We start from the raw sequence: 144179 nt of genomic DNA on the forward strand, positions 1-144179 counted from the left end.
GAGTCTCACTCTGTCATCCAGTCTGGAGTGCAGTGGCACGATCTCGGTTCACTGCAACCTCCATCTCCCAGGTTCAAGTGATTCTCCTGTCTCAGCTTTCCAAGTAGCTGGGATTACAGGCCCCTATCAGCACACCTGGCTAATTTTTGTATTTTTAGTAGAGACAGGGTTTCACCATGTTGTCCAGGCTGGTCTTGAACTCCTGACCTCAAATGATCTGCCTGCCTTGGCCTCCCAATTTAGTAACTGGGTTTATTGATTATTTGGGGTTTATGAAACTTAAGTATTAAGTTTGCTTTTTCATATAAAACATATTAAGCAGAGTGCTAGAAATGTACCAAAGAGTTGAAACACATTGATTAGTAAAATTCCACAGTGTCTGTAAATTAAGCATTTCAGAATGTACATTGTTCCCTGTGGTTTCTACTTTCTACATTGATGTGAACTAGAAAAATAGTCTTAAGCTAGAATGCAGGACCAAACCAAATAGAAAACATTTAATAAAAATTAACAAATTTTGCCACAGGAATGCTGCTAGTCAATAAGATATTTGAAAAGTAAGTTGCATATATTTTTCTAAATCAGAATTGCCAAATCTCCAGAGATAAATAGAAATAGAAAGGTCAACAGCAGGTGGAACAGGTGACTGTCCAGAAGGCAGCAGCTGTCTGGCCTCCCTGTGCTGTTGTGTGGGAGCTATGTTGGGTGGGGTAAGAGGTAACGCTCACTGACTATGGTGGCCAGGAGGTTCAGAGGGCCCTATAAATCAGGGATGGGGGATGAGGGTAAGCCAAGATTTTTTAGCTTAAGGAGTGTTCCCCTGAGAAGAGGGCCAACTGAAAAACTCCCAGGCACCAAGGACGTGACAGAAACTCATAGGGAATGAGAGGCTCAGAAAGCCAGAGGTGAAAGGAGCAGAGGGTGTCAATATACACAATATGTGATGCAAAATTACCAGTAAAATCAGGTAAAAGAGATTTATCCAAAAGAAGTAAGAGAATGATATAAAGATTGTACAAAGTAAGAGAATAGTATAAAGATTCTACTCACATGCAAGGATGTTGGTCTCAGTGGCATTAAATATGTGAATAATAGAAAATAAACTAAAAGTTCTATGACAGGGAAGTAATTAAATGATGTACAACACATTACTACCATACAGTGTACCGTAATTGAGGACAATGGAAACAGTGATCACACACAGACTTTGTAGTCAGAAAGATGTGGGTCCAAATCTCAGGCTTTGTTCTTGCTGTGTAACCTTGGGAAATCACAGAAGCCTCAAATTTCTAGCATACAAAATAAAGGCAAATTGGGAATAAACTATATAATTCACATAAAGATCTTAGCTTACTGCTTGGTTCATCAGTATAGCAATAACCAGCAGCTGTCACTATTGTGATATGATGATGGAATATCATGCAATAGTTTTATTCTGAATACTAACTAAAGGCATAGGGTAGTATTTTAAAACTAGGATAGGTTTCCAAATTATTATAATCTCGCATTCAAGTAAATATGAGACTCTCTGTAATACACTAAGATATCGAGTGATACATCCTCAGTGAAGGAAATAGTTTTTCATTGTGTATTTCCATGTTTTCATTTTACCATGAACATTTATTATTTATAAAATTGAAGGAAAATTCATATAAATGAAATATAGAGCAAGAAAGGCTTTAGGATTTGGGGAGCTTACAAACCTGTGAAGAAAGGCATTTTCCTCTTAGCTTTAGTAAGTAAAGTTTACACTCAACATATTATTGTCACAGTAAATGATTAAATTGAAAAAAAAAGGAAATACTGTATCATCTCACATTATCATAATTGAGTTTAGTCATGTGTTTCTGGTCTTAAAATTTTACTTTAACACACTTAGGATTTGTCATCAGTAATCTGTTATGCACTCTCTAGACTAAGAATAAGAATCAGTACTAGTTTACTAGAAATGCCAAATGAAATATTTCAAGCAAAGTTTGCATAATGAATGCAACTTTAAACCAATTAAATGTGTTCACTTTTTTTTTTTTTTTTTTTTTTTTTTTTTTTTTTTTTTTTTTTTTTTTGAGGTGGAATCTTGCTGTCCCCCAGGCTGGAGTGCAGTGGTGCAATCTCGGCTCACTGTAGCCTCTGTCTCCCGGGGTTCCAATGATTCTCCTGCCTCAGCCTCCTAGGTAGCTGGGATTACAGTTGCACACTACCACATCAGGCTAATTTTTGTATTTTTAGTAGAGGCAGTGTTTCACCATGTTGGCCAGGCTGGTCTTGAACTCCTGACCTCAGGTGATCCGCCTGCCTCAGCCTCCCAAAGTGCTGGAAGTGCTGGGATTACAGGCATGAGCCACCATGCCCAGCCAAGTGTATTCACTTTTTGACAAGCTAAGCTGCTCCCTATTTCTCCTGTTGTAGACACAATCAAAGTTCATTTTTGCACAATGAATCACATTCTCTTTGCAACGTAACACAGCGGTCTGCAATAGAGCCTGAACTTTGGATCCGTTGAGGCCAACAGGCAAGGTTCATCTCTGGGCTCTACCATAAACCATCTATGTAACCTGAACCTCCCTAGTCTTCAGTTTTTTTATCTGCTTAAAAAAGTGATAGAACATAGTTCTATGTAAATGTTAGGTGTTAAAATTTATTTGGTGTCTTGTATATGTAAGTTATAGCCTCTGCTCTCAAAAATACGTAGTCCCAGAAATGATATAAAATTTTCACAGACTATGCTACAAGAAATCTGTAGTGAACTGTCTTACAAATATGAAGTGTGCACACATGTGTGTGTTTGTGAGTATGTGTGTGTGATCTTTTTTAGCAAGAGAAGTCCCTTCACACTTAGATCACTACAGAATTTTTTTGGAATTCACAGCAAGTGTCCTCCTGCGGGGAGACAGGTGTACTCTGAGTTTCTGTTAACATTCAGAAAAGAAAGCTGTCAAAAGCTTGCTCATTTTAAAATTTTAAACAGGTTGGTGCTGGATATTGGGAATTTTACCTTATTATAATAAACAAAATCCATCTCATTTCTTGTTGAATATTGTTCTGACAGGCAGTTTAAGTTATTGATTAAATAAATAAATTGAGTTCTTTTGAGGCTTCTTAAGTTTTCTTAGGGTAGGTTTGGTGGAGACTTCAGGGCTAACCAAAGTCCTTTGCTGAGGTGTGACACCACCAAATTTCCCAAGTTTTCAGAGGAAAATCTTTCCTTTCCATCTCCTCAAACTTCAATGAGTTTGCTACTCACTGAGATGCCTTATGTGCGTGGCATATCTGTGGAAAACAAGAAATGGAGGCTCTGCTTCACAGCTGGGGTGACGCAGTGTGGGACACGATGGAGGTTTCTAGGAATATGTAACATAAAATCGAGCTAATCAAGAGGAAGGAAGAGATCAGCGGGGGATGTAGGCAGAAAACTGGAATACCTAAACAATCCAGGATCACTCTTATCCCTTTACCCAGGGGATGGGACTCAGGCCATTTCATTTGAATCTGAATTATAGGACTAATACAAGTGGGCACTTGGGAACGGAACCTGAGGCCATACTTCTAGTCATTAATAACCATCTTTACCATAGTATTAATACTGCAACATAGGAAATTAGCATTTTAAAGACAACACAGTGTTTTTTTCCCACTATAATTCTCCCTTTCTGTAGAAATTTCTTATCAGAAAAGCTGATTCAGGTTTGGTGGGGCTCAAAGTCCTACTTCTTCCAGTTTGAAGGTCAATCTCAGTGTGGTGTGATATCTGAAAGAAATATAATCTAAACCCAAAAGTTTTAAAAATACAATGCAGTTACCAGATGTCTTCCAGTAAGAAAACTAGCAGATAAACAGAGTGAATAATGTGTTTCTAGCAGTAAAACACAGAGGTAATATACCTATGTCATAGCAAAGCTTCTGAAAGGAAACAGAAGGCAAATTTGGCTACCTTGGGGGTGTGAGAGAATGTATTGGAAGGATATCAGAAGTTTACAGATTTTATAGGTGTGCAGTGAAATAGGGAGCAGAAACAATAGTTACTGTCTTACAAGGAGGGCAATACAGATATGCTCCTGTTTTAGTTGTCCTCATTATGCTGATTAAAGTTTCTTTGCAAAAATAAAAGAAACCAAAATTCTGAATACCATTTTCAGTCATGTTAATGCAATTCTTATCTTACACAAAAATTTTATACAATCATCAGTTAATTTAAACACCTCTTTTTTGCCTAACACATAGAAATCTTATGAGGATAAATATCATTATAAAAATACTTCTACATAATAAAAATAATTCCAAAACCCTCTATATGGTGGATTGATTCATAGTCTCACAAGGCTATAAACAATAAGCTGTAGGAAAATGAAATAATTTGGATGCTTTCCTGGAGACCAGAGCAGGATTTAACTTGCAGATACAGTTTCATTTTCTACAATTATAATTAGATATGCTATTTCTTCCAAGAATAACAGTAATAATTTGAACCCTGCCAATACATTTTCGGTTTAAGCAGAAAAGAAAAAAAAGGCAATACTTTCAGTTTTAATCATTTTGTTTTGATTAAAACATTAACATTTCTAAATATTTTCTTTAAGAGAAAAGGATTAAGGATTCTGCATTTGTGCCCTCTGCATTAAAATATGTGTCATCTTGGAACAGCACATTTAATTAATGTCCTAAAGCTTTTGAAAAAGCAGACTGGAAAACTAGATTTATTATGTTTCACCTAGTTGTCCCCTTAACATGCTAATACAATGCTAAGATAAAGTTTAACACTACAGATGGACTTTTATATTTTCTTTTATTGAACAACGGAGGTGACATTACTCTAAAACTAACAGTATGTTACTTTGCCTGAATAGCCAAGAAATGATAAGTAAAATTCAAGACTCAATGGTGGCAATTAATTAATGTATCTCAGTTGCCTTACTGATATCTCATTATTTTTATCTACTTTATATTTTTAAATTTTCTTTCTTTCTTTCTTTTTTTTTTTTTTTTTGAGATGGAGTTTCACTCTTGTTACCCAGGCTGGTGTGCAATGGCACGATCTCGGCTCACCACAACCTCCTCCTCCTCGGTTCAACCAATTCTCTTGCCTCAGCCTCCTGAGTAGCTGGGATCACAGGCACGCGCCACCATGTCCAGCTAATTTTTTGTATTTTTAGTAGAGACGGGGTTTCACCATGTTGACCAGGATGGTCTCGATCTCTTGACCTCGTGATCCACCCACCTCAGCCTCTCAAAGTGCTGGGATTACAGGCGTGAACCACCACGCCCGGCTTATTTTTAAATTTTCTAAAACTCTTTTTCAAAAGTAGGCAGGGCATAAACATTGATTCAATACACAAAATGCTTATCTACTTTCTTTTATTATGTTAATGTCAATGAGCAAAGACCAGGAGCAGGGAGCACATATCTCCCATCATCACTTCACAGCTGCCTAAAAGACCAACCCTAGGAAAAGGGCTGGGATTAGAACACATTACCCTCGCACTTCCTAAGAGCTTTTCAGGATGACTCATGTCATGACATGTACCACCAAAAATCTAAACTCAGGTTATCCATTGTCTCTGAAATTCTTATTCTTTCAGGTAGGGTGATTATAGAATTTATCTTCCAAGGTAGAACACTTTTTAGAATGAAACAAGGTGCTGCTAAGAAACAGATACCTTGGGCTGGGCACGGTGGCTCATGTAAGTAGTCCCAGCACTTTGGGAGTTGGAGGTGGGTGGATTACCAGATAAGGAGTTCTAGAGCAAGCAGGCCAATATGGTGAAACCCCATCTATACTAAAAATTCAAAAAACCAACCAGGCGTGGTGATGTGTGGCTGTAGTCCCAGATAGGAGGCTGAGGCAGGAGAATTGCTAGAACTCAAGAGGCAGAGGTTGCAGTGAGCCAAGATTGTGTCACTGCACTCCAGCCTGGCTAATAGAGGGAGATTCCATCTCAGAAAAAAAAAAAAAAAAAAAGAAAAGAAAAGAAAAAAAAAAGAAAATAAAAAGAAACAGATACCTTGGAAGGATATTAGTAAGCCACGACTATGCTGAGATTTATGATGTATTCTTTCATCCATTTCTCTGCCCCCATACGCTTCTTTCTGCCTTCTGAAATTCATAGTCTGAACCCAAAAAAATCACCCTAGACCCTTAATCTCTTTTCTGACCATTTTCTTCAACTTGTTACTCTTACTCTTGAGTGAAAAATCCCTCAGGCCACCCTCTGAATATTCCTTTCCCTAGAGACCTATCAAGTTGTGGCCAAATTTTTTCTCCCACACTCCTGGGACGGCTAGATGTCTTTCTCCCTCATCACTGTCACTGGCAAGAGGACCATTTCTCCTCCCTTCTCTCCAAAAAAAAGTCTCATTTTCTTTGGTGTGAGTGCCGCTAGACCACACCACCATCATCCTTCTTGCAGGAACCTACTGGTGTCTAGAAATTAATAGACATTTAGACACTCCTCCTCATTCATTAACTATTTCAGTATGTAGTACACTATCTTTTATTTAACTCACCAATCCACTGTTTTTCTTCAAAATGTAACCATCCAAATCCTCTGATAGTTCAACTCCAAAGACTTTTTTTGCACCACCTTCCTTCATTTATCTATTCTCATGGCTGTATTTTTGATTTTCCAATAACCTCTAACTGTACCACATGCCAAATTTAAATTTCAAGCATCATAATTTCTAAAAACTTCCTGTTACCTTTCTAGTTCCCTTACTCTAGCACTCCTATTCCATGTATTTAGCAAAACCAGAAAGCTCTACCCACTCATAGACTCATTGATCTCATTTTCTTCCTTTCTCAGCTTAAATTTACCTATTCGTTGCTTTCATCCATTGTCCCATAACTCTCAATTCCCTTCCCCCTTTCACTTCCTTTGTAATCACTTGGCAAGACCTCTTATTCAATAAACACCATTTCTACCCACTTTCTGATTTTCACTTGAGCCCTGGAACATGGGCCCTGGAACTCTCAGTCCTGACTCACCATTGTGCCCTGTTAACCTAAGTTCAGGAATTTTGCAGACAGTGAGACACAGCCCAGTGGAGGGGCATAAGACTAATTTCAGAGGTGACAGCATGCATTATCAATGAATTAGAAGACAAGAACAGAAATTGTCAGATTATATTAGACATATGAATAGTAAATATTGTACACAAAATATTTGTTCCAGATTGTATATTTGAATTGCAGAACAGTTCACAACATTGGAAATATTTCCTGTAGTGGATTAGAGTCAATAATTCAAAACACTGCCCTAGTCAGTTTTCTATTTTACACCTACCCTTTTTTCAAATCTCTAACCTGCCTTCCTCACTTCACTCCTGATTTCACATACCAAATAGGAGCAGAAGAAAACTCCCTTAACTTTCCACCATCAATACCAGACTGCTAACATCTGTACCATATACACTGACTTATATCCTTATTGGATGAACTTTCTTTGTCCCTATTTTAGGCATTCACTCTCTTACCAAATGGGTTCCTACAAACTTTTACTTCCTCAAGACCTCTGTTCATGAAATGAAACCTCAGTCTCCTACATTGTTAGTTATTCACTTTTGCCAGGATGATTCTTGTTGATAACAGAAATGCCTAATAAAAATAATAGCTATCATGTACATAGTAATTATTATGTGCCATATCCTATTGTAAAATTTCACAATACTTTATTCTTACTCGAATTAGGAATTCTTTTTCTTACTGTTTTATGGACTGAGGCACAGAGGGTTAGATAACTAGCTCAGAGTGATAACACTCTGATGTGACAGAATCAATATTTGAACTAGGAAGTTTGGCTCCTGAGTCTGAATTTTCAACCACTATGCAATTGCTTTCTTCCTGTGAGTCAAACTTCTTGACTAAGTTGTCCTTCAGCTCTATTTTCATGTTCTCCAGTCCCCTTAATGACACTGTAGCAAATGCCTTTTGTGTTGCACACCACAACCCCTCTTCACCGGGTTATGGCATACCTGAGGCTGATGGTTCCTTTTATGCTGCCAATGCCTACCCGCAGCACCTGTGAAGTGTCTCTCAGTCTGTGTGTGGGTATGGCCCAGGAGACCAGAAGAGTTATGGTTTCTCAGGCCTACTCTCAAACAAAAGGGAACAGGAGTCAATGACTCTATGTCCTAAGTGCCCATTTGTTGAGCAGACCCCTCAGAGGTTTCCTGTTTTCTAGTATCCATGCTTTTGTGTAATTTTCTTTCTCTGGAATATGAGTAGAACTTATGAGTTGCTTCTAATCAATAGAATATGGCAAAGATAATGGGATGTCATTCCTGTGACTATGTTTTATAAGACTCTATTTTAGAAGACTGGACAAAGAAGTTTTCCTTGCCAGCTTGGAAGTAACAGCCATGTTAAGGAAGTTCATGCAGCAAAATCCTCTAGAAACTCCAGGTGGCCTGTAGGGCTTAACAGTAGCCTCCAGCCAACAGCCAGCAAAAAGTAGGCCCTCGGTTTTACAGCATGAGGAAATCTACCAAGAATATGACTGAACTTGAAAGTGAGTCCCCCCAAGTTGAGCCTCTTGATGAAAACACACCCTAGCCAATGACTGGTGATAGATATTCTTAAGCAGGAGACCTAGCTGTGCCATGCCTACACTTCTGATACGCAAAAATTGTGAACAATAAATATGTGCTGTTTTAAGCCTGTAAATTTGTGGCAGCTTACTGTTACTTAGTAATACATTTTTATTTCAGAATACAATGCTCAGGTGCATTCTACATCGTATCTTAGAGGGTATAACCAACAGGATTGTACCCATTGTATAAATCACTTCAATAACACTTTTATTGATTTTTATATTTTCCCATTCTTTGCCTCTGCCTTTGGGTTTATCTCCCAATAGACTAGCATCACTCACATCTATGTTTCAGGTTCTGCTTTCAGGAGAACCAAGATGTGACAGGTGTGAGGGAAGAGGAATCTGAGAAACATCTACCTCGCGGTCTCATTTCCTCATTCTTTTACCCAGTCTATCTTTGGCTGTCCGCAATCATGTTTTCCTCATCACCACTCCAGTAAAACTTCATTACTTATTACCACCAATGACTTTATTCATGTCAAATTGAATGGTCTGTGTTTAGCCCTAATCTCACTTGGCTTCTCAAAACACTGTGCCGGAGTTAATTACTTACTTCTTGTTGACCAACCATCCTCTGGCTTACGGGACAACACGTTCACAGGATGCTCCTCCTCAATCATCGGCTGCTCCTTCTTAGTCTGGGGAAGCTGTTTTCTCTTTTCCTCCCGACTCTAGGAGTTGGAGCACCCAAGGCCTCTATCTGCATTCATTCCCTAACTTTTCTCTTCTGCTCCCAAAGTTTTAAATAATACATCCCAACTGGAATCTATAATAAGCAGCTTAAATTTCACATGTTCAAATAAAACTCCTTGATTCTTAGCCCACACCTTTGAGTCATTTGCAGAGCTGGCCCTTTGTCTTTTAGGACAATAAATCTTACCTTGGCATCCACAACAAAACTTTAAGGCTTCCTTTGGTTTAAAAGTTTAGATATTAATTCTCTAGAAAAGATAATTTTACTGCCTTCTTTTTCCCTATAAATTCAGTCTGTGAAACAAAGACTTTCACAGCTCTTTTGAAAAGGAGGAATAGAATGAAGAATTCAAGTTTTGTTTTTAACAAATAAAAGATAATTCCATTCAAAATGCACAAAATTTAAATCTTTATTATATTTTATTTGATTGCATTTTATTTTATTTTTTGTTGAGACAGAGTTTTGCTCTTGTTGCCCAGGCTGGAGTGCAATGGGCTCCCTGTAACCTCCACTGCCTGTCCCCACAATATGTTCAAGTGATTCTCCCCGCTCAGCCTTCCAAGTAGCTGGGATTATAGGCACCCATCACCACGCCCTGCTAATTTTTTGTATTTTTAGTAGAGATGGGGTTTCACCATGTTGGCCAGACTGAAATTTCTTTTAATGAACATTTAAATAATGTGTATATTATACATAATAAATAAACTTTCATTAACATTTAATAAATATTATAGTTACAAAACAATAAAGAAAAAATAAACAACCCAATTGTACTTACGAATGGCAAATAAGCATAGAAAAAAATCACTCAACGTCAAGAGTCAACTGGGAAAATTCAAAACACAATGAAAAATAACATCATCAGGGAAATGCAAATTTAAACCACAATGGGATAACCACAATGGCTAAAACTATGAGACTGACAAAAATGTGTTGGCAAGTATGTAGAACAACTGAAATTCACATAGATTACTAAGGAAGAAGTAAGCAATTGGTCTGGTAGTTTCTAATAAAGTTGAGTGTACATCTACCCTATGACCAGGTAACTTTGCAAGTAGATATAAATACAAAACAAATGAAAACTGATATCTTACTGATACATTCAAACATATAGTATGAATTTAAAATATGTTGAATGAAAGAAACCAGCCACAAATGCATCGATACTATGTGGCAGTCAGCCTTGAAGATTATGTCCAGTGATCTCTGCCTCCTGGCTGTCACACCCTGTGTAATGCCCTTTCCTTGACTATGGACTGTTCCCGATGACGTAACTTCTACCAACAGAATTCAGCAGAGGTGATAGGTGTCACTACTGATTCTTAGTTACAAAAAGACTGTGACTTCCATTTTCAGAACTCTATTTTTCTCACATGTTCTGAGGGAAGCCAGGTATCCATGTTGTTTGATCCTGTCGAGAGGCTCTTGTGACAAGCTGATGTTTCTGGTCAATGATCATCAAGACCTGGAGGTCTTCTAACTGCCACAATAGTGAGTGAGCTTAGAAACAGATCCAACCTTGAGTTGAGTGCAGCCACAGCTAGCCACATGAATTGCAGCCTGTATGACAGCCTTTGAGCCAGATATGGTTAGCTAAGCCAAGCCTGGATTCCACAGAAACTGTTAGATAAGTCATTTCTCTAAGCCACTAAATTTCGGAATAATGCACAAGTGTTGTCTAGCAGATTAAAATGGAAACAGCAATAGATAATGAATGCAACGTGTGCTTCCATTTATGTGAAATTTTAGAGAAACAAAAACTATTCTTTAATGATAGGAAGCAGAACACCGGTTGCCCCACAGTAGGGATGAGCATGAACTGGGGTGAAAGAAATGTACTATATTTTAATTTGAATCATGGTAACATAGGAATATATGTTTGTCAAAACTCATTGAACTACACATTTGTGGCCTATGAATTTTACTATATATAAATTATAACTCAAGAAAGGAAGAAAGGTCTGGAATACTATTCTTTGGCCAACTGGCTGAGAATAGGTATATGGACCACCATAATTTGATCAAAAGGAAAAGGCAAAATAATTTTAAAAATTACCTAGTTTTACAAGATTAAGAGGCCAGAGATTTGAAAAATACATGGACTTACCCCAAGGCAACTACATCAAACAAGTCAACAAACAATCCAAAGCTTCAGTTAGTCTCTAAGCAGGAGGCTTTAGAGTTCCTAGATTGGGCCAACTGGGGTCCTTGCGATTTTTGGAACAAATCTCACCATTTTAATAGTATTATGTTGCTACTGAAATAATTTCATTTTTTGACTTGATCATAGCCAATACAAATATTTATTGTGAATTAAAGATCATTATCCTCATTTGTTAAAAATTTAAACAAGGAGCCCAAGGGAGGAATAGGCTAGAGGCCCTTAGACAATCTTAGGGGAAAAAATCTGGCCTATTTCTGGCCGATGGCCATAATACAGTGCTCACTTCTGTGAATTGATGAGTCTGGAAAACTGTCACTGGGAGATCCTGGCAGAGCAAGGCTCAGAACACCTTATTGTAAGAATAATTTATATGTTGTAATAAGCAATGTGGTAGAAAATAAGATATTCTTTATCTTACGTCTTGAGAACATGTGAGTGCTAATCACTTTCCAGTCTCTCTCTCTCTCTAAAGAGTAAAAGCCCAACTCTCAGAGTAGAGAAAGGAGGTGTTAAAACTGGGCAAAATTGGTGTCAATTACCTTGGGAATATGACAGGAAGGCAGTTCGTCATAACAAGGAAAAATGTCATGATCACATTCACAGTGCCTGTCTGTCTGTAACTTCCTTTCTTCCACCCATCCTAGGATACAAGCAGTGGGGGGAGCCGAAGGTCTCTAATTTCTGCTTAGATCTTTGGGACAGTACATCAATTGAGAAGACAAATCATTATTAGAGGGTCTAGATAGTAATCTGATCACTACTTAATATTGTCTTGAACAGGAAATAAAGAAGTTCTTCTGGCAGATGTCTTTTCTCCAATATATGTATTCTGAGACTTACAAAAAATTATTACTTCAGGGACTTTGCAGAACAATTTTTGTCAGAAAGCCTCACTTGAAAAGTGAACGATTATAGTAAGTTCAGGGCTTTCCTTGGCCATTGTCTAAACTCGGTAGCAGAGAGAAATAACCAATTTTACGAACTTGTCAAGAGCACTGCAATCTTGCTAGGAGGGGGTACAAAATAGCCTTTTTGATACATGCCTGTTCCCCTACTAGGAATATCACTAGTTTCTCACTTTTTAAATGTTCAAGCAGGACCTCTGTATTTGAGTTATTTAGAGAAACAGAGATCTTGTATAACCCGTCATAAATGTGCGCAAGTCAAGACTAGTGCTTATCAGTAAGGGAGGGGTGCAGCTTAAATACTGAAGGGCAGATGCTGGTATGAACCTTGAAAACAATTTAGGAAAAGAACTGGTTATTTGTTGTGGGATTGAGCCTGCTCAATGAACACTAAATAGCTAATTGGTAGAAAGCTACTCCTCATCTAGTGACAAAAAAAAAAAAAAGGCTTGGGAAACTGGGCAGGATGAAAAGACTAATCAAGATGAAAAAATCTGGGGGTAAATAGCATTAATTCATATGTAATTATGAACTAATAAAATAATAAATAACTGTTGAATTAAATAATTTGCTAGCCCATGGGGAGCTGGTGGCAAAAGCTGCCTCTCTGCTCCTGAGCTGGTTAATAGACATCTAAGCTGGGGAATACACCATTTTTCCAGGCTGATGTTGAGGAATGGTCATCCTGAACTTCTGGGAAAAAAGAAGACTGATGGGGCAGTGAATCAGGGAATGACGCTGGGATCAATGACACATGAAGCTTGAAAGTCAGCCCACTCACACCTGTAATATTCAGTCTTGAGCAATCCTTTTGAACAGACAGATGCATACAATGAGCTCCTGGAGACATGTGAACAGGCAGGAGAGACTGCAGTCTCTCCCTGTTGGGAGATTTTTCACTCTAGAGGAAATCAAAGTGAAGAATCATGTGATGATTCTCAGATGAGGTGGACAAAAATTCACCCTGTATCAGGGTTTTATAATATGGCTTTAGTAGTTTAGTTGCTATTGGAAGTTATCACTCACACAATAGGGTTTTGTCTTTCATGTGGAAACTACTATTCCTTCCAGCCAGTGCAAAGTTACTGGAAGATTGCTCCTCCCTCCTTAAAAGGACTGGTTGAAGAAGAGGATATTTGTAAAGGAGTCTGAAGATTTTAGTGGAGGAAGAGTAAGTCCATTGTAACAGATCTTGACTCATTAATTAACAAGGAGAGACTGGAAGGGAATCTTTCTGAGCTTGGCACGCCCTATCCAGATTGCACTGTTGTAATAGTGTTATTTAGACTGGATAATGGTGAATTTGAGAAATGTACAAATGTTCGACTTTTGAATGATACTTGCCAAGGTTATAGTGAAAGGTCACACTTCTGTGGATGGGAGTGAGCTTTCTCCTGAGAGACAGGGATAGCCCTCCTGTCAATCATTCTGGGGAGATACGAATTCTAGGATGAGAAGTGAGGACATGAGGGCATCCACCGGATAATAGGGGGGAGGGCAAATGTCTCCTTCCTTGGAGGCCAAGGGTCATTTTGGTCTAGGGTTAAGGTTCTCATTGTGTGGAGGAGCATTCCCATGGGAGAGAAATTAGCACTGAGTGCTAATTAGGTGCTTGCCACGGGTGGACAGGAGAGAAGGAAGCACATGGAGATTTGAGGAAGGTTTTTGTAGCAGACAGCAATGCAATATTTATAATTGACCCCTGACTTATATTTTCTCTTATCCTCAAAGCCCCAGCAGTCTTTTGAAATGACCAATAAGTCATGGCTTTCTCACTAGTGCTGCAGAGCTTCTAGTCACACTGTGGCTATTTATCCTAAACGATGTTTTAAACATGCTTCTGAGTTCATATCTCATGGCAGAATTCATTTTTGTGCCACAAGGTCCATTTAAACAAATCTTTTACTTGTTTTTACTCCAAACCTTTTTTCATAAATCAACTCTACTTTTTCTCATAAATGTGTCTCAAACATCATACAGTTCTCCTGGCCGTGTTTTGTGGGGTTGTTTGAGGAAATCTACACTTGCCATGTCACCATCCAGGTAAGCCACCGAGATGAGTAGGTTTGTTAGACTAACACCTGTTGGTGTTGCATTGCGCAAGGCAGCCTGGCTTGTGAGCCAGAGGTCAGGTCCCACCTCCTAAGATTAGTTAGCTGTTCCAGGTCCGAGACTTCTCATAGGTACAGAATAAAAGTACTCTTCTTAATTATCTTATTTGCTTTCTCCTGAAAATGTTGCAATTCATCTCAATTCCTAAAGTTTTGTTCTTTAGTCTAAAATCACTTCCCATTTTTGATCCTTTGTTATCGCTGCTCTTATCCTTGAAACTAAGAATATAACAAGGGAAAATTCCATTTTGGGTCATTACCCTTTTAGCAGTGACTTCCAACTGACTTTGAAGTTTGAGGGATAGGGTATTAAGATAAAGACAGTTCAGAAAACTCCTCATGCTTTATGATATCTCATAATGATTTAAAATTAATTTTGTAATAGAAAAGTATCCACTTCTAACTATATCTGAACTGAAGCTCATATTTTAAAAAGTCTCAACAAACTATTTTATATCATAATTTATATGGAAAAATATAAGCAATTTAATTTATCCTCAAGTCATATTTATGTTGTGATTGGTAAAGATTCTTCATTAAATTATAAAAATGCATTGGTTTTTATTAGGACTTAGATTAATATACTCATGATGGGCAAGTACCATTTATAACAAAACAGGAAATTCCAAAATAATTACTAATCCTACATTCAGTTACTAATGTTCATATTGCACCTAGAATTTGCAATACAAGTTAAAAATATCCATTATATGTTTTCTTACAGTATTTCTAAAGTAGATTCTTACAACTTTTATTTTGTAGAAGCTAAAAATGGAAGCTCACAGCAATTGTCATATAGTCAGTAAGCTTAACAATATCCTCTATTACGCAGCACAGTCAAAACAACCAGAGGATAGCAATTTTAGAGTTTTAGTCTTTCAGAGTACAGTCATAATCAGGCCAGACCCTCGAAAATCTGAAGGTAAAGTTGAAATCATAGAAAAACTAAGAATAGTTAGAATAAAGAAAAACACTTGAAAGTCTTTTATTCCCTAGGTATTAAAGAAAGCTGTATTATAGCACAAACAGGTTCATATGAACTCACCAAAAGTGTAGTTCACATATTGTTAACCCTTTTCACACGTTGAAGGGCTGGTTCTCCATGTCTGTCAGGATGAAATTCAATTCCTCAGCATGATTTGTCATGAGCCATCTTTCTAACCTAATTCCCAGCCAGGAGTTCTTCCATCCACCATTCTGAACCACCCCCTTTCTGCTTTCTTAGCCTGAGACACTCTCACAAGTCTCCCCAGAGCTTCTCCTGTCTCAGAGCATTCTTTTACCCTTGCTTCTTCAAAGCTTCTTCATCTGAGTTAGAAGCTCTCCTTTAAAATGCCTTAATACCTCAACCCTTCACCCTAACAGTGAATGCAAAGTGAGGAGGGAGAGAGATTGGTGCTAGCATCTCCTTTACTCATGTAAGTTTCAAGACAGCCATTCTACTCGGGTTTCTGAAGGCTGGCTGGGGCTGGAAGAGACTTTGAGAAACTTTCTCTGAGGTCATGGTGGAGACAATGGTTTGGAGGATGGGAGATGAAAACGCTGGAGTGGAGAAAAGTTTGGAGAACTTCCTCTGAGACTAGAAGGGCTCTTCCACACAGAGACTACCCCGATGGGTGCGTGGGAGATTTGCACTAGGAAGCTCAACTTAGAATGTCTGAGCCCTTGAAGCTGGGCCTCGTGAATTTCAGGGAAGCCCCAGACTTCAGGGAACACATGGCTTAGATGACAAGGAGTTTATTAGACTTGAGCCAGAGTGAGACAAATGAAAGTCATTACACTCTTTCATGATTAATTGACTGAAAGTCCTGACCTTGGAACTTTTGAATGGACTTCAAGGAGTAGCAACACATGTCTGAGAGGAATTTCCTCCTGAATCCAGTAGATGGGGGCTTAGGGAACATAAAATTCAGTTTCGAGAGAAATAAGAGAATGTGCCCTGGTGTTACAAACTACATCTCTATTTAAAAGTTTAGCCTAGTGGGCTAGGAATGATTGTCTTTCGTCCCCTCCTGGCTTTGAATTGTTCCTGAGAACAACTGGATTCTATCATTTCCTTTCTTACATCCCCTCACATAAAGCTTGGTAGACTTTGGGCCTTGATAAATAGCAGTTGTATAATTTAGAATCTGTAAGTCTCGTTTTAGAAGATTTTGTGTGGTAAATATCCCTGTGATCACCTGAAAAAATTCATTTTGGTACCAGTAAATAGTAAACCAATAATTTACATCTAAGAACAAAATCGTTTTTAGAAGGCTCATATAAGTCCCCCAAACTGTCAATAAATAGAGCTTTGAGGCCGGGGGCGGTGACTCACGGCTGTAATGCCAGCACTTTGGGAGGCCGAGGCAGGTGAATCACCTGAGGCAGGGAACTCGAGACCAGTCTGACTAGCAGGGAGAAACCCCGTTTCTACTAAGCACACAAAAAATTAGCCGAGCGGGATGGCGCATGCCTGTAATCCCAGCTACTTGGGAGGCTGAGGCAGGAGAATGGCTTGAACCTGGAAGGCGAAGGTTGCGGTGAGCCGAGATCGCGGCCATTGCAGCCTGGGCTGCAGAGTGAGATTCCGCCTCAAAAAAAAAAAAAAAAAAAAAAAAAAAAAAAAGAGCCGTGAGTGTAATCATTCTTATTTTGGGTGTGCAAAATGGTCAGAACAGAATTTCTTTTATTTAATTTTAATTTCTGACATGCCAGATACCCATTTATTCATGCCATTTGGGATAAATTCCTTCTGTCGTGTACTTTGTCTTGTTAGTCAACTCCGGAGAAAATACAGTACATATATCTTGTTTGCATCTGAAAACATTGGCAGAATTTGTTAAGACGTCGAAAGGCAGATCCGCTGATCGAATGACAAGGGTGTTCCTGGCATCCAGAAGGGCCCGTGTTGAGGCAGGGATCCCTGCGGGCGGCTTTGGGTTCCGCATTGAGATGCACCGCGCAGCGCCGGGGTTGGGGCGGCCCTGGGACGTTCTGGGCTGCCAGGGCCTCTCTGCCGGGCGGGGCGGCAGCGCCCCGGGGCAGACGAGGGGCGTGGGAGAGCTGGCAAAGGGTGCGCCAGGGACCGCTTTCCTGAGCGCGAACGCCCCGGAGGTTGATGGGGAGCAGAGGGGCAGGCTCAGGCAGCTCCTCAGAGGCGCCGGCGATGATAAAACTTGAGAAACAACAAGGAGTGGCCTCTCCGCGTCCTCTGGGTCCAATCCGGTTTCAGGAGTGAAGATGTTCCCGGGCAGGCAAGCCTGAGAGAGGCCAAAGCCACTTAAAGACAAGCAGCGGCGAGAAAAGCACCTCCCGCGCCCCGCACCGTCGCAGGTCTGGCTCTCGGCACCCTCCGGGCCACCGCGATCTCCTGGTCGTGCCCAGCGTCCCGATGGCCGCCGCTGGGCCCCGGCGCTCCCTGCGCGGAGCGGTCTGCAGGCAGCTGCTGTTGACCCTCGTGGTGAGCTGGACCCCACCGGATAGGGCCAGGGTGGGAACGGGGGTGGATCCGCCCTGGACGCTGCGCGAGGCGGGGTACAAAGCAAGCCGAAATGTGATAACCGCGGCTCAGATCAATGAGCAAGGCTGGTACCGGCCCCAAGTTCGGGCCTGCAGGGGTGAGGTGAGAAAACGACGTGTGCTTGCGGGTCGACTCTGGACTCAGCTTTCTGTTTTGAGACAGCGCGTTCGACCGTTGGAATTCTGAGTCGCGCTCAGGCTTCGCTGCGCTCTGGCGGGTTGGGCAGGGGCCTGGGATTCGCGCCCCTCCCCAAGAGGTAGAGCTGGTGGTGATGGTGGCTGGAGGGCGCCTTTGGGTGGAGAGGGAGGAAAAGTGCTTGTTGGTCAGTTTTTTCGGATCCCTGAGAGCGCAAAATACAAACTTGAAATGGGATTTAGGGGCTGCCCGCTCCCCCGCTCCAGGTCCCAGTTGACGTGGATGGGTTCGTTAGTGAGTGGAGCGGGGCCGTGTCCCTGGGTCCCTTGGTGGGGGCTGCCTCTGAGAAGCGGGTCTCTCGGTATCTCCTCCAAGGCATAGTCAGGAACTCACCCAAGCGGTCCACCCCCGCCAGCCACCCAGCTGGAGGCGGGACCTGCCCGGGGCGCGAAGGTGTGGGAAGGTCGGGCCAGAATGGTGGTTGGGGTCGTTGTGTGCTTGGGGGATGCGGCCAAGGTGGGGAGGCGGGTAGAGGGTGACGGTGACGGGAGGTGGGGGATGGGGAGGAGATGAGGGATGCAGTGGAGTTGGGTCCTACTTATTCTGTCTTCGGTGAGGACTGCATGGCCAAGACAGTCTGGGGTTTCGAGTCTCCGAAAACCTGCCACCCAGGACAAAATGCTCCTGGAGAGGAAGTTAGGGACAATGCTCCGAAAACACGGGAGACTTGAGGTTTTCGGAACTCTGGCGGCGGGGCTACGCGCGAAGCTTCAGACTTCCAGCAGAGTTTCATTCCACACGCCCAGAAAGGAGCCGCGGACCTGCGACTTCCCGGCATCCGTGGATGCGCATGGGGTCCGATGGGAGCGAGGTCTACACCCGCGTGGGCAGTGAGTCGAATCTGGCCTCGCGGATTCTTACTGCTTCCTGGCCCTCCACCCTGGCGAGTGGGTCCAAGGGTTGTCCTCCCTTTAAATCAGAGACATATGAATATGAGATTGGTAGTTATGATCTACGTTATGTTTTTGGAGAAGGAATTGGGCAAATAAGCGCATTCATTTTCCCAGGAACTGTTCCAACAAAGTATCTGAGCTTACGAAATGACTACAAATGGGAAGTGCTTGCAAAACATGTTCTTTTGTAATATATTTAAAAGCGTTTTCAGCTTTTGAGTTCACTAGCATGCATTTGGGGCTTTGTGTTTCCTTTACCAAGGGACTGGGGAGGGGGGAAAGAAACTGCGGTTGCTGCTCTGAGCATTTCTCACATGCGTTCGCTGGAGGCTCCTGGAGGCCATGGAGACCAGGAGCCGTCCCAGCGTGGCCCGGGTTGGGCGTCGGGCTGTGGCAAGGAAGAAGTTGAGCGCAAATCTAAATGGAGGAAGCTTCAGCTCTGATCTAGGACATACTTGTTTCAGATTATTTTAAAAAATGATTCCATTGAGTTCAGATTAAATGCTCTATCTGGAGACTTAAATAACAGGAAAGTGTACATCGAATGATAATGTGGAGTTGTTCATCTGGAGTTGTTAGTTTACAAACACTTGCTATTTCGGACCAGATGGATAAATTAACATTCTCTTGACCATCTCATGCCTGTATTTCCTTCCTTGTGACTCATATCACTCTCAACTTTTCAGTATAATATTAATAACATAGCAGTTTAGAAACACTTTTCATTTTATAAAGACTTTAATGAATATCTTTAAAACATTACTTGTTCTAAGAAGAGAGCTTTTCAAAGTAAGTCTTTAACAAGAATCTGAGACTTGTTAAATTTTAGTCTTCCCAGTAAACAGCCCACCAGGTGGAGGGATCTTGCCATTCTGCACTTTTCCCGTATCTCCTTCCCACCCTGTTCCCCACCACACTCTGAAGTGTAAATACAGCTTCTAATAATCACACATGCAGAGAAAAACATAAGAGAGGGATACTAAAAAAGAAATATATCAGGGAATCTCACTATCATAAGTTTTTGAATGCCTCAGAAAGCGTTTTTTTCTTCTTAATGTAACCAGAATTGTTAGGGATGGTGAGCACTAATTTACATGAGATCAGTTGTATTCTGCCTATTACAAATAAAATTCTTTTAAAAATACATGTTAATACTGTTCTTTTTATGAAATCCACTTTAAGAATTATATTACCTATTATACATTATAAATGGCACGTACTCGGACACAGCTAATCCGTCATTTTGTTTAAAGGGCTCCTCTTCTAAAGGAACTAAAATAGTTGAAACATTTGAAATAACTCCCCTCTAATCTATACTTTCCTCCTTGGACTATATGAACTCTGCCTGCAACCTATGTTGATAAATAAGCATCCTATATTTTCATATTTTATAGGGGTAATGTGAATAAGATGAGTCCTTACCAGAAAGACTTGTGGTTTTTTTTTTCCTCTTGATAAGATTTGATATATTCATCATTTTAAAATAAAAGGAAGTATAGTAATTTCTAAAGACTTTTACATTCTTGAAAAGAAGATTAAGACAAATAAAGGAAGTAGATAAAAATTAGTTTATTTTAAAACTGCAAGCTTAAAGAATTCGAAGTTTTAGTATACATATATTTAGGTTAATGCATTATCATCCACCTTATTAAAAGGAGATTATTGATGTTCCTGTTAAGGTACAGCTAGACACTGAAGCATATCCTGAATAAATAAATGTAAGCTCATATACATTTTTTGGTCCTGTTGTAATTCCCGTGGCAGTACGGTTCCATATATGGTATCTGTGGTGACCTGTAGTTAATCATACTTTGCATTGAAATTATGAGAGCTAGAATTTTCATATTATGATGAGTTTGGGTAGAAACAAATTTATCAGACTCATCTACATCTAAGTACTGAGAACACATAGCAGTAAATCTTGCGATTTACCTTTGAAGTGGTGAGAATTTTAAAGATAATATTTCCATTTTGCACAAGACTTGTGGCTACAGGAGAGATGAAGATTTTAAAATTCTGTAATTATTGTGCTCAATCTAGAAGATCCCCTTCACATTTAAGACATTCCATAAATTTTCATTCTTTTTCTTCTTTTTATATTGAAGTAGGGTGCCATTTTAGAAAGCTTACTTTGTGTGTTCACTATAAAATTAAACAATAGCATAAAAGTGAAATAACTGCAGATAAAACCTTTCATCTTAGCTCTCTCTTTGGCATCAGATTTTTCAATCAGGATTGAATCATTTGTCCAATAAGCTTTCTATCATGCAATTAATACAATTTGCTTAGTACTATAAAATGCCACGAAGCAATTTAGTTTGCTTAGGCTGCAGTAGGTAATACTTTATAGTATCATTTTTAAACTTAATTATATTTTAATTTAAAATATGGGCAGTCTTGTATACAGAAGTTATTTTCATTACAAAATATCTTTAAAGGTCATTATTTCATCATCGTAATTAATACACTAGTATCTTTACTTTTTTTACTTTATTTTATTTTTAATACTGCATCCAAACCTCACAAAAATATAGTATCAAATGATTTTATAGTTTCAAGAGACATAATATAATTGAAATCTATATTGAATATTATCCCTTTAAAATTGTATTAATGAATTAACTGCACATTCTTTCTGATAATATCCTATGCAGCAATGAAAATGAATGAACTGTAGTTAGGAACATTGAAAATATTAGTAATGCTTCATTTCTTAACGTTGAATGTGAGTACCCTAGTGTTCATTTTATTATTTATTAAAACATATACATAGGCTATATGTAATCTTTGGTATTTGTAATATATTCTATGAAGAACATTTTTTTAAAAAGGAAAGAAATAAAGAATAGAGGGTATCAACTAAACCAAATCTCTTGTGTATGGACAAACTCTGCTGTAATTGAGCAAGTATAAAATAGAAAAGGCATAGATAAAACAATATTAGGGATGAAAAGGAAGTACAGTTTTGGAGAGAACAGATGTTGAAAAGTAAGATAATAATATTAATAGATAATTCTAATTAATTTGAAAATACAATCAAAACAGACAACTTCTTACAAAATATATAAAACCAACATTGACTTGAGGAGGTATACAAAAAATAGGCCTCTAACCATTAAAGAAATCGAATTAGAAACTGGATAGCTCCACACACAATTCTTTAGATCCACTAGACCCAGGTTTATGTTAAGTTAATTCTTTCAAAATTATGTGGAACAAGTAGTCTCTGCTTTATATAAATTGTTTTTTTTTTTTTTTTTTTTTTTTTTTTTTTGAGACGGAGTTTCACTCTTGTTACCCAGGCTGGAGTGCAATGGCGCTATCTCGGCTCACCGCAACCTCCGCCTCCTGGGTTCGGGCAATTCTCCTGCCTCAGCCTCCCGAGTAGCTGGGATTACAGGCACGCACAACCATACCCAGCTAATTTTTTGTATTTTTAGTAGAGACGGGGTTTCACCTTGTTGACCAGGATGGTCTCGATCTCTTGACCTCGTGATCCACCCGCCTCGGCCTCCTAAAGTGCTGGGATTACAGGCGTGAGCCACCGCGCCCGGCCACTATATAAATTGTTTCTAAGGACAGAAAAATATAGAACTCTTCTTAACTCATTTTATGAGGATTGTGTGAAGTTGAAAAATAGTAGTCTGATCTCACTTACAGACATATATGTGAAATATTGAGATAAATTGAAAAAGCAATATATTTCTAAGACATAAATATAAGATATAACTATATTATGTTCATGTAAGTGTTATCTCAGGAAAGGAAACATGGTTTCACACTCACAGACATATATGTGAAATACTGAGATAAACTGAAAATAAATCAATATATTTCTAAGGCATAAATATAAGATATAAGTATGTTTATGTAAGTGTTATCTCAGGAAAGGAAACATGGTTTCACGTTAGAACATCTATTATTGTATTTTAATGTAGTAATGTATTAACAAAGAAAATGAATCATTTTTAAATAAGTGGAAAAATTTTGTTTTAAAAGAATTCATAGCGCACTAAGAATATAGAATATAGAGAATTAACTTTATTAATGTAATGAAACATATCTAACAAAAATGAATGAATGAATGAATGTTATAAGGAAAAAAGAAAAAGACTCATAATTAATGGCAAAATGGTAAAAACATTCCCTTTAAGTTAGAAACAAATCCACAATGGTCAATATTGCTGTTTCTATTCAGCATTTCACAAGAGGTCCTAACAGGCACATCAGATAAAAATTAGCAATAATGAAAACTTGTAGGATTAAAAGAAAAGAAACCTAATTGTCATTTTGCCAGCTACAGGATTTGCTACATAGAAAATCCAACACTGGGCTGGGCGCGGTGGCTCACGCCTGTAATCCCAGCACTTTGGGAGGCCCAGGCAGGTGGATCACGAGGTCAAGAGATCGAGACCATCCTGGTCAACATGGTGAAACCCCGTCTCTACTAAAAATACAAAAAATTAGCTGGGCATGGTGGCGCGTGCCTGTAATCCCAGCTACTCAGGAGGCTGAGGCAGGAGAATTGCCTGAACCCAGGAAGCGGAGGTTGCGGTGAGCCGAGATCGCGCCATTGCACTCCAGCCTGGGTAACAAGAGCAAAGCTTTGTCTCAAAAAAAAAAAAAAAAAAAAAGAAAAGAAAAGAAAATCCAACACTATGTATTGACAGACACGAGAACTAATAAAAATAAGCAAGTTTCATGGATATAAGCTTAATATTTTAAAATGATTTCTATATATTATCAAGAGACAACTGAAAATATGTTAAGAAGAATCCCATTCATGACAGCAACATATCAGTGCATCTAAGAAAAATGTAACAAAAAATGTGAAAGATTTTTCTAGCAAAACTTACAAAGCTGTACTGAAAAGTAAACATAATTCATAAGTAATTGAGAATCAATCAAGTTCATGGATGGACTCAAGAGCCCTAAATGCCAAAGCCTCTTTAAATTAATATTTAAAGGAAATGGAATTTCATCAATGTCCTAAAATAAATTTTTACAGAACTTGATCACCTGATCATACAATTGTTTTGAGAGTCAAAGTCTAAAAAGAGCAAAGATACACTACTTAAAAAAAAGATGATGGGCATTGGAGTCACTCTAATAAATACCAATATTTATCTTAAAGCAGTATTAACTGAAAGCACATAGTATTCATGTAGAGATACACTCATATACTGATGAAACAGTGCAGGGAGCTCAGAAATAGATTCAGTATTTGTGGCACCATGTGTATTCTGGGGTGTGGCATTGTCAGTTAAGAAAGACAGAGCTAAAGAAGGCGTCAGTTAAGAAAGAAAGGAAGAGCTAAGAGTTAAGAAACGTGGTTCTGGGCAGGGCGTGGTGTCTCAGGCCTGTAATCTCAGCACTTTGGGAGGCGGAGGTGAGCGGATCCCCTGAAGTCAGGAGTTTTAGACCAGCCTGGCCAACATGGTGAAACTTTGGCTCTAGAGAAAATATAAAAATGAGCTGGGTGTGGTGGCACATGCCTGTAATCCCAGCTACTCAGGAGGCTGAGGCAGGAGAATTGCTTGAACCCAGGAGGCAGAGGTTGCAATGAGCCGAGATTGTGCCATTACAAACCAGTCTGGGCGACAGAGCAAGACTCTGTCTCAAAAAAAAAAAAAAAAAAAAAAAAAAAAAAAAAGTTGATTCTGGGTCTATTGGCTGTTCATATGGCAAAAAGTAAGATTATGTGACTAATGTGATTCATGCACAAATACCTTCCAGATGGGTAAAAGATTAAAAAGTTAGAGGTAACTTTATAGTTTTTCAAGGAAAATATCGGATGTTTAAGATAGGATAGGGTAGGGGTTCTTAAATAATACACAGAAGCACAGCCAGCAGAAATGATTAATAAAACTGACTCAGAAGCCAAATAGAATTATTAATAAATGTGACTACTTTAAAAGAACAAAAGCAATTTGAAGTTTTTGAGTATCTGGTATATATTAAATTTGTAATAAAAATGTGTCAAATAAAAAAATAAAATTGAAGCACTCTGTTTATCAAAAGATTTCATAATAAAAGTTAAAAAGCAAATTACATAAAGCTACAAGAAAAGAAAATTTAAAAGTACAAACTTAATAGATTAGCGATTAAAGAATAGACAACTTACAGAAGATAAATGGCAAATAGACAAAAGAAAATTCGGTCAGTCGCACTAAAAAATAATAAAATGCAAATTAAAACAGCCATTAAGTTTGCAAAATGGAAAAAGTCATAAAATTATTTGTAAAGAAGGATATGGGAAATAGAGAGATTTAATATTCTGGGGGCATTAATAGAAATTAGTATTAGTACTTTGGAGAGAGACTTGTAAATAGCTAATGAAATTGAAGGTGTTCATATATGGCACAGTAATTTCCATTCGAGGCAGATCTATTCACATAGTGTCATTTGTAATAGAAGAAATGAAAAACAATATAAATGACCATCAATAGGAGAATGACTAAAAATAAACTGTGGTATATTTCAGGAAAAATCTCAAACATACTGTTGGGTGAAAAAAGCAAATTGCAAAAGCATGCATATAAACACATACTACCCAATTCCAGCTTATATTTTATAAGCACAAGCATACACTATATAATAAAAGTGTAAAATCCTACTGAGGAAGTATAAATTCTAACTCCAGAAGAAACCGTTTCCTGGAGAAGAGTTGGAAATATAATAGAGCATAAGACTTCAGTCACATGTGTAAATTTTAACTAAAAAAATGGAGCGAAAATAGCCAAATGTTCTTTTTTAAAAGATCTAGATGGGCACTGAGCATTTATTATGTTTGAATTCATTTAAATATTTCACAGTTAACTTAAATATTTTGAAAAGAGATGTGACTAAATATATGGGCATGGCTTTTATTTGGAATTTAAAATACTGACCACAGAGTTACAATATATTTTGACCAATAAGGGGTTTGTTGAAGGAAACCATTTTTCATCCCAAGGTTACAACTATATGTTTAAGGAAAATATTAACTTGAGCATATGTATGATATGGTTTTTTAAAAGGGCAGATGACTTATTACTTCATTTCCCCTGCTTGAAATCTAGTTATGATTTTCTGAAAATGACTTCTTGGCTTACTGTATCTAAATTAAACAGCACTGTTACCTGTTGGCCCTATTTGTCTATATTTTTGATATATTTTCATTTATTCTAACTAACAAGTGAGGGTAAGGTGAATCTTTGAGAAGTACAATAATTTTAGATCACAAATTAGAAGAACTTTGATAATGTATATATTTGTATATACACATATTTATATTTATGTTACCATAAGTGAAAATCTTTTAGCTTTGTGCAGAAATCTGTTTTATATTTGATTATATCAGAAATTAAATACTGCTTTGTGGTTATTATGCCATTTTATTGTGCTGAAATTACTTCTGTAAATTTATAAATTTGACAAGGACTTTCACTGCCAATTTGTAGAAGTGACTGTGGAGTCATTTTTCTATCAATGACTGTGTCCTTTTTGTTTTTAAACTGCATTCTTGAGATATAATTTACATTTCATAAAATTCACTCTTACAAAGTGCACAATTCTGTGAATTTTAGTAAATTTGAAGAATGTGCAATCATTACTACAATCTAATTTTAGAACTTTTTCATCACCTTAAAAATAAGCCTCATGCCCATTTGCAACCACTTCCCATGGAAATTTACTTTGTTCCTATATATTTACTTATTTTGGACTTTTTATGTAAATGAAATCATACAGTATGTGTCGTTTTGTATCTAGTTCTTTCACTGAGTATTTTTTTATAGGTTTATCCATGTTGTAGCATGCATAGTACTTAACAAAGTGCATTTTAGAGCTGAATAACATTTCATTGTATGGATATATAACACTTTGTTGATCTAGTCGCCAGTTGATGGACATGTAGATTGTTTTCACTTTTGACTATTGAGTTTCAGAAATTCTGTATTTATTTTTGATACAAATCCTTTATTAGTTTGGAACTATTTTCTTCTATTTTATGAGTTGTATTTTCACTTTCATAAATTAAGTGGTATTTTCTGAAGAGCAGAAGTTTTTATTTTGATTAAGTCTTATTTAACAATTTTTCTTTATCACTGTGTTTTTGGTGTTATATATAAGAAATCATTGCCTAATCCAATATTATAAAAATTTATTCTCAAGTTTTCCTCTAAATAATTTAGTTAAAACATTTGTGTCTGTGGTTCATCTTGAGTTAATTTTTGTGTATGGTGTGAGGTAGGAGTTCAAATTTACTTATTTTTCATGAAGATATCAAATCATCCCAACACCATTTGTTGAGATGACTATTTATTTCTCTTGAATTTTTGGAAAGGTAGCCATAAATGTAAGGCTTGATTTCTGCGATTTAAGTTATATTCCATTCATCTAATATTTATCCTATTGCCATTACCACCCTGTTTTGATCACTTTAGCTTTGTAGTAAGTTTTGATATTGGTAAATATGTCTCCCAATTTATTTACTTTTTCAATTTTATTTGGGCATCTTGTATTTCTAGAAATAGAAATATTAATTTTCTATTTCTTCAAAAAAGTTATCTGAAATTTTTTTATAGAGACTGTATTAAATCTGTAGATGAATTTTGGGAATATGTACTCTGTTCTGATCCATAAAGATGGGTCATCACTCCATTTATCTATGTCTTTAAAAATTTCCTTCAGCAATGTTTTATGGTTTTCAGTGATTACTATTATACTTTTTTGATGCCATTTATTCCTAAGTATTTTATTCTTCTTGATAGTCTACAAATCATTTTTTTTTTTGCTTAGTTTTCAGATTTTTCATTGCTAGTGTATAGGAATGCAGTTACGTGTTCATCTTGTATCCTGTAGCCTTGCTGAATTCATTTATTCATTTTGGCAGGTTTTTAGTGGATTCCTGGAATTTTCTATCTACAAATTTATGTCATCTGTGAATAGAAAAAAAATTATCTTTTTCTTCTTTTTTCCAATTTGGATGCCTTTGATTTTATCATCTTGTGTAATTTTTCTGGCTAGAAGTTCCAGTATAATGTTAAATAGAAGCATGGTAAAACCCCATCTCTACTAAAAACAGAAAAATTAGCTGATCATGGTGGTGGGCACCTGTAATCCCAGCTACTTGGGAGGATGAGACTCCAGAATTGCTTGAAGCTGGGCTATAGATAGTACAGTGAGTCAAGATCACAGCATTGCACCCCAACTTGGGCAATATAGCAACACTCAGTCTCAAAAAAAGAGAAGCAGTTAGAGCAGACATCATTGTCTTGTTCCTGATGGTAGATGATATAATTGTCTTTCTCCTTTAAATTTGAAGTTAGTTGTTGTTTTTCGAAAATGAGCTTTATCATCGAGCAAGTTTCTTTCTATTCCTAGTTTGCTGAGGGTTTATTACAAATGGGTGTTGGATTTTGTCAGTTGCTTGTTTTACATCTATGGAGATGATTATAGTTTTTTTTTTTTTTAATCTTTATTTTCTACTATATTAATGCGACCTTTTAAATTCCAGATCTTCAGTCTTGCTGCTGAAGCCTGTAAAGAGGTGATACTTAATGTACCTTCTAAACTAAAGGCAGACAAAATAATTGGCAGAGGTGAGAAATTTTAAAAGTCTTTTAAAGCAGAAATTTAGTTTACATAGGCTGGAAAGAGAATGATATAATATCTTTGCCTTTTGGAGTTAGCCCGAATCTACTAATAAGGGATGTTCCTCCAGGGAGTAGACCAGAAGTTATCATTCTGATAAAAATATGAAGATGAGATAAATATGTGATGTTTATTTTTATTTTTTTTGCTAAATATTTCCACCTGTGACAAATTTTAATTAAAGTGAAAACACAACACATGAACAACAAATGAATCATTTGAGAAGTTCTTAATTAATTGAGTAGTAATTTATCAGTTTGCTTTCTGTTAAGACAAATAGTTGAAGAATGGGATGGATGACAGGTACATTTTGATATTTATATGTATTTTATTACCTGTTACGGGAGGCCAGAAATCCCAGGGAAGAAAGGCTCCATGCAGAGTTTCAGTGTGGGGCCCTGGAAAGCTTGGAACACACAGAGTATTGTGGGCCTACAGGGGAAACGTGTACAGAAGAGTCCCAGTGAGAACAATTCAAAGATCGGAGTTTTCTTACGTGACTCTTTTCTGAACTCATACACCCTGTCACTCTTGGGCTCATGACTTCTCACTGAACATAGGTGTATCTTAAACACTCAGACTGTATTGTTAAGGAAATTCTTCTATATGTTTATTCAGTGTGTTGAGGGGCTAGGCTTGTAGCTGAGTTTTGTCATGATTATAACATGCCACATCTTTAATTGGGAGGTCATTTTCATAAGTCTATTAGAAACATATAAAGGTTTAAAACACCTTATTCAATAGAAATATACACTCAATAATTATTTTTTTAATTGAAAGAAAATGATCTTTCTTTAAGTAATGTAAAAAAACTGGTTGAGATATCTGTTAAATGCAAAGTGATTGGCTTATTTCATTCCACTTCATCGTTTGTAAGAAGATTATATAAATTATTTTAACACATTTTTTCTTCTCATGTGTTTCTACCCTACAACTTGGAAATTTTTACTGGCAGTTAATTTGGAAGAGTGCTTCAGCTCTGCAGACCTCATCCAGTCAAGTGATCCTGATTTCAAGGTTCTAAATGATGGGTCAGTCTACACAGCCAGGGCTGTGGTGCTGTCTGATGAGAAAAGATCATTCACCGTCCGGCTTTCTGACAAAAGGAAACAGACACAGAAAGAGGTTACTGTGCTGCTAGAACATCAGAAGAAGGTATTTAAAGTACATTAAATATTTTCAGGCATTTTTTTCATTAAAATACTCTCATTAAAAATTGCCGAGAGACAAAGTATAACCTTTTGTTTTCATTTTGTTTCCTTTCCTTTCACTTCGCTTCTATTTTCTTATCCCTTTCCTTCTCTTCCATTTTCTGACCGGAGTCTCGCTCTGTCGCTCCGTCCCCCAGGCTGGAGAGCAGTGGCATGATCTCATCTCACCGCAACCTCCGCCTACGGGGTTCAAACGATTCTCCGATTCTCCTGCGTCAGCCTCCCGAGTAGCTGGGATTACAGGCAGGCGCCGCCACGCCGAGCTAATTTTTGTATTTTCAGTAGAGACAGGGTTTCACCATATTGGTCAGGCTGGTCTCAAACTCCTGACTTCATGATCCACCCGCCTAGGTCTCCCAAAGTGCTGGGATTACAGGCATGAGCCACCGCGCCCGGCCTACCGTCCTTCGTATTCCTTCCCTTTTCTTTCTCCTTTCCTTCTCCTTCTTCTTCCCCTTCTCTTTTTTCCCTCTGTTGCTTTCCCTCTCTCCCCTTCTTCTATCCTACACTCTTACTCTTGCTCTTTTTGTCTCTCCCTCTCTTTCTTAACACTTAATTATTTCTCCTAGAGGAGAAATAATTTCTAATCATGTCTTCTGTGCACTGATGTCAGTTTGGTTATCCCGCTATTATGGCATTCAGAATTTTTTTTAATGCAAAACCTTTACGGTAAGGAATGCTGCTACGCAAGTAGTCACAAAATGATGAAAGGATGAGCCTGGATTAGCGTTCATCTGTGTTAACCATATTAATATAAAGCTAATTTAAGTTACAGCTTAGCATTTTGCTAAATGTTTAATGCAATTATTTATTAATTCCCATGAAATAAAACATCTCCCTGGCTGCATCGTGAAATGAGATGGACATCACTAAAAAGTCCAATACAACTTTCTCCCATGACAGAGATGTGCACTATCTGCACTGTCTGATATTGTAGCTCAATATTAATGGCTGCTCTGCACTTGGCATGTGGCTAGTGCAACCGAAGGAGATAGTTTCTTATGTTATTAAATTCCAGTTCGTTTAAATTTAAATACATGACTTATGGTAGCCAGGGGCTGCCGTATTGGACAGTGCAGATAGAACAGTGTGGCAGTGAAGGACATGCATTTTTTTTCCTCCGATTGATCTGAGGGCATGAGTTTTTAACTAAAAGAACAGGTAAGTGCCATCTGGAGATGGTTGTAGAGAGAATGTGTTCTCTGTCTCTATGTGGGACAAAGCAAGAAGAACTAAGAATATAGTGATGATATTCCTGACATGAAAGTATAGTCAGTGTTACAATGGTATACAAAAAGAAATTCTCTGTTTCCTGAAATCTTTAAAATCTGGATATATTCTTTCTTACCCTTCTAATGCTGAAAGACTTTATTAACTGGTTTAGCTTCAGCATGGAAATATCTGACACTGAGCCTCCAACGAAGCCTTAGATTTATGGGCTTTCCACTGTTTTACATGAAGTAGACTGTGATGCTTCTGTTTATTTATATATTTGTTTTTCTCTAAATTCAGGTATTGAAGAAAAGACACGCTAGAGAAACTGTTCTCAGGCGTACCAAGAGGAGATGGGCACCTATCCCCTGCTCTATGCAAGAGAATTCCTTGGGCCCTTTCCCTTTGTTTCTTCAACAGGTAGGTTTATGTCTTTTATGGTGGGGATTGCTTCAATTCTGAGTCTGTTTCATTCAGATTTAATACCTCTTTAAACATAAAATTAGACAGATCTGATTAAAGATGTTCTTGAGGTGTATGTAACAAAAATAAGACGAGAAAGAAAATCACTAAAAACCTAATAGTATGAGAAAGGTTCTAAAGCTGTTCAATGATCTTTGATTATTCATTCATTTAGCAGGGAGTTATTGAGCATTTACTGTATCTTGTGGGAGGTACCACTCTAGGTTCTAAAGACAGAAATAAATTTAGTCATGGCCCTTGTTTTCGTGTGGTTTATTGGCCTCGTGAAGGAGACAGAAGTTGGATAATGATTAGAATTCTTAGTGATGAGTGCTGCGATTCTAGTATAGAGATGTTGTTGGGTGATTTGTTAACACATGAGATGAACATCAAACCCTGAGATAAGGTGGTAAAAAACAAGAGAAGCCTTAGAGAAGGAGACAAGTTGAGTCCCGAAAAACGGAAAATTTTCCTGCAGGTGAATTACCATGGATGAAGAGGGAAGTGCAGAAGTGAGAGCTCCTTAGAGGAGCTTTGGGTGGCTTAGTCTTTCAAGGTGTGATGGAATGGAGCAGGGAGATGAGGCTGAAGAGGGAGGAAGGGGTCAAAACACTATGGGCTATGTGCCTTCTTCTAGTAAGTGTAAATTTATCTTAATAACAAGGAGAAATTCTTAAGCAGATTACTGACATAATCAGGTTTACTTTTCTCATTAAGATCTAAATGGAACATGCACAATTGAAAACATTCCTGAAGTAGGGCTATGGCCTTTTGCTTGCCTTTTTCCCCTTAAATTTCTAAAATAACGTGCTTGCTATTTAATACTAATGGTGCAACCTGTGTACTAGTTGCTTTCGTTTCTAACTATCCTTCCACAGTCTTTCACACTTGTTTTTTATTCTACCCTAGTGCTAGACATTTGTTTGTTCTCCATGAATATTGGAACTTGAACACTGATGAGGCTTATTAAGAAATGATTTCTAATTGCCAAAGTTGTACCAATTATAGCTAGTTTTAGCCCTTGCATTGCAAAACCAGTCACCATCTTAGTACTCATTTCCTTGACATATTTACATTTGATGTAGATGACCTTCCCCTCCTTTTTAAAATATTTCTTCATTTGGCTCCTAGGACACCATTCATCCAATTTTCCACTTACTGGTTGATCACCCCTTAGTATGTTTGGCTTGATCTTCCTCATCCATCCCCCCAGCCTGCGGTCTGGTCTCTAAACTTTGGAGAGCTCCAGGGCTCAGTCAATTAATCTTGTCTCTTGTTTCTTGATATTTACTCTCTCAGTGATCTCATCAGATCTCACAACTCTAAGTATTATTTATACACTGAATACTTAAAACTTTGTATTTCCAGCCCAAACTATCTAACTGATATTAAACTTGGAAGTTTAATGGGGTTTCAAACTAAACTTAGAAATAAAATGCTAGTTATTTCTCCTAAAATCAGTCTCCCATCTCAATTATCAAAGTTCAATCCTTTTAACTCTCTGGGCATTGGAGTCTATTTCATAAGGTTTAAGCTGAAGAAAACATAGTTTTCTCTAAGTATTTAACAGATAAGAATTTATTACCATTTATTAAAGAGTTTGCAGAATTGCCTGGAGGGCTGAAAAAACAAACTTTAGGTGACACTTTCAGAAACAAATCCCCAAGCTAGCTACACCACGGAATCTACAACCAAGGGACGTTTTGCTTTCTCTATGATAGAGAAGACATTATTTCTAGAACCCAAGTGCCACTGACACAGTCAGGAAAACACCAGAGCCATGTTTTTCCTCATGCAACTTCAAAACAGTCTCTGAACTGTGCCAACCAGCGTCAGCAAAAGGATTGATCCGTATCTTATTTTGTAATACTCACAAAATTATCAAATATATAGTAGTAGATACGCTGTGTCAGCAAAGGAAGGAAGGAAAGAAAGAAGGAAGGAAAAAACAAAGGAAGGAAGGAAGGAAGGAAGGAAACAAATCATCTGAACTGTGATGTCAGTAAAAATAGCAGAAGTAGCAAAAATGAGACACCTGCCTAAAAGAAGAAAAGAAAGAAAGAAAGGAAGAAAGGTACACTGTGATGTCAGCAAAAGTAGCAGACGCAGCAAAAATAAGACATCTGCCTGCCTGACTTTTGGCTTTCCAGTCTTGTTCAAGCACATCTAATCATCCATGGTTAAATCCAGAACTCTGGTTTCAAGAGGCTCTGCAAAATTTGTTGTTGTTGTTGTTGTTGTTGTTGTTCTTTGTTTGTTTGAATGTTTCTAGAATCTACACTATGAGAGGACACTGTAGAAGGGAAATGAAATAGATATTGAGCTTTAATTTAGCCTATCTGCCTATTCTTCTCATAGTTAAACTTTTGATTTCTGTATTATTATACATTATTGGCAGAGCGGCATTTTACTGAGATCCCAAATGACAGTGGCTTAAGCAAGATGGAGGTTTATTCCTTTCTTATAAAAGTTTGATCTGGTAAAAAGGTTCTAATCTGAGGAAACATCAGGGACCCAGTTTCTTTATATTTTTAGCTTGGCTGTCCCTGCAAGTTCCAGGTGGCTCATCCCTGTGTCCAACAGGGAGAAGATACTTGCTCACTTTCTACAGCACAGCTGGGATTTGCACATATCATTTCTGTTCGTATTCCCTTGACCTGACCTTTTCATGTGGCTCTACCAAATTGCAAGGGAGACTGAGAAATCCTTTATTCTGGGCAACCTTGTGATCACTACAAATTCTAATACTAAGGAAGATGGGCAGAATAGATATTAAGAGATACTAGCACCCTCTGACATAGCATCTTTGACTTCTATCTTTATACCACACAACCAACCCATCAGCAAATTCTGATGGCTGTACCTTTAAATTATATCCAGAATCTAACCACTTCTCACCACCCCTGTGGCTACCATGTTGTTCTAACTAACTACAATCTCTTCTCTGGGTTTTTGCAGTAGCTTCCTCAGTAGTCTACCTACTTTTTCTTTTTCCCATCCAATCACATCTAGCTGTGCTTCACAAAACAGCAAGTATTACCTTTAAGGATAGAAATTAGATGATGTTGCTTTTGTCTGAATTCTCCAGTGGTTTTCCGTTTGACTCCAAGGAAAAGCCAGCATCAAATTCTCCAGTGTGATGTGGGCCTACTACCTCATTACCTCTTCATCCTCTACTTCTCTTCCGTGCTCTTTCTACTCCAATAGCAGTGGCCTTTTTGCTGCTTCTTGAACATTCTAGGTAAAACCCCAGCCTGTTCTCTTGCACTTTCTACTTCCTCTGCCAGAAAGATGGTTTCCTGTTTATTCGCGTAGCCTATTCTTTTAATTTTTGTCAGTTTTCTTTCTAAGGGACATTCCAATTGGCATTCCCTTCTTTATATGAGAGTCCCTGTTTGACCCTTGCCAACAATAGCTATTATTGTTTTTTTTCTAACTTTTCTATTGAAATCATCACTTTAAAATAAAAAGATACATCAGCTGCATTTTAAAAATGATATTTTAACTGAATTTAATTTTATTCATAATTTTTTCTACTTTTAGGTTGAATCTGATGCAGCACAGAACTATACTGTCTTCTACTCAATAAGTGGACGTGGAGTTGATCAAGAACCTTTAAATTTGTTTTATATAGAAAGAGACACTGGAAATCTGTTTTGCACTCGGCCTGTGGATCGTGAAGAATATGATGTTTTTGATGTAGGACCTTTATTGATATGCCTGATTTTAAATTATTAAACTATGTTCCTTCTGATGCTTACTCCACCTACTCTTTCCTGTCTCCTTGCACTCTCTTCTTAGAGGGTATCTTAGAGTCAATGGAAAATAGAATGTGAAATGTTTTGGAATACTTGGTCAGCTCTTTGCCTCAACTGCTGTTAGGTAAGCCTGAAGTGAAGCAAGGAGGTTTAATATATGAACATAAATTTCAATGTATTTCAATGTAAACGTCAGTAAATTTCCAAACAGTTGATTTTGCTTATGAGATAATCTCGCTCTCCTTCTCACTAGTTACTGGTACCTTTTCCTCACTTCAAGACATGTCTACAGTTGATTGGAAGAGTCCTCTTTTCTATACTGCTCTTAGTTCCATTTTTGTCTTTCTTCCACACAAATGATTATTGGATCACATCTGAGAACTACATAAGAAAGTGAAAGTGGGAGACAAAACTCAAATAAGGGTTAATAAGCCAGTATTCTGATATGGATGAGCTTATAGTCAATGGGAAATAGCTCAGATAATTTTTAGTATAATATGGTAGATGCTGTGAGGCCGTGTGTCATTCCTGCGATTCTGATGGAATGATTACTGGAAAGAGAGATTCTGTTCCTAGAAAAAGAGGGAAAAGAGGCTGTGTAAGGAAACATGACTGCTGTCCCCCATGTGACATGCTTTGCATTTGGTTAGAAAATGTTCAATTCAGTGTTGTAATCACATGCTAAATAGAAATACATTCAATTTACAATGCACTGTCTTTAATCAGCGATGGGGATATTAGTACATTTTGTCAGAAAAATTCTTACAAATATGTGGTCTACTAGATAAAATAATAACAGGGCTTGCTAGTGACAAATTGGGAATTGCTGCTTTCTTTAGATGATGTAGTAGGAATTTTTCCCATTGCAGTGAGTTAAATTGTTCTCCCCCACATAATTTTCTGATTATAGAAAGAATTTATATTCACGTTTCATTCCTCAGTCTAATGAACAGAGTCAGCCCTGACTTCACTGTACTCTGACCTAGGTTCTATTTGCAGGAGTGATTTCCTTCACATACTGGATGCTCTTTGCAGTAAAGTGTTTCTACATTTGGCGCTTTCATCATTAAAAACACAGTGAATACAAAAAATACCTTCGAAATAGTTTATTATTGAAAAGATCTGCAAAGCAGGTAGTAGATAAACCATCTTATTCTGTCTTGCCAGAATCTGATCTTAACGGAACTGTCTTTTTGCTGTTTTGCAGTTGATTGCTTATGCGTCAACTGCAGATGGATATTCAGCAGATCAGCCTCTCCCACTGCCCATCAGAGTAGAGGATGAAAATGACAACCCCCCTGTTTTCGCAGAGGCAATTTATAATTTTGAAGTTTCAGAAAGTAGTAGACTTGGTAAGTCTGTTTTTAAGAATAAAAAGAATCATTTTCAACATGTCTGTGTACATTTTAAAAGACATTGAGCTTTTTATACTCAAGGCCAGATCAGCCTGAGGTAACGTTGAACTAGTGTCTACTTACTAGAAAACACTTAATCCCATCAGTTTCAATCATATGTACCTTATGCAGACAGTACAGAAGTTTTTGTTGTTGCCAATATGATACAAATTAACTGTGAAGGCAACTAACAGTTATTCAAGCTTTGTATAATATTTAGTTTATATATTTTATTTCATTTTCTCATTATGTGGGTTTTTCATTATTCTCAACTCCAAGAGAGGATATGCAGGGTGGAATGAACAATAAAACTGAAATCAGTATAGTTTTTTTTTTTTTTTTTTGAGGTTTTATTTAGGAAGGTGTTAAATGGCTTCCACTGAGGGTTCAATTTTTTTATGCCCCTATTTATATTCTCTTCTCTTAAAACTACTATATTGCTACTTCCAATTTAGAATGAATACTGGAATAACTTCAGAGAAACTTACATCAAATGTTCTCCATTCTAAACACTTGCTCTTATGTGTGGAAAACCGCAGTATTTTAGTTTATCTGGCCCTTAAAGTGTAGCACTTATGATGGCTTCTGAGAACTTCTGAGATTTGCAATATGGAGAATAACCACTCCCAATAAAGTCAAAAGAAGGAGGACTCCGTCATAAAGGATGACTTTGTTAATTTGCTTATTCAAGTTTCCAGTAGTTGCTTAGATCTTCACTGCAATATTATATCTGCTTTTTCTCTTTATGTTTTACTTCATTAATTTGATGTCATAGATGTTAAACCTCTTTATTAATCATGTGACACATTTTAAAAATTTAAGAAATTATTGGTTTGGAATATAAGAAACCTGGTTTTGTTTTTTTAAAATAAATTTTATTGTGTATAATGGAGGTTTACAACATGATGTTATGAAATACACATAGATGGTCAAATAGCGACTATAGCATAGGAAACATAGTTTTTGATGTAGGGCATGTTACTAATTCATTGTGGGAACTCGTGGAAGTTCCTTTGAGTTTTCTTACTTGTAAAAGGAGTTCGTTACATTAGATGACCTATAACATTTTTAGCTTCACAATTCTATGATATTATATTGTCTTTAATTAATTAGCAATGGGATATGCTTTTCCTTTTTCAAAAAGAGGTAATTGGTTTCAGGCTTTGTTAAGGATAATGTTCTTTTCTGTAGTAACAGAGAAAAATAAAGGACAAACACTTTGATGCCCAGCTTAACCCAAGGTGCTTTAAGCACATTTTATCAGTAGGTTCAGACAAGTTAAGGTTGTGATACTAAACTGGTTTAACAGAACAGATCAAATCAGAAAGCAGCAAAAAGATCATAGAAAGGTGAGGCTGGACTACTAAACGTCAACTTGATCATCTATATTATTACAGCATACCCATAAAAATGTGATTATTAAGAAAACATGGTTTATTCCTCCAGCTAGGTTTGTTATTGAAATATGTGCAAATATGAATTCAAATTATTTTTGATTGCCATTTAAATAATTTCTTTAGTAATTTATAATCAAATATTTTAAACTGTGAGTAGAACAAAAGTATATCTTAATTTTCAGCATCACAGTGTTTTGTGTGATAAATTTGAAGTTATCTTCATCAGTCCTATCTAACACTGAAATAATAGTGCTGGCGACAAATACATTTTAAATTAGGTTTTCACCACCATTGTTAACATTTTAAGAATGTAGATACTTTTTAAGATATTTAGCAATGCTGGAAATTAAAGGCTCTTTTTTTTTTTAATGTGCAGGTACTACAGTGGGGGTGGTTTGTGCCACAGACAGAGATGAGCCGGACACAATGCACACGCGCCTGAAATACAGCATTTTGGAGCAGACACCAAGATCTCCTGGGCTCTTTTCTGTGCATCCCAGCACAGGTGTAATCACCATAGTCTCTCATTATTTGGACAGAGAGGTAGCTCCACACTCCATAGAATACCGTTTCTCTGATGATTAAGCTTCCCTCTCTCATTTATTATAACTTGCTATCCTGTGGATTAAGAGTTTAATTTTATTTTAGGCATAAGACAATGAGAATTCCTAACTTTTTTTCTGCTTTTAATGTTATTTGTATTTTCTTATTTTAGAGTAGCTATAAGGAATAAGAAATACAGATCAATTGGGATTTAGAAAGGATGTGGAAAGAAAAAAATGGTTATAGAATGTTTTTTTCCTACATGTGCCTCATTGGTTCCAGTTCAGCAAAAGTTTAAATTTTCATGTAGGACAATAAGTTTTGCTTGTTCTATGAGTGCAGATCATGCCCTGCTTTCCATTTTAATTATTATAGATATACTTTTAGTGGGGAAAATATTAATTGAAATAAAATTGATGGATTATTAAAAATATATAACACTTTTTTGGATGATAGTAATAGCGTATTGTCATGTATATGGTACTTTATATTGAACTTCTTCATGTATAATTGTATTTGCCTTTTAGAATACTTTTGTTTGACTAGATAGGTGTTATATTCAATCTATGAAGGAGAAATGTGACAGAATATTGATTGACTTGCTCAAGTCAAATTATTGCACTGAATCTTCTTATATTTAGCTTTTATTGTTCTATTTTTGTCAGCCTCCATTTAACTCAGAATCATACATTATTGACTAAGGCAGATGAATCAATTTTATATGCACAAAATAGCTTTATTGGAATAGTTCAGTGTTTCCCACTACAGCTAGAATACCATATATAGAAGAGTCTATATGACTGGAAAATATATTATAAATAAGCAATCAATGGGATCCGATGTCAAAGAAACAAAGAGGGATGGTGGGATTCTATAAAAAAGACTCAGAAGTAGTACAAATGTTTTAATTATTTCTGTTTTTATTTTTTGTGGGGCCAGAGCATTTTATGTTATAGATAAAATACATGAGGATAATCATAAGTGGGAAAGTTTTAAGGAGACAATCTGAATGTGCTTTTGTGTCTGTGGAGTTTGTAGAGATGATATGGTAATCAAGTGGATAATTAAAACTGCAAGTTAACAGATTTTAGTTATCACATTTTTCAAAATGAGGTTTGGAAAAATTAAATTTAGAAGTTCACAACTTGTAAGATACAGTTTTAGGATCAAGCCCAGGTCTGCTACTTTTCTGAAGAAGAAAAAGTCTACCAAGATTTTGTGGGCAACAACCATGGAATGTTGAGGGAAAAAACATGAGAAGTAAGAATGGTGGGACATAAAAAGCAATGAACTTAGGGGAAGAAAAACAGAATATCAGGGATTCTTAAAACATATGGGAAGAGCATTTTAAGGTGGGAATATTTGTTACTTTGTTTGTATTTTTTTCTTTGTCTTTCTTTCTTTCTTTTCTTTTGAGATGGGGTCTTGCTCTGTTGCCCAGGCTGAAGTGTGATGGCACAATCGTGGTGCACTGCATCCTCTACCTCCTGGGCTCAGACAATTCTCCCACCTCAGCCTCCTAAGTAGCTGAGATTACAGGACACACCACCATGCCCGGCTGATTTTTTTTTATTGTTTCTAGAGACAGGATTTTGCCATGCTGCCCAGTCTGGTCTCAACTTCTGTGCTCAAGCAATAAGCCTGCCTCAGCCTCCCAAAGTGTTGGAATTTACAGGTGTGAGCCATGGCACCTGGCCAGAATATTGGTTTTCAGTGTGGAAGGGAGATCAAGTAAAATAAAGACTGAGGGAAGAGATCAAGGGAAGCAAAAAATGAAGCAAAACAAAAGAATAAAAGTGTGATGAAAGAATAGTAAGATAAAAGAGAAAGTCCACAAAGATGATTGGACCACAAATTAATGACTTCGATTTGCCGTCATCACACCAACTGCCAAATTTCACTGCCAAATTCAGCAGCAACCTTAAGTCCCTTCTACCGCTGACACTTGTTAAAACTCTCTCTCCCCTTAGATTTCTGATCTTTCTCCTGCTTCTCTGGTCTGTCCTTTTTAGTGGCCTTTGCATAGTCTTCTTATTCCCAAATGCTAGAAATGCTGTCGTTCCTTGTATCCTAGGCTCTTCTCATTCTGCAGTCTCTCCTCAATTGAATAATCTTGATTCCTGCCCTAATCTCAACCGCCATCTACATACTGATGACTTCTGGATAGACATTTCTGGCCATGATCCCTTCCATACATATGAGGCCATATATCCAGGTGCCTTTTGGATTTTCCTCCTTAGATTTCCTTTAGGCACAAAAGATTCGACATATGTAAAACAAAACTCAGTATTTCCACCTCTGTGCCAACCTTAGTAGTATTTACTTCCTCTGAGAATTGTTCTCCTACATTCCTGTATTGTTTGGTGATGCCCCTATCTTCCTGTCTCTTCAAGTGAGACACCTGTACATCATTCTCAACCACTTCTTTCTCTCTTAACTTGTATATAGAATTTACTATTAAGTCCTACTCCATTCTAACTCCGAAGTGACTTTCCTGTTGTCCTTTCTCTTTGTCATCATTGCGGCTGCCTCAGATTTGGGACATCTTATCCTATTTATTTGTTTTTTAGAGAAGAGATTTTGCTCTGTGGCTCAGTCTGGAGTGCAGTCACATGATCATAGCTCACTGTTACCTCGAACTCCCATTTGAGGGTCTGCCCGCCTCATCCTCTCAAGTAGCTTGGGAGTACAGACACATATCAACATGCCCAGCTAAATTTTTATTTTTTTTAGAGAGAAGAGGCCTTGCTATATTGCCCAGGCAAGTCTCAAACTCTTGGCCTTCAGTGATCCTTCTACCTTGGCCTCCCAAAGTGCTGAGACTACGGGTGTGAGTCACTGCACTGGCCTGGGCCACCTGTTTTAGACGATTGCTGCAGGGTTTTTTTTAACTAATTGCTATGATTTCTCAGTTTACTTCAAATTACACCAAAACTTAAGAATTTTTTTTCTAAAACTCAAATATTCTTATTTTGTGCTGCCTTTATGACTTCCAAAAATCTTTTCACTACTACCTGTTACTTAAAGCTTAAGTATAATTTCTGAATATGGGTCTTGGTAATTTAATCTCTCCCTATCTTTTCAGCTTTATTCTTGTATACCAAATTCCTAGAGTCTGCAAATATAGAAATCAGGTAAAAGCACGGACATACACAGATGTGTGTGTGTGTGAGCGAGTGAGTGTGCAATTGAAGTTTCATTTATAAATCTAACGAAAATTTTTCAAGGCTAGTTAAATATTTGCTTCATTTTCAGGTTGTAGACAAGTACTCACTGATAATGAAAGTACAAGATATGGATGGCCAGTTTTTTGGATTGATAGGCACATCAACTTGTATCATAACAGTAACAGATTCAAATGATAATGCACCTACGTTCAGACAAAAAGCTGTAAGTATATAATATCAAAATACACCTCTGTCTTATCTACTGTCACTTTTATTTAAATTGAATTAATAAAATTAATACTTCATAAGGTATCATACTTTGAAGTATATGTATCTTATGAATAAAATTAAAGTTTAAACAAATGATATGTAAATTTATTTAATTTATTCATATTAGTGCTTCTATTATGTCCCTTTTGTTAAAGACCAGTAACATTAGTTTTCATTTGTAATGAAATTCTTCTTTTATTTAAAGGATAACCCTTAATGAAACAATAGTGTTTGTGATTCATAGTTTTAAAATAATCTATGTGAAATTATAATGGTAAGTATTTCTGGAATCACTTTTTTTTTTGTAAAACTTATCTATAAAGTAAAATTTTAATTTTCAATAACTTCTTTCTGTTTCAGTATGAGGCATTTGTAGAGGAAAATGTATTCAATGTGGAAATCTTACGAATATCTATAGAAGATAAGGATTTAGTTAATACTGCCAATTGGAGAGCCAATTTTACCATTTTAAAGGGAAATGAAAATGGACATTTCAAAATCAGCACAGACAAAGGAACTAATGAAGGTGTTCTTTGTGTTGTAAAGGTACAGTAATGTGTAACTGACAACTTTGCAAATCAACTGGTTTTAGTTAACAAATAATTTAATCAATTAAATAGTTTCAGATCAGAAACTCTACAAGTTGGAAGAGAATTTAAAATCTATTTAAAACACTATTCCAATCTCATGTCTGTCTGTCTTCTGTAATTTGATCACCAGTTGCTAGTCACCCAGCTTCTGCTTGAACATTCTCATTTTTAAGGATCTCCATGGCTCCACTGGCCATTTATTTCACATTTGAAACACTTTGGTTCTTAGAAATTCTTACTTCTACTATGCCCAGGTTATTCTCCTTATAACTCAGGTGTTTGGTTCTGATTCTTTCTCTAATGCTATGCAGAACAGGTATAATTCTTTTGAAAAGTCTGCTATGTTCATTTGAGACTTACCTTTTGTAGGATAAATATTCTCAATTTCTTAATTCTTACATGATGTGACATAGAAGCCCAGATTCTTCTCATTTTCTCTTTAATATATGCCTGGTTGTGTCTGATCTTTGTAAAGGTAACATTGACAATGAAATTTAGTATTACCTCAGAAAGCACTGAACAAACTTATTTTTTTATTCAATATGTTGTATATTTGGCTGTCCTGGTACATTCTAGGCTTCAGGTTATGAGAATAGGAAGGGATATATTTGTAAAGGATCATTGGTTTAATACTTCCAGCTCAGAACAATAACAACAAAATATTGTCTTGTGGACAAGAATAGGGGTCATTCACTGAGTGAAAGAGGCTTATCTGCCAAAAACAGTACAGTGGCATCTTTGGTACATAAACACCTTTATTTGGAGTTATTACCTTAATATATGATTCCAAGGATCATATATTAAGACTTAGCAAGTTCTGTCCATATGTGAAGAGTCAAGTATAGACTCTTGACATCAAGCCTCCCTATTTTATTTTTCTACATGATCTGCTCAAATTGAATACTAAAAACCAAGTACTTAAAAACACATGCTATGCTTTATGGTTGAAAATAATAGGAAAGGAAATAAGGAAATGATACTGATTGCTTTTATTTTTTATTAGTCCAAATCAATCTAGTCTTTATCTGGACTTTCCAGAAAGCAGAATGCAAGGCAAAGAACTGCACATGGGTAGATATTTAGGAAGTGGGTCCCAGGAAGCCAGTGTTAAGATAGGGAAATAAGACAGGGAAAGAGGAAAAGCCAATCCATTCTGCATTATTGAGTCGGTCATCTTTGTTGTGGTTTCCATCCATTCAAGAAACCATGTAGAACTTACCTGATATTTATCTTCTCAAAGATGGATACCTGAGGCATTTACCCTTCACATCCCTTCTTGGTAACCAGACCCCACATGTTGAAGTTTTCCCCCAGAGAGCCTTATATTCACCTCACTTCTGGATTGGGCTGTGCCTGCTGTCTGCTGAGGGAGCCCTCTGGTTTTAGTGGGAACCCCGAATCTGAAGAGCCAAATCTTTGAGTGCTTGAGATGTGAATCTCTCAGCATACATGGGAACTGGCTGAGGGTCTGAAAAGGGCTACTGTATTATCTCATGCAGTTTCCAAGGCTGAACATTTACCTACTACCGGCATTTTTTTTCAAATTGATGTGATTACGACAGATGTTTTGTTGAAGGTTCTCCTGGACACCCTTCTTCCTTCTTCCTCCTGATGTAGGAGAATCTCCAAATTGGGGCTCAGGGTTCCTGGCTTCACCCAGATAAGAATTCAAGAGCAAGACAATAAAGTAAAGTGAAAACAAAGCAAGTTTATTAGAGCAACAGAGCACAGGGAAATGGTTGCTCCACAGAGAAGGGTTACTCCCTAGGCAGAGTAGCAATTGTGGATTGCTGGCTAGCGGTGTTTATAGCTACTCCTTAATTACATGCTAAATAAGGGGTGAGTTATTCATGAATTTTCTAGAAAAGGGGAAGGAGTTTCTGGAACTGAAGGTTTCTCCCCTTTTAGATCATATAAAATAAACTGGGCATTACCATGGCACTTGTAAACCATCAAAGAGCTTGTGGGAATGTCTTTTAGCATGCTAATGCATTATAATTAGCATATAATGAGGATTGAGGCCAATTACACCTCTCATCATCTTCTTGGTTTTAACTGATTGTGGCTGGTTTTTTGACTGCATCCCGTTCTAATCAACAGGGTCATGATTGGTGCTCAGAAAACAAATCTTGATGATCTCCTATCTCCCCTCCACCAAACCTGGCTTCTCCTATAAATTAGTCAAAGAATAGTTTAAGATTTGGGGAGGGTAGACGATGCTAAATAACTACAGTAGGTTCTGTCAGAAACCCAAGCTCAGACCTTTTGGTGTGCTGTCTATCTGCTCCCTTGTCAGAAGGCAACTCCTCCAGTCTCTCTCAAGACCTTTACTCAAAATCTGTATGGGGAAACTCTATCATTATCATTATTATTTAATATGAATGGTTTTGTCTCACTCAGAGGAGATAAAATTTAAATAGCACTAGGAATTAAATTTCTATTTGCAAGTTTTTTTGACCAATGCAAAATGATCTCTAGTAAACTTCAAAAGAACATCCTCTAATTTTTAAAAGGATCTAATCAATGAGTATATGTACTCAGGGTTCTTTTGTATGTCTTTTTGTCCAAGGAGTTCTGATCATAGATATAGTAAGGAAAAAATGTACAAAGATGATTGGAAGTTATAACCTATATCCTGGAATATTTCTCATTCCATGTGGCTGATAGACATTTGCTTCATTTCTGCATAGCACTCCCGGATTCTCCAGAATAGGGAGCAGTTACATAGTAATACTTTACTGGTTTGTTTTTGGTTCAGATTAACCTAATTTCACATCTGGAGGATATCAAAAATTTCCCCAATATATTTTGTACACATTTATTTTCATTATTTTAAAACATAAGATAGTTGCCCTTATGTTTGATATTATATTCTAGTTTCTACATCAAGGAAATACTTTTAATGTTTTTAGAATTTTAAAAGTAGTTACCATGAATCAAATTTCTTTTATGTCGCAGAAAATGCTAGGCACTTTTAAGTTGTACATTATCATATCTATATGATAATGTGTTATTATCCCTATTTTACATTGATTAAAAAAAAATGCAAACTCCCAAAATACAACCTCCATCTAAGACTGATGAAGGTAAATAACTTCTTCAAAGTCAAGCATATGTTAACTATCCACCCTGGAATACAAACCTGGTCTGTTTTGTTCCAAAATTAATTATCTTTCCATTACTGAGTGCTGTGCTTTATTAAGCCCACATGGCAGTTTGTATTCAATGTCACAGAATCTATTCTATCTGCAGCCCTTATAATAAAATTCAATTATATTCTCAAATTCATACTTAATATTAAATGCAAATTAACAACAATGGCTAATGTTTATTATTTACTAAATGCCAGACATTATGCCAAGGGCTTAGCCTATAGTATCTCATTTAATTGTTTTAAACATCAACAGATTATTTATTACATTTATTTAGTAATTAAAACCAGTAATTTTAAATTTTTCAATGAGCAGTTCACTAGTTCAAAGTTTGAGAGAAACAAAAGTACAAAGTTCAAAAGAGAGAAAAATCATGGTGTAAAACGTCTCACTTTTAAAAAGTCAGCCACTCAGTTCTGCTTGGAAGAATTAATACATGCCACTTGTTTCCTGTATATTATTCAAAAGGTATTTTATAAATACACAAACATGCTTCAGTAATCTTATCATATTTCCGTTTTAAAAACAAATGCATTTTACTTCAATTAACATATCTTGAGTTACTTACATACACATCAGTAATATTTCACAGTATAGGCTTACCATACCATTTTTTTTAACCAGTTCCATATCTCTGGAAGTTTAGATCACACTCATCGATATTCTGTATTCCTTATTCTGTGCTATTCATTCAACAACTTTTCTCTGAAATCATTACATATCAGTAGGTAAATAGTTTTGTCATTTTTTACAAGTATCTATTTTAGTAATTACAGTAAAATATCCATCATATGAATGTAAATTATTATTTAACTAGTTCATTATAAATGGAAATTTAAATCATATCAATGGATTTTCTAATTTGTTTTCATTATTTCAAAATATATAATGAATATACTATAATTTAAATGTAGGATAAATTTCTAGAAATGGAAATCCTTAGCCAAGGACGTGGCTACTTTTTTTGTGGTGGATTTATTGTCTTATTGTCCCCCAGAAAGGTGGTGCACGTAGACTTACTAAAAAAGTACACAGGTGCCTGTTGTAAAATAATTGCCAATGGTATTATCAAATTTTGATATTTTTCAGTTGAATGGCAAGAAAATGGTGATCCAGTGTGGCTGAACATTCCCCTTATATGAAGAAACTATTAAATATATTTTATATCTTCAAACTCACTGTCCTTTTAGCAACTTTCTATGTTTTGCTCTTCTCATCTATTAACTATTTATTTGTAAGGGTTTTATGATAGGAAATAGTTTTGCAAATATTTTAACCTATTTTTATTTTTTCATAAGTTTGCTTTTGTTGATTCTTGACCTCCAGGACTTGTTTTGTTGACAGGGCTTGCAATTTATCAGAGGCTCATAATTTATTACAATTTATTCTAGGTCACAATTTATCAGAGGCTTCTCTGGTTGTGAGATTTGTGTCATTATCACGATATTAACATTTGAAAGTATTTTATCTGAAATTCTTCTTATTTATTGTTTAATTTTCTATCTATACATTTAAACTTTTTATCTGCATGGAATTTATCCTAGAACAAAATGTAATATGAATCCATTTTTAGTTTTTCTATCTGTTCCAACACAATTCATTGAATAATACATTTACCTTCTAGGTTTTGACGTATTTTCTTGGTCATAAAATAAGATGGAGGTATATTTGAGTTTGTTTCTGATATCCTCTTATGTACCATTAATTTATTATTTATTAATTCCTGTATATATGCTGCTGTATTATTAGCTATGTAAGAATATAAAATGCTTAATATACATTTTAGTATTTGCAGTGTTCCATGCCACTCTTATGTGATGCTCTCCTTTGTGGATTTTTTCTTATGAATATCTTGCATGTTCTTCCATGTGAACTTTCAAATTGTCTCCTAAGTCTAAAAATATCTCTTTTGATGTTTTTATAATTATGTTAATTTTGTAGAAAAATTTGGGGAGAATTAGTGTTTTTCTCATAAGTTATACACAAGATAGTAATTTTATTTTTTTTCAGCTATTGTGTCTAATTTCTGAATAGGATTTACATCCATATTCGCAGAAGGGATTTATCCATAGTTTTTCCTTTTGTATAATCGCTATGAAGTTTTTACTATCAATTTTATGCTTGCTTCGCAAAAATAATTTATTGTCCTTCTTTTTTTCCACGCTCTGAAACAGTGTCCAAAAAAAAAAAAAAAAAAAAAAAAAAAAAAAAACCACATTGAATTAAAAAATTTATTCATCCTTTCAAAACAACTCCATGTGGTTGTTACTCTCATTCTTCTCATTTTCAGATGAGTAGGTTGAACAAAAGGGAAGTAACATGCAGCAGTCCATGCAGCTAGGATAGGTGATTTGTACCCCACAGTCAGGTGTTGAATGTCCAGGCTATCTAAGAGTGATAACTCTGTTCTTACAGCCAAGATACAAACCCAGATCTGTCTGATGTGAAGCTCTTACTCGTAATCTCTGGGCTGTTCTCCTTCTGGCTTGGTATCCTTGCTTCCCTTATGTGTCCTCTTTTCCATACTTGGGTTACTTAACTTGACAAAGCCATTACTGCATTTGCACAAGAGGATCTTCTCTTTTTGGAACCTTAATTCATTTCTACATTTGGGAGTTTACTTTTTAAATTATATCTTCTTCTGATAACATTAGCTCCTTTGCTAATCATGCCTTCTCTTTTCCTTTGAGTCATTCATACTATTTGCTAACATTTTGATTGATAAAATTTGCTTCTGCTATGTTATGTTTTCCTTTTCATACTTTATACAAACTCTTAGAAAACCTGAATTTATCACAGGGCTCCTTTGATAGCCATGCTAGTCTTTGAAAGTATCTTATTCGTTTTCTTGGGAAAGAGTTGTGATTTTGTGGTTAAATCATATCTTCAAGTACTTTTTAATGTTAGTGAGTCATCTTTTATTTCAAAATCAAACACTGTAAAATCAGGGTGTCCAAAACCTATCCTTCTGTCACATAGGCTATGTACCTAATGATGACTAACCTTTTCCATACTGATTAAAGAATTACATCACTATGTTGTTAACTCGAAAGGAATCCTTCTTTTCTGATGCCCTGACTCTTTCTTGCTAGTCAGAATTATACTCAGGGAAAAAGGGTGTGTTATTCCTTCCTTTATACCTCAAAGAATTAAGTAATTAGTAGGTCAAACTAAGAATTGCTCTGGTATACTTCTTTTAGCTGAATAAAGCTTGCAAACACTGTTTTGTTAACTTCTCTTATTATTGCATTATATTGGCTGTTAACAAAAAAATACATCATTTATTCCCTTCATTTTCCTCTGTGATAGCTTAAGCAATTACTCAGAATTTAGTAGAAATCACTTATTTTATGCTGTAGTGTTAAATGTCATTCTTACAACAATTTCACAGAAGAGAAAAGTTAAAGAGACTAAAAAACTTTCCCAAAGCCACACGGCTAGGATGTAGTGTAGACAGATTTTGGACCTAGCTCTTTGATTCTAAGTATATGCTGTTAAGCACTATTTTAAATTGCTTTCCACAGCTGTGTGATCTTGGAAAGCTATCCTCTGTATTATCTGTAAAATGGGAACAATTATTTCTCTCTGCCTCCCTAAGAGCTCTTCAAATATAATATTAAACATAAAAGCACTTGGTAAAACTGTAGGATATTATTATTTTATTTTAAAAAGTTATATTATGTTCTTGTTAAGTTATATTATGTTCTTGTTATAAAATTCCATAATAGATAACTTTTCTATAACCACAAAGCATGAGTGATACAGCCTTTTGCTGAGTCCTGGGTAAACTCATTCCATCTCAGTGTCTTCTGTTCATCTGAGCAGCAGCAGTGGTGCATATGGGCTTGAATAAGGATATTATTCTTGATCTTTCTCAACATGGAGGGTCCTCAGTTCCATTTCCACAACTATACATTTTCTAGGGAGCTGTTAACATCTCAGTGCAAATATGGGGTATATTTGAACACTTTTTAAAGTGATGAAACAAAAACATACCCTGAGTGGAAAAGAATTTACATGCTTTCCTTTTAATTAATGGGATTAATTAATCCCATTAATCTTTGGGATTTTGTTTCAGCAGATTTTTAATGTAGAAGAGTTTTAAGCTACTAGGGCAATATCCATCATAAGCCTTGAAAAATTGGACAAAGAAACTCTAAGGCTTCAGCAAGTGGTTCCGGATTGAATAGTCGCACCTCCTCCAGTGCAGCAGCTGTTCTCTAAATTTCCATCCATTTCTCACAGCCAACAGCGGCTCTTACTCTCCGTGTGATCACACCAATACATGACATTTGTGAAGCAGTCTTCATCAGCATCAAATGAACAGATACTCATACTGCTTTTCCTTGGCTCTCCAGTTCTGGAATATTCATACAAAATAAAAAAGGTTTTCCATACATTTTGTAGATTCTAAGATTCAGAAATTTTCTTGACTTTTTAGTGGACTTGCGATACTAGTGTCTTTATTATTATTATTATTATTATTATTATTATTATTTTGAGACGGAGTTTCGCTCTTGTTACCCAGGCTGGAGTGCAATGGCACGATCTCGGCTCACCGCAACCTCCGCCTCCTGGGTTCAGGCAATTCTCTTGCCTCAGCCTCCTCAGTAGCTGGGATTATAGGCACGTGCCACCATGCCCAGCTAATTTTTTGTGTTTTTAGTAGAGATGGGGTTTCACCATTTGACCAGGATGGTCTCGGTCTCTTGACCTCGTGATCCACCCGCCTCGGCCTCCCAAAATGCTGGGATTACAGGCTTGAGCCACCGCGCCCGGCCAATACTAGTGTCTTACTCCGTTAATACCTAGGTGTGGACAAAGATTCAAAATAATTTTATTCACCAGTTTTGATTTTGTTTAATATTTAGTCAGTGATTGTTTTGGTAAGTAAGAAGAGAAATTGAAGAAAAAGTGCTTCAACTCTGTGGTACAGTGCAAAATAATGTTTTATGGATTTTACTTGATTTGCCATCTAAAACTGAATTTTAGTCAAAGATTGATTTGAAAATGTTTTAGAGACTGGTAAGCCAATTAAGCAGCACACTATAGCAGAGGGATTATAGCATGGTTAAGGTAAGGGACTCAGGTTGGACTACCTAGCTTCAAAGTCAAGCACAAATGATAATCTTTTGGCCTTACACAAAATCAGTTTATCTCCTTTTCCTGTTTTCTGCTCTGTAAAATGAGGATGAGGCCAATAAAACTTATTCCATAATGACATGAGGATTTAGTGAGTTTATTTTCACTGCTTAGAGTAGTGCCTTATATGCAATGATAATTAAAATTAAGCACATTGTATTTCTCTTACTCCTCTGTGTATCCACTGTGAGTTTCATTGAATAAATTATAGATAAAGTCAACGCATAATTCTCAAGTTCTCAAAAATGTAATTTTCATAAAAATAGGTAGTGGGCATGGATGGATAAAGGTTTTAACTCATTCATGAAGGTACCAGCAAAAAGACAAGTTGATTCCTAAGAAGAAATTGGCCTCTGGATGGATTTTGATAAAAGTAAAAGCAGAAATTAGATGGCTCAGTTAGATGCCTTAGAGGGCAATTAAAACAGACATTTGGGGCCAGGAGTGGTGGCTCGTGCCTGTAATCCCAGCATTTTGGGATGCTGAGGCAGGTGGATCATCTGAGTTTAGGAGTTTGAGACCAGCCTGGCCAAGATAGCAGAACCCCATCTCCACTAAAGAAAAAAGTACAAAAATTAGCTGGGGGTGGTAGCATGTGACTGTAGTCCCAGCTACATGGGAGGTTGAGGCAGGAGAATTGCTTGAACCCTAGAGGAGGAGGTTGCAGTGAGCCAGGATCGCGCCACTGCACTCCAGTCTAGGTGAGCGCCACTGCACTCCAGTCTAGAGCAAGGCGAGACTCCGTCTCAATAAATAAATAAATAAATAAAACACCAAGACATTTGGAATATCTTTTCTATCAGACAGAAAATAAAATCATTGCACCTTTCTGATTTTCTGAAAGTCAACATCTAACTTTACAAGAGTTATAAAATTCCTGGACCATAGTCAGTAGTAACTAATAAACCAAAGGAAGGCACCTTCCCTTACTCAGATGACCCTTAGCCCAGCGTGTTAGACAACGCTCCAAGTAGGGCCATGAGAATACTGTCATCTGTTTGCATTATTTTTTGAATCAGAATAATTCTCCTTAATAAGAGCAAAACAAAAATATTTCAGGAATTTCTTTTGTCCAACTCTATAAAACCACCTACAGAAGCTTTGGGACCATTCTTGCTACAGGCTTAGCCCCGGAAACACTCTCTTTTTAGCAAGGGATAAGAGTCAATATTAACAAAATGTGAACATAGAATTTATGCAGCACTGGTCAGAATGACAAATTTCCATTTGCTATTTGAAATACCAAATGCATTTTACACTGTTACTAATATACATGGACTTTACTTTAAAGCCACTGAATTATGAAGAAAACCGTCAAGTGAACCTGGAAATTGGAGTAAGCAATGAAGTGCCATTTACGAGAGACATATCCAGAGTGACAGCCTTGAACAGAGCCTTGGTTACAGTTCATGTGAGGGATCTGGATGAGGGGCCTGAATGCAGCCCTGCAGCCCAATTTGTGCGGATTAAAGAAAACTTAGCAGTGGGATCAAAGATCAATGGCTATAAGGCATATGACCCTGACTCTAGAAGTAGCAGTGGTTTAAGGTAAAAAGAAATCTATAACCACATACTGATAATGTATTTGTAGTCATTGAGATAGTAGCTTATTCGAAAACGTTTTCTAATGCTAAAGACTATTTTTATTTTTTATTAACAGGTACAAAAAATTGCATGACCCTAAAGGTTGGATCACCATTGATGAAATTTCAGGGTCAATCATAACTTCCAAAACCCTGGATAGGGAGGTCGAAACTCCCAAAAATGAGTTGTATAATATTACAGTCCTGGCAATAGACCAAGGTAAAAAAAAAATGTTTTAATCTGGTATTTTATAAAGGAATTAGAGAATAAAATGCAAATATTATTAAGCAGATTTTTTTTTTTTTTTTTTTTTTTTTTTTTTTTTTTTTTTTTTTTTGGTGGTAAGCATATGGAATTCTTTGAAATTACTTTAAAGACTCTTTCTGTCTCTCTTAATTAACTAACAAGGTGAAACCGTTTGGTGACAAGAGGCCATGTTTTATTTATCTTTATATTCCCAGTAGGGTAAGACCTTAAATTCTTATATATTTCTGTGCTAGAGGACAAAGGTAAAACTTACATCTAAAACTAAATAAAATGACCTCACCAGACTCTTCCACATCAGTTTGTATCACTTCAAATTGAGCTTTTATGTAGTTCAGCTGAATATTAGATCAAAATGATCCTTTTCTTGAATTCTGTTCCTTAAAGTAACCCAGAGTTTTTCAACCCTGTCTTCATATTAAAATAAGAATATTAATCTGTAGAAACTTTGTTAGACTAACTGAATCAGAATCTCTGGTTGTGGAGCCTGGGAATCTTATAGTTGAGAAAATATCTTCCTAGTGGTATGAATATCTACTGGGATTAAAAATCTTGCCTGTAACTACTTTACTACTTATTAACATCTGCACTTGGAATCCCCAAAAATAGAGATTGAAATTCAGACTTTTATTTGTATTTGGTTGTAATTCTGGTAAAAGATTTATTGGCAATGGCATCTGATACTATTACTAGCAATAGTCATTTCATGTAATCTGCAAATTCTATTTACCCATCTATTATTATTTATTTACCATTTCCTTTAATAATCAGTTTACTTAAAAACACATATCATATATAGAATATAATGGACTTTTTATTCTTTAAGAAACTATAAAAGAATTTAAAAATAACACTAAACCTTAAAAAAAACACTAAACCTCTCTCCTTAGATAACAGATCATGTACTGGAACACTTGCTGTGGACATTGAAGATGTAAATGATAATCCACCAGATATACTTCAAGATTATGTAGTAATCTGCAAACCAAAAATGGAGTACACTGACATTTTAGCTATTGATCCCGATGAACCTGTCCATGGAGCTCCATTTTATTTCAGTGTGCCCAACACTTCTCCCGAAGTCAGTAGACTGTGGACCCTCACCAGAGTTAATGGTATTTAATCAAAAATAATGTTTTATAAACTCTGAAATAACTGAGAATAACTGGAGGGTGGATTTACTTACTTACACAATGCATGAAGTAAAACTGATTCTCATTAATCTCTTTTAGAAGGCTAAACTAACCTTTTCCAAATATTGTATGGGGGCTCTATTATAGATAAAGTAAAGGAAATTATAATTTTCATGAAGGCAAAATTTATATTTACAACAAAGAAAACCTTTGTTAAGCAGCTTGTCATTAAGACAAACATTTTTTTTGTGTGTGTGTATGTTTTACAAAATAAAGCCAGTGGCTGGACCTGGTCGCTCATGCCTGTAATCCCAGCACTCGGGGAGGCTGAGGCAGGTGGATCACTTGAGGTCAGGAGTTCAAGACCAGCCTGGCCAACGTGGTGAAACTCCATCTCTAATAAAAATACAAAAATTAGCCCGGTGTAGTGGTGCATGCCTGTAATCCCAGCTACTTGGGAGGCTGAGGCAGGAGAATCACTTAAACCCAGGAGGCAGAAGTTGCATTAAGCTGAGATCACACTACTGCACCCCAGCCTGGGAGACAGAGTGAGACTTCGTCTCAAAATAATAATAATAATAATAATAATAATAATAATAATAATAATACCAGTGAGATGAGGAGAGAGCAGATGTGTAGTTTAAAGTATATTGTAAACTGACTCTGGAAGTGAGGAACCCAGGTTTATAGACCAAGCACTCTGGGGTATCTTGGAAGTGAACTTGGTGGGTTATGGGAAGGGATGTGGAAAGGAGTGTTCAGGGGCTGCCGTCTATTGTAGCAGTTTCTGGGGGTGTCATGTTCTGTACTTCATCCATACTTCACTCTGTTGTTACTGTCATGTTCTTTCATGTAACTGGGCTTTTGTGTATATGGTCCCATCTACTTAGAATACCTCTTTTTCCATTTCTTAGCTTGATATTTATGAGCATGATTTTTTCCCATGATATTTATGAGCACCTACTATGTATTAGGCACTAGTCCAGATCTGAGGATTTATATAGAGATGAACAAGACAGGCACAATCCCAGATGCTTGAATTGAAAGGAATGGCACCATGAGCCTTTGCTACCTGCATTGCAATGCCTTTTCTGTTGCATTTACATCTGATTACCTCTCCCTTCCAATACATGAGTTTCTTAGAACATTTACAATCCATCTTTGTACTTCTAGCACCTAACCTAATGCTTAGTAGATACTAACTGCTTAAGGAATGCTTGCTTATTCAATAATTAATTGTGTGGATAAAAGAAGAAACATACTAGGAGAATAAGTACATCATGTCATTAGAGTTTAGGAGGTTTTACTCAGAATGCCAAGAGGTTGGGTGGAAGGAAGGGTGGAATCTGGTGGTGAAAGGCCTGTGTGCCAGATTGAGGGGACTGACCTTGGTACAGTAGGTGACAGCAGTTATGCATTGGAAATGTGCAAGTAAGGCAATGCCATTCCCAGATTTATGTCTTTTAAAGGTGAAACTGGTGACAGGAGGACAATATGAAGGGATGAAGGGAGCAGAGTTGAGTAAAGGAAAATCCGAGGCCAGTGCACTACTGTGAATAACTAAGACATGAATATGTTGTCTCGAGGGCAGGGAATGATTTCAGGGATCTTACCTTAGACACAGTGTGGTCTTGAAGGGTCCTACGTAAACCCAAGTGGTAATTCATATTCCTCTGGGGAGCCTTCAGGTATGAGATGAAGCCAAAATCTCTGAAATTCTTACAGCCACAGCAGAGCATTTAATCAAGGCTTAGGAATTCCAGATGACTTCCAGGGTGTGTATTGTGCTACTTTGTCATTTTACTTAGTCTATTATAGAAACTCAGGGAGGTTGTAATTGCCACTGAAATTCTGTGGAGCTTTTAGTTAGTTGGAAATACGGTCATCAAAATAAGACACCAAGACTATTGGGGAAAATAGACTATCACAGTTGAAAATCAAATTGTTATATAGATATTTCTGTTTTGTGTACATCTTATAAGTAGCCTCAGTGCATTAATTAGCTTCTGGTACTAAGATTACTTACAGATGCAAGGCATTAATGATAAACAATCTATTGTGCTTTGAAAAATTACCTTATTCATATGAATAATGGGCAAATACTAGAAGGTCAATGGATAAGAGAATGTGAACTTCAGACACTGTGTGTGTGTACCTGTAGTTATTAATTCTTTATGAGTAGATACACTGGTACTAAAGAAAAATGCTTGAAGTGTATGGTAACAGCCAACATAACATTATTAGTTTGTATAGATAAATATTACTAGGATGCTACTGGGCCACTCCAATGCCAAATTATTTCTTCAGGACTCCTTTCTATGGAATTACAAGGGACAACACATGCAAGGTAATATTAGAGTTTGAAAAGGTTGAAGATAGTCCTCGATTTTTATTTATTTTCATGCGGCAGGCAGTTCCTTGAGAATGATGCCTTCAAAAATAAGCATGATGAAACAAATGCTAAGGGAAGACTAAATAATCATTAAAAAATTAACTTCTTTTATTTTCTTTCAGATACAGCTGCCCGTCTTTCATATCGGAAAAATGCTGGATTTCAAGAATATACCATTCCTATTACTGTAAAAGACAGGGCAGGCCAATCTGCAACAAAAATGTTGAGAGTTAATCTATGTGATTGTCCTCATCCAAGTCAGTGTCGTGCAACTTTAAGGAGTACAGGAGTAATACTTGGAAAATGGGCAATCCTTGCGATATTACTGGGTATAGCACTGCTCTTTTGTAAGTATTTTCACTTACTTCACATTAAAATATGTAATAAAAAATGTAGGTGCTGGAAAAGATCTTTAAAAAATAATCTTGTCCAAACATCCACCAGGTGTGGAGCTCTTTCCAAGTTCTTTTTGTGTTATTACCTGAGTTTTGTTTGAATATTTTTTGTGAAGGGAACATGATCCCTCTTGAGATAAGATTTTATGCTTAGGCAGAGTTTTTGAAAATTCCTTAGATTTCACTGAATCTGACAAACAAATAGCCTTTGTTTCTTGTTTCCAGTGCGATTCCTTTTAGGGCTAAATAGAACAACCTAAAATTTCTGCCTTATGGAAGTCCACTAAAAGCCACTTTCATTCCTTATCTTCTAACCATTTAGCCACAGAGTTACAGGAGATATTCTGTTCTCAGCAATATCTCTTCTTGGGTATATCTTGCCGATTTTCAATTCTGTTAACTTCTTTCGTACCAGTAGCTCCTCATGGTGCTATACTTTTTCTTCTCTTTTTAGTTCCATTCAGTCCTCCAGCCTAGATTAGCTTTGTTTTGTGATAGGAGTAGAAGTTAAGTGCAAGGACCCAGGAATCAGACTGCCTGAGTTTGTACTCCAGCTTCACTTTTAAGCCATGTGACCTAGGGGAAATTACTTAGCTGTGCTTGAGTTTCCTCATCTGTAAAAGGGGAAATTGTAGTAGCCTACCATATGGTGTAGCACTGAGGATTAAATGAGGTAATGCATGTGAAATACTTAGAACAGTACATAGTAAATTTCTAATGTGTTCATTATTTTTCATCAAGCCAAAAAATAAACATATATCAAACTCCTACTGTAGGCAAGAAACTGTTCTAGGTGCTTGCAAAAAATAGGAAAAGGTAAACAAACAAACAAACAAACAAAAACAATCAATCTGCCTTGTGACAGTTAATGAATAAATTAAACGCTATGGAAGAAAAAAAAAAAGAGAGCCAAATAATTAGGATCTGTAGCGCCATGGAGTGTGTTTGTGAATTTAAAAATAAATTCACAAATTTATTTTTAAATAAAATAAAGCACCTGGAGATGACAGAGTGGTAAGTGTTTTTTTTTTTTTTTTGGTGTGAGGGTGTTGGTGCCAGTGGTGGCAATTTTCAATAAAGAGTTAGGTCAGGCCTGAGAAGATTATTTTTTAATCATTTCTGGAAGAGGTGAGTTAGCCAGGTGGAATGCCTGGGGGAAGAACTTTCAGTCAGAGAGGGAAGTCAAATGCCAAGGACCTAATTTGTGATTATGTCTGGAGAAACCAAGGAGTGGTAGGGAAACCAGTGTGGTGAGAGAGTAGTGGACAAGGGGTGAGGATTAGGAAGTGGAGCCCAGAAGGTAGAGTGGGGCCACATAGAGTAGGCAAGAGTTGGCACACTTTTTCTGTAAAGAACCAGATAGCGTATATTTCAAGCTCTGCAGATCCTGTGTTCTCCATTGTATCCAATTTCATGTCATTTTCACATTATAAACTCTTATTCTTCTGAATTTTTTCAACCATTTGAAAATAAAAGGTCTTAGTTCACAGGCCATACAAAAATATGTTGTGATCTGGGTTTGGGGATTTTGCCAGTGCAGTATCTGGTTTTTTAGACAGGAAGAATTATTGTTGTTATTATTCTTAGTTTAATTATTATATATTTTCAATCTTCCACAATTATAGTTTAGAATAAGAATTCTGAATAGGCAAAATACAAAGTAGGTTCAATTAAGATAAATGTTTTCTAGAAAAACAGTCTGTATTTTCATGTTTTTATATACACAAACCATTCTCTTTTCACATTTTCATATAGGAAATATTTTTGGAGGAGAAATCACTAAATTTTTTTCAAAGTCTTTGTCTTAAATGTCAGTGATTTTTTTCTTTATTTACTGCTTAACTCATGATTCTAAGTACTTTATCTTGATGGGCAGAATTCAAACAATTAGAGAGATATAATGAAAAAATACAGATGATTGCTTCAGATTTTAAAATCTAACCTACATGGTAACATGTTAACTTAGAACAGCCAGGATAATTCATGGGAAACCATGCTTAGTGGCTTCATTTTCCACTTTGATCATTAGGTCATAAGAAGTAAATTATGAATATTTTATTCTATGTATGCTAAAGTAAGTTCTTTTTATTTTTAAATTCAGCTGTATTGCTAACTTTAGTATGTGGAGTTTTTGGTGCAACTAAAAGGAAACGCTTTCCTGAAGATTTAGCACAGCAAAACTTAATTATATCAAACACAGAAGCACCTGGAGATGACAGAGTGGTAAGTGATTTTTAAATAAATATGTGTTTGTATCTCCCATAATTTCTTTAATTCATCCTTATAAACTCATTTCAAAATGTAGGAGTTAATTTTTATTTTTAATTGAATCACATCTAGTAGGCATAATTATTTTGTCTGTCGATATTCTAATATTTATATAGTGATAATTTATTAAACTTCTTAATCCAGCTGTATTGTTCTCGTTATCCTTATTTCACTCTAGTTTTATAGTTTAAACTTGTTCTTTGATGTTGAGAATTTATTATAACAACAATTTGTTTTGGCTGCACTCTACAATATATATTTCCAGATACGATTTGTTTATCTAACTTTTTGACCATTTACAATAGGGGGAAAAAAGCTTGCTGAAAGTTCTCAAGATAACTAGGAAAATATCAGTGAGATATCTAAAAGAAAGAAAGAGGGGTCTGGAAGATTACTACCACTCTCTTTCCTTATATATTTTTGAGGACTTCTTAGGTGCTTTTATGCTTCTTGTTTTCGTGTGAAATATATGTATACACACACACACACACACCCCACACACACATACGCACACACACACAAGTACTTACAATGCATGTTCTCACCTCAAAAAAGATGTCAACTTATTTATGAGAAATAGATCCTACTTTTATGGCAAAGCAAAATAGAAACATGACAATAAACCAATGTGATAAAGCACTGTTGAAGTTCAAAAATACCTATGATACCTAACTGTACTTATCCGTTTTGGATCAACCAGAAAGTTTGGTGACAAGAGGTACAGCTTACTTGATAACTTAAAGAATTAGAAGGTTTGAAAGTGAAGAGATGGCAAGAATAGCTAAAGAAGAGGAAAACAGCATTGCCTATAAGACAGGAGATGATAAAATTTAGGGACTATTCAGCAAATAATAAATAAAATTGATATAGAATAGAAGAAATCATGTGTTGGAATAGCGGCTTGAAAAAAGTTAGGTGTTAGGGCAGAGAATATTAAGAGAGAAGTGGGAGATAGGACTTTTAAATGCTGCACTAAGGATTTTAGATTTCCTCTCTTAGTGAGGGAGAGCCAGCCAAGGCTTTTCTATGAGAGGTATAATGCAAGTGCCGTGATGCTGAGTCAGTAGGGGGATCAGTGAGACTAGGAAGACATCAGGGCTAGGGAAGAGGAAAGCTTAGTCTAACCATGAGATAATTCTATCAGGATGATGGTAATTGTTGTGTTAAGATAGGGATGAATAAGAAATATTTCAAAGGTATAAGTGATAAGGTTGTTGACTGACTGAACTTAAGGAACAAAGTGAAGAGCAGAGTCAAAGAGGCAGGGGCTATAGCCAGGGACCACAGCTGCGTATCTGGCCTTTTCCATGTCTCAGGGTGAAGACGCCTTTCTTTTTCACTATTTCTCTCTTTTAATCCTCCCCACCACCATGCAAAATCTTAGCCTATCTATGCTTAACACGCCTTCATGTAGAACCCTGTGACTCTCTCTCCAGTGAGAAAGTAGATTTAATCCCTTAATAGTCCTTGACTCATAGTAGTAAGTTCTTATTTTATATTTAAGACTGATGTGGATGACTTTTACTTAATACTTGTTCTTTGCCATTTAATGCTAAGGTGATGATATTGAGTGGCCATTTCACAATATTTACCTGTTCTGTGTTAGAAACACTTCTATAAAAGGTCTGGAATTATTAATTTATAAAAGAACATAAAATTTTATATTGAATCTATAAACTTAGTTTAATACAATGAGGAAAAGTTATAATTTTAGCTTTGGATCTGAATTTCACTTTAAGGCATGCATATGGGTTACTAGTTGGGTGAACAATCAGGACTGGAAAAGCACACCTGGAAATTAATCACATGGATGAGGAGTTGTTGATACCCTGTGAGAATGAACTTTGGGAAATGCAGATGGAGGACAGGAAGGAGCAGAGAATAGAAATATGAAAGCTAGCCCTGTACGCTCAAAATTGCTTTCAGTTTATTTTAAATTCCTCTTTTAGTCACTTAGAAATATGATCTTTGAATTTGTGTTTATTGCAACAAAATTATACCATAAAAAGATATAACAGGTGTTTTTTTTGTTTTTTGTTTTTGTTTTTGTTTTGTTTTGTTTTGTTTTTCTATTCTTTTCTTGTAATTCAATTCTATTGTAACAGCAACCTAAGTAAAACAATGTAGGGTAGCACTGCCACCACATGGCTTATTTTTCAATTCTTCTCATCTGGCATTTTTTTTTTTTTCTAAGGCAACGAGATAGTATGACTTTTGTAGGTATATTTCAGGTTCAGCAAATCATCTGTACTTGAGAATCTTCCAGTTTAAAGTCTTCATTTTAAGTAGGAAAAAATTTAAATTGATAAGAAGGTGGCATAATGGAACCTGAAGGTAGTGGGGGTTCTTGTCCTGAAAGGAATGTAACTGTTTGTAATGAAAACTGACATGTTGAGGTGACATTGTAACCAAATGTGTGTCCTATGGCTCAGAGGGTTGGGTGAAGTTCCAGTATTAAGTTAATGTTTCATCAAGCCTTTTTCATTTTAAAGCATTTCTTTGACTCTGTCATCCTCTAGTTTTCGCCACATCTGTCTTTTTCTTTCAAACTGAACTTTTGTGAAGAAAACATTATATTTGATTTCTCTATACTACTACTTCCTGCTTACTCAGCACTCCTTGGATATCCTTTTGACAAGGGTTTTTAATGGCCACTCTTACACTTAAATCCAATGGACACTTATACTTTAATTGAACCCATTCTTACCTTGCTCTGATTTTTCTGCTGTTAACATCATTGGCTGCTCCCCACTCTTCACCATATTCTCTCTTCATGGCTTCAGAGTCCTGCCTCTTTGGTTTTCTGTTACCTTGATGGCTACTCACATCTCTCCTGTCACAGCCATGCTTCTCTTATCCACCCCTTAAAATGTGATTTTTCCTGTTGTTCTAGCCTTAGCCCTTTTTCTTTCGGTTGACAATTTTCTCTGGATAGGCCATCTTTTTCTTTCTTTCTTTCTTTTTTGAGAGTGAGTTTTGTTCTTGTCGCCCGGCTGGAGTGCAATGGCACCATCTCCGCTCACTGTAACCTCTGCCTCCCCTGTTCTAGCGATTCTCCTGCCCCAGATTCCGGGATAGCTGGGATTACAGGCGTACGCCACCATGCCCGGCTAATTTTTTGTATTTTTAGTAGAGACAGCGTTTCTTCATGTTGGCCAGGCTGCTCTCAAACTCCTGACCTGATCCACCCACCTCGGCCTCCCAAATTACCGGGATTATAGGCTTGAGCCACCAAGTCCGGCTGACATCCCACAGTTTCTAAAGTTTACCGTGTCCAAACTTTAGTTGCCCACTCTCCTCTGTTCTTTAAAAATTACCCAGTCTGAGGTATCCTGTTACAGCAGTACAAAATGAATGAAGATGGCATCAGTGCACATAATTAGAAACTGATAAATGTCTGTTGAATGAATGAATGAATGAATGAATGAATGAATAAAAGGTTGGATAAATGTTCTCTCTCCTTTGCATCCTCATGACAATTTAAAACGCATTTCCTCTAAACATGAATTTTTTAATTTTATTTTATTATTTTAGTGTTCTGCCAATGGATTTATGACCCAGACTGTCAACAACTCTAGCCAAGGTTTTTGTGGTACTGTGGGATCAGGAATGAAAAATGGAGGGCAGGAAACCATGGAAATGATGAAAGGAGGAAACCAGACCTTGGAATCCTGCCGGGGGGCTGGGCACCATCACACCCTGGATTCCTGCAAGGGAGGACACACGGAGGTGGACAACTGCAGATATGCTTACTCGGAGTGGCACAGTTTTACTCAGCCCCGTCTCGGTGAAGTGAGTTTCCATAGGTGTTTTGACTCTAAAATTTAAATCTCCAAATGCAGAAAAATAGAAAATACAAGTTAACATATATTTTCAGAAACTGCTTTTCCACCCTATTTTGTGGGCCCTCTCTTGCTTGCTTTGTTCATTTTCCTGTGTTCTTTTATTTTGTTACATTATTTAATTTAAAAGAAATTTTATTTAGTTTGTCATATTTCACGTATAGAATCCCATAAATATTGGAAGTTTTTATTATTCTTCACTAATGTCTCATTTTTAGTGGTGCATTTACCTCATGACCCTTTTTGATGTAGAAGAATGTGAAAGCAATTCTAGTTCATCACAATTAAAAACTTTTCAAATGAAATCTGTATTTCTCTGTGAAAACACAAACATTCGTATGCAGTTTTAGGATAAAGATTAAATGGCATGATTTTCATATATATTTATCTTATTGCGTCTTATTGCAAATTGACAAATTATAATTGTTTATGTTTATGGGGCACAAAGTGAAATTATGATTTATGTCTGCAAGGTAGGATGATTAAATCACACTTAACAGATGCATCACCTCAAATACTTTTCTTGTGAGAACATTTGAAATGTACTTTCTTTGCAATTTTGAAATGTACAATACACTATTATTAACTAAAGTCACCATTGCATGACATGTTTTAAACATACAAAGCACCAGGCAAATATAAAGTGCTTTTACTCTAAGGAAACCAATAATATAAAAGAAAGAAGGAATTAAAATAAGGAATTATCTGTTCACATCAAAATCCCCTATGAATTTGAAGCTTTTTAATTTTTTTATTTTTTCCTTTTTTAAGACCGAGTCTTGCTTTGTTGTTGAGGCTGGAGTGCAGTGCTGCAATCTCTGCTCACTCAGACTTGACTTCAGGGGCTCAGGTGATCTTCCTACGCCAGCCTCCTGAGTAGCTTGGACTACAGGTGTGCACCACCACACCTGGCTAATTTTGTATTTTTTGTAAAGAGTGGGTTTTGTCATGTTGCCCAGGTTGGTCTCCAATTCCTAGGCTCAAGGGATCTACCCATCTTGGCCTCCCAAAGTCCTGGGATTATAGGCATGAGCCACTGGGCCTGGCAAAATCCCCTATGAAGTTTTAAAACATACTAATGTCTAAAAGATTCTAATTCAATGAATTTGGGCTTTTTTGTTTGCTTTGTTTTTGCTTTATATTTCTGAGTTGATTCAAATGTGCAGCTACGTAGAAAGCCACTTGATTCTTCTGGTACTAAATTTTTACCTCTTTTATCAGAGAATACCAGTGCCATTGCAGCACAAACACTGGACCTTTAATCCTTGGATGGAATACAAATGGGTGATATTCTGGTATAGGGTTGTATGTTACGTATCCATAGCATTTTGGAGGGTCAAACTCAAGTGTTAATTCTTTTTCTGCTTCTAGACAGTCAGTATTCATATAAGATCAGGTTGAGATGGAGTGAAGCTTAAGACACAGTCTTAGGAGGGTTCCTCCATTGCACACCAGGTAATGGGTAATGGCTAACAACGTCATGAGGAAAGACACAATGTAAGCCATGCCAGTGAGCTCCACATAGGCAAGGAGTGGGCACACGGGTGGGGAAAGGAAGGAGGCGCAGCAGTTGATGAGTTGGCAGACAGGCCAGTGGTGTGGCAGACAGGACAGATGTGGCTGAATGCACGGCCTCTTCATTATAAAAGCCCAGCTTTTGCAATGTGATTATGTTCACTATTTTTAATTCCATTGAACTTTTTGGTGCATCTATATGTTTTGCCATATTTTGGCTATCTTGGAAACTTGATTTTGAAGTTAATGCAGTAAATCCTACCTACTTTATAACTGCATATAATAGTGATTCTGGTTAACATTTATTGTACATTTAATATATGCTGGACATAATATGTGTATTATGCATTATTATTTTGTCATTAATTTCTAAAATAATCTTGTTAGGTGGTTACTGAAATGAAAAGATTTTTGGCCACTTGCCCAAAGCCATATGGCTAGATGATAAAGCCAGAGCTTTGACTCATGACCGAGACTGTTTGACAGCTAATCTCAAAATCCAAACCAGTATGCCTGTTGTCTCTGTTTTTGGACTAGCCTGACCTTTGTATATAAAATTTAGGGATAAGCATTTAATGCTAACTTGAATGTACTTAAATATAACCCTTGTATATATAATTTTTTATTTATATGGATTAATAGAAATGTAAAATATACTGACTTATGGTATGGTTATAATATAGTCCAATCATGTGCATTTTTTGTGTGTAGGAATCCATTAGAGGACACACTGGTTAAAAATTAAACATAAAAGGTAAATAAAAATAAATTTTATGTTCATATATTTAAGTTGTTTAAAACTATAATACAATTTGTTTATTTAAAAAATTTTACAGAAATTGCATCAATGTAATCAGAATGAAGACCACATGCCATCTCAAGATTATGTCCTCACGTATAACTATGAAGGAAGAGGATCTCCAGCTGGTTCTGTGGGCTGTTGCAGTGAAAAACAGGAAGAAGGCGGCCTTGACTTTTTAAACAATTTGGAACCCAAATTTATTACATTAGCAGAAGCATGCACAAAGAGATAATGTCACAGTGCTACAATTAGGTCTTTGCCAGACATTCTGGAGGTTTCCAGAAATAATATTGTAAAGTTCAATTTCAGCATGCATGACTATAACGATTTTTTTTCCCTCAATTTTCAATTATGCTACTCACCGATTTGTATTTTTAAAGCAAGTTGTTGATTATTTTTTTCCAAGAAGTGAAAAATGTTAAAACAGACCACTGGTAAATCTCAGGCTGCAACATTGGATTTCAGGTCTCTAAAGCATCTGCTCTTTGTTACAGATGTTTTCCTAATAAATGTGTGGGATAAATATTAGTCCAACAATAGCTAAGTCATGCCAATATCACATTATTATATATTCACCTCGAGTGATAGTTTAAAAAATAAACAAGAAATATCAGGTATCACTATGTGAAGAAAGTTTTGAAAGAGAAACAATGAAGACTGAATTAAATTAAACATTTTGCAGCTCACCAAGGATTGGGACTCACCCCTATTGCACTACCAAATTCATTTGACTTTGGAGGCAAAATTTGTTAAAGTGACCCATGAAGTAGCAATTTTCTATAGAAATACAATTGGAAATAAATATGCATATGTATATTATTATTAATCAATGCAACATTTAAAATGAAATGAAAACAAAAAGTAAAATGGTAATAATTTGAAACAAGATGGGTACAGTTTGTTTTATAATAGAAAAAGAAGAGAGCTAGGCTTGCTCTCAAATGCTGCATTATAACTGAGTCTATCTGGAAATAGTTCCTGTTCATTTGTGTAATTTGTTTAAAATTGTAAACGAATTAAACTTTTCTGGTTTCTGTGGGAAGGAAAGAGGGAACCCGATGGAATGGTCGGTTAGCTTGCAGTCTGTGCAAAGATTTCTGTATCCACAAGTTGATAGCAAACTGGGGAATGTTCACTGTAGCTGGGGTTCCCTGCTTTTTGGTAGCAAGAGTCCAGAGATGGGGTGTTTTTTTGGGGGGAGGGAAGCTAATAACAAAAACATTGTAAAACTTACCTTTACTGAAGTTAAATCCTTTAATGCTGTTTCTGTTCTCTCTTATATTGACCAACATCTTTTTAATTTAGAACCAAATAACATGTCTTCCTAGAATTTAGAGGCTAGAGGGAGCCGAGGGGGTGGATCTTCCTGACCCAGGGGAGATTGACTGTCCTTAGACCTAAACCCCACAGACTTGACACCTGATCAGGGCCTGGGAGCTGCAAAATTTCATTTCCCTCCTCACTGCCCTTCTTCTGAGTGGCGTTGGTGGGAATCAAGGAAAGCTAGGCCTTGTGGGCCCCCTTCTTCCGGGTTTCGGCTCACATTGTCAGCAACACCTCCAGTGGAGACCCCCTTAAGTAACAAATACGCCAGGCTTTCCATCATCCTTTAGTTAATTAACTAATTAATATTTAATCAGTTTGCTTTCTCCAGAGAAATTTTAAAATACTAGAAGAAACAGGAATTTTGAATGTGTGAAAGAAAAAGATCAAGTTGTCATTTTAGAACAGAGGGAACGTTGGGAGAAGGCAGCCCAAGTAGGGTGTTTGGACAGTCAGAGGGCAGCATGAAGACACAGGCCTTCGGGAGCAAGGGGAGGCCACAGGCAACGTGGGTGGCAGGAAAGGCGACACTGTCTGCTTCATACTTTTTCCTAGGCTGGGCACACTGCCTTTTCCTTTTTTTCCTCAGGCCAATGGCAACTGCCACTTGAGTCTGGTGAGAGATCAACCTCTTTTTGGTTCCCCTTATTTGGAGTGAGAAATCAAGGAGACAGAGCTGACTGCATGATGAATCTGAAGGCATTTGCAGGATGAGCCTGAACTGGTTGTGTAGAACACACAAGGCATTCATGGGAAATGCTGTATTCCTTCTGCAGCCCTCTGGATGCTAAGAAACTCTGTCGATTAAATGTGTATCTAAAAATCGGATTATTTCTACATTTTCTGTTTTCTAATCTGATCTTGAAATCTATGTGTTTTAGACTTAGACCATTTATTTTCCTTTTAAAGTCGTCATTTTGAGCATGTATGAAAGTTGATCATACGAACTGGATCAATCTTGAAATACTCAACTAAAAGACCGTCGAGAAGCCAGGGGGAGAAAGAGCTCAAGGCACAAACTATTGCTCTGAGAATGGAATTCTCTGCAAGCCTAGTTGCTGAAATTGCCTGCCGTAACCAGAAGCCAGTTTTATCTAATGGCTACTGAAACAAGCCCTGTGTTTTGCGCACTCCCTCACTCTCCAATAAAAACCTGCCACTTCCCCAAGACCTCACTAGTGCCGATAAACTTTCTCAAAGAGGAACCAGCATGACTTCCCTTTTTGTAAAACCTCTAACCATCTCTTTGTTCTTTGGACATGCTGAAAACCACCTGATCTGCATGTATGCCCTAATTTGTCATATTTTTCTCCCAAATAAAAATTTAATGATAGGGATTCATTGCTGTATTTTATTTGACTTTCACATATGTAGTATTATCTTCTTATATATGTAAGGGGAAATTTGTGGTATTTGAATGTGCAAGAAAGTACATTTTTAAAGCTTTCTTTTTTCCCCCAGTGAATGCTTTTGAATTTTTTATGTAAATGTACAGATTGTTTTTTCTTATTTTCATAAGGAAGCAGCCATCTAAAATGCAGTGGGGTTCATTATACAATGTTTTAAACAGAGCTTTAATATTGCTATTAAAAGAAATGACTTTGTTTTTAAAGAAACTTGGCTGGTTAAAATAAGCAGACATTGGATGTGTAAAGTAATATTTACAGATATGGGGGATGTAATGGAACCAGGTGAACTTGGTTTCTTGTTTTTGCTGTATTGAGAGATTAAATAATTCTAAGATGATCACATTGCAAAATTATGCTTATGGCTGGCATGGAAATAGAAATGCTCAGTTATGTCTTTGTTGCCTTAATGGAGAATATTTTGTACAATGGGTTATTATCAAATTGTCAATATCATTAACATATAATGTTGGGAAGAGATCACTATTCTGAAGCACAACTTTGCAAATGAGTATCTATGTATACATATGTATAATAAATTTTGATTGAGTATTAAATGTATTAGAAGGTGGTTATAATTGCAGAGTATTCCACAAATAGTACATTGACAGGGGTTTTACTTTGAGGAGCAGTGCAGTCAAGGGAAAGCATGAATTAAAAAGAAAAGCAGGCAACATTGCAGTCTTGATTCTGCCACTGACAGGGTAGATAACGCCTGAACTTTAATCACGAGATGATCCAACCAAATAAGGTGCTGTGTGTTTCACAATGAATCTTTTCACCATGCATGAGTGTGCTCCCCTACAAACGTAAGACCCATCATTTCAAAAATGTATTCGTTATATCAAAAGCCTTAAATTTTAGTGTAAGTTGAACCAAAATGTTCAATTCCAGTGACTTCTATTGTAACCATTAGTTTTGTGTATGGCTTCAAGAATGTTCATTGGATTTTTGTTTGTAATAGCAAAGTACCAGCTGAATTTCACGTGCCCCTCAGTATTGATTTGACTGAATATTGGGTCATAACGGTTGGGAAGCATGGACCCTAGAGCCAGAATGCTTGGATATGAATCCTGGATCTGTCACTTACTTTCCGTGTGACCTTTGAAAGGCTGCTGTTCCCTCTCTTAGCTTTCTCATTGGTGAAATCAATGAACAATGCCAACCTCATGGGGTTGTTTGATGATTAAGCTAGTTAATATACTTAAAGTACATAGAACACTGCCTGCACATAGTGAAAGAATTGTAAGCATGTGGTAGGTGGTAAAATTATGTAGTTGGATATACTACCAAACAATATCTAATCTCTTTTTAGGGGAATAAAGTTTGTGCATATATATATATATATATATATATATATATATATATACAAAAACATGATTTCCAGACAATGGAATTGATAATTTATGCTTTCTGTATTGATTTTTCACAATGAACATTGATAACATTAATTTTATTTTAAGTTCCGGGATACATGTGCAGGATGTGCAGGTTTGTTGCATAGGTAAATGTGTTCCATGGTGGTTTGCTGCACCTATCAACCCAATTTTCTTAAATTAAAAATTAACATTTTTAATTTGAGAAAAAGGTTAATACCAGCCTAGAGAGTTTCTTTTGGCTCTTATATTATTTAGAATTAGGCTTGGTTTCACGGGCAGAAAAATTAAATCGTATTCAGAATATGTTTACAGTCTTCTCTATTCGACAGTTTTATTTTGATTGCACAGGTTTGAATCTCAGAACCTTCTTTTCCCTTTACTTAAAAAAGTAGTAAAATTCATAAAACATGGTTATGAGTGGTTAAAATTCATCATTTCCACCATTGTAAAGTGTCTATTTCAGTGACATTAGTACATTCAAAATGTTGTGCACTGTTACTACTATCTAGTTCTGGAACATTTTCATCACCCCAAGAGGAAAGCTTTTAAGCAATCATTCCCCTCTTCCCTCACTGCATTGTCTTCTGGCCACCACTAATATCTTTTCTTTCTCTGTGGATTTGCCTAGTCTGAACATTCATATAAATGAAATCATACATATATAGCCCTGTGTGTCTGGCTTCTTTCACTGAAACAAGGAAGTTTCATGCATCCGTTTAGTTGGAATGAAATCCTAGGATATCTGAAAAGACTTGTTCAGACTTTTCTCAGAAACAAATATGACTATCAGTCTTCTATCAAATTCAAAATGAGTAGTTTTAAAAGGAAAATCAAATGAGATAAAGCAAAAATCAATCTGATAATGAGTATAACAGTATATATAAATACTTGTTATTTGTGGAAGCATCATATCTTTTTGGCAAATATTTACAGCTATAAAAATTGGCTAACGTAAATAGTCACAAAGGAAACTGACAATGCAAATACTATCAATGGTTTAACTTTAAATAAGCCACCAATTAATCAAATGATTCAATTTTGTATTGTGAAAATAAGCAGAAAATTATTCTTATTACAATAATTTTAATGAAATAATTTAAAAAATAGTTTAACTTTGCTTTGGAAAAATTAAAATTGTTTAATTTTATTTAAGCTGAAAAATATCTTTTGGATAAAAATTTCTCAATCCGGGCATAATTCTAATTATAATATCTATACTTAAAATGGTAAAACCTTCTAAAAATTTGAAACTTGATTGAAAATCTGCTGTTGTTCAGATCTGAACTATCCAAACGGATCCATCTTTCTGTCAAGCTGCTCTGTACATTAGTCAGCATGTTGTCTAAAATAGAATCAGTTCTGGAGGGTAATGTCTGCTGAAAATAACATGCTACATTGCTATGCCAGAATATGTTCTGTGTAACACCATTGAACAACTTTAGGGAGTCCTTGCCTAGACTTTATACATTCATATTGAGAGTGGCTTTCAGTGAAATACTAGCTTCTGCTCTAAAATTAATTCACCAAAAACATAGCAGCATCAAATCTACTTAAAAATTATCACATTTTCCTCTATATAAGATTCTCTTTCTCCCAGACTTTGCTTATTGAGTTTCAAGAAATCGCCCAGGAGCTTGTGCCCCTGTCCGTTGGCTGCCCAACATTTTACCTTCCAGAGAACAGAGAGACAACAGGATTTAGTTTGGGCAACAGGGATCACCTGGGAAGATGGGGAAGAGATTAGCTATTTTTCTGCAGAAGTATGAGATTATAATACACATAGAAATTCTGTAACACCTTTTCTTCTTTTCTGGTAGTTCAATTTGTTCTTATTACCCAACTCCCATCCCATTTAAGCAACTATGTGTCTCTGTTTGTTAGATACTATCTAGGTATATAATAAAATTAACACGGAAATTCCTAGCCTAAAGCTCCCAGGTGACCATGACGAGAGTAAGGGCTGCCTCAGTGACTACCTGTGTAAGTTTATGTCCAAACGCCAGATGCTGTCCTTACCCAGAGCTCTCATTACCCTATAGAAGTAGGCAAAATCTACACTCAACCTCAGAAACACCAGTCTGAAGATAAAATCCCAAAAGACTGAGATTTATCTTCTGATATTTTGGCTCAGTTAGGACTTGAAATAGAAATTGACTAATAGAAAAATGAAAGAAGTTAAATTTCTGGAACATAAGAGAAGTGAACTGAGATTCTTACCTACTAGTCAAACAACTGGAAATTAGTGAGAGAGAGGTAATAAACATTTCGTTTCAGGATAAACTGTTTGCCTTTTTCTTTCTTTATGTTTATTTATTTATTTATTTATTTATTTATTTATTTATTTAGAGGGGTAGCTTATGTAAGTTCTAAGTGAGTCCTCAAGGTGGGAGAACCTTGGTGTTCTGCCTTTGCCTCTGGGCACCAGTGTGCATGGCTCCCTTTCAAGTATCTACAGGAAAGTGGGGAACACACCCTTCAGTGACTCAGACCTCTCCCATGCCCATGAACAAATAGGAATAGACACGTGGGAGTGGACAGATAAATTGACAGTGCCAGGATTGTTGTTACTACATGCAACTTCAAAGAGAAAAGGATCTTCAGAAACCAATTTGAAGAAAGCTACAGCTGCAACTTACCCATTTCAAGAATATTTCTCTGCCCCGCATGCACAATGCAACCACAGTGGGAGAAAAATACGCACTTTGAACACTATAAACCAGTGTTTTTATTGGTTCAAACTAATAAATGAAATATGATTCCACAAGGAATCTGAATATTTTGCTACTGAATTCTCATGTAATTTATATTGATTCTATTGTGTTATTTTCCAAATGCCTTAAGGTAAATGTGTGTTGTGCAATGCAAACATATAATTTATTTTATTAAAAGATAGATTTTAGTTTTAGCCTTAATAGATTCAATTCCTATACATATGTAATCTGATTCTGCCTACACTACATTATTGGTTATAAACTTGTGCTGTGACATTAAAATTATGGCTCATAGACTTTTCAGGTTTCTGTGACATGATGTGATGGGTTCCAAGCTAAAGAGCAATTTCACAGAAATTTCGAATACACTAAGGTCTCTCAGTTTCTTTTTCTTAATGTGAATCATCACAGACACTTTAAAGCAGATATATAATAATACAACTTTATTTGGGGAAATATAAAAAATGGTCTTAAGCATATAAGGAATAGGAAGAGAAAAAACAGAGAAGAAAGAAGTGACATGAATTTTCTTAGAATTTTAGTTTAGTCACATTTTCGTTCTGTGGTTCTACCTTGGTGAAGCAGGATATTGCTGATCCGCAAAGACAGTGATGTCTCAGAGGAGTGTAAAATGAATACCTCTCTGAGTCTAAACTTAAAATGTTTCAAAAGAATGCCACTCACCTCATCCTTTCGATCCAGAAAGATCACATATCATTTAGAAGGAATTAGATTTTATTTATGTGTTAATTTAGGCTACAAATTGTATTATCAATCACAAATTCAGATGTAGAAAATATGCTTCAATTTTTTTCATAACTTTTTTCTTTATCTTGACATCCTCCCCATTTAGGCAGGTAGCAAGAGTGAAATAAAAACCTAATTTTATTAGATTAAGATTAGAGTTCTCCTCATTCTTCTATTCCTAGATTGCGTCTGAATTTCAAGGATTATACGCCCCTTCAATTAACTGGAAATCAGAGTGAAGGATTTCTGCTCTTCAGATCTTCAGATCAAGAACTTCTCAATTTTTTTAAAATAGTATTTTATACTAGTATTTCAAAAAGTTGTAATTTTTGAATCTAACCAATCTTTCTAACCAGATTTTCTTGGTAAACCAATTAAGTAAATGATGTCAGCAAGCTAGAGTAATTTCCTATCTCCAGTCTATACATCAACATGCGTACCAAACGTGTAACAATAGAATCAGATGATTATCTTGATAGCTGAGGATTAGGCAGCAAACAGTGATCTAAAGAGAAGGACAGCACATAAACACACACATATACACACACACTTGCAGACATACATGCACACACACGCATACACACATGCACACACAGATACACATGCACACATACATGCACATGCACACACATGCACACATGCATACACACAGACACCCATGCACACACACACACTGACAGACATGCACACACAGACACATATACACATACACATGCACATAACACTCATGCATACACATGCGGGCACACACATGCACATGCACACACATGTACACACAAGCACATACACACTCACACACAGGCATAGACATACACACACACACACACACAGGCAAAATACAATCTTCAAGTTTGAATGCTACTTATGTTTTAAACAGGTACAATAATTGTTTGACTCACCAGGAAAAAAATGTTTAACTTTCCAAGTGACCTGGGTAAGCTGCTTAGTTTCTCTGTGTTTCAGTTCATTGTCTAAAACAGGGTGCTTCATTCAATTGCTCATTTATTCAGTCATTCAAACTTCGACAAATATTTCCTGGTGAACTACCACATGCCAAGCACACACAGTTCCTGACGCTAAAGATGCAGCAGTGAACAAAACAGTCAAAATCTGTGTTCTCCTGTCAATTACATTCCAGAAACGGAGGGGAGACAGGTAATAAACAAATGCACAAATACATGTATAATACTTCATGCGGCAATAAATAATCTGAAGAAAAATAAAGCTAGAGTAAGGAGCACAGAGAATGATGGCAGGTTTTTATTTTATTAAGAGTGGCGGAAGGAGGCCTTTATGAAAGGGCAGTATTTGAGTAGAGACGTGAAGAAAGTGAATGGAAGTGAGGGAGGAAGCCATGTGGGCATGGGGTGAAAACCAAAAGAGAACTTCTGGGGAAAGGAAACAGCTGATTCAAACGCCCTGAGGTGGCATTTTACTTGATATGTTTAATAAAATCGATGCAGCTGAATTTGATTGAGAGAGAGGAAGAGTGGGAGGAGATGAAGAGGAGGCAACAGTGGGAAGCAGGGTCTGTAGGATCATTGACTGTGATAGCAGATGGGAGGCCAGGCATGGCGGCTCACGTCTGGAATCCTAGCACGTTGGAAGACTGAGGTGAGAGGATTGCTTGAGACCAGGAGTTCAAGACAAGTCTGGGAAACACAGTGAGACCTCATATCTACAATTAATTAGCTGGTGCGGTGGCACAGGCCTGTAGGTCCAGTTACTTGGGAGTTTGAGGCAGGAAGATCACTTGAGCCCAGCATTTGGAGGCTACAGTGAGCTATGATTGTGCCACTGCACTCCAGCCTGGGTGACAGAGTGAGATCATGTCTCAATACAAACAAACAAATACAATTTAAAAAGTAATAATGACATGGGATCTCACTTTGAATAAGATCGATTGAATGGTTTTGAGCAGAGAGACATGAGCTATAATAGCTTCGGCACCATAGGTTAAATGTTAGTACATATATTTTCCTCATTTTCTTCTTTCTCCTCCTTTCATCTTCTTTCTTTGACATCTCTTCTTTTTAAAACATTCTTTATTTTTTATTTTTTGAGACGGAATCTCTGTCTCCCAAACTGGAGTGCAGTGCTGTGATCTCAGCTCATTGCAACCTCCGCCTCCCAGGTTCAGGTGATTCTCTTGCCTCAGCCTCCTGAGTAGCTGGGATTACAGGCATGTGCCACCATGCCCAGCTAATTTTTGTATTTTTAGTAGAGATGGAGTTTTACCATGTTGGCCAGGATGGTCTCAAACTTCTGACCTCAAGTGATCCACCCTCCTCAGCCTCCCAAAGTGTTAAGATTACAGGCATGAGCTACCATGCTCGGCCCATTCTTAAATTTATAAGAAACACTTCACAAATCTGTGTGTTATCCTTGTGCTGGGGTTATGCTAATTTCTGTACATTAATGTACAATTTTAGTAAATGTGTTGCAGAAGCAAACACTCGTTTTATTTTCTTCTCCCCAGTCTTCTGCCTCCCCCTTCTCCTCCTTCGTCCTTTGGTGTTATTTTTTCTGCTTATTTGCTCTAACCCAGAGTTAGAAGTGAGTTTGCATCCTGGTTTGTCACTTGCCAGATGCCTTATTTGCATGTCATAGTGGTGGCCCCATGTGAATGACTCTGGCATATCACAGAGAATAGATAAAAAGGCATGAACCAGCCAGTGTTTTTGAGAACCTAAGCTGCCCGGATCCCCATTTGGCATCTTCTTCTTCTAACAATGGGACTCCAACTTGCCTTCTAACGTATCTTCACAGTAATGAGCCTAATCTGATTTCAGATCTGATGTTTTCCCTTCAGCCAGCTTATATCACCTTTGAATGTTTTGTCTCCACCTTAAGTCAGTCCACTCTTGTTACAAGGCTTGGAAAACATCCCCTTCACACAGAGTCTGCATGTCCTTACGAACCTTATGTTATGTATTGGTCCATCTGTATTCCTCAGTCTAGGTCATCTTTTCACTTTCGCACCAACAGTTCTACAACTTACATGCTGGTAAGAAAGATAAAAGATGACATTTACTATAAATACAGGTAAGGACACTCACTTGTCAAATTGTTTTACTATGGAGTGAATTCTATTGCTGTGTTTATGTATGTATCCAAATAACATGTTTGAGATACTTTTTGGAGGTGTCAAACATGAGTAATGTATGATATGGTAATTATTGATCCATTTACTTCATTTTTAATTACTTCAGCTGTATGTTAATTCATAGTTAATACACTGTTTTATTTACTTTGCTTTTCATTTCTTTATTTGAAACCAGATGCTTTATTTTACATACCATAAAATCTCAGTGCAATTCAGGTGTGATGGGCACATATTTATAAGTGCTTTCTTCCTGCTGTTTCTACATGAATCAAATCAATGTACTTGGTCAGGCATGATGGCTCACATCTGTAATCTCAGCACTTTGGAAAGCCAAGGTGGGTGGATCACGTGAAGTCAGGAGTTCGAGACCAGTCTGACCAGCATGGTGGAACTCCCATTTCTACTAAAAACACAAAAACGTTAGCTGGGCGTAGTGGTGCATGTCTGTAGCCCCAGCTACCTGGGAAGCTGATGTAGGAGAATGGCTTGAACCTGGGAGGTGGAGGTTGCAGTGAGCCGAGATCATGCCGTCACGCTGCTGCCTGGGCAACAGAGAAAGACACCATCTTTAAATAAATAAATAAATAAATAAATAAATAAATAAATAAATGTACTTGAGATAATTTCCATGATAAAATTTATTTATTTTCCATACCTTGTCAACATTAGGTTAAAAAAAACCCAGTTTGGGATTGTGGCATAATTTTTTTTAATTCTGTTAAAAATTCTGTAAAATTGGTGAGGTTTTCATCATCAGTTCTGTAAAATTGACGAAGACTTCAGAATAGAGAGGGATCTAAGTGACTTTTTGGAAAATATATAATAATAATAAAATGGTAATAAACGCTAGATTGATTTCAGATTCAACACAATTCGGATCAGGATTCTGGCTCATTTCTTTGTAGAATTCGACAAACTGATACTAAAATTGTTAAGGAAACTCAAGTGACCTACAATAGCCAAACCAAACAAAAAAGAAAAACAAAGTTGGAACATCACACTTTCTGATTGCAAAACTTACTATAAAGCAAGGTAGTAAAGACAGTGTGGTAATAGCAAGAGTGTCGGTATCTCTTTTGGTGAGAAGACCTGAGACTATAATTGCTAGATCACATGTTTAATTTTTGAGCACCTGTTAAAATGTTTTCCAAAGCAACTGTACCATTTTACATTCCCACAGTAATGAGGCTTCTGATTTCGTCGCACCCTTGCCAGTGTTTATTTTCTCCCTTTTTTGGCTACAGCCATTCTAGTGGTTGCGAAGTGATATCTCATTGTATTTTTAATTTGCAATTACCTGATAACTAATAATGTTAAACATTTATTCACGTGCTTATTGGCTATTTGTATATCTTTTGTGGAGACATCTTTTCCCATTTTAAAGTGGGATTTAAAAAATAAATACTGAGTTGTAAGCATTCCTCATATGCTTAGGGTATACATCCTTCATAAGATGTGATTTGCAAGTATTTTCTCCCGTTTTGTGGATTGTTCATTCACTTCCTTCATAGTGTTTTTGAGGCCCACTTTTTTTTTTTTAAATTTTGGTGAAGTCTGTTTTATCCAATTTTGTTGTTGTTGCTTGTGCTTTGATGTCATATGTAAGAAACCAGTGCCACATCTGAGATCACAAAGATTTACACCTATAGTTTCCACTAATAGCTTTACAGTTTTAACACTTATATTTATGTGTTTTATCCATTTTGAGTTAATTTTTGTTTAGGATACAAGGTATGGATTCATTTTTCTTTTCTTTTGCTGGATCTGGTTGTTTCAAAACCATTTACTGGAAAGACTAGTTTACAAAGAGGCCAGCTAGGATTCTGATAGGAATTGTGTTGAATCTGCAATCATTCTAGGACTTCTTGCCATTTTAACAATATTGTGTCTTCTGTTCCATGAATATGGGATATTTTTCCATTTATTATTAACTTTGATTTCTTAAAAAATTTAGCTTTCAGAATATAAATTTGCAATTCTTTTGTTAAATTTATTCCTAAGTTTTTTTGTTTTTTGTTTTTCTTTTTAGATGGAATTTCCCTCCTGCTGCCTAGGCTGGAGCACAATCTCTGCTTCCTGGGTTCAAGCAATTCTCCTTGCCTCAGTCTCCCAAGTAGCTGTGATTACAGGCACATGTCACCATGCCTGGATAATTTTGTATTTTTAGTAGAGACGAGGTTTCTCCATGTTGGCCAGGTTGGTCTCGAGCTCCTGACCTCAGGTGATACACCCGCCTCGGCTTCCCAGAGTGCTGGCATTACAGGTGTGAGCACTGCGCCTGGACCCTAAGTATTTTTTAAAGATGTAAGTCATGGTCAGATTATTTATTGCAAGTATATAAAAATACAATTGTTTTGTATATACTGGTCTTGTATTCTTTTTTTTTTTTTTTTTTTTTTTTTTTTTGAGATGGAGTTTCCCTCTTGTTACCCAGGCTGGAGTGCAATGGCGCGATCTCGGCTCACCACAACCTCCGCCTCCTGGGCTCAGGCAATTCTCCTGCCTCAGCCTCCCGAGTAGCTGGGATTACAGGCATGCGTCACCATGCCCAGCTAATTTTTTGTATTTTTAGTAGAGACGGGGTTTCACCATGTTGACCAGGATGGTCTCGATCTCTTGACCTCGTGATCCACCCACCTCAGCCTCCCAAAGTGCTGGGATTACAGGCTTGAGCCACCGCGCCCGGCGGTCTTGTATTCTTTGTATCAATTTGTTTTAGGTTTCTTGCACACTTGTATATTCTTAAAATAGATAATTTTATCTTGCTTCTTTTCTAATCTGGAGAAATTTTTTTAAAAAACAAGTATATTAATGCTTTATTAATATTAAGTATATTTTTCACTTGTGGATATTGAAGTAATGTTAGGTGGTGGTAAAATTAGCCTATTATCTTTTCTCTCTCTTTTTTTTACATCTTTTCACTACACCATTTTAGTCAATATTATTGTCTTTCATAGTGTTTACCTCTGTACTTTTAAATATGCTGAGACTTCTGCTATTTAATTGCCCTCTTTACATGATATATTAAATATTTTGAGTGTCAGTGACTATAGGTAAGGAAATTGGAATGCATGTTTTATTTTCTCCTATTTCCCTTTTTTACTTCCAGTTTTTAAAACAGATTTGTAATTTTCCCTTAGCTCTTTAAGCACATTTAAGACAGTTGTTTTGAATTTTTTTGTCTGGTTAGTGTGATGTCAAGGCTTCCTCCCAGGCAGTTTTTGCCAATTTATTTTGTTTCTTTGAATGAATCATGCTTTCCTTATCCTTATATACCTTGTGATTATTTTGTTGTTGTTACGAATTGGGCATTTCATTATTATAATGCAGTAACTCTAAAAATCAGATTTTCCCCATTCTTCAAGATTTTCTGTTTTTTTTTTTTTTAATTGTTAAAAGCTTCAGTAGTCCATCTGTTTTGAGACATTTTTAAACTAGGCAGCAATTATTCTTGTTATGAGTACCCGTTGAAGTCTCTCTTTCTTTAGCTCATGTTAAGCAAATGCTTTGGAAGAGATTTCCCTGAATGCCAGGAGCTGAAACATAAACAAAAACACCCTGCTCTTGCAGAAAAAAAAAAAAAATACTGAAAAGAAAGAACAACCCTCTCCCAGTCTACACAAACTTACTTCATGCAGGAGCAGCCATTCACCTGTTAGCTAGGCTTGCTCTGAGCCTAGGCCTTACCCTGAAATCAAAGCTTAAGATCTTCTCAGGACATTTCTGAGCATGAATCGTGGTGGACATGCACTTGTGACTTTTCTAAAATCCCCTATGTATGTAAGCAGTTGCTTTTCAATGTCTTAATTTCCCAGATTCTTACCTCAGCTTCTCCTCTGGGCCTCAGATGGTCTATCCTGTGTGGTCTCTTATCCCAAGTGTATTTGGGTTTGTAGTTCCTTATAGCTTTTGTGAGGATCTCTTTATTTCCTTGTAGTTCAAATTATGCCAGACAGAGACTAGCACATCGGTTCTTAAAATAACCTCCAACCATACTAGAACAGATACATGCAATAATTTGCAAATAAGATATATTCTGCTCCATTCAATTTGAAGATGAGAGGAACTTGAAACTGAGTTGTTTTTGTAATACCAAGATTGCCACCTGGCCAGGGAGGGAGTGGGAAAAGTGAAAACATCACAAAATGTTTCCCACTGTTTTGGAGATGTCTTCTCGATTTGGCGTTTGCTTGGTTGCTACAAACCTTTGTTTTCAGAGCTCATTCAAAGTTGGTTTACATTGTTTCAGGGTGTTGTGTGGTTGTTATTGTTCTTTTTAAATGTTTTTTTGGAGGAAAACCGTTTGGACCTTTTTAGTCTGCCATTCTGCTGATGCTGGATTCTACAGAATTCTTAATTTTCCAATTGATTCCATTTGTTTTTATGTTTATATGCTGCTTCTGATATTTTATGTGTGCAAAGATGTGCCGGAAATAAAACAATCAAGGAATGCATTGCTCAATGTCTAGAAGTTTAGCTTTATTCCCTACTGAGCCATGAGTGAAATGTTAAATCCTAATGACTCAGGCTAAGTGATAGCATTTGTCCATAGAAGTTATTTACAAAATATTTCCTGATTTTGGTGATATTTATATAAAATAGTTTATGATGCTGTGCTTAATTTCCCTGTAGAGCTGGTAAATATACTTCAAATACTTCATATATACTTCAAGTATCACTTACAATTATTTCAAGTCATAAAATTATTTGATCTCATTTACAAATATATATACCTGTTGGCTCTTTTAAAAATACATTTTTAAAATACCCAGTAGTGTTGACTTTATGTTTAAAAACATTTTTCATGTTTTTAAGGATTTCTTGTATTTCTTTCTTTTAGAAGAAATGACACTCTTTCTGAGAAACTGCAATGTGTGGACATAGGAGCTGTCTTTGTGAAGGTAATTTTCAAAATCATGTTGACTTAATCAACCCAATTAATGTTGTAATTATGAAATATCCTCACAAGCAGGCTTTAAAATTGGTTTTTGCATCCAATTGTCTTTTCAATTAACTAAGAAGTGCTTTATGGATAAAATTTTGTCCAAATAAAACCTTTGAGAATAAAGGGAGCATTTTGGAGAATGTCAATCAAGCACTTTTAAAAGATTATTTTAATAATGACGCAAGGGTTAACGTTAGAGATCAGTGAGCTGCTCTGTGGTGTTGACTGCCCATAAGAGTATGGTAGAATACCAATGCCCAACTGAGTCAATAACTACTTAATGTCATGATACATCTTCCTGCATGTATCTTTTTCTAAAAACAGAAACATAAAAAGGTATAATGAGGTAGTCATAATGTTCCTGTTTTTTAAAAGGTATAATGAAAAAGGTATGAGATAATCATTATGTTCCTGTTTTTTTGAAGATATTATTATGATAAAAATGATCTATGCTTATTTTTAAAAATGTAAACATTGAAAACAAATATAAATAACAAAATACATATCATCTCTAAGTTCCACCCATCTGAACTATCCCGGTTGGGGATGTTTTCCATTCTTACGGTAGCAGCGTTTCATCCTCCACTCTGCCTAGTGCCCTGAAAGATGAAAGGCTGTGTGTGATCTTCCTGCCTCAGCTGAAGTCTCAAGGTGAACCTTGAAAACTTCTGCTCCCAGCAGTTTTCTACTCTCAGTGGTTTTGTCTTTGTAATTTTCCTCACAGCAGCTGTCAGCTTATCTCAGAATTGAAGGCTATTGGTAGAAATACTCAGGATTTAAAAAATAATTTCTCTTCTCTTCTCAGTACTCTCTCTTTGAGGTGGGATGGAGGTCAGAAGCTGTGCTACATGTAAAACTACAAGACTTTTGTTTATATATTTTGGTGTTTGTTTCTTTTCAGAGTTTGGTGGGGCGCATATGATTAAGCTACATTTCTTGCTTGATTACAATTGGTAAATTTATTTTAATTGGTTTTATTCTACCTTATGGTGAATTCAGCTTGAGATAAAACCATTATAGACTTATCTAGATGCAAACATATTAGGCTGTCATAGTCCAGCTTTGTGTATCAACATAAAAAACCTGGGGGGTAAAAGTAAAAGCTACCTCTTACTTCTTACTTTAACCACATACATTTTATTCATATCATGCCAAGAATCCAGATGTTTTCAGTACTAGACATTAAGGATTATTTGTCTTTGGTTCATGAAAACAGTGGTACTGTTGAAATATTACCACAGTCAGTTTTTAAAATATATCAAGGATGAATTCTATACTTATTTGAATATATCAGTACTTACTTAGTATTTTTAAAATTTTTCTTGTTCCTTATTGTCTCTTTAATTTATATACAGATGTTCTAGCTAAAGAAAATAATGACAAAAGTCTTGAGGCTACAACATTTCTGTATAATAAATACTTACTTTCAAAAATAATTGCAAATTTAGACATGGTTTCTTTCCATTAGAGAATACCTAAGACAATGTTACATTCATATAAATAATTATAAATATTTTAAAACTGTACTTAAGATTCTTTGTGTAATGCAGAAGTTTTCTTTTCTATAAAGTGTGGATTTTTAATTTCTGTATGACAATAGTGAAGAGAACTCCATATTAAGAAGTAGTGAATCACAATACGACTTGGATTTTTTTTTTTTTTTTTTGATGTGAGGATATGGTCAAGATCTTCAGAAAAAAAAGCGTCATACCTGAAGGCAAGGGGAATGGTAGACAGAGATTCTGAAAAACAACCATGTAAACCAAAAATGTAGTCAAAAATTTATTAAATAACCTAATACAGATAGAAATACAAATAGACTAGGCAAAATTCTTATCTAGAAAGAAAAGACTCTATGTCAGAGTTTGGAGAAAGCAAAGAAAAACCAGAACTCCAGAAGCAAAAGCATTCAAGGGAACAGCATTCGGACTGAGGATTTAGATTATTTTATATCATTGTGGAATTTACTGGAGAAAAGGAAGGTTTTACTGAGATACCATGGAAAAAATTTTTATCAAGAGAGACAAAAAGACACAAATGTAAGAAAACAAGAGGTAAATACCAAACTATAATTTAAAATAGGATGAAAATCTGGAAACTTGAAACAGTAAGTGTTGTGCACATGTGTTGATGTGGTTGTCTACTCGAACCAGCAAACAAGATAAGGAAGAACAGGTGCAGCTCTCATAAAATCAAGTGTAGGAAAAACATGGAATGCAGTGGCAAGACCTTATTCAGTCCTGAATAAGAAAAGGAACCAAATTAAACTAGCTGACAAATCAGATGAGGATGCTGCATCCCATTTGTGATACTGATTGCAAATGCTTCTTCCATTTGTGTCTCAGCTGTTGAAGGATAAGTTACGTATCTTTATATTTGACCACTTACCTCTTCTCCAGATCATACTGATTTTCTTTTCTTCTTGTAAGTCTGCTGAAGGCAGAGGTAAGAATTACAACCACCTGTAATTTAAACAAAATGTGACACTTAAAAAACAAAAAACAACTCTTAACCTAAAGTTAGCATGAATGGGTCTCTGTGTGGCATCATAGTCTCATATTATACTCCTCCGTCTTGCTATTTGCTATATGGAAATTAATGATCCAGCATCTGCTCTAGGAAAGCAATTAGAAAAAGGAGGTGAGAAGGTGGTACAGCGATGGTGGACGGGCATGTGGCCACACAGTTTTTCATCTGGTCATGCCAGGAGTTACTTTGAGACAAGCTCACGGGCCTGAAAAACTATCACTCAAATTGATCCAGCACTCAAAACATCAATTTCCTATTTCTTCTCATATATTTTCCTGTAGTTCATGAGCCGGAAATGTAATAACTAAATTTTTCAGCCTCACCTGCATTTGCAAATTGGTCCACATTTTCAGTTCCATCCATCAGGTACCTTTGTGCATGCCCTAGAAATCAGAAGTGAGGTAGAGGCCTGGCTTGTGTTTTTCATGTGCTTTTCTTCTGAAAAGAACTATTTTGGAGGTGCCTTATTTTTCTGCCATCGTTTCCTGATCATTGATGCTTCTTGACTGTAGCTTTGTCCCGATGGTGGTAGCTTTGTAAGTGTGGTAGTGGTGGTTGACTCCTGGAGCCACGTGCTGTAGAAGCAGCTCCCTTGGTGACATTGTTCTGCAGTGTGGCTCTGTATTACTTCCTACTTACTCAACTTAGAATGTGTTTCCTCAGGCTTCTCAACAAGTCTGTAAGCAATTAATAGTCTTAACTAATACTTTTTTCTAAAACTACCCAAGGTGTGGTCTGTTCTCCTTGAACCCTGACCCGTACTGTCTCCTATTCATTAGCGAGTCCAAATATCTAATACTGGTCCAAACAGTACAGTTAATTATTGATGGGTATTAAATACTGGCTAAAATGTTCATGGCACTGAAAAGCTGGCCGCTGAAATGTGTGCCTTGGCAGATATTACTAGTGTGCATGACTGGCAGCGAGGTAATAGTATCCAGTGCTAAACCACTTCCCCGCTGTTGCTTTGGACTGAGACATAGGACAATTTCCCAGGTCTCAAAGACATGGTTGATGTGTCATTCCAGTTCAAATGGTAGATTGCAAGCTCTCTTGTGTGTGTGAATGCATGCAGTAAGCACTTAAAACAGGTGTTTAGGAGGACTACAAGTCTCATCAAGAAGCCTATTCCTTTTGTGGCAGGAAGACCTCTCAGACGGTCCTCAGTGATTCATACTCTGATGTAATCTCCCTTTGAATGCAGGCTGGAGATTGGGACTCTATTCCAACTAACAGAGCATGCAAAATTGAGGAGGTATCACTTCTGTAATTTGGTTACAAGATATTGCAATGTCCATCTTGTTTGTTGACTCTGTTGCTGTTTCGGCTTCTACTATTGATGAAGCAAGTTTCCATGTTGAGTATGCCCATACATCAAAAATCTGAGGGCCCCTCCAGCCAACAAGTTAGAGAGGAACTGAGGCCATCACCCCAAGAGCACGTGAAGAACTGAGTCCTGATTGCAAACATGCTAAAACTTGGGAGCAGATCCTTACCTGGTTGACCCTTGCAATGATTATAGACCACTGGCACCATGATTATAGCCTGCGAGAGACCCTGAAACAGAACAGATTTCAAACCGAAAGGAACTGTGAGATAATAAATACGTGTTCTTTTAAACCACTAAGCTTTGCCATCATTTGTTATTCAGGAATAGATACTTGTTGCTTAATTTTATTTAGCGGTACTAAATTGGTAGTTTGTTCATTGAAGAAGCACCTGATGTCTCTGCTGGCAAGCAGGGAGTGCGACAGCTTCCAACTATCTTAGTTTAAAGTTGCAAAGATTAAAAGTATTTGAAACAAGACGGAGACACTTCTGTCATTTTAGCAAAGCATTTGAAAATTGGCAGCTCTGTTGGTTGGGATTGGTTAGGAATATTCACTTTGAAAAAGATCATTCTCTTTCTCATTTCCACTGGTCTCAGGCCAATGATCTCAAAGTTGTCAATGATATGTTAGCATTATTTTTTATCATCATTTTCTGAAACATCTTTTCTGCTTTCAAATGATAACTGATGCTTCTATTTCCTCAGTTGCTTTTTGAATTTCTTTCTGAGGCAACGAGATATGAAAGAAAACTCTACTTTTCTACTCCCCCCACCCCCTCTTTCTGTTTCCCCCTCTCTCTGGCTCTTGTACTCTGTATGTATTTCTCCTCCATCTCTGGATGCAAGGAAAGAAGATATCTTAGTCTTTGAAGAGAGAGTCACTCTAAGCCAGGATAAAAGCATCCGTAGTAGGTCAGCATCAATTTGAGTGGCATCATTGTCAGACCCAAGAGCTGACCTCAGGTGTTTGGGGATTTACAAGGAGAGATACCCGGGTGCCAGCTGTGTATAGTGTCAGCATATGGAGGTCACGTAATTATAACCAGAGTCCCCAGCTGTCTGCTGTCTAGTTTCCATTTAAGAGGAAGTGTCACATTGCTTGCCCCAAGAGCACCTGCACTCAGTTCCAACTGTAATGGGAGCTACAGATATCTTCAGTTTTCACGACAGTGGTTTTCTTATGAGGATTTCTGCTCCATAATGGTCCCAACATCTGAATCTCTTAGAAGATTCCTGGACACCTGGTGAAGTGGGTATGTGGTTGAAAATAGACTCTCAGCTGTACTTTTGCAGTTGAAATGGGTAGTTTAACATTCTCAGCCCAGGGAGAAAGAAAAGTAGATACCACTGACAGATAACCACGCCCGAATTCCATAATAAGTTCTTTATAACTTAGTTAACACAGTTCACGGGAAAGAAATACATATCCCAAAGTGTTCTCATTGAAATAGTCCCAGTGGACTGCTAAGGAATGATATTAGTGTTCTGCTAACCTTGCCCTATGAGATCAAGCTCCTTTCTGCACAGAGGGCTTTGTATATGCTTTTTCTTCTACTTGGAATCCTTCCCGTTCTCTTTACCAGCCTTTTATTCAAGCTAATTTATATTAATTATTGAAGAATCATCTTAACTTTATGATCTTCCAAACCTTTAATAGTGGATTTTATTTTCCTGTGAGCAGTGACTCAACTGTGTAGCTGGAGAAAATTCACCACCGTTTCCCTCAATACCATCACCATCACTACTCATTGCTTACTAACAAGTATGTTGCTTGGTTAGAAGAATAAGTAGAAGAATAAAAGACTTACTCTGTCTCCCTATTACATAAGAAAAAAAAAATTCCTTGTTCACAAACCTAACTTCATATCCAAAGGGAAGACCTCCCAGTAATTTTAATTTTGTAATGTCTGCTGTGTCTTTATGTAGCTGAGAGAGTCGTCAAAGGGTGTATAATTCTGTAATGTGCCCAGTTCATTATTTGTTTTATATATATCAGGAAGCCTCAGAACACAGGCTTAGAGAAAGGAAAAGGTGGCCAGGCATGGTGGCTCACAATCCCAACACTTTGGGAGGCTGAGACAGAAGGATTCCTTGAGGCCTGGGGTTTGAGAGTAGCTTGGGCAACATAGCAGGTCCCTGTTTCTACAAAAATAAAAATAAAAAATAAAAACCAGTTGGGTATGGTGGTGAACACCTGTAGTCCCAGCTCCTTGGGAGGTTGACATGGGAGGCTCACTTGAGCCCAGAAGGTAGAAGCTTCAGTGAGCTGTGATTACACCACTTCACTCCAGCCTGGGCAACAGAGAAAGACCCTGTTTTAAAAAAAACAAAGAAAAAGAGGCTAGTGCGGTGGCTCACGCCTGTCATTTCAGCACTTTGGGAGCCTGAGGCACTCAGATCATGAGGTCAGGAGTTTGAGATCAGCCTGGCCAACATGGTGAAGCCCTGTCTTTCCTAAAAATATAAAAATTATCTGGATGTGGTGGTGGTTGCCTGTAATCCCACCTACTTGGGACTTTGAGGCAGGAGAATCATTTGAACCTGGGAGGCAGAGGTTGCAGTGAGCTGAGATCACACCATCACACTCCAGCCTGGGCGACAGGATGAGATTACATCTCAAAAGAAAAAAAAAAAAAAAGAAAAGAAAAGAAAAAGGAAAAGTAACAAATGAGAACCATCACTGTTCTTTGGGAGACAAAGAATACTGACTCTAGGAGCAATAGAAGGGGTTGTTTTAGGAAAATATGTCTTTATTGTGAATTTAAACTTTATGCTCTTGAAAATATAGTGTGTGTGTGTGTGTGTGTGTGTGTGTGTGTGATGTGCCTGCTTGTTGGGTTCAATAGTTATCAGCTGGATGAAGAGGAAGAAGGAAGCATCTTTGAATACCTCCCAGGCAGACAGTCTTGACTGCTATGGGAAGGTTTGAAAAGTCAGGAGTTTCCTTAGAGAAATATGAACCCAAGGACAGGGAGGCATTGCTAGAATTGGGGTGCATCCAGAGGTGTCTGCTCTGAAGGATGTAACTCTTGGCAATGTTTTTATTAGTATGGTAATGATCATGCTTAATACACAGTTTTCTCCTCTAGTTAGTAACTCCTTTTTCTTTATCCCCAAACACTTATTACTGTCTTATATGTCCTTTATAGTCTTTTGGTTTGGAATTTTGAGACATGAAGGAGGAAGCCGGGAAAGTGGGTCCTCTCACATTTACTGAGTTCTTCGTGGAGCAGCAATACCATATTGCACATATTGGGTGGTGGTGGGTGATTCATGCAGTGACCAGCAGGGAATAGAGTTGGAGAAGCAGCTGCTGGTGCACAGGTGAGTAGACACGTGAAAGCCTCTCTTCCCAGTACGTTAAAGGAGGGTGGTTTTTGAATGAATAGAACTGATTTTCATACTCCAGTGAAGTATTTTTTTTTGCATACAATTATGTGTTTACCACTTATTTTTTTCCCATAGATGCCCCATGAAACAGAAGTTAGACGTATCTGGTTTATCATTTATTTCTACTTACTAGCATACAAGACACCAAATAGCTTTTTTTTTTTTTTTTTTTTAAGTATTTGCTCGGCTGGGTGCTGTGGCTCAGGCCTGTAATCCCAGCACTTTGGGAGGCCGAGGCGGGTGGATTATGAGGTCAAGAGATCGAGACCATCCTGGTGAACATGGTGAAACCCCGTCTCTACTAAAAATACAAAAAATTAGCTGGGCATGGTGGCGCGTGCCTGTAATCTCAGCTACTCAGGAGGCTGGGGCAGGAGAATTGTCTGAACACAGGAGGCGGAGGTTGCGGTGAGCCGAGACCGTGCCATTGCGCTCCAGCCTGGGTAACAAGAGCAAAACTCCATCTAAAAAAAAAAAAAATTAGCTGGGCCTGTTGGCGCTTGTTAATCACAGCTACTTGGGAGGCTGAGGCAGGAGAATCACTTGAACGCGGGAGGCAGAGGTTGCAGTGAGCTGAGATTGCGCCACTGCATTCCAGTCGGCCACAGACCGTGATTCCGTCTCAAAAATCTTTAAATTAATGAAACAGTAACTATATTTAAGGCTTAAAGTGGAATGTTTTATCACTTTTGGAACTGACCACAAGCTTAATTCTAGTTAGTTGCAATTAGCTGGTACTACAACTATTATTTCTTGTAAAAGGCAGTATGACTACCAACAACTTGATATGACTAGGAAATTCATAAATTAAATTGCATGTAAACAGCCAAGTGGAAATATGTATGGGTAGGCGGTTCAAAAGACGTCTAACATTAGACTTTTTAGAAGTAGTGATTAATTATTATTTACCCTTAAGATGTATGCAGTAAATTTTGAAAAGACGGATAATGGAAATGAATATCAAATAGATTTCCTAAAGAAAGTGTTTCTTGCAAATTGAACTGTTATCATAATGGAATTATAATAAGTTAGTCTGAGTTCAGAGGTTTCTCTAAAATATCTTTCTGGATGTAATCACTGCAGTGTGGCACTTTTGAGACAAATGCCCACTCCATTTTCAGATTCAAAATGTGATTTAAGAAATGGCCACTAGATGGCAATATATATTGATAAATGCAAACATTTTCATGGTTAGGTTAAAGTTACAAGGTGCACAATTTTCACAAAAATTGTTTAAAAGTAGAATGACTCACGTCAGTTAAAATATATGAGAAATCTTAAAAATAGAGTTAAAAATTCTTTCAGGAATTTTGGAATTTGATGGGGTTTTTTGTTAACAAATATTCTGAGTTGACAACAAAGTAGATTGAAAATTCAGTATTTGTGACATCAACATGTCTGTTGTATGTGAGATATTACGGATGTTGAAAAATAATAGTAACATTTTGGCTTATATGTTCTAAATTAGCATTTATTAGTGTATATTAATAGCAGAATTTGAAAGGCTAACGTTAATGTCTATATCCCTTCTCTTCAAAAGGAAGAGGGTACAGAACTTCCCAGATGGAACTCTATAAAACATTTCCATATGGAACATTTCTTATGACAAGTGCTGCTCTAAGTGAGGATTTCTAAGCGTGACAAATAATATCATTTGAAGTGTTTGTAGTCACATGAATAGGTTCCTGAAAACAGGAAAACATATAAAGTTAAAATATACAGAATATGGATATTTCAAATCCAAAGTAAGTTTTGTAAAGATGGTAATTTTTTAACTTTGAAAGGTACCTACAATTAATTAAATAGTTCAACGAGTTTTGAAACAAATTATATTCTGTACTGCAGTGAATAATGGGTAATGAAAAATCCTCCATTAATGAGCCGAAATAACTTAATATAATCAGAATGGGTTTTTGCGCATTTTAATTTTATCCTTATGAATGAGGGAAATGGGAGCAGAGACGAGAAACTGAGTATTGCTTTCTAAAAAAAGAAGTTCTAAGGCTGTCATGGATAGTTCTTTTACATCTTCTCTAAAACTATAATATTTCTCACTACAAATCATGTTCAGATTGATAAGACTGACGCTACAGCATGAAAGATTTTGTGATGCCCGTTTTACTGGACTAAATTGAGAAATTTCTTGGTGAGATGTCATTGCAACCACGCACATTGGTAGAACTAAATATCACACACACTTTCCCCATGAATGAATTTGCTACCTCTTCCATGTGTTAGGCAAGAAAGGATTGAAGTCTGATTAATAACCGCTGCTGGATGTTTTTGAATTAAGCAATCAGTTTTGATTTATCATCCTATGCTGCCATCCTGTGGTTACCTGAGAAATGAATAAAGTGGAGGAATCCAATGTTTTAAAAAAATGGTTGGAGCCATCTGCTTCTGCGGCATAATGGAAAAAAGAGACCCAAGCAGACATGTGCCTTCTGTCTCTAGAAAGAATGATATTCAGTGGCATTCCTTCATTTATTTTTCTCTATCTTCCGCCCCTCAGAGATAGGCTGAGTTTGAAATAGTTGCTGCATAATGTATGAAGGAGAAAAATCCTGAGAGGACTTAACAGTTCTGAGAAATAATTGTCTCTTATTCTTAAATATTTCCATGGGGGGAGGGAGGAAGGACATTTATTTTCACCTTAATTTTCATTTGATCAGGAGAATTCATTCCTTTCTGAACAGTTTGTCTAAACTAAGCTTTGAAAAATATCCATCATATCCACATAGTAATGAAAAAGCGAAAGCTGATCGGCACGGAGCTGGGCTGATTTATTTTGGAATACCACTACCGCAGGTTTTACCTTTTTTTAAATCTTAATGAAACATGTTGCTATTATGCAAGAGTTCTTGCTATTACCTGCAGAATAATCTACTCTGTAATGCAATGAGAGTCTCTTTTAGGCAATTCAGTGTAGAAATACTTTCACTTATTCACAGCAGATAATGAATTACCTTCTAAAAGAGGGATAGCTTCTCATCACCTATTTATAATTTAAAACAAATGCCTCGCTCTTTCACAGTTGCATTTAATGAAAAAGTAATTTTAAAACACTATGTTAAGAATTAACTTAAAAATATTAATATTTGCTATTGTATTAATTGTTCAACCAATTAAAGTCATTAGTACATACCAGGAATTTTTCTGTCTCTAGTTCTATTTTACATAGCTATGATACGGTTTATTGCGTAACTCAAAGTCACAAAGGAAATAAGAAGTTGACAGAAAGGTAGGATCCTGAACTATTGATTCAGTTTTATGTTTAATTACTTATTCATACAGCTCTGGATATTACATTTCAGAAAACATTAATTATTGTAATTTTCATATTAAATATTTATTCCTGGCACTTTCATGTTAAAATATTAACAAATCATGGCTTTGCCTGATTGAAAGGAAAGCTGTGATACAAACTTGCTAAAGTTTATTTTCCCTCATTTATGCCTTCTAGTTACCTACTAAATGCGGACATTATTTGTCAAATACTATTATGTTGAAAAATGTAACTGGGAAGAATATTGCCACTAAATAAGCTTTCTATCTTTGGCATACAGGCTGAATTTAGTAAACATCGTATTAAAATGCAGTCACCTTATCAATTATAAGTACATAGTTACAATCAAGACTTCAAGTTATTTTAATTTCCTTCTCTAGGAGGTAAAAGTTATATACATAACAAACGAAAGGATAAACAACCACTCGCTAAGTAAATAACATAAAGCAGTTCTCCATCAAAGCCCCAGTAATTACTTTGTGGAACAGGCTGCCCTTAATAAAACAATTAATTAATTTTTCCAAATGAATTACGCAAGCCAATATTTTTTCTTCATTAGTGTTTTGTTGAAGTAATTAAGTTTTATTAATGAATAACAAAGAAGGAATTGGGTCTTTATTCTAACTGATATATATTAATGTGCTTAACTTGAACTAAACGTGTTTCCAGTATGTAATCAAATTTGAATCAATCAAGTCAATTTACCAGTCAAATATCCTTTTGAAGCTCCAGCTGCTTCCTGTGAATGGCTCTTCACAGAGAACATGTGGAAAGTGACCCAGAAGACTCTGTGGTTCTGCCAAGTATCACATCAATTCTTAATTACAATCCGCTTGATTTTCTAAAGGATGCTACTGGTGCCTCACAGAGAACTCTATTATCTGATTCTAATCATGGTGAATTTGGATAAAAGCTTAAAATTCATCAGCGTAAAATAAATGACTATTAGCTGAGATGTCAGTTTCCTCTCCAAAGAAGTAAGAGGACAGAAAAAGTCATGCTAGTCTTAGTTTTACAAGAGTATGAATGCAGGCAGGTATTACCATCAATTTCCAAGAGAGGTATGGCCTACACATTTTAAAAGGGTATCTGAGGTCACCTGCGGTGGCTCATGCTTGTAATTCCAGCATTTTGGGAGGCCAAGGCAGGAAGATCACCGATATTGGGAGTTTGAGACCAGCCTGGTCAATATAGTGAAAACTTGTCTCTACCAAAAATATATATATAAAAAAAAAATAGCCAGGTGTGGTAGTACACATCTGTAGTTCCAGCTACTCTGCTTTGGAGGCTGAGGCAGGAGAATTCCTTGAACCTGCAAGGCAGGGATTGCAGTGAGCTGAGATCGTGCCACTGTACTCCAGCCTGGGCAACAGAGTGAGACTCCGTATAGGAAAAAAATAGGTATCTGAGAAAGAGTAACAAAACTCATTTTGTTTACATATCATTGCTGTCTACCTGGAAACAAAAAATACTAGTTACTGAATTACTTGACACATGACATTATGATACGTACTCTTACTCCTGACACAAAGCATAAACACACCCTTATATAATCTGTGGAATATCTGAACAGGAACCCATTCTCCAGATGCCTGTATTTGTGGGTATGTGTTGCTTAAGTACCAGTATTTACTTATAACTGAAGTTGCTTTACTTGGTAATTTTCAAATAAAATCAATAGATTTAATGCAATTCCTATCAAAATTCCAGCTCTCACATAGGCATGTGTATGTGTGGTGTGTGTGTGTGTAGACATAGACAAACTTATATTAATACTAAGATTTTTATGGAAAGGCATAGGCACTAAAACGGCTAGAAATATCTTGTAGCTTCCCTGTCTTGTGATTTACCTACTGGACAGTGTTCATTGCTACTACTGCTATGAAGGTTATGCTTTGCCATCACTGGGGTCTGCCTGTCTTTCCGGCTTACTCTCCTCAGAGCAGGCCAGCATTCTTTAAATCAACAGAAGCTCCTTACTCTACAGAGGTGACTACAACACCAGTGATATTTCTCACCTGTCTACAGTTTTTAGAAAGAAACGTCCACAATTCTCATCCATACAACTTTTTATTTTCCTGTTTTGTAGTCCTGAAATGAAGCATCAAAAGTTTTTAATTATGGGGCACCACACAAAAGTTGATGGTAGCATATCAAAATCAATATTATACTCTTCTGAAAGAGCAATGAGCACTTTGAGGTTCATTTAGGAAAGCTTGAGCAGTTCAAGTTTGGTTGTGTTTATGCTATGACATAACGACAAGACATCTGGATGAAAAGCAGAAGTTCTGTGAATTAACCAGATGTGTCCAAATATCTGAATTTGCAGCATCAAAAGAGTGACAGTTTTTATCTGAAGCTAATTAGCTTCTCGCCTGTTAGACTGGAGGATTATTACACCGCTAATGTTGTGTGTCTCTCAGATGACATTTAGCCATCATCCCTTGATTGTAAAGAGGTAGCAGAGAGAGCCACTAAGAGTGGGGCCCTGGGAATTATGCAATACCTGGCTTGAATCCCACTTCTCTCACCTGTTAGCTGGGCACCTTTGAGCAGACTATGAAACTTCACTCTTCAAATTATGAAAAATCTACAGGACAAAGAGTTTAATCTTTGATACTTTCTAGAATGGGTATGAGAGTAATGCAATATAGGCATCATCTGGCATAAAGTATTAAGTAGGATGTATAACTATTGTATGCATTGACTTTTTTATTTTTATGGACTTATGGGTATGAGTGTAGCTGTTACATGGATGTATTTCATAGTGGTGATGTTTGGGTTTTTAGCATATCCATCACCGAAATAGTGTACGTTGCACCCAAGAGCGAATGCATGCTTTATTATCCATATATATTAATATTTTTAATGGCAAGGACTAATTTAATATCTTCCACAGTGTCTAATATGCAGAAAGTACTCAGTAAATATTTGATAAATACGTGTAACAAAATGCTACGTTACATCAGTTACTCCTTTTAGTATAGATTAGGTTTGTAAGTCCTCCAAGCTCCATCTTTGAGAGCTTCCATAAACTAACTAGTGGTGTCTTCTTTAGGTAAGAAAGTCACAGCAGACACATTTCTTAGAAGATTAGTTGAAAAAACTCAAAATTTTTTACTATCAAAATTAAAAACAATGTCAAAATGGTTCATTTTACTTTCTGTTTCTGTGGATAAAAGTCTTTCCACTATCGATGAGAACAGTGAGGTTTAGAAATTTGCTGAAAGTTTCCCACATAACAAATAGAAGTGGGATGTGAACTAGGTATTGCCTAACTCCCAAGGAGTCTACTTTAGCTCCTGTCCTCTATTAATATCCCACAATCAAGAAGTGATGGCGAAATGTCATCCTAGTGACACATGATTAATGGGATAATAATTCTTCAATCTTACGGTCAGGCAGGAAACTAATTATCTTAAGGTAAAACTTCAGCCAGTCTGATGAAAATTTGGATATTTAGATATTACCACATTATGTGGTAAAGGCACATCTTCTACACTACAGAATATATCATTTTAATCAAGTTTAAGAAAAATGTGTATGAATTTTACTTTATTCCTTTATGTATGCATTCCATATGTACTTATGATCTCTGAAGCTCTGGAGCTGCAGAAAGAAATTACATACTTCTTACTCCTAATTTGCAGACTGACAGAAAGAGGCAGGCATAAAAACAAATAATTAGAATATAACTGTAATGTGGTATTGTAGATATTTACTAAGTGTAAAAATAGCAAAGAGATGGAGTGATCAGGTCTACCATAGTGGGAGGTAAGGGTAAGGTCTGGACAGACATAACATAGAAGGTGATACTTAAATTGAATATGTAAAGAGTAGATCTTCAGTATTAGAACCAAGAAGGCCATTGCATTGAGACAGAACATTAAAAGCAAAGACAAAGGCACAAAACCCCATGGTCCATTTGATGAACTACAATAACCCAGTTGACTGTGATACAGAAGAGTACAAGTGGAAGAGAGACTATGGCAAGAAATGGCCTTGGATAAATAGGCAGGAGGCAGATGTTAGATTGCGTGAATTCAGTGTGGGAGCCAACGTTAGCCAGTGAAAGTTCTTACATACAGATTTTAAGAAAGATCACTCTATTGGAAATAAGGATTGGAATGACTGAAGATGGAGAAACTAGTTTAAGGACTATTACAATAATGTAGTGAAAGGGTGATTTTGGTGTAGATGAATGGTTCTTGGTTCTGGTGACATAGTGAAACATCTTGGGGATCTTTTTAAAATTACTGATTCCTAGGCTCCACTCTGGATGAATTAAATCAATAGGGGCACTGGTATTTATGAAAAAAATTCAAAGGATTGTAATATGCAGCAACTTTTGAGAACCCACGGCTCGGCTTATGATAGTTACAGTAGAGATAAAGAGTGGGAGTTGAATCTAAGGTGTGAATTTCAGAGCAGTGTTTATACTTTACTGCATATATGAATACCCAGAAGATGTTGAAAATTGCAGATTCTGAGTCAGTAGGTCTGGAGTCAGGCCTGAGATTATGCATTTCTAACAAGCTCCCAGGTGATGTCAAAGCTTCTGGTCCCTAGGCCATACCTTACAGAGGAAGATTATACATTTTGCATAGGGGAGAGAGGGAGAAATAACATTAAGAATGATTTATTAATTATGACTTTGGTGACTAAGGGAAGAATTTGGTGAAAGATCATGAATTCAGTGTTGAACATATTGAGTGTAAATACGTCCATGATAAATATGAGAGAACATGCACGTTCTAGAGCTTGGAGGAGGTGTCTGTACAGGAGAGAAAGATGTGTGCATCATCGGCCTTCTGAGAATAGTTGAACCACAGGAGTTGATAAAAACACCTGGGTGTAGTGTGGAATGTGAAGTGGGCTTAAGACAGATCCTGAGAAAAGTAAGAGAACACTAAGGTAAAAAAATAAGATTTTTCCAGGATATAGGAGGATAACCAGTAGGATAATATGTCATAGAAGCCAAGGGAAGAGAGGAATTCAAGAGAGCAATCAACTCTGTCAACATCTGCTTGACAGTCCCCATAAGATTACTGAAAGAGGCCCATGCAATCTCTCAATAAAGAGGTCACAGATAAACCTGGTGAGAGTGGCTTTGGAGTCTTGTAATGGAAAGCTGACCACAGTGAGGGGACAAGTCAGCACTGGAGGCAAAAAAGTATCAAAAATACAACAATATTTCTTAACCATGCTGCCTGGGCTGTGGAGCAAAGAGGAAGAGACAGAAGGTAGAGGGGGCGAGGGAAAGTTTCTTTTTGTTCCCTTGTTTTTTGTTTTTTGTTTTTGTTTTTTGTTTTTTTTTTTTTCCTTTTATTAACTAGATTTGGCATTAATTTTGATCATCTCTCTTTCTAAGAGTAGGTTTATTATCTCTTCTTAACATATAAAAAAAAATTTTATTTGATTTTGGCCTGACTCATTGTCTTAGTTTACACTCTGCTCCTAGTTTAAGTCATTAGGTAAATCCTTAACATCTTCTGTTACTAATTCTGTCCTTAGTGCCAAGTGTAAGATGTTCACGAGTGGCCTCTAAATTCTTTTAACATTGGCAGTCTACCCCGTTCCCTGGCTCTCAGCTTCCCTGACTTTTTGCTTCCTCTTCTCACGCAAGTCCACCTCACAAGCTCTGTTCTCAGTATTTTCTTCGTCTCTACTGAACCTGAGCTGGTAGTAATTTCCTTATTCAGGTCTGTTCTTTTTATCCAGAGTTCTATAATCTAATACATTAGAACACATTTTTATCCTTGATTATACATCAGAATCACTTTTAAAAATACGGATGACTGGGCTTCAAGTCATTTATTTATTTATTTATTTATTTATTTGTTTTATTGCATTTTAGGTTTTGGTGTACATGTGAAGAACATGCATGATTGTTGCATAGATACACACATGGCAGTATGATTTGCTGCCTTCCTCCCCATAACCTGTATCTGGCATTTCTCATGCTATCTCTCCCTAACTCCCCACTCCCCGCTGTCCCTCCCCTACAAGTCATTTAAATCAGAGCCTTTGAGGTCGGCTTTGGGCCCCAGCATGTGATTTATATGTGTGTCTGATGTGGTGCAGAAAATGATACCCCAAAATGGGCTCTTTGGCATTTGAGGAACCAGCAGAAGCAGGAAGGCTACTCTCACTGTTCCTCCCCTGTTATCCCCTGAGGCAGGTCATAAGACGTAGGGATCCTCTCCCAGCTATTTTCCTGCTTCTCCTCTGAACATCCTCATTTGAAAAGTATCCTGTCCTAAAACTCAGGGAGAGGCACGTCACACAGACACACCAAGAAGAATTTAGACAAACAAACCTTGTCAAGTTCCCTTCAATTTCTTACCATGAGATCATACCCTTTTGTCCTCCAATCATACTTCTCCATGACTGTCCACAACAATATATGGTTTCCCCTGGGTCTTTCTGTCTTCATTTTTGAAGGCTCCCATGACATGAACAACTGCCTTTTGTCATGAGGAGTCAGCCATGAACCTTATGATGAGTGAGAAAGAAATCTGTTCTCTACACAGTCATGTTTAAGAAGCGATGCTTTAGAGGCAGTGGAATGTTGTTTCTGCTGCACAATTTGAAGAAAACCAAAATACCTATTTTAACAAGTTAACAGATTTCTTCATCTATATCTAGATGAACATATTGATCTTAAAAATGATATTTTTATAATGTCACAAAAACTTATTGAGGGAAGACAGAATGATTATAAGCAGAAAGTGTATGGCTAAGATAATTCCTGAGAAGGAAGTGTGAATTAAGACAGGAGGTAGAAATGAGGGAAACGTCTGGAAACAATGTCTGAAGATTGAAGAGACTAAACAGAAGCTTGGAAAGATACTAGTACCAAACCAGAAGGAGCTGGAAGAGTGACAATGAAACTGTACCTAGGATACAGTCCAGGGGAGACAGAAGATTTTGTAGAATTCCGTATTTATAATAGGGAGAATTGCTTAGAGTTAACTTAGAGTTTCAGGTGGCTGTTAGAAAACAAGTCTCTCCTTCAAACATGAAGTTATAGCTGAATCACAGATTGATATAATCTTGCTTTCATCAAGAACTCCGGAAATAACCTATTCAGTCTGGAGCTAAACCATGTTAGGAAGGAGAAAGAAAGGTTTTTCAAACTCTTATCGCCTGGTTCTTTTCTAATAATTTACCAATGCGTATCTCATTTATACCCTGAATGCCTACTTCATTGACAAAGGTAACTCTTCCACTCTTTGTGGTTGGTTGTTCCTAATGAAAGAGTAATGGAAAATGTTAAAATATTAAATTTAATTCCAGGGTGAAACTAAATAGAGCTTGCTATATTTCTCTGGATAATCATGGCATCATCTACAGACTAGGAAGAACCATTGTTTTGAAGATTTTGGAATATCAAATTTTTTATTTTATAGACAACCTTTAAGGTTCTTGGATATGAATAACGACTTCTTACTTAGGGTGTAATGATGCATATTAATTTTATGTTTAAGATGTAGATGGTTTAAGTGAAGTTATGTTTAAACTTCTATTTCTGGCTGTGTTTGTGAGCATTGATTAATTTGAAGAGTTTTTTCTACTATGGGCATAGATGACCCACCAATCAGCTGCTAAATGATCACTGCAATTTATACACAGACACTCAGAATTGTATTTAGTAGGTACAAATGACTATTTGAAACCACCAAACTTAAATGGTCTTTCATGACTGAACAATTGCTTAGTTCTCAGTGATATAAAAGCTGGAAAAGTATAATCAACTGGAAAAAAGTTAATTCAGGGTAGAACTAATGGAGTGTAGTTTTGCTCACATTACAATCAATTTTAGTAGTTTTCAGTCTTTTAACACTACTGAAATTAAAAATTAGAAAGCATTTAAATATATATTTTGTTTCCTTACTAGCAATATTACCATGTATCAAGGATAGATGTTAGTAGCTCTAATAATTATACCATATTTATCACAGTAATTACGAACATGCTATTGGGTTTATTGTTGCATTAATTTAATTGTAAATGTCAAAAATGGTTTTATGAAATACTTCATTGTTGGTAAGGAAATATTTACTATGAGTATATTGAAACATCATAATATGTCACAACATTAATATATAATCACTATAAAAGTGAAACATTAATACTAAGAAAAGGAACAACAATTAAATCTAAGGTATTAGAATTTATTAGATGGATAATTATATTTATATTGATATAAAATAATTTAGCTTAGAAATGACTACTTATTCATTTGGAGAAAAGATTTTACTTCTCCGGTATTTTTTTTTACTCTAGAAAAGATGCTTTTTTGTTTGTGAGGAAATAATGTATTATATCAGCAGTCCCCAACATTTTTGGTTCCAGGGACCAGTTTTGTGAAAGACAATTTTTCCACAGACCGGTGAGGGAGGATGGTTTCAGGATGATTCAAGTGCATTACATTTATTGTGTACTTTGTTTCTATTATTATTACATGGTAATCTATAATGAAATAATTATACAACTCACCTTAGTGTAGAATCAGTGGGAGCCCTGAGCTTGTTTCTTGCAGCTAGATGGTCCCATCTATGGGTGATGGGATACAGTGACAGATCATCAGGAATTAGATTCTTATAAGGAATGTGCAAACTAGATCTTGCACATACATGGTTCACACTAGGGTTTGCGCTCCTATGAGAATCTAATGCTTCCACTGTTCTGACAGGAGGCAGAGCTCAGGTGATAAAGTGAGCAATGAGGGTGGCTGTAAATACAGATGAAGTTTTGCTTGCTCACCTGCGTCTTACCTTCTGCTGTGTAACCAGGTTCTTAACAGGCCATGGGCCACTTGCTGGGGTTTGGGGACCCCTGTGTTAAATGATCTGTTTCTCCTGATATAATATTCCCATTGATAGTAACTAATCAATTCTCTACAACTGCCCTGACCAACACTAATGCCACATGTGGCTTTGAGTACTCAGCATGTGGCCAGTCCAAGTCAAGAAATGCTGATCCAGGTTGCTTTGAAGACAGTATGGCAAAAGGGAGGTAAGGTATCTTATTCCTATCACTGTGTTGATTATATGTTGAAATAATAATATGTTGATATATTTATGTAAATAAAGATGAGAAAAACCTGCAGAGGTGGGCAGCAGTCAGAACAGGAAGCTGAAAGCCACAGGGAGGATTTTCAAGTTTTTTATATTTTGAGATAAGGTCTTACCCTTTTGTTCAGGTTATAGTGCAGTGGCACGATCACGGCTCACTGCAGCCTGGACTTCACAGATTCAAGTGATCTTCCTGCCTCAGCCTCCAAGTAGCTGGGACTACAGGCATACACAATCACACCCAGCTACTTTCTTTGATTTTTGGTAGAGGTGAGGTCTCACCATGTATTACCCAAGACTAGTCTCAAACTCCTGAGTCCAAGTGATTCTCTCACCTTGGCCTCCCAAAATTCTGGGATTATAGGCATGAGACACCATGGCAGGTAATTTTTTTCTTAATTAAGAAGACATTGACAGGTTTTGAGAAGATAGTAACAGGACCAGTTTCTAAAGAAGGCATCTGATTCCTGTGAGAAGAATGGAAGGGGGAGGGGTGATACCAATGCAGAAAAATTGAGACTGCTGTGTTAGTCCGGGGCTGAGTGCTAGGAGTGGACATGAATAGAACTTACAGCTTTATTTTGAAAGTGGGATAAAAGGAACTAACAACAGATGCAATGTGTTGGTGAATTTTATGTCAGCTTGACTGGTCCATGGAGTGCCCAGATAATTGGTCACACATGATTCTGGGTGTGTCTGTGAGGGTGTTTTGGATAAGATTTATATTTGAATTGGAGGACTGAGTAACACAGACTTCCCTCCTTAATGTTGGGTAGGCTTCATCCAATAAGCTGAAGGCTTGAATGGAACCAGAAGGTTGACCTATCCCAGGTAGGAGAGAATTCTTCCTGCTGGACAACCTTTGAACTGGGACATCAGCTTTTTCCTGCATATAGACTTTACATTAATTCTTCCTGGGCCTTGGGCCTGCTAACCTGTGGATTGGAACTAACCCATTGATTTTCTGGGTCTCCAGCTTGCCAACTCACACTGCAGACCTTGGGACTTTCTGGCTTCCCTAATCATGTGAGCCAATTCCTTACACATAATATATTTTATACACACACAAACACATATAAACATCCTATTGCTTCTGTTTCTCAGGAGAATCCTTGTATAAGCACCAATCTGAAATGTGCTTATAAAAAGATATACCAAGGAAAACAGTTTGTTCAGCATGCAATGTCCAAATTTGCTCTCTCTATTGACCTAGCTTATTATGAATCTCTTAAAGCTCAGTGTCTCAGTGTCTCTAAGTATGCAGCTTTGCAAAATATGAGAAATTCATTAGTTGGATTTCAGAATACCAAAATCATCCATCAGAAGAGCCTCTACCTAGATGTCTTCTAAAAGCAAAAGTCCATCGCAAGAACTCATTGGCCTTAGTCAATTACTATCTTAGAACTATATTTTACAGAGGTGAAGGTGATTTTTCATGTTATGCTATTAATCTTTATGAGCCAAATGAGCATCAAAATTCAACAAGAGAGTAAAACTCATTATCCAAAGATGTAGGAGGAAAGAATCTGTGCTTTCAGTGACTTATATATTCTGTCCATTTGGAGTTTTTGAATCCAGGCTGCATCTCACCCAATGGCATACTTAGAAAAATGAACACAACTCAGGCGTTTTTACTTTGAGAGCCTCAGTCACTATTTAACATTCCATCTTCATGTGCTGTCTACATTGTTAAATTGCCTGAAACTGCAAAGCAGTCAAGCAGTACACAAATTAAGCCACAAAGTAATCGGATTTCAATCACTAAATATTCACAGCTCAATTAAGTTATTTACTGAGATGTTTGTCTTAGCTGTTGAAATCTTCATATATTTATAGCCACTTCACACTAAACTTTTAAAAATATCCTGATGTGAAAATAAAAAGCCACATTTGTTTTATAAGGTAGGTTAAAATTATGGTCCCCAGGTATTTAAAAATAAATAAAAAGTCAATTACTTTAAAGTTTTCCAAGAGTATGATTTGGTATCTATATTAGAAAGCTGACTGCAAATTGCCTGATTATGCTTTTGTTTCCAAAAGAGAATATTTTTAAAAAATGTGATCCAAGCTACAATCTAATCTTCTGTTCTTTCTTCCATTTTGTGAAGTTATAGATGGATCATATTTCCCAGATTCAGCACTTCTATATTCGGCTTCATATTCAACTATAAAATTCTGAGCATGGTTCCACATAACTTTGCTCAATTCAACTGCCCAAGTTTCATTTTCCTGGCAGAAATGAGGGAATAATATCTACCTAAGAAAGGGTGTTTCCAATGTTCCTCTGATAATATTATAGCAAAAAACACTTTTGAGTTTTTGGTAAAGATATGTGCTAATATGTGATAATAGTGGCTAATATTTGTAACAAGAAATAGACACCTTTTTTTGAAATTGTACTTTAGGTTCTGGGGTACATGTGCAATATTGTTGCATAGGTGCACACATGGCAATGTGGTTTGCTGCCTCCATATCCCCATCACCTACATCTGGCATTTCTCCTTATGTTATCCCTCCCCGACTTCCCCATCCTCCCACTGTCCCTCACTTGGCCCCTCCCAACAGACCCCAGTGTGTGATGCTCCCCTCCCTGTGTCCATGTGCTCTCATTGTTCAACACCTGCCTATGAGTGAGAACATGTAGTGTTTGATTTTCTGTTCTTGTGTCAGTTTGCTGAGAATGATGGTTTCCAGATTCATCCATGTCCCTACAAAGGACACAAACTCATTGTTTTTTATGGCTGCATAGTATTCCATGGTGCATATGTGCCATATGTTCCTTGTCCAGTCTGTCGTCAATGGACATTTGGGTTAGTTCCAGGACTTTGATATTGTAAACAGTGCCGGTATGAAAATACATGTGCATGTGTCTTTATAATAGAATGATTTATAATTCTTTGGATACATACCCAGTAATCGGATTGCTGGGTCAACTGGAATTTCTATTTCTAGGTCCCTGAGCAATCACCACACTGTCTTCCACAGTGGTTGCACTAGTTTACACTCCCACTAATAGTGTAAAAGTGTTCCTATTTCTCTACATCCTCTCCAGCATCTGTTGTCTACAGATTTTTTTAATGATTACCATTCTAACTGGCATGTGGTGTTATCTCAGTGTGGTTTTAATTTGCATTTCTCTAATAATCTGTGATGATGAGCATTTTTTCATATGTTTGTTGGCCTCATATATGTCTTCTTTTGAAAAGTGTCTGTTCATATCCTTTGCCCACTTTTGCATGGGTTTGTTGGTTTCTATCTTGTAAATCTGTTTTAGTTCTTTGAAGATTCTGGATATTAGCCCTTTGTCAGATGGGTAGATTGCAAAAATTTTTCCCATTTTGTTGTTTGCCAGTTCACTCTAATGATTGTTTCTTTTGCTGTACAGGAGCTCTGGAGTTCAATTAGGTCCCATTTGTCTATTTTGGCTTTTGTTGCCAATGCTTTTGGTGTTTTGGTCATAAAGTCCTTGCCTATGCCTATGTCCTGAATGGTTTTGCCTAGGTTTTCTTCTAGAGTTTTTATGGTGTTAGGTCTTATGTTTAAGTCTTTAATCTATCTGGAGTTAATTTTAGTTTAAAGGGTCAGGGAGAGGTCCAGTTTCTGCCTGATTCCACAGAAATACAAATTACAATCAGAGATTACTACAAACAACTCTATGCACATAAACCAGTAAACCTGGAAGAAATGGATAAATTTCTGGACACTTGCACCCTCCCAAGCCTAAACCAGGAAGAAGTTGAAACCTTGAACAGACCAATAACAAGGGCTGAAGTTGAGGCCGCGATGAATGCTTACCAAGCATAAAAAAGTCCAGGTCCAGACGGGTTCACAGCTGAATTCTCTCAGACATACAAAGAGGAGCTGGTACCATTCCTTCTGAAACTATTTCAAACAATTCAAAAAGAGAGAATCCTTCCCAAATCGTTTTATAGACACCTTTTAAAGTGCTTTGCAAATACCATCTTTGATCATTATAAAAAGCCTATTTTTAATATCCATCCTACAAATAAGAAACATTTAGTATTCATGAGGTTAATTATCAGCCCAGTATTACACAAGAGTCGGAGCAGCATAGTCTAACAGGTCTGTCTGCACTCAGAGCCTAAGCTTTTCAATATTGTGCTTTATTGATTATCTTCTACCAAGTAATATGACCCACTGCATTAATACTGCTGTAACAAATCCCCACAGATTTAGTGGATTAAAAGAACACAAATTTATTATCTTAGAGTCTGCAGTTCAGAAATCTAAAATAGGTCCTTTCAGGTTGAAGTCAGAGGCTGAGTTCCTTCTAGAGGGTGCAGAGAGCATCCGTTCTTTCCCCTTTCTATCCTTCAGAAGTAGCCAAATTCCTCTGCTTCTGTGTTCCTTCTCCTTCTCTGACTGAACCCTCTTGCCTGCTTCATAGAAGGACTCTTGAGATTACATTATGTCTGCTCACATAATCCAGTAAAGTCTCCTTATCTCAAGGTCTTTGATTTAATTGAAACTGCAAAGTCCCTTTTGCCATTTAAAGTAACATATCCACAGGTTCTGTGGATTGACATCTGTTGAGAGGGGGACACTATTTTGTCGACTACACTCACATTGAAATAAAAAATGCATTTTAGTTTTGGAAGAATGGCTGCTGACTCCATGTGTGGCACTACAGCATCCTATTTGGAGTGATACAGTTCAACTGGAATTTTTAATGATGAAAACCTGAGTCAATATGATCACTGCACTCTTTGGTTCTATGGTTTGCATATTTTGTCCAGCAAGAATTGAGAGTTTTACTATGCAAGTCTCCTTCTAGTAGACAAATGCCTTCATCCAAGCACCATCTGTGTGGGGCAACTCTCTATCAGTTTACATTCACTGGGAGAACTTGTTTTATAATCATATGTTAGAGTTCTTTCACACATTTAAAATTTGCTGTACAAAACACCCCAAGTGTAAGGACCATGCACTTTATTATAAAATTATAGTTATTCTGAAAAAAAATGTCATTTAATGTAAGAGGACAAGAGAGAATTGGATTTATATCTATTTTTTATGCCTCTTAGAATTAGAAGGTATTTAGAATGTTATGAAGACATTTCAAGTATTAGAAGACACTTACAGAATTGAAAAAAAATATTAACTTAAGGATTTTGTTTGTTACCTAAAAATAAACATATTTTTAATATTTTAAATTTTAATAAAAATATTACTATCTTTAAAAAATAATACATATTAATTTTTTCATGAATGCTTCAAAGGGAAAAGATTAACATTATCATCATTATTCTTTCAAGTTTAACCCTTAACTTCATAGAGTAAATCTCTGTTCTTCATTTCATCCTTCACAATATCAATACAAGTAACAACCTTTTTGTTACATTCTGAAGGGATAATTTTAATTTTCTGTACCTTTCTTTCTTCCTTCTTTTCTCTTCCTGTCATCCTCCCTTTCCTCTTTCTCTTTTCTCTGTCTTGCTCCTTTTCTCTTTCTTTCTTTCTTTTCCTTCCTTCCTCCCTCCCTCCCTCCCTCCCTCCCTTCCTTCCTTCCTTCCTTCTTGTTTCTTTCTCTTTCACATTACCTTTTCTTGTGACACGTTGAAGAGTATGTTACAGTGTAAATGCACATGGTCAGAATCTCTTTTATGTCCTCCTGCCTAAGACTAATGACATTAAAATTTCCCTGAAATGTAAATGTGGAAGGCTATTTTTTTTTTTCTCACACCCAGCCCTGTAGCTGCGGCATGGCATGTGCCATTTCTAATTCTGGCATCAGGCACTTTCCAGGTTAGAAACGCTAAGGGAGGAGAAGGCTTTTTGCCCCCAAATGTCATTCAGAACAGAGAGACAGACGTTTTAGCACAATGCACAGAATAAATTCCTCCCGTACAAGCATCTGAAGCCCTCTTCAGCATCAGAGAAGATAAAAAGAGGCTGAGAGAAGAGGAGGAACCTTGAAGTGTGGAACAGAAGCAGAGAGATACTGTGAGCTTCAGAGACCGGTGGGAGGGTGTTACAGAGAACATGGGATCCTCGAGGGATGACAACCAGGCCTGCTCACCAGTTGAGGGCCAGGTGGGTGAGCTGCAAAGTCTCTGTGTCTAAGGAGGATGCTATACATGTGTAACTTCTAGCATGAGTCTGGTGTGAAAAGCTTTTATGAATCCTTTTCTGGATCTACTTCTGTGCTACTGAGACACAAAATTGAGATTTGTTGTTGTTATTGTTTTTTCTATAGGAAATAGATGTGCTCTTCTTTCTGATGTGAAGTGTATAATGAAGGGGCTACAGAAACATTAAACATTATATTTCAAAGCAAAAATGCTTTGTTAATGAAGGGATTGAAACATGATTTCATCTGTTGGTAAAAATAAAAATACTATTGTCAAAATTTCTTCTTTGAGGCTGACAACACTAATTATTTCCTATAACACAAGAAATGTGGAAGCTGATACATGGGTGCTGGTTTTCTGAATCCTAAACTGTTTTCTCAGTTGCTGAATCATCTTGTCATGCCATTAGCTTTATTTTCTATGAGATAAGATGTTTAACAATTTTACTTTTTTTCAAAGAAGTGAAAGTTCCCAATGGGAGCTTAAAATGTTTTAGAATTTAGAGCAAATATGTGTGTTTGTTTTTTAACCTTTCAGTAGAATGGTAACCTAATGTGTTATAATTATTTTCCTCTCTCAAATTCCATGCTTCCCCACAATGAGGTCTAACTTGCCATTGGAACAGTGGCTTCATAGCATCTACTTGTTTTTGTCCAGCATTAGACTGAGAACAAAGACTGAAATTTTAGTATTTCTTACACAAGAGAAACTAAACGAGTATCTCTTGAATGAATAATTAAACATCAGCTATCTTTTGGTTTTAGATGTGCAATTTAATAAATAGACCCTATTCTGGGTTGAATTGTATCTTCCTCTCCAAAATATATGGAAGTCCTATGCCTCAGTATCCTGCAATGTGACTTTATTTTTAACTGCATTATGGATATAATTAGTTAAGATGAGGTCATACTGGAGTAATGTGGGCCTCTAATCCAATGTGACTGGTGTCCTTCTAACAAGATGGCCAGATAAAGACAGAGACCCACAGGGAAAATTACATGTGGCAATCTCTGAGGAGGATGTTGAAGTGAGGCATGTACAAGACAAGAAATGCCAAAGGCTGCCAGAAACTACCAGGGTCTAGGAAGAAGCAAGAAGGACTCTCCCTTACAAGTTTCAGAGGGAGTGCATCCCTGCCAATACCTTGATTTCAGGGTTATAGTCTCCCCAAGTGTAAGACAATACATTTCTGTTGTTTTAAGCCATGTGGTTTGTGGTTTGTGATACTTGGTTATGGCATCCCCAGGAAACTACCAAGACCCTCCACATGAAATATTTCTTAATTATGAGTCTGAAGAAGTCTTAAAGAATCTTTCTGTTTATTATGATAAATTAGTATACTTTAGAGATAGGATTGTTGTGAACCTATCTAAACCAGCTTGGTGGTTTACATTGATTATATTTCTTGCTGCAGATATCAGTAGCCTTTGATGAATGGAGGCAGGTGATGGTTGTAGACTTCCTCCACCACCTCACCACCTGATTGTACATTAAAATACATAAGTTGAAGTTCTATCTCCCAGTACCTTGGAATGTGACTTTATTTTTAATTACATTGTGGATATAATTAAGATGAGGTCATACCAGAGTAAGGTGACCCCTAATCCAATGTGACTGTTGTCCTTCTAGGAAGATGGCCAGATAAAGACAGACCCAATTCTGCACACCCAATTCTGCATATGTAAAAACATATATTAGATAACAGGCAAAAAAAAATGCATGTTGTTCTTGTAAGTTCTCTGAGGTCTCAGCTCTCAGCACATTTAACAATTCTTGTAAGAAGCTGCATGTTCTTCACATGTACCCCAGTGCAATAACATTATATATATATCTATATATATATATTTAAAAAAGAGGCTGATACAAAAAAATTCTAGAATATTACCTCCCAACATTAAAAAAAATATTATGACACTCTTGGCCTCAATATTATGATACAACTGTGGAGAGAGAATGAGATTACCCCAAGACCAGAGAGCTTGGTTCATGGGCTTTGGCCATTTGGGGTTGCATTCAAGAGCCCTAGGGTTCAGGCTTCTCTGTATATTTCTGAGCAGAAGCCTGAACAAAGCCCTAAGCTATAAGCATCACTCCCAAGGAGATGGACTACTTGGCTTGTTCGATTCTTAGACCATGCTCATGCCAGGGCCAAGGGGCTACACAGCATTTCTAGTCAATCCACATATCTGAGTCACTACTTATTTTAACAATGGAATTCCTATGCTAATTCATATCCTATTATGCACATGATAAATACATATAATTTAAGCTTTTGTAGGAGCTGCATCTGGAATGAGGATTCCTGGTAAGAGTATTTAAAATGACAACCAATAGGCATGTGTAATCCTGATTAAAGTAGTACACATTTTATCTAATTGCCCAAAGGATGAATTATTATATCTGCTACCACACTATTTATACATGATTTTAAAATAAAATTTTAAAAGTATATTAGAGTGAATAGATTCATTTGTTGAACATTTACTATATGCTAGTTCCATGTTCAAGCCTGGGAATACGAAGACATGTAAAATATGCTTCCTATCCTCAGGTTGCTCAAAATCTAGTGCTGTGACATCTGAATGTTCACCAGTCCATTACCTATGTTCCTGCATGCCCCTGGGAGTTGGGTAGCCACCACAAACCTAGATATGGTGCATGAAATAATTCAGCTGTGAAGTCATTATAATATTCCTATGCAAGTGTGGTTTCCAAGACCGTATATTGACAGTCTTTATCAAATCTCTCAAATCTCTTTGTAATAAATAATCTCTCTCTCTCTCTCTCTCTCTCTCTCTCTCTCTCTCTCTCTCTTTTGTTTGGAACTAAAAGTTTTTAAGTTTTATGCCTTCATTTTTCTCTCCACACCAGGGGTAACAAAGCCCAGATTCTCCCTGTGTTGGTACTGGCAGGAAGTCTAAACCACACAAGTCCTTAACTGCATGTGGGACCCCGCACCCTCACCCTGCCTCCAAATTACAGTAAAATCCCAAGCCAGTCTACTTCCTTTACTCTCTCAAGACATTTCAGACTATTGAGGGAGGCTTACTTATTCTCTGAAAGCTCATTATGCGAGTAACAAATGTTTTTGCACCCTCTTGGTGTATGTGACATCATTCTTGACATCCAAACTAAATTTGGGGTACAGGTCTATCAGGCTTCTTTAGTGTGTTCAAAACACCCCTATAGTTGAGACAGGCCTCAGCTCCTAAGATCAAGGTCCTCCAGATATGTTCCATGCAATTCACACAATGATATGTGCAATGACTGCCACAATTTCAAATGGTTTCTGTCACTACCTAATTGCCTGATGATTTTTATTCTTTATCTTGCACTACAATTTCCTACAGAAAATTTGCATTTTAATGTTCATCATGACTGTCTTTCTCTGATATTTTGTGACAGGTTTAACACTATTATTTGTACAACTTTTGTAAGCAATTATGTGTAAAATTAATGGCCATAGCACACAGGGAAGAACACAGTCACCTCAGGCAGAACCATAGAAGATTTGTTGATTGAAAACATTTGTAACATTGACAGAATGGAAGGGTACAGTTAGCTATACTCAGCTTTCTTGGGATATTAGCTAAATATATCCAATGGATTTACACACACACACACACACAAAGACACACACACACACAGTATTATAATGTATTAAATCTTTTAGAGAAAATATTTCCAAGTGTGATAATTTACTATGTCAGTTCAGTTTGAGCGGTGCTGTGCCAGAGGTAAACATAGGATTGGAAGCAGCATTTCGAAGGATGGTGGTGGTGTTGAATGCATTCCAGGAGAACATTCTAGAAGGACAACAAGTAAAAAAACAAGGAGGTGAGAGAGGAAATAGAGGGGCCAGAATTTTTAAGTAACATATATAGTGGGCCAAATTCTAGGATGATCAAATGACCCACACACTTGTAAGAGCCTCCTCTTGAGTGTAGGTAGAATCTGTAACATGCTTATAACCAATGCAATGGGAAGTCAGTCCTATAATTATATTACACGGTAAAGTGAAGGATTACAAATGTAATTACATTCCTTTATAAATAGACTTTGTTAATCAAAAGTGAGGTCATCCTGGGTCGACATGCACTAATCAGTTGAGCCCTTCACAAGAAGGGCTTGAGGTCACAGAAAGGAGAAGCAGTAGCAGTTGCTTTCCTGCTGGCCCTGAAGAAATGAGCTGCCATGTGTGGGAAGGGAACCTGGAAGAGAACTGCTAGTATCTTGTAGGTGTTAAAGGCGTCTCTCCTACAGGGAAAAGGAACAGAGTTCTGCCAACAACCAGTGAGTTTGGGGAGGAACATGAGCTTGAGATGTGATCACCACTCTTGTTGATATCTTAAGCAGAAAACTCAGCTAAGCTGTGTCTGATCCATGGAAACTGTGAGATAATACATTTGTGAATTTTTTTTAATCAGCTAAGGTTGTGATAATTTGTTATACACAGAAAAATTAATAAACATATTTTCATGAACATATTGGCATTTTAGAAAGATCCTCTAATAGTGAGGTGACAAATTATTCATAGGGATATATTAGTTTTCTATGCTGTCCTAACAAATTACCACAAACTTATTTGCTTAAAATATACATTTATTATTTTATACTAAAAATATGTTCTATATATTTTCATATATGTTATATATGAAAATATTTTATTTATTTATATTTATTATTTAATTCTATAGGTCAGAAGATGGACTGACCTATGGACAGGACTCCCTGGGCTAAAATCAAGGTGTCAACAGACTGTGTTTCTTTCTGAAAGCTCTGTGGAAAAATCTGCTTCCCTGACTTTCCCAGCTCCTAGATGGCAGCTGTGGTCCTTGGCTTCTGGCCCCTTCCTCCATCTTCAATGACAGCAAAATTTAATCTCCCTGACCCTTCTTATGTTCTCACATAGCACACAGGGAAGAACACAGTCACCTCAGGCAGAACCATAAAAGATTTGTTGTGATTGCATCTAGGAAATGTTCCTGCTTAAACACAGGGCTCACAGGATTAGATTGAGCCTACCCAGAAAATCCAGGATAATCTCCTCATTCTAAAGTCCTTAACCTTAATCACATTGGCAAAGTCTTTCTGCCATAGAAGGCAATATATCCACAAATTACAAGAAATAGGTCATGGAGATCTTTGGAGGGCCATTATTCTGCCTACCATGACACATAGTTGGAGTTAGGGACTCTAATTAGGAAGTTAATATAGGAATCTTGGCAGGAAATAATGAATTTCAAAGTAAGAAAAATGCAGTGGCAAAAAATGAGAATAACTTGAAGAAATGCTAGCAAGTAGAATGCCTAAATGGACTCTTATACAGACAGTTCAGGGAGAGGAGAAACAGAAAACCTCAATATTTAGTATCCAGGTGAGAATCATCATGATTTATTGAAACAAGCCACTCCTGAGAAGGAGATGCTGTAGGTATGACATGAAAATGAGATTGTGCTTGATACACTGAATTTAAGTTCTTGTGGGTTGTGGAGTTATAAATGTGCAGCAGATATCCCTTCAAAGACAATAACCCTAGAAATCTGCTGAGTGAGAAGAGGAAGACAGGGCACAGGAGATAATTTGAGTATCCTGGAAGATAGAAATGTGGAGGTGACCAGCAAAAACGAGTCAAAATTATGGAATGAAGTTATATAGTAAAGGTTGGAAAGAAATATCAGATGAGGACAAAACTCTGGGAACAACTTGATTAGTGAATTGTAAAGAAAAAAGAAACCAGTGAAGAGGACTGATCTGTAAGAGGTAAAAATATAAGAGGAGAAATTGCAGAAAGCAACAGCAATGTAGCTGAAAGAGCAAACGTTTTCTAAGGAGTAATCAGGGTGTCAGTGTCGCAAAGGGATCAGGTCAGATCAAAGCTGACAAATCACCGTCACACTTGACGTTAAGGAAGATTTACATTTACGTGTTTCAGTGGAGGTATCAGCAGTGGCTGCTGGAAGAGAGGTGAGTTTGGAGAAGGGGTTTTGCTTTGGCTATACGAATTTATATCTCCTCTTTTAAAAAAGCTTTAGATAACTTTGCTAATCATAATGAAAATTAGATTTATAGTCTCTGTTTTGCACACGGAAATATACTTTTAATTTTCACATTAGAATTTAACACAAATAATGGGAAAGTTAACCAGAGGATAAATATACAATGCTACTCAAAAGGGAAAAATGTTTATGCAATATTCAGTATCCTTATTAGCATGGTCAAGATGGGAATTTTAAGTGTAGAAACTTAAATTTTGCATAAGTGGAAATTTCAATTATTTTCTTACACAAAGGGTTCCCTAGTTTGAAGAAATAACTTTTAATTATATTTGATTTAACTTGAATGTAAACATATTCCTGGCATTAGGACCCTGCTGAATCTAACACCTACTGTCTCCAAAGGCTAATAATTTGAAACTGCTGCAGCTTGAAACAGCTCCTTTTTGTAGTTGCTCTCTCTGAGAGGATCATTTTTGAAGCCCTCGTGTTTGAAATTCTAGTTTTTCTAAAATTTTGTCTTAATAATTAAAGAAGAGCTATTATCATCACCAACAACAAGGAGAACAAGGAGAAAAATTAGTTTTAAATGTAGGAAAATTACTTGGTCTTCGGTTAAATGCTAATGGACCATAGCCTGTGGCCTGAAGAAGATAATTTAAGTTCAAATATCTCCCCAAAGAGGCTGTTACATCTGAAAACACACTCTAATCTTGTATGAAAAAAGCATATCTTGGTTGTTAACATGAAGTCAACCCTACAGTTTGTGCAACAACCCTACTACTGTCAGGTTAAGAGCGCTTGACTTCTTCCTCACCCTGGGTTGTCACAAAGGTCATCCAATTAACGGTGAATTATTTTGTCTTAATGGGGCATCAGTTGTCAGTTAGTCTTTCTGATTCCAAATCTCTCATCTAATCGGAAGTGACAGAAATTAACTTATCCAGCTACAAAAATAATATTTAAAAGATATTTGTTTTCAAGTTGTCAGAATTTTAACTTCACACTTCTGAAAGTTTTATATTAGGTAGGTTTTGTTTTGTTTTGTTTTGTTTTTTTTGTGTGTGTGTGTTTTTTTTTTTTTTTTTTTAAACAAAGTCTTACTCTAACTTACTCCCAGGCTGGAGTACAGTGTTGCAATCTCACCTCAACCTCCGCCTCCTGAGTTCAAGTGATTCTCCTGCCTTAGCCTCCCAAGTAGCTGGGATTACAAGCAAGCACCACCATGCCTGGCTAATTTTTGTATTTTTTGTAGAGATGGGGTTTTACCATGTTGGCCAGGTTGGTCTCAACTCCTGACCTCAGGTGATCTGCCCACCTCTGCCTCCCAAAGTGCTAGGATAACAGGTGTGAGCCACTGCACCGGGCCCTATTTTTAAATTTTACCTGAATGGGTTATCATTATCATATATGCTATTTAGATGGAATTTTCTATGTGTCAGCCATTGTTCTAAATGCTTTGCATATATTCATTAATTTAGTAGTGTTCTAAAGTGACATTGTATTTAGATGGAAATATATTTTCTTTTTCAGATAAGTAAATTTCCACATACAGGCTAAGTTGCAACAACTTAATTATCATCCTTTTAGTTATTGTATAATTTTGTCCCCCCCATATTTGCTACCTATTGTTACATAACAAGTTACTATAAAACTAGTATTTGATAGCACAATAGGTGACTAGAGTCAATAATAATTTAATTGTACATTTAAAATAACTAAAAGAGTATAATTGAATTGTTTATAAGACAAAGGATAAATGCTTAAGGGGATGGATACTCCATTTTACACAATGTGATTATTACACATTGCGTGCCTGTAACAAAACATCTCATCTACTCCATAAATATATACACTTACTATGTACCCATAAAAATTAAAAATAAAATTAAATTTAAAAATTAAATTATATTAAAATCAAATTATTTTAGATAATTATTATAAATTAATTGAATAATTAAATACATTAAAATTTAATTTCAAAAATTTTAAAAAGCCCCAAAGAAACAACATAAAATAACAAACATTGTTATCTTGTACAATTTTTGAGCATCAAGATTCTGGGAGTGGAGTGGGTTAGCTGGTGATTTAGCTCAGGGCCTTTCATGAGGTTGCAGTCAAATGTCAACTGGTACTACAGAGGCTGGGGCTGGCAGTCTGCCTCCAAGACTGCTCTCTCATGGCCTCGGTTTCTTGCTAAATGGACCTCTCCATAGTAGTGCTCAGGACATGGCAGCTGGCTTTCCCCACAACAAGTGATGAGAAAGAGAAGCAAAGTGACTTTTATACTTAATCTTGGGCGTGACATGTCATCATTTCTTCATTACTTCTGCATTATTCTATTGGTATTACAGGCCAACCCTGGTAAAATGTGTAAAGGCATACAACTGGAAGTAAATGCTAGAACATGTGGATCTGGAGGTCCATCTTGACAACTGGCTAACACATCTGAGCATAATTGATATAACTTTGCCTAGAAGTTACATGGACAGTATTCAAAATACAGTATTTTGAATACTGTATTTTATGGACTGTAGCTATTTCAGTCTCATTCATAACTCTATTCATTTTTAATGTTTTATCGATGATTAAATGTAATATATATATTTTATCATACATGAAAAATTATCCATATATTTTACTGCCATATATTTATACTATTAATAAATTTATTTTACTTTTTCTGAGCTTTATTTAGGTACAACTGACAAACTGAAATCGTATGTAATTTAAGATATTCAATGTGATGTTTTAATATATATATACATTGTGAAATAATTACCACAATCAGGCTAATTCACATATCCATCATCTCCTATAGTTATGTGCATGTGTGTCTGTGTGTGTGTGTGTGTGTGTGAGAGAGAGAGAGAGAGAGAGAGAGAGTGATGAGAACACTTAAGGTCAAGGGCATGTAGAAACAATAGCAATGTGGTTCTTTCGGACAGACACAAACATATATACATATACATACACATACACACATACATACAGATACACATACATACACATAAACATACATACACATACATACACATAAACACATACATATAAATATACATACACATACACTCATTTTCTTCTGTTTGTTTCTGGTCATAGTATCTCAGTTATCAAATGAGAACAATACAAGATGCTGTAGTGAGTCAAGACTGCCCTAATTCTAGAGTACTACTTAAACAATGGAGAAATCAGAATGATTACATATAATCTCAAATTTTAATTAGAAAGCTTTGGATACTTGAAATTGAGACCTATGTTTCTCTCCTCATTGGTTTGTCTTTGCATCAGTAATAAAAAGGACTGTTTTTAAATTGTTGACTATGCTGTTGAAGTCTGTGGAGGAATGAGAAAAACTAAACAGCTAAAGGTAGTGAATGAAGGTAAGGCTATCAGGGATCAATATTGTACAGTTTTATTTAATTGTGTTCACTAATATAACTTATTGTAGCTCTAGGGTTTTTTTTAAATCTTCTCAAGAAAGAGAAATAATTTTGACATCCATGTGACTAACAGCAATTTCTTTTTGTAGTACTACTCCTAATTGGATTTGAATGATCCTAAGTGATTCTTACCTTTGGCCAGGGCTTATGTGGTCTTTGGTACAAAGACCACCTCTTTGCCGATTAGTCTGCTTCTAAAAATGATTAGTAAAACTTTATTATTTTAAAATGCACCAATATTTTATAAATCAGAATGGGCTATACTGCTATGGCATTGAATTACTAAATTCTTTAGTCTCTATAATGTAAAATGCTGATTCCCTCGATCTTCATTAGGTGTATAATGTCATCTAGACCTCTAAATGCAAGCTGGAATGAAAGACATCATTAGAATCCAGATGTGGAGTCAGTCACCAGCTTCTTTCCAATATTTCCTTGTTGGCTTGGAAATAAAGGAAGACTAGTTGAATGAAAACAAGCAAAACTATTCACTCAGTACTTGCTATAGCAAGGGAATCAGCCACTATCACTGGCGGTTGGCAGAAGACTCAAAGGCAGATAAGGAAATAAGCTTTATAGTGGAAAAAGGGAAGTCTTGAGGCAAGTTCTAATCAGAGAGAAAGGAGGAACAGAGTAGCTAGCAGGCCATGACTAGTCCTGTCTGCTCTGGGCTGGCTGTTGCAGGGATTGCAGCTCAGAGTTCTATTGTTGTACGTGGTCTGTCCACTGTACCTTTGTGGATTCAGTCTCTCATTGGAATCTTAGAGTTGGGGCACCAAGGTCTTATTATTCATCAGATACTTAGGCACAAGTCTAGGGCTTAAGAGACTATGATAATATCTGAGACTAGAAAGAAATGTTTGATGTAAAACTTAAGGATACAAATCTAAAGAAACAAAATAATGCTTAGGTAAATGTTCATAAAGGGTAATTTATCTTCATAATTTGAAAACAATCTGTGAGATAATTTTTTCTCAGTTTGTCAAAAGTGCAGAGAAATAATGGTCGATTAAAATGAAATGAAGGGCTCATAGGCAAATAATTGTAAAAGCAAATTTATAATACTCCTTGTAAAAACTTTCAAAGCAATTTTAATGTAGTTCATGGGGGCATTTGGTAGGTTTGATATAGTTGGGGCAGGACCTCTCACAGCCAGAGTGCAGAATGTATGTTGTGGAATCTGTCAGCACCAACTTTTAGCCTCAGTAGATCCTGTAATGGAAGTTCAGTTTATAATATGGATAATGGTTAAGGTTCACTTTTCATTGTCCAGAATGATTCAGTACACTCTAGTTAAACTAAAAATTCTGCAACTGTCAGGCATCATTATAATTTAGATTGTGGAGGAGGAGCCTTCTGGGATGCTTTGGATGCATCAGAGTGGCAAAGACATATTGTGTAGTTAATTAACCTCACAGAAAGATGAAAGAAAACTACCCAGCAGCACAAACTTGACTTATGTTTATTTTTGTATTTGTGCTTTTGTCCTCATTTGGTTTTCTTCTCCCCAGCCCACTGCCATATGCTGCTGGGACTCAGCTGTAATTATCCTGCCCATAGATGAAACACAAAGTGAAACAAAGCAAACAGAACCTTCACCACCACAATTCAGGAATCTGTTTTAAGGAAACTGCCCTGAATTTATTTTGGCATAAAACAAATCTTCTTTCACATGGAAAAATGACATTGAGGCTTTTTCATGCAAATCTATAGGTGCAGCTACAATGAATCCATTACTTATTTGTCTGAGGCTGTATTGAAATTCTTGGTGATAAATGGAAAAAAATAATTATATCCACCAGAGTTGCACATTAAAAATACTTGGGATGCTTTACAATATACCCAGTTTCCAGCTCCACCAGAACCCAATAAATCAGAAATTCTGAGGGTAGGACTCCTCAGGCATTGGTAATTGTTTATCCATGATCTTCACGCCCACAACTTCTGCACACATATGTAGGTTATTCTGTTGTGCAATCAAGATTGGAAACACTCAATTATAAATACTGTCTTAATATTTTAGGTAATAGTACAGCTGTGTGTTTTCTCTATGGATGTTCTCATTTGGGGTAGTTTTTTGGATGATGAATTAATTAATAGTCATTCTCTTGTGGACTAGTTAGTGAAGATTAACTCTTGCATTAATCTTTAGATATTAACTCATGGCTGCAGAATTTAAGCACTCCAAAGTGAAATTTTATGGACTTAATTTTTTAAAAAATATTATATGATTCAAGAGACTCCTAGAAGTTGGATTTAATTGTTTAACCAAAGAGGTCAGTTTGGCCAAAAAGTAACTCCATTCATTTATTTTCAGTGAAATGTTTGATATGGAATTTTTACAGGTCTACGCACTGTTTTAAAACAAGCCAGTAGAAGTTACTTAGCAGAGGTCTAACTTGAAAAGCAATAGCAAAGAATTCCATGTTTTCTAAGTCTTGATGACAAACAATACATATTCAGTGTTTCATTTTTTACTCACTTATTTCAAATTCAGAAAAACTTCACCAAAGTTTGTTGTCTGATAAACGTGAAATAATTGTATTAAACCTTGGTTAAATAGAGTCAGTGAATCTTAAGAAAAAAGAAAGAACAAATGTTAGAGAAAATTTTAAAGCAAACTTTAAGCAAATTGTGAAATAGACAATATGGCTACTATTTACTCACAATTTTTCAAGTATTCGGTTGGATTTTGTTTTGTTTTTAGATCAGAAAAGGTGAATCTGATTTTAATGTGTCTAAAGTCTCCCCAAATGCGAACAGTTTCACTAGTTTTAAAAATTGGCTTATTTCACTGTCTACTATGGCACTGTTGGTGGTAGACAAATTAAACAGAAGATTAAACTTTAAAGCATGGGTATAAAGCTCTTTAAAAACTTACTCTTGTAGAATTATGCCTTCTTTTAAATAATTAAGGTTACATTATTTCTTGTGAAATTCTACCTCCTATCTCTTAATTGACACCTAGAAGCAATGAAAAACTGTACTAATTTGCAAACTTTCAATTATCCTACACTTACTCTGGAGCAGGCAACTTCTCTGAAAGTGAGGTATGTCTATACATTGTGGCCAAAATGATGTGCTTGCTAAAGCTAAAGGGTACTAGATGATTTTTAGAATAGAAAAGAAATTTATAAGCTGAAAATTTTTTCCACTTGAAAATTATGTATCTTTTCTTTTCTTTTTCTTTTTCTTTCTTTCTTTTTTTTTTTTTTTTGCCAGAGGGACCTTGGCAATATCAAGGTATATTTGATCAAAAATTCTACTATGAAAGCCTTTGTTCTAAGCTAGAGTACTTAAAAAAAAAATCCAAAGAGTCTGTATCTCAAAGTCAAAAATAAAGTTGCTAAACTAGTTCAGGTTATATATCAGCTTGGTCTGTGAACTAAAAATAAAATAATGATGGGTATCATGACTTCTCCAAAAGAAAAAAGATAAAAACTGACAGCAGAGTAAAAACTTGGTGAACATTAATGTCATGGGAGGAACATAAAGAATCGACTGATATAAAACCTAGAAGGCAAGTGCTTTGCAATCTTAATAAAAGGAGTTGTGATGCAAATAATGTATGCTGAATGGTGGGGCTATACACTAGAACCCCAGGACTTTTACAGACAAGACTGGCTATCTAATTTGCATGTTTCATCACAAAATAAAAATATTGGGACTTTTGTTAAAATACTGTTGAGAAATTGAAGACACTTAGGAGTGACAGCAAGATGGTAGAATAAAACTCTCCAGTGCTCCTTCCCTAACAGAACTATCAATTTGAGTAACCATCTATGCATGAAAAAACTTTCACAAAAGCTAAGGAATCCAGGTGAGAAATCACAGCACTGAGGTGGAGAACAAAAATGAGACAAAATTCAGTGAGATGAGCAGGAAGGATAGTTTTACATTAACCATGTCACTGCTTCCCCAAGCCTGGGCAGAACAGCACAGAGAGAGATACTCAAAGCAGTGGAACAAAGGTGTGAAGTTAACATTTGACTTCACTGTGTATTCCAGCAACAGGCTCACCCCAAATGAACCTTGGTGTCAAGCCAGCTCCCATAGCCCCAGGCTCTAGACCAGCCACCACAGACTCAGACTCCAGGCCCACCACAACAGTAGGTTAGCCCCTGCAGCCCCACGTTTCAGAGGCCCTAGCTTCAGACCCATTCTAGTGAATCCAGGGTGCAGGCCTATTCCAGTAGACTCTGGTGCTTGTCTGGTTATTGTAGATCCAGGCCCCAAGTCAGCCGCTGTAAACCCAGAATCTGGACTTGCTTCCATAGAGTAAAGCTCCTGCGCCACTCCAGGATCTGGCTGGCCCTGCAGACCTAGACTTTAAGCCTGTTCTTACAGACCCAGAAGCCAGGCTCTTTCCAGTCCTATATCAGCTACTGTAAATCTAGGCTTCATGCTGATTTCTGCAAATACAGGCTCTAGGACCCCCTTTGTAGATCCAGATTCAATGCCTATCTTTGGGGACCTAGTCACTAAGCCAACCCAAGTGGAACCTGGCACCAGGCTAGCATCCATGGACCCAGAAACCAGGCCAGACTACCTAAGGATGGTAGTAGGAAACCCACCTGTAGACAGCACCAAATAGCTTGCTAGTATCTGTGAACAGGGTGAATAGTAAAGAGCTTTCCCTGCCAAAACCAGTCTGTAAAGACTGGAAAATGTATTTACTTTTTCAAATGTGAAGACACCAATAAAAGTTCACTAAGATAATGAATAACCAGAGAAACATGACATCATCAGTAATTGACTCTGAAGAAATGGAGCTCTATGAACTATCTGTCAAATAACTCAAAAAAAAAAACTCAATGAGTTATTAAAAACATGGTTAGACAACTAAAAGAATCTGAAAAACAACATAGAAACAAAATACAACTTAAACAAAGATAGAAAGTATAAAAAACAGTCACTCAAGAGCTGAAGAACACAATGACTGAATTGAAAAATTCTATGGAGAGCTTAAATGGCAGTCTTGATCAAGCAGAAGAATCAGCAAGCTTGATGATAGGTCATTTGAAATTATTGAGTCAAACAAACAGAAAGAAAAAAGAATCAAAAATAGTGAAGAAACCTATGAGACTTGTGAGACATAAAGTAAAATGATACGTGCATTATGGAATCCAGAAGGAATACAGAAAAAGAAAGAAGATGAAAACTAATTTAAAGAAATAATAACAGAAAAATTCCCAAATCTGGAGAGGAAAATAAGTACTCAGATTTACATAGAACAAAGAATCCAAAATAGATTAAATATAAGGAAGTCTTTACTAAGACGTATTATAATGAAATTATGAAAAATCAAAGACAAAGAGAAAATTTTGAGAACAGCAAGAGAAAAGCAGCTTGTCACATACAAGGGGAACTCCATAAGAGTATTAATGGATTTCTCAGCAGAAATCTTGCAGGCCCAGAAAGCCTGGGATGATATGTTTGAGTGCTGAATGGAAAAACAAAATAAAACTGCCAACAAAGAATACTATACCCATCAGGGGCATTCTTCATAAATAAAAGAGAGATAGAGTTTTCTAGATAAACAAATGCTATGAGAATTCATCTCCACTAGACCTGCCTTGCAAGAAATGCTGGGTAGTTCTTCAATTTGAAATGAAAGGACTAGCAACATGAAATTATATGTAAGTATCAAACTCACTGAAAAAGTAAGAATATAGATAAATTCAGAATACTCTAATATTGTAATGATTAAGGGTAAGTCACCTTTAACTTTAATATAAAAGCTAAAAAGCAAAAAAGTATTAAAATAACTATAGCCAGGCATGGTGACATGCACCTATAGTACTAGCCACTAGGAGGATTGTTTGACGGAGTTCAAGGCTGCAGTGAGCTATGGTTGTGCCACTGCACTTCATTCTGGATGACAGAGTGAGATTCCATCTTCAAAAACAAACAAACAAACAAACAAATTAAAAAACAGAAACACACACAAATGAAAACCATACCTAAATTAATGTATTAAAAATATATAAAATATGTTAATAGCAAATGGTTACATAAAGTAACATATACTGTTAGAGAAGATGAAATTAAAGAGTAGAGTTTTAGTGTGCAATTGAAGGTGAGTTGTAATCAGCTTAACATAGGTTGTTTCAACTCGAAAGTATTTTATGTAAACCTTATAGGAAACATAAAAATCTCTGTACTAGATACATAAAACATAAAGATACAGAAATCAAAGCATACTAGTACAAAAAAAAACCCATAAAATCACAAGACAGCAAGAGAAGAAGAAATAAACAAAGTGAGTGCAAAACAATCAGAAAATAATGAACATGATGGCAGTAGTAAAGCTCTTACCTATCAATAATTACTTTAAATATAAATGTAAATGGTTAAATTATCTAATAAAAAGATACAAAGTGACTGAATTGATTAAAAAAAGATACAATTATATGTTGCCAGATGAGGCTCACTTTAGCTTTAAGGACCTGTATAGGATGAAAGTAAAGAAATGGAAAATGATACTTCCTACAAATGGTAACCAAAAGAAAATGGTGATAGCTACATTTATATCAGACTAAATATACTTTAAGTCAAAAACAGATACAGGAAACAACTAAAGTCATTATGTAATGAGAAAGGGGTCAATTTATCAAGAGGCTATAGCAATCATAAATGTGATCCCAACATTGGAGTACCTAAATTTATAAAACAAATATGAATATAACTGAACGGGGACAGAGATAACAATATAATAGTAGGAATCATCAATACCCCACTTTCGATAATGGACAGATCATTTAGAAGGAAAATAAGTAAGGAAACAGAAGACTTGAGCAACACTATAGATCAAATAGACTCAAAAGATATAGATGAAGCATTTTATCCAACAAGTGCATAATACACATTCTTTTTAAATTCACACAGAACATTCTCCAGGACATATCATATGTTAGGCCACAGAGCAAGTTTTAACAATTTAAGAAGATTGAAATCATATCAAGTATCTATTATAATTACAATGCTATGAAACTAGAAGAAAATTAAAGAATGCACTCCTGAAGAACTAATAAATTCAAGTAGACATCAAAGGAAAATTTAAAAAAAATCTGGAGACAAACGAAAACAGAAACAAAACATATCAAAACATAGAGGATGCAGTAAAGTCACTTCTAAGAAGGAATTTTGCAGCAATAAAGGACTGCATTAAGAAAAAAGAAAGAACTCAAATAACCTATTATTTGACCCAAGGAACTAGAAAAGAAACATTCTAATTGCAATATCAGCAGAAGAAAAGGAATAATAAACAGCAGAGCAAAACCAAAGAAAGAGACTATAAAAAAAAAGTAGAAAAGATGAACAAAACTAGAGTTTTTTTAAAAGGTAAACAAATTGACAAATTATTAGTAAGTCTAACTACGAAAAGCAGACAAGATTCAAATAGATAAAATTATAAATAAAGAGGAGATTTTACAACTGATATTCCCCAAATACAAAGGATCTTAGACTTCTGGAACTATTACGTGACAACCCATTGGTTAACCAGAAAAAAATAGTTAAATACCTAGAAACATATTATCTACCTAAATTGAATTATGAAAAATAGAAAATATGAACAGGCCAATAATGAGTAAGAAGGCTGCATCAGTAATTAAAAACCCAACAACAAAAAGGTTCAGCACAAGATGGCTTTACTGGTTAATTGTATGAAACATTTAAAAAATAATTAATGCCCCCCCTTTTTTTTTCTGAAACTCTTCCAAAAAAATTGAAGAGTGGGGAACACTTTCAAACAAATTTTACAAGGCCAGAATTATCCTGATATCAAAGCTAGACAGAGACACTAAGAAGAAAAGAAAATTACAGGTCAATATCGCTGATGAACATAGGGCTAATAATCCTCCACAAAATACTAGCAAATTGAACTCAACAGCAAATTAAAAAGATCACATGCCATTTCCAAATGAGATACATTGCTGGGCTATAAGGTTGGTTTGATATATGCATATCAGTAAATGTAATACACCATGTTGCCAGAATGAAGGATCAATATTGTGTGACCATCTCAACAGATGCAAAAAAAAGAAGCCCTGATAAAATGTAGTATCTTTTTATGGTGACGACTCTCAACAAATTAAGTGCAAAAAAATATATACCTCAGCACAATAGTGACCATATATGGCAAGCCCATAGCTAACATCATAACAGTAAAATGTTGAAACTTTTTTTCTAAGATCAGGACCAAGACCAAAATGATCACTCCACCCTCTTCTATTCAAAATAGTACTGGAAATTCTAGCCAGAAAAATTCAGCAAGAAAAATAAATAAATCCATCTAACTTGTTAAAGAAAGAAGTAACATTTTCTGTTTTTAGGCAATGCAATCTGATACATAGGAAACCCTAAAGCCTCAACAACAACAAAACAAGCACAACACCAACTGCTAGAACTAATAAAGTCAGGAAAGTTGCAGGATAAAATATTAACAAACAATAATCAAGTTGAGTTTTTATGCAGTAATTATCAATATCAGAAAAAGAAATGAGAAAAAAATTACATTTACAATAGCATCAAAAATAAAATACATAGATGCAAACTTAAGAAGGTAGATGTATGCTGAAAACTACAAAACATTGAAAAGTTGAAAGAGTAAATGGAAGAATTAATAATGCTAAAATATTCATATCTGAAGCAATCTACAGGTTCAGTATAATTCTTTTTTTTTGTTGTTTGAGATGGAGTTTCACTCTTGTTACCCAGGCTGGAGTGCAATGGTGTGATCTCAGCTCACCGCAACCTCCGCCTCCTGGGTTCAAGCAATTCTCCTTCCTCAGCCTGCCGAGTAGCTGGGATTACAGGCACGTGCCACCATGCCCAGCTAATTTTTGTATTTTTAGTAGAGACAGGGTTTCACCATGTTGACCAGGATGGTCTCGATTTCTTGATCTCGTGATCCACCCGCCTCGGCCTCCCAAAGTGCTGGGATTATAGGAGTGAGCCACCGTAACCGGCCAGGTTCAGTAAAATTCTTATCAAAATTCTAAAAACTTTTTTTATAGAAATAGAAAAAACAATCTCAAATTGTGTATGAAACCACAAAAGACCTTGCAAGGCCAGAGCTATCTTAAGCAAATGAACGACACTAAAGGTATCACACTATCTGACATCAAAATATAATGCAAACCTACAGCAATCCAAACAGCATGATACTGGCATAAAAATAGATGTAAAGACCAATGGAACAGAATAGAGAGCCCAGAAATAAGTCCACACACTTGTGGTCAGTTATCTTTAACAAAGAACATGCGATGGGCAAAAGACAATCTCTTTAATAAATTATGTTGGAAAAACTGGATATCTGCATGCAGAAGAGTGAAATTGGACCCTTATCTCACACCACAGACAAAAATGAACTCAAAATGGATTACATACTTAAATGTAAGACCTGAAACTATGAAACTTCTGGAAGGAAACATAGAGAAAAAGCTTTTTGACACATTGATCTTGGCAATGATTCCTTGGATATGACCTCAAAAGTACAGGCCACAAAAGAAAAATAGTCAAACAGAATTTCATCAAACTAAAAACTTCTGCACAGCAAAGGAAATAACAGAATAAAGAAACAGGCAATTGAAAGAATGACAAAAAATTTGTAAACGATACATTTGACAAGGGGTGATATCCAATATATATAGGAAACTCAAACAACTCATAAACAAGAAAACACAAAAACACTATTAAAAATTGTCTAAGTATCAGAAAAGACATTTCTTGAAAGAAGACATACAAATGGCCAGCAGGTATATGACAAAAATTTAACATCACTAGTCATCAGGGTCGCCCAAATCAAAACCACAATGATATATCACTTTGCACCTGTTAAAATGGCAATTATCCAAAACAATAGGAAATAATTAGTGTCGGGGTGGATGTAGAGAAAAGAAACCCCTGTATAGTTTTGGTGGGGATGTAAATTGGTACAGCCTATGAAAAACAGTATGGAGTTTCCTCATGGAATTAAGATCAAAACTACCATATGATCCAGCAGTTCTACTTCTGGGTATATATCTAAAGGAAATGAAATCAGTATGTCAGTGAGATATTTGCACTCCCTTGCTTGTTGCAACTTTATTCAAAATAGTAAAGATATGGAATCCACCAATGTGTCTATCACTAGATGAACAGACAAAGAAAATGTGACATATATCGCACAATGGACTATTATTCAGTGTTAAACAAAAGGAAATCCTGTCATTTGTTCTCACAAAACAAAAATTATGACATTACTAAGAGCAATAAAAAGTAGAAGGATGGTCTTAGAATGTGGAGAATACTGTTTTATAAGGTGACAAGAGAAAGAGAAGTAGAATAAGAGGTAAAAAGTGATATGTTAAGAGGAGAATGCTTGATAAAAGTAGTCTGTTGAAAGCCCAGGGAATGAAGGATTTATTTCAAGGGGATCAGTGTTGCTTAGAGTCAACGCTGTGATTGTGAAGGTATTAGTGACCTGGGAGGATAAAATTGTTTCACAGAAGAGGAGGAACATGTAGTAATGCTAGAATGAAAAATTAGTCAAATAATTTAACTAAACATTACATTGGCTAAAGCACTGAGAGTTAAAAACATTTTTCAAATAGTTATTATATACGGAAATCTGAAAAGGAAATCATGCTGTGTTCAATTTGTAGAAATGTGTTGGTTCATCCACAAGCACAAAGACATACAGGTTAGTGATGCATCATTAATAAATTATCAAATTAATTTCCTACTAGCTCAGGCCAAGACATTCAACCAAAAACACTTGACCACATGCTTTTTTGGAGCTCAGAATGTCAGGATAAATGTATGCTTCTTATGTTTTCTTGAAAAAAGAAAGATAAATGCTTTAATTCAAACAACAGACATTTTTCCTATTAAATCTTTGCTATTATTTTATCATTTACAATAAATGGTTCAATAAAAATGAAATATTATTTCTTCTTTCATGCTGTGGTTTTCTTCTGATGTTCAGTAAGCATTGTGTTGCATACAGGTCATTTAACTTTCCCCTAAGGTCTATCAGCATTAGGTAGATATCTTGATTGATAGCTGTTTATATGTTACATTAAAACTTCTTGTGTTTTGCTTATTTCTAGCAAATGAAAGCAAGTCCCTCTAGACCTTGAGGCAATATTTAAATCAGTCTTTTACCTCATGCTGCACTGTCTTGCCTCTCACTGATCTAATATTACTACAGCAAATGCTTTCTCTATCACAGCCAAAGTTATCAGGCAAGTTTAATTGCTTCAAAGTAAAGTAATTGAATTTAGTAAATGAACTTTTATTGGCTCATTTCCAGTTCTAGAAGTGTCTGGCTAAACCTGACAGTTGAAGCACTTGTGAGATTCATACATAAGTCACTTTTGTCCGAGTGCTTACATGTCATCCTTAAGTTTTGTTTTTTAAAGTTCACAATGCTATTACGTTTTGTTATAGTGTCACCAAATAAAAGAAGTAAGAGTGGGCATTCTTTAAAGACTCTTTCACTTATCTTTGATTATATTCTATCTTACGTTTTTCCTTTAAATTTCTTTCAATTATTAGAGACATTCTATTAAACCATTGAATTACTTTATGTTGTTTTTTTGTTTATAAAAACAGACAGCTTATTAGGGGCAGTAGAACGTAATACAAAGACTGAATTATCAATACACTACATCTTTTTTATATAGCTATTTAGTTCAACAATGATTTGTCTACAAGATGAATATTTCAGAAATAAGTTTCAATAAAAGTCAATGTGTGTTCAATATGATAAATATAGGAAAGCAAATAGCATTTACAAAAAGAATACTATACTTATAAAGCACAAAATAATAAATAATTGACAAGTTTACTACCAATGTATGATAATTTATTTTTAATATTAATAGTGTTGAATTTTATTTTTATTTTTTCAATTGCTTTGGTGTGATATTTGCTTTCTATAAGAGAATGCACTTAACTTACTGGATCTAAATGGAGACTAGACAGAGTTCAGCTTCTAAGAGTTGAAAAGGCAGAGATCTGCAAAGCAGCATGCAAAAAAGGGGTAAACTTTTTTTTGTGTGTGTGACATTTTTCCAGATCTGAACACATATTTCTAGGCATGTATTTGGTAGATATTTTCTTCTTTTAGTAACTACTGGGGGAAAGGAAAGTATAAAGTGGCTAAAGTGGCCTTGAGAATTTTGAAATCCTGTGGAGGGGGTTTAATAGATACCTGAAAAGCTTTTTTTATTTTTTTATTTTTTATTTTATTTATTTTTTTTATTTAAAGCTGCAGCAGTTTTCTGTCTTAGCAACAGAGCTCTGAAGACACTTTTCTTTTAAAAAAAAAAAACTTTTTTTTATAGAGATGGGGTTTCACCATGTTGGTCGGGCTGGTCTTGAACTCCCAACCTTAGGTGATTCACTGCCTTGGCCTCACAAAGTGTTGGGATTACAGGCGTGAGCCACCATGCCTGGCCTTAAGACACTTTTCACACTGATAGTTTTTGTAGTGGACAGAACAAAGCAATAGACTCTTTCCTTAAGCAAACATATTTTTTAAAATCTATAAGCAGTGTGCATTAAAGGGTGAACTCAACAGGCCTAGGTTGTCCAAACCCTTCCCATTCAAAAAGTCTTCGGGATTGGGCATTGGCTGGCTCTTGAAAGACAATCTCAGAGCTCTTGGAATACTCAGCCTAGTGAAAGTGACTCTGTAAACTGTGTGGCACCTGGGCACAGTTTATACTAACAGTGTGATATGGTGAATGTCTGTTTTTGTTTGCATAGGGCCCCAGGATGTGCTGTTACAGTTTGACCTCTGGGGCACTGGAAACTGAGAATTGCAAGGTCAGTCATGTTGGTGCTCCATGTGGAGATGGTTGAGCTTCAATAAAAACCATAGACACCAAGGCTTAGTGAGCTTCTCTAGCTGACAGCCCTTTTAATGTTGTATCATACATCATGCTGGGAGAATTAAGTTCTGTCTGCACAGTTCCACTGAGGAAGGAAAAATGGAAATTTGTGCCTGGTTTCTCCTTTACTTCATGCTACAAACATTTTTTCTTTATAGATTTTAAATTGTATTATTTTGTAATAAACTGTAAACTTCAACCTAATAACTTTTCTGGGTTCTGTGATTCTGAGTGTATCATCAAATCTGAGAGTGATCTTGGGGATCCCCATCACAGGTAGAAATGGAGATGTGTAGGAATCTGTATCTGTAAGTTAAATTACTCTCAATAACAATGTATAACATTTTTGCGTTATAAGCAAATTGCCTCTCTATATTGTTTCCTCTGTGAAAACTATCTTTTTAAAAATAGATTTTAATTAGAGTGTGATTGCAAATTTTTGCTTGTTTTTGGAGATACATAATTTTGGTTAAGAGGCAGCTTGGAAGAGCCTGAAAGTGAGACCTACAAACTGGAGGAAGGAATTGGTCATGTTCCCTATGTTATTTACTTGACTTTGAGGGCGGAACCACCAACTGTTTTGCTTTATGAAACTCCAGATGATGGTACTAATTAGGACACATCTAAAGTTAATTAAAACTGAATAACTCAAACATTGAGGAATATAAAAGCAGAAAAAGTTGTACTGTCTTTCGATAATTCAAAAATGTTAATTGTGATAAAATTACCTTTTGGTTACTTTACCTTTTGTACAGAAATTGGGCTATTCATTGATGTATTATTATTCTTCAAGGGCCGTAGGCTAAAGTCACAGACAGAAGGGGAACAACTGCTAAAGTAAGTGCATTTTAAAATTATTATTGTACTTTGGGATCTGGGGTACATGTGCACATCCTGCATCCTGTAGGATTGTTGCATAGGTACCTACATGCCATAATGGTTTGCTGTCTCCACCCACCCCCACCATCATCACCTACATCAGGCATTTCTCCTGGTGTTATCCCTTCCCATCCTCCCCACTCACCGTGCCCCTCCCCTCCCCTCCCCTCCACCCCCCTAACCTGGCCCAGTGAATGTTGCTCCCTTCCCTGTGCCCAGATGTTCCCATTGTTCATCACCTGCCTAATGAGTGAAACATGTGGTGTTTGGCTTTCTGTTCTTGTGTCAGTTTGCTGAGAATGAAGGTTTCTAGATTCATCCATGTCTCTACAAAGGACACAAACTGGTCTTTTTTTTTATGGCTGCATAGTATTCCATGGTGTATATGTGCCATGTTTTCTTTGCCCAGACTATCTATGGGATTATGTAAGTGCATGTTTTTAACTTTAGTCATGGTGGAAAGAAAGGTCCAATTATTGGCGAGACTAGCTCCCAATACATCAACATGGGTTTAAGATCTCTCAAAGTGATCGAGTGGTTGGTGAAAATGAAAGAGAGACAAGGAAAAAGTTTTCCTTAAAGCTGGGCCCAGGGAGACACCAAATAATGTTGCTCCGTGGATGTCTGACATTCCCCTGAAAACCTCAGTATTTTTTGTCCTTTTTTAATAGGGAGGGCGAGTGAGGTTATGCAAAGTTTCAGTGATAATTATACAGAGAGAATGCATATGCAAAAACTGATGCACAAAAATCACAACGTGGTATTATAAAAGCAGAACAATGTAAAGATAACTTTCTGTGTGTCAGCATAGAAACCACACACCTTAGCAAGATTGTAGATTAAACATAATCTTATGATTATCAGCAAGAACATATTGGGCTCACAGCTACCAGGAGGACAGGATCTGACACAGGACAACCAACCTGACCACAAAAACTGCACGAGGATGGGGGCACCACTCCTGGAGGAGCGGTGGAAGAAGAAAGACTTTTACATCCTTATCTCAATCACAGAGACAGATGCCCCTCGTGCATCTGTTTGCAGGCTCTCCATAAGGGTCGCATTCCCTTTCCAGGGACCTAATCAATATGCCTTTCTCCGGAAAGGAATCCACGTAGTAAACCTCTCTATTACACATCCGTTTATAGGCTGTCTGCAACTAGAAGCCTGTTACTTGCTGTCATCTCTCTCCAGCAGTCAAGCTATGTGGTTAGTCCCTTTCACAGATTTCCTGTTTCTACCAGAACAGTTCAGCAGAGCCAGAGTTACAAGTTGCCGCTCAGCAGAGACAAAGTTACAAGTCACATCTCATCATTTCACATTGTCCTCCATTTTCTCAAGCATAATTGATACAGCAAGCAACAAGCATCACCATGCAAATAACTCATTTCAGGGAAACTAAATTCTAAGAGAATTTACAGGTTAACAGTCAACAACAATTTCTTCTCGTTATTTCAGATAGCTTGGATTTTGCCAATTCTTCAAGAACCTTGGGGTTGCTCAGTCACCACAGAGGGGTTCAGAGTATTCCCAACAACCAATGAGAGTAAATAAGCCTTTGGGACACAGGTTTTCTTTTATACCTGGACTCTTGAGAGGCTAGATGTCCTGGAGCTATCCATGGTGCTAGGAATATAGTGTACCTCTGTTACAGGAAAACAAGTTGGGGATAAGGTAGGAAAAGAATGCTTTCTAAGTTAGAAAGACAGCTGTCTAGACAGTCCTTGAAGATCATCAGTATCTTTTACTCCAGAAGCAATGTTTTATGATACAGTTTTTAAAAAATCTGAGGATTTTTATTGTTGTTACTGACATCCTCAAATGCTTTGTTAAATATATAAAATGTTATGTCTTGATTTTTTCTGTGATGTGAGAAATTAAAGAATTGCATTGGGTATTTACTGTTTGCCCCTCCAGATCTACTCACCACTATTCCTCTCTGTTGTCTATTCCAGGAAGCAGACCTGTGGGCAGCAGCAATTCTTGCTTGTTGACTTCCATTTGGATACAGCTATGATGAGCATCATGAGAAAATAAAAAATTGGGAATAAATTAATATCAAGATTTGTATAACTCTGACTTCTTCTGTGCTTGGGTACAATAGGCTGTCTGCATCTCTCTGCAGAAGGCCAGAGTTACTTTCAGATGACTCTCTCTGCAGAGCTAAATTTCTGTAGCCGTTCCCTTCCCCTGTTCCTGCAGGCTTAGGATTATAACAGCTTCCACTGTTGTTAGTCCTGGAATGCACCATTCTTTGTTGACTTCTTTTAATCCTGTCTATGGTTTTGTAAATAGTTTGTTACCCTCTTTGAGCATGCTGCATCCCGCCAGGACCCTGAATGGCTCAGTAATAGCCTGGTGTAACATTAGGTAGGCTCTGAAAGCAACATAAATACAAATGGAAGAATAATTGCACTATTGTTTTTTCCCAGAATGCTTCCCCTACATCTTTTCACAATCCTGATACTAGCCTGGTAGTCCTTCCAGACTCACCCTGAGCATCTCTTCCTTTAGTAATTCTGCTCTTTAACTTTTTTCAACCTTCTATCTCACCTTCTAACTCTTTATCCTCTACCTACTTTGACTTTGATGTGTCTTCTATAGATACATTATTATACCTGTACTGTAATTATACACTTATTTTATTTGAGTGTTTTTAATAATTATACTAAACTCTTGTAATACTCCACATCCCTTAATTACTTGAACTTTGGAGAATTTTCTATTGCTTTTATCCATTGTTTCTCTTGTTAATAAGGTAGACCATTGTCTCACAGATATTTGAAAATATTATTTAGAAATAAAAGCAAGAGGGATCAGACTAGAGTGGTAATTATGTGAATGGAAAGGTCAATACAAAATATATTGCAAATGAAAACATTAAAAATGTGGTAACTTAAAGGAATTATCTAGCAACCTCATTGAATAGATAGCAAAGATATGGGTAAAATGGTAGTATCATATTCTTTTCATTCAAATTCAATACTAGCATGATGTCATACATTGTAAAGAGAAAATCTCCTGTCCAAATTATAGCATATGTTTTTGATTCTTAGTATAATGAGAAATATATTAGTCAATAGCATATGAGCTATAGATAATATATTAATAGATTACATTAATAATGTATATTAAGTATATAGTACTGAGGAGCAGTTAAAATACAATGTTAAGACAGGGTTTTTTATTTTTAGGAGTTATAATTTAGTTACTAACACAGTCAAATGACACAAAAAATAAGTAAGTAAATATGTTGGCAGAATATAATCAAATAGATTGAGAAAGACAAGAGCATTAAGATTTTAGAAGAGGGATACTACTATGCACTAAAATTGGTAAAAAAAAAAATAGCAAAATAAACTGGGATTTCTGATGACCTTTGAAGTAAATTATGGAAAACTGAAAGTGAGGGGAAGGAAACTCTAGGTGGGAGAAACAACATAATAAATTCTAGAAGCCAATAGTGAGTGTGATATGGTGGAAGGACAGAGGTAGTACAGAGAGGGTAGAAGGCATGGTTGGTAATGAGAAGTAGCAAAAGAAAACAGTTTAGATAGGTATGCTGTAACTGAATGCATAGGATCTAGACTACTTGACTAAGCAGTTTAGAATTCACCTGCTGAAAAGAATTTTGAGTATTGACTGGATGAGTAAAATGCTGAAACTTCTGTTCTAAGAAGGTTGATCTAACTATGGTGAGTAAAATAGATTCATATAGAAAAAAGCTGGAAGCCAACCGATCAGATAGAAAATTCATGCACAATCAATTTGTGACATAATGAGAACTAAATATGGCTGGCATCAGTGGAAAAAAGGTAAAACCAAAGATGTGAGAGTCATGAAGGAAGGAAAAGAGAGTGTTTTGTTGTAGGTGAGGCATATTTGGATACACATTCTTTCCTGACAGAAGTGTATGTGACCTTCAGTGAATGACAACTCTAAGCTTTGGTTTTCTCAATTATCCAATCTTGTCTCTGATAGATTGAGATAATGCAAGGTAAATGACTATAGTGCTCTATTTTTATCACTGCTGTGCATTACCTTTTTGGAGAAGTATCTGGCACATTGTAGGTTCCCTCTGAATATCATATTTACTGAATGAATAAATGAATGAATGCATAGTAAATGGTATCTACTCTCACTATGGTTATTAATAATTATAAATGAAAGAATTTGGTGAACAATTGAGTTATACAACTAGCAAGTAAAAAAATTTTCAAAGCCAAAAAACTTAGTATTTTCAAAATTGTGTTCATCTATTTGTGTGATCTCTAGGAGTGCTCTAAGGATTTAGGGCACTCCAAAACAATTTGCAAAGAATGTCCAAGAAATGCAGCACTGAAAGTATTGATAACTCTTCATGATTGTATTTTCTAATGGTCTTTTATTCTCTAGGTGCTGTTAAGCTTCTCTTGAGAGTACAATAGGAGGATATGTGATGTGAAGAATATTTGCTTCGAAGACAGAAGATTTTATTCCTGTCCCAACTCTAATACTCACTATATAACCTAAGATAAGCTATCTGAACCTTGATTTCATTATTTGTAAAAGTAGATTCATATAATATACATCATAAATAGTGAGTATACTATTAAACTTTGCATTCTATGAAACAACATGCAAAAAAAGGGTACTATCACAATAACTAGCCTGGGAATAATATAACTAGCATTCTAATTTGAGTCAATTGTATGAAAAAGATTATAGTTAATGAGAAATAGGATGTACAATTTGATTATACAAAATCAAATACTAACTTGAAGAACTGGAAGTGATGTAAATTGAAATCTTAAAGTGATTTTTTCTATTCTTTCCTTTTTTTCTCAAAAGGCTTTTAAATCTTTAGATTTAAGGTGAATTATTGATCCTCTTGTTTTTTCATATGATATAATCTCTATCACATGCATAGTATTGAGCAATCTAGAAATTATTTAATTCCCTTCATGATACAAATTATTGCTAATATTATACATGAGATCTTTTATCATGAAGCAAGTCCTCAGTGTAATAAGTAAGGATTTCCTGACAAAATAAACAATCAACATCAGTGCTCTCTGTCAGAAAGACTTGACTCCATGTGCCAAAGCTATAATATGTTAAATAATCCTTTAATTAGATTACAAAATGCAGCTATTATATGTCAAATATCTATTGATCCCAGTAAGAAAATGTCTTTAGGTTTCTTAATTATGCAACACCAAAATTCATTTGCCATGCAATTAACTCCAAATTACCTTCTTGAGAAATTAATACTGGAGAGAATGTTTATGCATATCAAAGCAAGTAACTGACATTTAACCAAAAAAAGGCCTTAGTAATGAATAATACCGGGTTTTAAAACATTGCCAATGTATATACAATTTAGCCTTTTGCTCACTGGTTTTAACATCCATTAACTTAAGAATTTGTATATTGGGCTGCAAATATAAAATAGGTTGAAATCTTGGAAGGAAGGAAATTTATCTTCCAGTGATATAAACTAGTACCAAACATTTGAGTTTCAACTCTAGTTGTGCTGAAGGGAGTTAAAAGGGACCCATTATGCTCGTCAAGTTTTGCCCACTTCAGGGCTAAGTAAGGCAGTGCTGTGAGAGAAGTTAAGCCTCAGTGGCTTAGGAAGGATTAGGTTAATGGGTATGTAGCAAAGAGAGGGTATATATAGAAACAGAACATCTCCTGGATCGTTTTCCATGTTCTTACTAGGTTTTGGCTATTTGGTGTAAGAGCTAAACTTGTTGCAGAAGGTGGATGGACCAGTTTATAACTTTCCACCAAGGAGAAGTGGAGACAGCATTGGTTTCTGTGGAATGGTCAAGACCATCCCTTGAAGATGAAAAAGAGGAAAGAACACAAAAATTGACAACCTGTAAAGAATACATGGGAGCAGGTGATAGTTCTTTAGAAATCACCAACACGGCCAAAAACGAGGAAGCAAAATTACAGAGACAGCAGGGCACAGAAACAGGTTCACAGTGGAAGTCTGGGAATAACGATTTGGTGCCTATGTTTAGTATGGCATTTAAAAGACAAAGAACAGATACTCATTCCATGTATATGGTTTTTTTTTCCTACAGCTTACCATTGATATTGAGAAATTGCTATTATTATTATTACATTTTGAGACAGAGTCTCACTCTGTCACCCAGGCCGGAGTGCAGTGGCATGATCTCAGCTTGCTGCAACCTCCACCTCCCAGGTTCAAGCAATTCTCATGCCTCCCTCAGCCTTCCTAGTAGGTGAGATTACAGGTGCCCACCACATGTCTGGCTAATTTTTGTATTTTTAGTAGAGATGGGGTTTCGCCATGTTTGTTAGGCTGGTCTTGAACTCCTGACCTCATGTGATCCACCCACCTTGGCTTCCCAAAGTGCTGAGATTACAGGCATGAGCCACCACACCTGGCTAACTGAGAAATAATTGTGATATAATACTTTTACTTCCAGTAGCCATTTTCCTAATTTGATACTGGTGCTGTCTTCTGAATAACATTTTTCTCTCTCCCTGTATAAATGTAATAGAATGATAGGTATCAGACTGCCCAGAAGACTTAGTATCCAAGAAATTTTTAGATTGAGATTGAGACTGACACCCAAAGAGATAACCCTTGTTACTACTTTTTTGAGTTGCTGATGAATTAATTAACCATATTTACAGAATGATCTCCACATATATGAGAAGCATTTCACAAAATCTGTATAGTTGAATTGAAATAAAAAAGAGAGAGAGAAAAAATTAATACATTTTATGCTGTCTACAAACACAAGACAATTTTGTGGTGGAGAGCCTGCAAGTGTAAATCTGGATAATCTGAGCATTCAGTATTTGTTGAATGCTATCAAAGTCAAATAACAGAAGCAGATAACGGATGGGGTAATTGATTAAGAGGAACTAGAATGATTCTTAAAAATTGAACAATAAGCAAAGGAGAAGAGAAGATGGAGAACATTCTCATCAGTGGCATGCATGTGTTATCATGGGTCATTTCTCAGAGATCTGATCAGTTTTCTTACAAGGTTTAGGAAAGAGGATTGTGACAGTGAAAGAAGAAGAAAAAGAGGGATTAAACAAAAATCGTAGACATATATTAATTCCTTAATGTGTTTGGAATATATTTGTAATACCCATGTGACAGATAAATAATGCATGTATTTTCTTTTAAAGAAAATAAAACAAGAAAAATAAGCATGGATTTAGGACAAGAGGAGAAAGAGAGAAGTTGTTTAAAAGAGTGTTCCACACTCATATCCAGTACTCCGCATGGAGCTGGTTCCATTTTTGTTGACTGTTAATCAACTGCACATACCTGGAGACCAGCAATGCTGCAAATTAAAAGCTTCAGAACTGCTGTGAGGAAGGTGATTCATGGCAATATTTTGCTTCCCTCTCCAGGCAAATCTCCATTTATCTCCTGTAGAGTTAGATAGTTTGGGGTTGACTTCTAAGACAGGCTGTCTTTCCTAATAGAGACCTCATCTTTCTGAGAATCCAGTGTACAGCTTTTTAAAAAGACAGTGTTTATATTTTGGGGTGGGATTAACAGTAGGTATTTGATAATTCTAGAAGTTTTTTAAGCAGTTTTTTAAAATATATATTCGTAGTCTATGATCCAATCAATGTATTGCCTGGCAAAATCTGTAAATTCTAAATAAAAATCTGTGAAGGAAAAGAAATGGGATTTGAATCAGAATTTTTTTCTGTTTCATTAAAAGTATTAGCTGAATTTTATGGCAGCTGCATAATCAGCATGAAGATTCTGAAATAAATTTATAATTATATGTTGAAGAGTCACATGTGTTTAAACTTTATATATTTAAAAACAAGTATTTTGTAATCTCAGTCCTTTGGGAGGCCAAGGCGGGTGGATCACCTGAGGTCAGGAGTTTGAGACCAGCCTGACCAACATGGTGAAACCCCGTTTCTACTAAAAATTCAAAAGTTAGCCAGGCATGGTGGTGAACACCTGTAATCCCAGCTACTCTGGAGGCTGAGGCAAGAGAATAGCTTGAACCTGGGAGGCAGAGGCTACAGTGAGCTGAGATTACACCACTGTACCCAGCCTGGGCAACAGAAAGACTCTGTCTCAACAGCAAGCAAACAAACAAACCCAAAACACAAATCAACAAAAACTATTTGTTGTCATAGTTCTGTGGTTTGCTACTGATATTTGTTAGGCAGTGGGCTCTGGACACAGCTGGTATCTAGTCCTGGTCTCACCTTTTGCAGCCACATACAAAAAAAATTAGTGTATTCATCTGCAAAGTGGAGTAATAGTACCCAATAATGAGATTATTTGAGGATTAATGTAAAGCTTTCTTCACTGGGCTGGGTGCTGAATAAACATCTATCTACTATTAGCTATCTGATTACCTACTTACTATCTCTATTTCTATCTATATAAATGTGTATATAATGTTTTGTACAATTTAGAAAATATTCCCATTTGCAATATTATTTTTTCCGAAGGTGTTATTTGAAAATTCAAGCAGCAAAGCAAAGGATAACTAACATTCTAAGTATCTATTCTCTGTTATAGACAGCTCTACTTATAAAAATCATATTATCTCATGTAACTCTCAAAACAGTGCCTTATCCCTTCCTTTCTTATATCCCTGATATCAAGATGGGTCATAATCTGCTCCACTGGTCACCACCAGCTCCATGAAAATTCAGCCTGGGTTCATATATATATATATATATATATATATATATATATGCACAATAGGCATATAATTGTATATATATACATATATGGTGTACAACGTGATATTTTGAAAAACTATGCATATACATGTATATGGTGTACAACGTGTTTTTTTATGTGTGTGTACATTGTGAAATGATTAAATTAACATATCCATCACCCCACATATTTGTGTGTGTGTGATGAGAACACTTAAAATCTATTCTCAGCAATTTTCAAGAATACATATGTTTTCTTTTTTTGATTGACACCATACCATGCTGAGATTGTTTCAAGAATATATTGTTATTATCTATAGTCATCATGTTGTACAATAGATCTCCAACACTTATTACTGAAACTTTGTACCCTTTGTCCGACATCCCATCATTCCCTCTCTCTCTGGCTACCACAACCCCTGGCAAACACCATTCTACTCTCTGCCTCTATGTCAATGTTTTTAGATTCTACATATAAGTGAAATTACATAGTTGTTTTTTCTGTACCTGGCCGTACTTAGCATAAATGTTCTCTAGGTTCATCCACATTGTCGCAAATATTCTTTTCACATCTGCTTACGTGGAATGTTCTTATCTGGAAATGCAGCCTCAATAATTACTGCCAATTATTGCATAGTTGTGGAATTAGTGCTTCCTTTGCTAAAGATATAGGCTTCATCAATTTGGACTAATTGGTGTTCCTTGAATAGATTATCCTAGGCATCTACTCCAATAATAACAATGCTTGCTCTTTGTAGATAACATGTAAAAAAAAGTCTTTAAAAAGCCCTCCATAGTCTTTTGAAGTAGATATATTCTACCTACTCAATATTTGCATCTTTACACTACTCAATTATACTATTGTAGCATTAGGTGAAGAGAGATTAAGTAATTTACCAAAAAAGAAGGTTGATAAAGCCTACCACTGGAATTTAAATTCACATTTTTTTTTAGCCTGTCCAGCCTGTGATTTTTCCGTTTCATCATCTATCATTTTCAATACAGAATTACAAATGATTCTGTTTATACAGAATAAATAGATTTAACATAAGAACTAGATGGTCAACATAAACATATTATTGTTATCATAGTTACTCCTACTGAGTACATAATATGAGAAAACATCTTTTGTTTTTACAGAGAAAATAGGTGATAACATTAATATAAACAAAATTATATATTAATAATATAGTAGAAAGTTCTGTGCATTTTTCCATTTTCTTTTTAAAATGCAATGAATAGAAATTGAATTAAACAAAAATGGTGCAAAAATCATTGTTACATAACTGTACACATTAAAGCTTAAAAACATTTGGACTCACTTTAAATACAAAATGTTCATATGGTTTGGGATTAAGGGGCTCAGAAAGCAATATCCTTGAGTTAACTGTAGACGGTGTACTCAAAGCTATTCAGATAACAGTAATTCTTCATTTGGACCAAGCACAGAAATGAGATTTAAAAGTGGATCCAACATAGTGGATCTTTTTAAGAGGATTTCAGATGTTAAATTCTGAAGAACCATAATTCAGTTATTCTTACGAAATCATGCTATTCATTGTCTTTTTTGGAGCTTGGCTTACTTCTATCTACAGCTACTAACAGATGTTATTATAAGGACCCATAGGAAAACCTGAAAATGTGCTGAATTTTGTATATATGAAAGCTTAAGCTTTAAACATGTTACACTTTTAAAAAATACTTGCAGCATGTGGTAGAATGAAGATCTGTAGCCCAAGGGCACTATAGAAGTTGCTAAGGAAACACTGTGGGATACAGTATAACATTCCTAAGAGCAGCTTTTAAAATAAAGATATTTTAGAAAATGCTTAGTGGAAAATGGACAAAATCAAGATTTTCTTTAGGCCAATTCATAGGCTTAATTTCAGGTCTGAAAATTAATTATGGAAACTTTGCTATAAGAAAAAGATTATTCTGACTGTGAATGTTAAGAATCCAAAGAAAGGTTATGTATAAACTAGGGGAACTCAACCAAAGCATGAAGAGTTGAGACCATTAATGCTGATAATGGTGTTGTGGGATTTAGGCTTTATCTCAAACTTTCATTTTAACGTTTGTCTCAATATCCAAGAGTACATGTGGATTGAGTAGTTCCATTTCATCTCTTTCTCTTTCAATTAAATAAATTTTTCAGCTATGTCCTTGGTGTGGTATTTGGATACATATGGCCTAAAACCTAAGCATATTTGTTGTGGATATTTATTTTGCAATAGTAGGATTCAAAAAAAAATTGATAAAAATCTTCAAATGACTTAAAAACATCTATGAATTTTTTAAATATGTGGTCGTAACATATCAAGTGCCAAAGTCACACTAAATTTTTTTATATTATCACATAACATATATAGACACTTTAATTTAAATGAGCATTGGAATGAAGAACTGAGAAACTAACTACTCTGTTTTTATGTGTTCATCATGGCACCATGCCACCTGGGCTATGTATCACTTTTGATACAGCATCTAATGCAAAGCCATAAACAAATAAGATAAACAAACAATAGTCCATAGTGCAGAACCATAAATAAATGCTGTGTATTGAAGGTGATGCTTTCTTGAGCTTAGTTACCTAGATGAACTTGCGATTAATATTTAGATAGAGAAATTTAACTAAATGTTGCAAATGTTCATTTTAACTTTAAGTAGATAATGAAATAAACGTAGATACATGTAACTTTATATACAGTTTAACAAGTAATTTGGTTTTTATCTGAGCTTGCCTTATATTTAGAGAAATTGTGAAATTTCTCTTATTTCTCTTATTTTTAGAATTAAATGTAGAGTAGAAGCTATTAAATGTGGAGCAGAAGCTATTAAAGTCTCCCTTTAGTTTTCTTTTGACTTTTAAAAAACATTTGTTTTTAAAATATGTATTACTTTTATTAAAATTATTTTTGTTTATATACCTTCTCTGTAAAGGCAACGTAATATTTGCATATTAATGTTGTAACAAGACGTGTAGCATTTATTTAGACTGGTGCATTTGTTTCAGTGATTTCAGAGTTTATCACTTTCAAAAAATATCTCAAACTTTCTTTTTTTCTTTTCTTTCTTTGTTAAAAAATATCCTGAATGTTCAAAAATATCCTGAATGTTCTATCCTTGAGAGTTTATTTTATATATTTTTTATTTTACTTCATAATTTTTGTCTGATGATAATATGTCTTCAAGTATTTAAAAATATTTTTATGGTTTTGTTCTTGATATTGCTTTACACTTGATATAACTTCAAATAGTCTGAAATATGCAGATCATAAACTTTGTTCCTTTAGTTTTAAACTTTAAGTGTGAGTTTACTGTCAATTCACAACACTTGTAAAAAATGCTATGGAATGATCCCCTGTACAATTTATCCTGTTTCCTCCAATGGTAACATCTCCTAAAACTGTTGGTTACAGTTACAATAAAGATTCTTAAATTGATACAGACAAGGTAAACAATATTTCCATCACCACAAGGATTCCTCATGGTGCCCTTTTACTGACACACCAACCCCCCTTAACTCTGGCAACCACTAATATGTTCTCCATTTGTATCATTTTGTCATTTCAAGGTTATAGAAATTGAATCATATAGTATGTATCCTTCTAATAGATGTAATTATTATGTTATAATGTAAAGGTAATTATTATAGCATAATTGTCTGGAGATTCATCAGGAATATTCAGTGTATCAATGACTGCTGAGAAATTTTTCATTGTATAATACACCATAGTTTAGTCATTTACCTGTTGAAGGATATCTGGGTTGTTTTTAGCTTGGGGCTACTATGAATAAAACTGCTTTAAATATTCCTGTATAGGTTTTTGCCTGAATATAAGTTTGTATGTCTCTGGTATGAATGCCCAAAAGTGCAATTGCTGGGTCATATGGTATTTGAATACTTAGTTTCATAGGAAACTGCCAGACTGTTTTACAGAGAAGTTGTACCATTTTACATTCCCATCAGCAATATATGTGTGATCCAGTTTCTCTGCATCCACACCAGCATTTGGTGGTGTTACTACTTTTCTTCTTAGCCATACTGACACTGAATACCAATATCTCATTGTAGTTTTAATCTGCATTTCCCTAAAGACTAATGACATCGAGCCTTCCCTCATTCCCCACTGCTTATTTGCCATCAGTATAACCTCTTTGTTGAACTATCTGGTCATGTATTTTGCCCATTTTTGAACTGGATTGCATATCTTATTACCATTGAGTTTTGAGGGTTCTTTGTATATTATGGATACCAGCTATTTGTCAGATACATGGTCTGCAGATACTTTCTCCAAGTCTATAACTTGTATTTTAATACAATTCATGTGAACTTTCACAGAAAAAATGATCATTTCGATGATATACATTTTTATTAATTTTTCCTTTCATTGTGCTTTTGCTGTCAAGGCTAATAGTTCCTTGTCTAGTCCAAGATTTTATAGGTTTTCTTATATGTGAAAAAAGTTTAATAACTTTAAAATTCATACTTATGCCCATAATTTATTTTGAGTTTAGGTCAAGGTTTATTAATTGCCTGTAGATTAACCCAGCATCACTTATTGAAAAAGCTATCCTTACTCTATGGTGCTGGTTTTGCACCTTTCAATAATCAGGCATGTTTGTGTGGGCCTATTTCTTGGTACACTATTCTGATCTATTGATCTATTTCTTCACCAGTACCACATGTCTCGATTACTGTAGCTGCATAGGAAGACTTAGTATCATGCACAGTGACTCCTACCACTTTATTTTGTCAATGATTACAAAAATCACTACAAGTATCTTAGGAAAAATTACAATAAAGACTGATGGGAGGAAAACTGACTTCTTTACTATGTCGTCTTCCAATTTATGTACACAGATATGTCTCTCTATTTATTTGGGTCTCCTTTGATTTTTTTTTTAAATCAGTGTTTAAAAATTATCAGCATACAGATTCAAAACTGTCTTATAAAGTTTATTCCTAAGTATTTCACTGTCATTGGGGACATTCCTCAAAATGGCATCACGTTTTAAGTTTTGGTCTCTACATATTCGTTCTTAGTGTATAGAAATGTGATTGATTTTCATGTGTTGATCTTATATTCTGCAACCGTGCTAACTCACTTATGAGTTCTAGGAGTCTTTTTACACATTACTTGGAATTTTCAACACAGGCAATCATGATCTACAAAGAGACAGTTTATTTTTTCTTTTCCCATGTTTTTGTTTGTTATTACTTTTCCTTGCCTATTCAGTAGATAGACATTTTAGTTCTTTACTGAAAAAAAGTGGTAACAGTAAACATACTTGTCTTTTCTCAGATCTTAGTGGGAAATAATTCTGTCTTACATTAAATATAATGTTAGCAGCAGATTTTTTTTTTTGTATATAATCTTTGACAAGTTGAGGCAACGTTCAATTCACGGTTAACTGGGAGCTTTTATCTTGAATGGATGTTCTTTTATTTTGCTTTATTATTTTACAGTTTAATTGAGGTAAATTGACATACAGTAAACTGTACATGTATAAAGCATATACTTTCTTAAAAAATATATAATGTGCCTATGTGAGAAACCCTCACCACACTCAAGATAATAAACAGAGCCATCACCTTCTAGGACTCTGCTTCTTTGATGCTTTTATTTTTCCCTTTTACACTTTCTACCCTCTTCTGTCTCTGGATAAGATAGAAGACATTTCTATCCTGCCTCCAGAAGAGGGTAGAAATGTCTCCAGATCATTGCTGACTGTCTTTTTCTCACTACATATTTGTTTGCTTTTTCTAGAATTACATATTAAAGGTATCATACA

At 36.1% G+C, this 144179-nt stretch overlaps 1 protein-coding gene and 1 non-coding gene across 3 annotated transcripts; one reads left to right on the forward strand and one right to left on the reverse strand.

Moving 5' to 3' along the window:
- The first annotated feature begins 17516 nt into the window (after positions 1-17516).
- On the forward strand, positions 17517-68468 carry DSC3 (desmocollin 3). 2 transcript variants are annotated; one of them, XM_010335476.3, is made up of 17 exons: positions 17517-17901; positions 28549-28633; positions 29641-29840; positions 31409-31528; positions 35114-35269; positions 36536-36680; positions 38496-38662; positions 41918-42052; positions 42460-42645; positions 52275-52531; positions 52644-52786; positions 53722-53946; positions 56479-56703; positions 58853-58974; positions 62554-62811; positions 65088-65130; positions 65213-65293. In XM_010335476.3, exons 1-16 carry the CDS (start codon positions 17833-17835, stop codon positions 65112-65114), a joined length of 2520 nt encoding a protein of 839 aa, XP_010333778.1. In that variant the 5' UTR covers positions 17517-17832; the 3' UTR covers positions 65115-65130; positions 65213-65293. The 2 variants fall into 2 exon arrangements, with proteins under 2 accessions (XP_010333778.1, XP_003924810.1); XM_003924761.4 differs by lacking the exon at positions 65088-65130 and having other exon boundaries at positions 65213-68468.
- A 6624-nt stretch (positions 68469-75092) lies between these two features.
- Positions 75093-75200, reverse strand: LOC120361711 (U6 spliceosomal RNA). The gene has a single exon (XR_005577849.1). It is a non-coding gene; the product is annotated as a U6 spliceosomal RNA (small nuclear RNA).
- Positions 75201-144179: the final 68979 nt, after the last annotated feature.

This window comes from Saimiri boliviensis, chromosome 13 (assembly GCF_048565385.1).
Source record: "Saimiri boliviensis isolate mSaiBol1 chromosome 13, mSaiBol1.pri, whole genome shotgun sequence".
Lineage (NCBI taxonomy): Eukaryota > Metazoa > Chordata > Mammalia > Primates > Cebidae > Saimiri > Saimiri boliviensis.

Coding starts and splice junctions, on each gene's coding strand:
- DSC3 (XM_003924761.4), top strand. CDS start 17,833: ATGGCCGCCGCTGGGCCCCGGCGCTCCCTGCGCGGAGCGGTCTGCAGG. Junction 36,681..38,495: donor TTCAGAAAGTAGTAGACTTG/GTAAGTCTGTTT, acceptor TTTAATGTGCAG/GTACTACAGTGGGGGTGGTT. Junction 53,947..56,478: donor GACCCTCACCAGAGTTAATG/GTATTTAATCAA, acceptor ATTTTCTTTCAG/ATACAGCTGCCCGTCTTTCA.